The sequence below is a fragment of the Podarcis bocagei genome (assembly GCF_964188305.1).
Source record: "Podarcis bocagei genome assembly, chromosome: 8".
Taxonomy (NCBI): domain Eukaryota; kingdom Metazoa; phylum Chordata; class Lepidosauria; order Squamata; family Lacertidae; genus Podarcis; species Podarcis bocagei.
Genome location: NC_138133.1, coordinates 40,467,631 through 40,611,809, shown reverse-complemented (window position 1 = coordinate 40,611,809; position 144,179 = coordinate 40,467,631). Strand labels below are relative to the sequence as shown.

General features: G+C 40.6%; 1 protein-coding gene across 4 annotated transcripts; it reads left to right on the top strand.

Moving 5' to 3' along the window:
• Positions 1–26,441: 26,441 nt before the first annotated feature.
• Positions 26,442–140,199, top strand: CDH7 (cadherin 7). Of its 4 annotated transcripts, none has more exons than XM_081205587.1 (12): positions 26,442–26,620; positions 37,961–38,185; positions 75,369–75,663; positions 96,010–96,129; positions 102,896–103,063; positions 105,145–105,332; positions 111,050–111,303; positions 119,618–119,754; positions 121,618–121,739; positions 122,815–122,932; positions 125,979–126,230; positions 138,764–140,199. In XM_081205587.1, the coding sequence occupies exons 1-12, from the start codon at positions 26,495–26,497 to the stop codon at positions 139,255–139,257; spliced, it is 2,499 nt and encodes an 832-aa protein (XP_081061713.1). In that variant the 5' UTR covers positions 26,442–26,494; the 3' UTR covers positions 139,258–140,199. The 4 variants fall into 4 exon arrangements, with proteins under 4 accessions (XP_081061713.1, XP_081061714.1, XP_081061716.1 ...); XM_081205588.1 differs by having other exon boundaries at positions 26,488–26,620; positions 37,772–38,185; XM_081205590.1 differs by lacking the exon at positions 26,442–26,620 and adding an exon at positions 26,744–27,276 and having other exon boundaries at positions 37,772–38,185.
• The last annotated feature ends 3,980 nt before the right edge of the window (positions 140,200–144,179 follow it).

Sequence of the window (144,179 nt, the reverse complement as noted above, 5' to 3'; positions counted from 1 at the left end):
AATGTGTGTATAAGGGCATAGACCCTAAGTGCCCTGAAAATAAGAAGACCATCCCAAAATCTCTAGTCATTGCGTATTCTCAATACGTCACAGAGAGTCCCGAATTCCCAAGGGGCCTTCCCTTCAGTACAACATTTCAACATGTTACTGGAAGTTCAGGTCCCTGCGTCCCTCTAACCAGTGCTATTTTTCTAGAAAAAGAGGTGTCAACACTCACCATGAACTTCTCCCTTGTTCTCTGAGAATGGCAATGGCACCCACCTGAGAGGTGCGGGAGCTGTACTATGCCTTCCTCTCCCTTTCTCCCCTACTCAATAAGCATCAGTTCCTGTTAGGGGAGAGTGATGTGTAAACAGCCTATAACTGTTTTCATGTGTGTGTGTGAGAGAGAGTGTGCACATCAGTTTGCAAAAGCCTAAAGAGATGTGTTTTCAGCATCTTATGAAAAATGCATAATGAAGGTGCCAGATGAGCCTTTGTGGAGAGGGGATCCCACATATTACAGGCAACCACAGAAATTGCCCTCTCCTGGGCTGCTATTCCATCCCCCCCCCAAAAAAAAATAATAATTTGAGGGCAGTGAAACTGCTAATAGGGCCCCCTTTGTCAAACTCAACACCCAAGAGTATCTTTAGTGAAGGATGAGGTATTTTGATTATTTGTGATGTAAATTGTATTTAGGCAAAATCTAAATACAGTGGTATCTCGGGTTAAGAACTTAATTTGTTCTGGAGGTCCGTTCTTAACCTGAAACTGTTCTTAACCTTAGGTACCACTTTAGCTAATGCCTCCCCCCCCCCACTACTGCTGTGCCACCGGCGCCGGATTTCTGTTCTCATCCTGAAGCAAAGTTCTTAACCCGAGGTACTATTTCTGGGTTAGTGGAGTCTGTAACCTGAAGTGTCTGTAACCTGAAGCATCTGTAACCTGAGGTACCACTGTATCAGTCACAAGAAAATACTAAGTGCTCTTCAGTTATTGAGAATGTGGTCTATTCATAAATGACTCTTTAGTTAACACAATGAAAAAGAAAAGTCATACATTGTCCAATGTTTACCTTTGCATTTCCTTTCAAAGAAAGTAGTTTAATTATTTTTCAAATTAAACCTCTCTGAATTATGGTTTTGATGTACTTTTTTGTCAGTATAATGTAAATTATGAAACACCACTGGAATTAAGGACCTGGAATTTGGTCCTGAATTAAGAACCAAACCATTTTTGGAAATGGTTGTTGTGGCTGTATAGACACAATACATTTAAAAGCACACTTAAAGCACATGACTTTCTCCAAAGAATACTGCGTAGCTTACCCCTGAGAGAACAATTTCCACACCCTGGTAAATAATGTGCTTTAAATGGATGTTGTGCAGATAGCAAAAAAGGGAGAGGAAAAAGTAGCTTCTTTATGCATCAAAACAAATATTTACTTGTGCATATAGTGTTGGCAAATAAGGCATAAGACATTTGTTTCTAAGATACAAATCTGAAGGAAACAGCCAAGACTTACATTGTAAATCACTGAGATCACTGAACACAATCATTTCTGAAATGCATTATATATAGTGATGCTTTAGATCTCAATTATATTTAGTGATTCATTTTGGCTGTTCTGAGATGCTCCACTGATGCAAAGTAGCTGTAAACCAGGATTTACCAGCAACCTCCCTTCCCCTTCTCCATGCTTCATGAAATATACAGGGAAGATAGAAGCAGAGAAAGAAGGATGTGATAGTCTCCTTTCTCTCTCATGCTCCTTTCTCTTTCTCTTTTCACCTTGAGCTGTTTGAGGAACAGTTTATTGTTTCTGAATTATTAGGTTGAAAAGATAGGGAGGGGCAGCTGGTCCATATTCATCTCCTAATCCTCTTGAGCGATGAGGGAATGTTGAGTCTGAAGTGCAAGAAAGTGCCACACCTTGTCCTTGAAGGGTAAGGGACTGAGAAAAGTGGTCATATCCATAAGGAAATTTGGTTCATCCTTTGGGGAGCCCATCAATAAACAGGACTACAATCTGAAGAACATAGCAGTGGATAGCGATGATAATTTTATGACCCATCTTTGCCATATGTAAAGGACATTCCAGTTGTTGAAAGGGCAGCGTGAAGGGTATCAAGTAGAATTTCAGCCTGTGAGTTGCCACTGAGTTATACACAATGGATAGAACTGCACCAGCCATACCAGTGAGGAAGCCTCCTAATAGGTTGATGGAGGTCAAGTGGTACTTCCTGACCCTTACAAAGGCTCAGGGATCAGGCTTGCTAGCTGGCCTCCGCAACTAAGAGACCATACTCTTGATGTCTATTGAACACCTTTAGCCTATGTGCTGACTCTTTTTCTGCCTCCAATAATAGGACTTGGGTGTGAAAGACTAACAGTGTGTCAGGATAATGAAGACAATTGGCTTACCAAGAATCAATGTGAATATCATATTATCTCACTTCCGTGGTTTTCTGTATCCACTCTATGTCAACCAGTAGCAGTTGGATCCTATATAATCTCTTTGGTGTGCTATGCTTTCAACGAGTGAGTTATCTCTTTTAGTTTAGCATTCCTTTTTAGTCTACCATGATATATAACCTTGCACTGAAAATGTGGTATATTGCAGCAAAGGGAATATTATGACTCTAAAACAAAAGTAGGAAGCATCAAAAGTAGATAAAGAGAGATATAAAAGGGCATGGCATTTCACTCAGTTGTATTGTTTATAAAGCCAGATTTAATTTTCCGAAATTATCAGGAGATTTACAGCTTGGAAGTTCTGAAGGCTCAAAACACAATCTGCAAAATGAGAGTAAGGGAAGGAAAAGCAATTTTCTTTTGCAAGCATGTACTATCAAATTTACTAATTTGGACACTAACTCCATTCCGAAGCTTAGCCAGCCTTTAATAATTTAACAAGTAGCCCTGATAATCTGCTACATTGTGCACAGTCATTGTGCCATTTCTAATTAAAATTGACAAACCCCCTGAAACTTGCCCTGGACAAATGCGCTGGCTTTAAAGTAACTCAAATTAATTTAACTCTTTGGGAACATGTTTGTTTTATAATGTGTGGACACTTCTAAAAAGGGAGATGGAAGCTTCTATGATGGGTCTGAAATTCTTTTGAAATGTCACTGAAAATAAAAAGCGATAGTTCACATAATGTGTAAGTGATAGCACTGCTATGTCAGCTGCACGTCCAATATTCCATACCCAGGATTTTATTTTGTTTTATAGTTCTGGATAGGAAAAAAGGCAAAAATAATCTCCTGCTTTAAAGTACGCTATGATTTTTCATACAAACTCATGGGATAGAAAATGTAGCTTCTATTAGGTAATGTGGTATATATTAGCTAACTTCTTGCAGGGAAGTGGTACACATAGTCAATCTCTGCAGGAAGCAGAATAGAACTCCCACGCATCTGCTCAGTTTGGCTGTGGATTCTAATTGCCCACAGGGAACCGATAATGCGCAGTTGATCCCTGCAGATGGAAAGCAGGATTGTACCACCATCAACTTGGTCAATCCTCTTTGGTCACTTCGTTGTTGTTTAGTCGTTTAGCCGTGTCCGACTCTTCATGACCCCATGGACCAGAGCACACCAAGTACTCCTGTTTTCCACTATTTTCTCCCAAACCCTCTGGCCAAAGTTGAAACCTTTGGCATCAGATGATGGACAGGTAGATGACCCTATCCACCTGTCAAAGTTGGCCCAGGGAGGTAGGAAGAGGTAAAGATCTGGCCTGCTAGGCCAAAATTGTTCCCCAACCCTGAGCTCAAAAATGGCATATCTTATTACATGTTTGCAGCTCCATGCTGTGTATGGTTTCCAGACTTTACTAATGAACAATATTGATGCTCCGTCAAAGAAAGAATCAAACTGATAAGAGATACACTGCAGAGAACCCAGTGAGTGAGAATTGTAGCCATGAAACACCCATAACAAGGCACAGTTCACTTTACCAGAGTAGATGAATGTTGGAGAATACTTCCAAAAGAATCAGAAAAACACACTATTGGGATAAAGGAAGATTTTGAGGAGCTTGATCTTCTCAAAATGAAAGCATCTCATAATTAGATAGTATATGTGTGTGGGGTATTTTTTTAGGGTGGCCTTGAAAATGGAATGGGGGAAATAAGCAACACCAAGAAAAAAATTGAGGCTAGAAAGACAACTGAGAGGGGAAAAAAATAGTTGATTGTGCAACTTAATGATAAAGTACCCAATACTTAAACATCCAAGTATTGTAGACCACATTCCTCCCTCATCTTTTATAGCGACCATTCAAGTGTTTCCACAGCACTGTCACACACGGTTTAAGCTTGGCGTATGGGGAAATATGGCTTTGTGGTCTGTTTCTCCCATCTCCCCTTGAGAGTCTGGATCTATGTGCATTGTATATTATATATATCATAACCTCAGTATCATGGGCAGCAGGTGTGTGTTGGAAGGTCTGGATATTGATTTATGGGAGTGCAATGCACATCCCCATGTGCCACTTTTTATATGAGAGATCATTGCCTCTTCCCTTACAGCCACATGGGGGAAAGTAAAGCAGTGCATTAAGATGAAAGGTTATTAAACCTACTTTCTTCTACTATGGTGCATCTTTTGTTTTCATCCTGTGTTCACAGCTTTATCTCAAACTACAGATCCTTTACTTTGCTCCACAGAGCCACTGAGAACTGAGCCATTTCCCATCAGAATAGCCTGATTTCTTCATTTGTACAGTACAACACTTTGTTCTCTCTCTAGATCACACTAGTGGATTTCTTCAGTGAGATGGAATTCAAACAGTGGCTTTTATAAAGAGAACAATTATCACAGCCCTACTGGTGGTCCAGAGATGGTGACTTTGTCTGATTGTGCTCTCAAGTACAACAGCAGCACTGATGACAATGATGCTAGCAAGCTAAGCCTTCTTCTGCCATTGTTTAAATTTCAGTAGAGAGTACCTACAAATTTAGCTGGGGGGGAGGGGTGTTGCAATTTGTAAGATTAGCAAAGCTGATGATTTACAAGGTGGCCACTGGGTGGGGCAATAGTGCATGTTTATATAGAAAAGTGTGCTGTTGCACTCTACAGGAGAATTCAGGAGAATCTAACAGAGTAAATGATGTAATGATAATTAAGAAAAATATCATTGATTTATAGCATAGTGAGAAAAGCTTGTGTAACGCTAAATGTAAATTGGCTTTAAAATGTTCATGTGACACATTTTCTTCCCCTCTTACTTTTTTTAAAAACAAAGCCACATTTTATGAAAACTGCAATATAGCTTGCTTACAATAATTGATCTGCCTTGCTATATCTAAGTATTTCCCTTTTTAATCCATTTGTGCATTCGCCTTCCTATTCCTCACATTGTGTACATTCTGAAATCAATTCATGGTCAATTTTCTCTTAAGTTAAAACCAATATTGTCAAATACTTGTCAGAGTTGTTGCTGTGGCTCAATCTAGCATTAGATTAAATCATAGATACCTCTGGTTTCTGAAAACTATTGTTTGGGAGTTTAAAAAAGTTTTACCAAAAATATTTTTATACTAACGCATAGGCAGTTCAGCAGAAGAATCCCGAAATATGAGTCATCCTCTACTCCAGCCCACAAGGAATTAAAAAGCCAATGGGTGACCCTGACCTCCTGTGGGTTTATGGAATCTAATTTTAGTGAACAGCAAGGCATATAAGTCTGCCTGAGGGCAGCAAGCCACCCCTATTTTCTCAACAGCATAAAGGAAATTTTTTTGAATGGGAATCTTTGATGAATGCTACTGTCCTAAAATGTTCTGTGAAACTTCACAATTTCAACAGTAATATGAAAGACTACTAATCTTGGTTAGCACTACCGGAAATATATGTCCAAGCTTGTTTTTTTAAAAACAACAACAACAACAACAACAACACAGCAACAACAATAAAACAAGCAAAGTGGACTTTTTTGTTAGGGAAATATTTATTCCTTCCCCCCTTCAAAACTCGGCATTAATTGATGACTTTTGTACTGCCAATGGCCTGTTACTTTTATAAATTGTGACTATCATTTAGAATCAAGGTTAGCAGATACTTAAACAAAGGGTGCACAACTATGACTGCTTTATGCATTATGAATGCAAGAATACTACTGTCCCTACGCTGCCATCAGGTTTGCTCTAATACATGCAAATTACAGGCAGCTATAGCTCTTTCCATGCATTGTATGTATGAAGCGGCAAAGCATACAGAAGAGGGATATGAGGTTGCATCTTTCCTTCTTTTCCTGCTGGAGATGGGGCAGAGATATGATTCAATTTGCATTCAAAGGCAAACCTACCTAATTCTAAGTTTCTGAAACAATACATGAGTCTAAATACAGCCATGCTTCAAAAGTAGAAATTCTCCGAATTTTACAATGCAATTTTACAGCCAAGTAATGTCTGCAAGAATGCATATTCTGAAGTGTGCATTTTTAAAAAATAGTCATGAAAATAACACTAAAAATGTGTTACATTTGGGGAAATTGCTTTGCAAAATGTGTTTATTTTATTCAAAATTGCATACAAATATGTGTATCCTAGGAGAAATTCGCTGATGAATTTTCATGGCAACTTCAAAAACAACAACAACCTGATGAGGAAATGTGAAGAACTGAACCAGACATTGAAAACATGAGAAACCAAGGGAAACCAAAATAGACAGATTCACCTGCTGGCCCCATCTTCACATGTTAGCATGGACATCAAAGGCAATAAACCTTTATGTGTAGCTCTCGATATTGTGGAGGTTTCCCTGGGTCCCAGAAAGGTCTCCATTCAAAGTCTTCCCACCCTGGTAGACTTCCATGCCAATGTATGATTTATGGTGTGGGGTGCAGCTATATATCACTTGAGGCAGTTCCAGAGGTGTTGGCCCTGAAGCCCTTTTCCGTTTGCTCCTTTGCCATAACTAAATTCTTTATTACTCACATTGTTCTTACCCACATATGACTATCCTCATTTATGCTACCAGGAAATGCACCCACTGAAAGCCCTAAACGGCCTCGGCTCAGTATACCTGAAGGAACATATCCAGCCCCATCCTTCAGCCCAGACACTGAGGTCCAGCTCCAAGGACCTTATGGCGGTTCCCACACTGCGAGAAGTGAAGTTACCAGGAACCAGGCAGAGGGTCTTCTTTGTGGAACCTCCTCCCACCAGATGTCAAGGAAATAAACAACTATCTGACTTTTAGAAGACATCTAAAGGCAGCCTTATTTAGGGAAGTTTTTAATGTTTGTGGTTTTATTGTTTTTTTAATTATTATCATAATTAATTCTGTTGGGAGCTGCCCAGAGTGACTGAGGAAACCCAGCCAGAAGGGCGGGCTATAAATAATAAATTATTATTATTATTATTATTATTATTATTATTATTATTATTATTATTATTATTGAAAATGTTCCTGCTCTTTGATTCTGGTTTTAATATGTATTGTTAATTATGTGATAAGGATAGTTGTCAGGCCTAACTAGCTTTCCATAAGTCTCACTGGATTGTTTTTTCCAACAGCCTAGCCCTAGAACGTGTACAAAGTGCAATAAAATAAATAAAACAAAACAAAACTGGAGGGTAAAAGAAATGTGAAGAAATGGAGAAGTTAAGAGTTCTGATAGTTACATTTCCATGCGCAGGATAAAAGAAGGAGCTCAAAGTGAATAACTATAAATGGTAACATTAAACGGAAAGGAAGGGGATATTTTCCTTTTGGTTACCAAATCTGATTTCAAGTCAGCTGCTTGAGATCCAAGCAAGATAAAGGGCCAATAGTTGTTTGCTGCCTGTCATGGAAACTAAAGAGCTGGGTTTGCTCCACATCAGTCATGACAGAAAACTAAAAGGTATTTATCTCTCTCTGGTGGGGAAAGGAAGGGAAATAAACCCTCACATAAACACCAATAAAGGTTTTGCCTGACAGCAAGTGATCTATCTGTTCCCTAACAGTTCCAACATCCAATTTTCCTCATGCTGAGGCAATTCCTGTCTTTATCAACTTCCTTGGCCTCATGTGCCTCGAAACTACATACAAATCAACAGCACAAGAAGTAAAATGGAGGCCCTTTTTAAAAGGGGGACAGCAGTGTACAATAATGGGAGACAAATTGCTACTCTTGCTCCAATTCCTAGTGCCCAAGAAACCCCACAATCGGCAAAAATACCATTGCAAGATGGCTGGATGGGCAATCGCCCTTCTAACCCTTGGGCTTGTGGCATTGTGTAAGTACACTAAACCAGTAACTATATCTCTGGCAAGCTAACTTGCTCTGTACACTGAAATTATTCCTTAAAACAATTAATGGCTCTAAGAACTAGCTATGCATGGCAAATTGATGTGTTCCTGTGATCTTACTGCAAAACGTGCCTTTTTAAAAAATGCAGAAGGGATATTCCTGCAGCAGCAAATACGTTCATAGAAATCAAGTGAGAACTGTAGATACTCCGGTGCATCTCAGACATGGACAAATCTGTGATGGAGATACATTGCCGTGAACCACATAGCAATGGGTTTCATTTAAAGGATATAGCCACATAAGCCAGGCTCATTTCCCATGCATAGGATCAGAGTTGGTTCCAGAAGAAAAGCTAAATCAGCATTAGGGTGGGCATTTTGAGGTATTTGCTGATGATCCCATTCCAGCAAAGGGCCCAGTGAGAACTGTGGAAGCCCCACAAGGTAGCTACTCTCCTTTGTTGTTGCCACTGCCTTTTCACTACCCTCTAAGTGAGGTAGTAGTGACAGATGCAAGAAGGGAGAGCAACTCCCTTTCCCCAGTTCACCCCTTTGGAAGATGCTCAGATTGGGCGTAGAGGAATAAGGGGAAATGAATGTATAACGCTGGCACCAGTGAAAGAGCCAGCCTGCTGAATGTACCTAGACTGTCTGTATAATCTGGAAACTGAAACACACAGGGCTGGGTAAAATTAAGGCATGGGGATTCCCCCAAAGAATTCTGGGAAATGTAGTTTAAGAGTGCTGGAAATTGTAGCTCTGTGAGGGGTAAAGTACTGCTTCCTTTACAGCACCTTTACATCTCTGCATATATTACAAGTGGCCAATTTGAACCCAAAGTCTTCCAACATTGTCCTCTGCAATGCAGCTGTCTCTGTGCGTCTCCTTCAAAAGTTTGCTACTCCTTCCTCAAAACACCTCCATAGCTGATGTGACAGCCCCTGGAATTTGAGACCCATAAGCATCTTCCTAATGTACCTTTATAGCTGAGAACTGTCTGCCGACCTGAGACGATGTCTGAGGAGAACTCTATGCCACCAATGAAATTCTCTATCCCTGCTTTTCCAGAACGGCTATGAAAGAAATTATGCTCCAAGGAATGACAATGATAAGGTAGCTGAGAACCTCAGGCTGTGCCATCTTGTGAAATGCTGACCGCCGATGGAAATATTTACAGTTTTATAAGTCGGATCCCCTGCCCTCCCACCCTATTTTCATGCGTTCGCCATCTTGGCCTTGCAAGGGACTACTGTTGGTCACCTGTTGAGGGGGCCAGGTAGGAATTTTCCCACTTGGCAAACTGGCACCAGCCATGTGGTTTTTGCCTGCCTTGTAGCAATCGTCACATCTTTATAAGGTTTGGTGGTTAGGCATTGGTAAACCTGGTTTATGGGAGGGGAGGTTGTGGCCGCCACCTACCTCTCCTCTTTAAGGGTATTCCGTTAAAGGGGTCCAGGGGCGTGGATCCTGTCCAAAGCCCGGGTATGAGCTAGGGCCATGCCACAACCCCTTCGGTGACCCTGGGGGAGCTCGCAGTTGACGTACAATCAACAGGGCTCCCCCTACTGGTAGTTGACCCTTATGAGACTACCTGCAAAGTTTGGCAAGATTCCTCCCTTTAGGCTTTTCCTTGGCACCTATGGATGGGGGCAGCATGGGGTGCAGCAGAAGGGCTAGATAAGCATGCCCAGAAGAGCTGTTTCTCCCCATGTGATCTTAATTGTGTGCAATATCAACCTAGGAAGATGGTCTGATATTGCGCTAGTTACCAAGAGGTATGAAAAACAGGCAACAGTAATTTCTGAAGCTCTGCTGGTTTGTCATATTGCGAGAGAGGCGGCTTCTAAAAGGAAAGGGGGTAGAATCCCCGCTGTGCCCAAGAACCTCACGGCACAGCCTTTGGGATCCATGCCAGTAGCTTTCATTACAGCATTGCATCCGTGTTCAAATATTTAACAAGCTTGTTGTCAAAAGTAAACCAAGTATTAATTCAGGGCGTAAAGTAAGCATAATAAAATATTCATAAGTACTGGCATTAAAACAGCTGAAAGTAAAATGAGGGGGGGAATTAAAATGAAGTTCAAGATTTAGTAGGAAAAGAACTTACTCAATAACCTCGCTAGTCTTAAGCACAGTGACTGTCTACAACATAATATCGCAAATTACTTCAGCGATATGTAAATTTAACTCTCTGCATTCAGTAATTATGGGTGTGATGCACGAATCACTTACGTAAGAAAACTTGTGTGTGTGTTTTATATCAAAATACAGGTTATTTCTATTTAAATAAATGAAATGTAGTTTATGTGGAAGCACCTCTCTAGCTAAGCGGTTTGTAAATTGCATTCTCTTTCTCTCTCTCTCTCCTTACATTTGTGTGTATCTAGTCAAGTGTCTGTGATTTATATCACTTAGAAAAACATGCATATGCACTGCTTTTTTCTTAAAAAAATGTTTCGGGGTACTCTCATTTTGACTCAAGAAAATCTCCATTTTATAGTTCAAATCGGAAAAAATAGATACAGTAAATGGACAAAAGTAAAAAAGATTCACAAAATGTTTAGGGATATGCGTACTCCTGCGTACCCCCCCCCAAAAAAGACAACACTGTACATATGTATACAACCTGTAGTGGCAGTAACAAGCTAAAAAAAGAGTAGATAGGCAAGCAAAGCTGTAAGTAACAACTGATTCAAACTAGAGGAGTCCTGTTGAAAACAGTGGCCATGACTGTTTTGAATGTTGGGTTCAGACCTGGGAGACCAGGGTTCAAATCCCCATTTGGTCACAAATTTCATCTTGGGCCATTCACTGCCTTTCAGGCTAACCTATCTCACAGATTTGTTGTGGGGATTAAATAAGGAAGAAAGACTCATGCATGCCACCTTGAGCTCCTGGGAGGAAAAGGCTGAATATCAATGCAATAAAACAAACAAATGAATGAACAAATAAAAATAAGCTGCTTGATTTCAATGGGTCTGCTCTGAATTACAGCACAATCCCAAACAGGTCTACTCATAAGTAAATCCTATTGAATTCAAAGGGAGGTACTCCCAAATAAATGTGATTAGGATTGCAGTTTTAGCTGAACACAACGCATAGATGTAGATGTAGATATATACCAGTACATTATTATAAATCCTACACACATTGATAAAAAGAATGCAGTCGTTTTAGCATTTCTGATCATTCTATAAAGCAGACACAAAGCTACTTCATCCAAGTTGTTTCAGCCAACTATAACACTTAACACAAATGAAAATGTGGTACTCGTGTATTTCATCTGTTGAGTATGTTCATTTATCCATCTGTGAGACTGTACTAGCCATTGGCTGAACTACTGTGATGTCAATTGCCAGGGTTCTACTTTTAGGGTTCTCTTCACATCTATCTAAAATGATCTGTTCTGGAGTTAACTGTGATCACAAGGAACCTGTAAACTGAAGGCACTGTGTACTGTTGATGAAAAGAAGAGGGGTCAGATATTTAATGTCTGAATTTAGAATAAACCCATTATGTTTTATGTTTCACTTTACCGCTAGTACTAAACTAATACGAAAGCACCAGTGCAATGTGTTGTTGTTGCTGCTGCTGCTGCTGATTTTTTATTTCTCAATTGTATATTAAAATACAGGGGTCCTGATTAAAGCTTCAGGACTTCAAAAGTAAAGAGGCTAAAACTCTTGACAGTCATTAAACTAGCTTAACATTTTCACATTATTGTGTTAGGCATTGTTGTCTCATTATAGTCCTTCTGGTGAGCATTACAAGGCTGCCTGTCTCTTGCTCTTGAGAATCCCTCATTTTTCCTCATGTGTCAATAACTCTCAAAAGCCCACAGTGTGGTGAACCTTTATTCCCTTGTGACAGCTGTCAAAGCATTGCCGTGCCACACAATTCACGCTGTGTTCTGGTCCTACATATTAAGACTTATCCATTCCTTGCAGGGCAACAAAAAGGAGGTATGCATGAAAAAGCAAGTCCGGAAGAATCATGGGACACCCAAAAAGATACGGGGGGGGGGAGCTGAAAACATAAAGAAATTTAATTAAGAAAGCTGAAAAAATAAGACTTTCTTGCCTACAAAAGGCAGAAAGCATAAAAGTGACTGTCCGGGTTGCTTCATAATGCTATGAATACACTTGAGGGAGGCAATTCTATGGCAAGATCTGCCAGGATGGGCACCTTATGATGCAGTGGATCGCTGGTTCAGCTGGTGTTAAGTCTCAATCCTTAGCTCAGCCAAAGACATGGCAGCATAGCTTGCTCACCCCAGCACAGTTGGGGCTCAGCTGGCTGAGCTGAGGCCACTGTAAGTCCTCAGATAGGGGCGTTTTTGGGGTGGGCCAGTACCAGAGAGTGGGGATTCAGGCTGGATCCTAAGCCCATTCAGCTCTGTCACATGATCTGGCAAGCTGGCATACAACACTATTTTGAAGCCTTGTTTCCCCTCTGCCAGGCATAGACAGAGCAGCAGCAGCAGCCCCACCACTGAGCAGGTTTTAGATGTGGTGTAAATTTAAGCTGTTGTGTTCAGGTCCAGATAGCAGGCTTCCCACAGGCATCTGGTTGCTTACTTTGAGAACAGGTTGCTGGACTAGATGGGCCATTGGCCTGCTCCAGGAGACTCATCTTATCTTCTTATGATTCATACATAAGCACCAGAATGCACACAAAACTCTGTGTTGAGGGGCATACGGTTTGGAGAAACACAGGCTCACACCGGCCTGTTTCCCAGCAATTGTACTTAGCAACTTCTGGGAAATTTGTCCATCTTTAGAATAACTATTTATAAGCCAGGAATCGGACAGTGTAACACAGTTCTAAAAAAAGCAACATATCATTATTCAAATACAAGCCTTTGCCAGTTTTAAAATAATTGAGGTATTTATTTTAGAAAATAATTTCTAGCATATGCAATAGATACTCCTCTGTTACAATCGTTTTAGGCACTTTATATACTCTATGCAGGTTTTGTATTCGTTATCTGTGCTGTGTATTGTAGTTTTGACCTTCTAATTTGCTACTAAGTAGTGTAGTTGTATTGATTCAGTATCTATTGCACTGCAAAGTGGTGTGGCCTCATTGATTTAACTTGTAAAATGCTACTGGAATAAATCTGACAATTTCCCTCCCCCCCCAAAAAAAAAAATCATCTCTTGAATTCACTTACAAAATTCCTGATTCAATTTCAGAAGGATAGGTCAACTGCTGTTTACTCAAAGAACAGTCTTGAGTCATCAGTTTTCTAATATTCCCCCCCTCCACACCTGAAACATAAAAAATGCTAGGGATGAAGGTCAAATTTCCAACTGAATTCAGCCAAGGCGGAGTTTCACCATGTGGGTGAAATTAACTTATTTCAATATTATAATAAGGCAAACTCCTTTTAAATTCATCACAGAATTCTCAAGATTTTTGCCAAGCCCCATTTCATGGGGTAGTATGAAACTAACAACACAATCCTAAGCCTACATCCACTGGGATGAAGAAGTTAAGATGTGGCAGATCATAACCAGAGTTAAGATGTGGGGCCCCATCATCTGCTGCCCCGTGCATGGACTGTGGCCATAAATTCTAGCCCTGGCTGTACCGGTGGAATGATAGAAGATGTGTTTGAGTTTGTGTTAATGCTTATGACTCCAGCGGCTGCTTTCTGCTGTTGTGGAGTATATAGGAGCACACTTGCTTCAGTGCCAAAAATAGGGAGGAGAACAGTTCTTTTTGTTGTATATCTGTTCAGACTCCAGGGCCTCCTATACCCTGATGCCATTTTAGAGAGGAGCAGTGGCCCATTGATGTGTTAATTAATCTGTTATGTCTGGTCTCACTTCACAGATTTGCTGGGCTGATTTGTAGCAGGGACAGAAATGGCAGGATTTGAGGAATGCCGTCTGACTACAATCATCTGCGGAAGCTTTGCTACACACCAGTTCAATTGCAAGGGCTTACATTTCGGTCTCCTGAAGTGCACCATGCAATTTTAGCTCTGACTGAATGTTAAACTGTAAATAAAAAAAAGTTTGAAAAGGAAGTCAACACATCAAATTTCCAACCTTTGTCAAATGCTGCATCTCCTTTATATAACAATTTGGTGGTGTGTCTCTTCCAAGCACTAAGCAAGCTGATAAAACAATGTGAGCTGGTGCTTTGTCACTTTTTTGAAAAATAAAATTGGGAACCAGAAATGAGGAATCACAAAAGAGGAATCACAAACAAACAAGTATTCTAAAGATGCTGTAAAAGGAGAAAGCAGCAGCAGCAGCAGCAACAACCAGACAGACATTTAACGTGTGCCAACAAGAAATTCTGCAGTATCTTTTGCCATTTGCAGCTCGGCATATTCTCAAGTTCTCCCCTCCTTACCTCCTTTTAATTAAATATATTCACACATGAAATAATTTGGTGTAACTTAATAAATGTTTAAGCACCACTCCCTTCCATGTAACTGTCTTGTAGTTTAAGTCATTATGGCCTACTTTTCAACAGGAGAATGTCTTAATTTTGAGTGTATCAAATCTAATCCTACGGTTTATTGTGGGTAACCCCAGTTGGTCCTGTTCTAAGGCTTTCCCTTCCTTTTGGAGGAACAGAAGTTGCACGCCGGCACCGCTGGTGGCCTGAATCACCTCAATTTGTTCTAGCAATCAGAGGCAGCTGCTCCATGTGAAAGGAGCGTGGACCAGTGAGCAGAGCATTAAGACTGACCTCGGGCTGAATGTGAAAAGACTCAGCCTTTTCTACTAGGCCACTGGAGCATGTGCAAACAGATTTGCCGAGGTACAAAATGCTCCAGTGATTTAAAGCAAGGTTTTCGCCTCTCTTTCTCTCATTTTCTTTTTTTAGGAATGAAACAGGACAGAAGACCATCTTAGCAACATCTGTTGCCTTTCAGTTGTGCCTTGGCAGAGGACAATATCTTTTCAGAAAGCACTGACACGCATGAGAAAAGGGGGTGGGGGGAAATGCTTCAAGAGAGAAGTGTTAAGACATGTTTCCCAACACACACAGTTGGTTCTTTTTTATGGAGGGTCTATCAGAATTCTTTTGATGAGGAAAATAAGAGGGGGGGGAGTCCCCCTTCCTTTGCCATTTCCCTCCTGTTTGTGGCAAAATTGTCCAGAAAGAACTCTTTAGCCAATTACAAAGTCCAAGTGGCCTCTATAACACTGCAGAAACTGTTAAATCTGCCTCCTTTTGCTTTTATTCTCTCAGTGAAAGGATTCTTGACAGCCCTAATCTGAAACACACTTAATAATAAGTGTGAAGAAATTTATGCTTAACATGGGCTCACATCTGTTACTTTTTAATTTTCTCATTAATTTGACTTGGCTAATCATAGCTCAGGAGTGGCAGCACTGTTGTAACACTTGTACTGTGAGTTTTACGACTTATTGTTTTATTATTATTTGTGCTTGTTGTTTAGACAAGTTCCTTCTCCAATTCCTTGACGACTATCCCACTCCCCCCCGCTCCATTCCATCTCACACTTTCCAAAACAAGAAAATGAAATGAGCACTAATTTTATCTAACTCAGAGAGAGAAGGGGGTTAGCTGCTCCCTTCCCTGCATCACTTTTCACAGGCAATTTTGCTCAGTCCATCCATGACATGCCTTCATAAAAATGACAGATGAAGCAGCTGAGTAACTGGTGGGTATATTATCCTCCTGCAGGCATCTGCAGCTCAGAAAAGCACCTATTCTATTGTTGGCCTTAGGACTGAAAAGTAAATTCTATATTGTACACAAAACCATTCTTACATCCATCCCACCATTTTGTGACCACCCCTCTCAAAAAAGAGAGAAAAATAACAAGGAAATGTGCTGACACAGATTAGTGGCAAAGATGGGGTGGGGGCAAGGCAAGATGCAGTTTTAAATAAACAGGAGGATATTGTCATCCTATACAAGTATAAATGTGCAGATATTGAAGATTTTACACACATTATTTACCTCTTGTGCCATGGTCTTTAGAGTAATAGCATCATATAGGTCATGTGTATTTTTGTCTGCAAGTGCTGATGTTTATGTAGCCAAAACAGCACCATCCATGCACAAGAATAAAAGTATTATCAGGTTCAGGGAAACACCAAAGTCTGCAGAAGTACAAACAAATAAATAAAAACTAAGGGGAGAGAGAGGAGGACACCAGAAATAGATTACTGTGGATTGAACACGTTCAGTACTCATGGAACACTGACTGTTGGGAAGAAGAAAGGAAAGATGGGTGGAAGGGAGAATGGAATGGAGTAACCTGGAGATGGGCATGGCTGGCGGGCTGGAACACCAAGTAGAAGCTATCCACACGGCAACAGGAACAGCTTGTTCTCTACTAGTGGTGAATTCTACTTTTGTGGTAGGTATTAAGGGAGTGAAAAGCCACTGGAGGCATAAAGAACATTTGTTTTAACTATTTACAAAACAGTGTAGAGCTGGAAGGGCAGAATCTTGTTGGCCCATCATGAATAGCAGCCAATAACAAATGTATGCATGTGACAATGAGGTTCTGGTGGGGTGGGCCTAGAGAAGGGGTTCTAAGCCTGGTGGGATGGGCCTAGAGAGGGGGTTCTAAGCCTTTTGGGGTTGGACTAGAGAGGGGGTTCTAAGCCTGTTGGGTAGGATGAGAGAGGGGGTTCTAAGCCTGGATCCTAAACCTGTTGAGCATGGTCATGGGACCTGGCAACCTGGTGTAAATTAAGCCAGCAAAAGAAGCACTGCAACTTAAGCACTATTTTTAAGGCTTGTTTTCTGCTTTCCAGACTAAGGCTGGTTCAGCTAACAGTAGCCCTGCAGAACGGAGTTTGGCTCCAGTGTGATTTTACACTGGCTTAACATACACACTTGCTTTACAACAGCTACATACACACCTATACACATATACACACATATATAAGATTGCTTCCTAAAGGATGTGGGCAGGTGGTTTTTTATGAGATGGACAGAAGCAGTGGTGCCTGAACACAAAAAGAGCTGTAAATGAGATAGAAGGTACACAAGTAAATATTTCCTCTGAGGGAAAGTATATCAACATAATGAAAGCAGCTTGTTTATTTGGTGGGCACATTCCATGGATGTTTTATTTGCCAGCATTACCCCTCCACCAACCCCTGGAGTTCATCTGTGCTCCTCATTTCCTACCACAACTAGTAGGGAACTTTCATAAATGGCCACTGTCCTCATGACTGACAAGAAGCTTCTCTAGGCAGTGACCCAGTTATGCATTGCTACCCACATTTAGCCCTAAAGTACAAGAAGTAGTCTTTACTATTCCTTAGACAATGAATCAAAGTCAGTACTTTCTTAAAGGTTCTCCATACACAGGTGACCTTTAGCATTTTGTCTACAAGAGATCTGCTACCCCACAGTAAGATGGAATTGCCTCGTCTTGCTCCTACAGTGAGACTATGAGACTTATATATCACAGAACATATGCTAGTTTCTCCATACAGCATTTCAATGCCTCAGGCAAGGTCCAGTTAGCACTTTCTGTTCCTTTATTTGACCTTTGTTTTTCTTTACTCCTACAAATTTGAAAAAAAGGACAGTTGTGCATTTTCAGGTGAAATAGAATGATAACAGCATAACATATATAGGGATGGATTTGTTCTACAGACGTGTTGATGTTTGGAGACACACCCAGGCTACATTCCCAGAGTGGTTTAATAATCAATCTCGCTCAATGTGGAACTCTTGGAATTGCACCTCTGGGAGAGGTATAGGGGTCTCCTAACAACTCTCAGCATCCTTAACAAGCTACAGCTCCCATAATTCTCTGGAGGAAGTGGTATCCTGTATGATGTGAATGCGGCTCTAATCTGGAAACCAACAGGTAATATAAACAACAGATTGTAATATGTCAAATACCACAATGGCATATACGTATTCTGCCTGGAAAGGACAGTCAGAATAATCTAGCTTAGTCTACAACACAACTAACATGTATCTTCTGAATTTGCATATGCTTGCACTAACCATTTATACATGTGAAATTTGCACAACCCTGTCTTCTTCATGCTGAGCAGAGGGCGCTTCTTCATTCACTTCACTGGTCAGCTATGAATGCACAAAAGGCTGCACTTATAATATTGTGTTAGACTAAGGACAGCAAATGTGGTGCCTCGACATATTGTTGGACTACAACTTTTATCATCCCGGACCTTTGACCATGGGGCTGATAGTTGTAGTCCAACAACATCTATATGATTAAAGATTGCATGATATACAGCAAGAGAGAGAGAGAGGGCAAGTGTGAGAGACATTCATGGAGTCGTCTTCCTATTAATAAATCAATGATAAAACATTTTGTTGTAGCTGCAGCAGAATATCCAAGGTTTAATGAATTAATGGAGAAGTGGGACAAGGAAACAGTAAAGTGAATTCCACTATAGAACTATATAATAGACTGTGAATGGCAATCAAGTTGAGTTCTTTGTTGCTAGAAAGTTTTCCCTCTTTTCTTGACAGGTGTTTTCTGCTCTTTTGAGAAATGTGAATGAAAGAAATAAGCGTAGATTGAAGAGAGTCAGAGCATGTGGATCTGTGTTTGATTTATAGTTATATCAGGATGCTTATGGAAATAGAAAGCATTCTCCTTTCTCAGACGGAAGGTCATATATTCAAGTCGCACACTTAGAGTTGGGCTTCCACATAATGCCGTAGTAAGGGAGTGGGGTTTGTGTGTGTGCGCTTAGAGCTAGTTATATTTCTGTCATGCTTATGCAGAGCATGGAACACTATGCCTGCTATCCTTCTGATGGAGTATCTGGCAGATGGAAAGATAAACTTCCTGAGAATGTATCCTTCCTATTCCAGAAAAGCAATGTTATGGCTTAGATTGTAATAATATCCTATTCACGAGGGACTGGGGCTCTGTTGTTGGCATCCATCTCAGGAGACAATGGAGGAGTGTGCCTTTGGGGGCGAAGTCAAACTGCTGAAACTGTTGAAAGCTCCAGAGACCAATATGGGAGAGACATGTTTTGTTATAGCTGGGGCAGAGGAAGGTTGTGCTGATGCAGGCAGATGGACCCCACAGAGCGGGCTTGAAGTTGCCAGCCTTCCTGAGAACATATCCTTCCAGAAAGGTAATGTTGTGGCTTCGATTGTAATAATACCCCATTCACAAGGGACTGTGGCCCTCCATATGTTGTTGGATTCTAACTCCCCTCAGCCTCATTCAGCAAAGCCAATGGTCAGGGAAGATGAGAGTTGTTGTCCAAAATATCTAGAGCAGTAGTAGGGAGTTTCCTGCCCACTGAGACTCAGGTGTCCACCAGGCCATTTTAGGCAAACCTTGCCCATTCTCCCTGTGTGGGACAACATATGTCAAGTCAAGATTTATTACGGCCGAAGCCAGTGACACTAAACACCACAAGATCAAACAACATATGTCTGACAACATATGTAAAGAGTTGCTGGGAAGTTCAGAAAGTGCCAAATGTACATTTTTTACAAAGTACCCATTTTGTTATTTCTGAGCTTAGCATTATACTTCATAAGATAAACATTTACACTCTGGTTGACCATCTGAGGGCCTGTAGTCTTGATCTGGCACCAAGCAATTTTATCTGGCGCTAGTGACTATACCAAATATTTACCAAGACAATTTCCTGAGTAATTTTATTTGCAGGACACAAAAGAAGATTGCACTGTGAAATGCTTCTACTACTTACAATGTTGCCTTTCTCTTTTTGATACTGTATCTAATATGTAAATGCACAGATCAAATTGCAAAAGCTACTTCCCTAGGGTGTCCATCAAAATTATGACAGTTGCTACCTCCCAGGGAATGTTCACTCAATGCTTATTTTTAGGGGCTAGCCATGTCAGTTCAGAGCATTTGATCACCACAATCTATGTGTTAACAATCTTCGCCTTATGTTATTCCTCTGCCTAGTCACACAGGAAATGTGACAGATTGCATGAGCACAAACAGCTCAGTAGTATTGGCGTGAGGATGTCTGAGGGATGAAAAGCCTGCCCCCTGAATCCTACATGCTCCTTTGTGAGCTAAAGTGCCAGATATAGAGGCTGAGACTACGCCATTAGAGCAGGTGTATGGCAGTGGCTAAATGTGTGCAGAAAAGGTACTGATTAATATGAATGCTGTAAGGATTACTGCAAAACGTATCTGAAGAGCTTTGGACAATGGAAAGTACTCTTAATGTTATGTACCATTATCCAAATATGAGTAAGAGAAGATTCCTCAGCTGCATCTGTTCCATTCAGACTAGACTACTGCAATATGCTCTGCATCACACTGTTTGGGTTTGCCCACACCTCCATTGGCCTCACTACTAAATCGGACCAAATGGCAACCAGGTTTTCCATGGCTGTTTGTTCTGATTCAATGGTAGAGTGCATGTTTCCCAGGGGTAAGCTGTGGGACAAACACAAAACCACTCAGACCCGTGCTTTCCAGGCACAGGACAAGCGGAAGCGTGGATAAGCCCAGTGTAAAGATAGTTTGGAAACTTCCGCTGACACAGAATGCAGCCACAAATGCTCAAGGGGGCTAGATATTCAATGGAACCAATGCTGTCCTAATCACATGGTCTGCCTATTTGTTTTGGGGTTTCCTTTAAAGTGCTGAGGGTTGTTGTTGTTGTTGTTTTTTACCAGTAAACTCATAAATGGTTTGGGATCAGATGATCTGAAGGACCACCTGCACCCATATCAATCGATCTCTAAGACAGACAAGCCCTAGAGACCAGGTCATTTTGGTGGTGACCTCATATCACAGAGACTCTCTCCTGAACCTTCCATTGTTTCAGTCATGCTTGCAAGCTGCCCTAAAAGAGGGCACAGGAGGGGCCGCTAGGAGGCGCATCGGAAGATGGCCGACAATACCATCTCTCCGGCTCACACGAGGTAATTAGGCTGTTATGGAAGTATGCAGCCTCCCTCGTTACCCCAAAGGAATGGGGAACGCTGCCTTGCCTGCTGTGCCCATAATTCACCCCCAGATTCGAAAGGGGATGAGGGCACTAGGCACAAAAGCCCTCGTGAGGGTCGGCTCTCCTGGACGCTGTCTCTGATCTGCGCAGCTAGTTGCGGGAGCTCAAAATAAACAATCAGAACAGAAGCAAACACACATACTTCAAGCGATGATCGGGAGTAAGGACTGCTAACTAAAGGGATCTCTGGGAAGAGGACCGACGGGCTGGACTTAACAATAAATCAAGAAGAATAATAAATCAAGAAGAAGATTCATAAAGGATCGGTATGTCGGAGCAAGACTGAAAAGGAGGGGGGAGAAAAATTTTCTTTTTTTGAGTACCCAATAATCCCCCCCCCAAAAAAAAAAGAATCGTTGCAATTACTGATCACAAGCAGGAGGAATAAGAACTGTGTGGAAATTAATTACTATGCAAGGACGTGGCTTATGGGAGCATCGGGAAACGAAAGTAAGTCCTTTGTGACGCAGTCAGAAAAAGAGATTTATCATGGCAGGCCCGCCCGCAGGAATCCAGGGGGAGGAGGACTATGGCTGTTACTATGTTGGAGTGTGGGTTCAGCCTAGCAGGGCCCCCTGAGAAAATTTATGAGGGAGCGGCAGGCCTGGGGAGATCAGGACAGACTGTCGGAAAGTTTTGTACGGAGGTGTTGAAATGGTGTCTGTCTACTTTTATGGCTCTTGGATGAGTGTAAAATCCACACAGGAAACAACGACGTTTGTCTTCAACCCGCTTGTGGAGATTAGCAGAGATCACAAAGAAAAAAGATAACAACAAGAAGATGAGGAAAACAACAAAGAGAAGATTGAACAGAACTGTGAATATTATTTTGACAGAACTGTGTAATTAAAGCAGCAGCAAGAGATGTGATCGGATCCCTTTTGGAGCTCGAAGCATGGGTACCCCCAACAAAAAATTTAAAAATTTGGCTGTGTAATTTGGAATTATTGTGATTTGGAATTAATGTGATGTGATTGGCCTGTTAATAAAAATTATTTTAAAAAATAAAATAAAAGATGGCACAGGAATGCCTTTAGTTAATAAATAAAGCAAGTCTGAGGTCATCACAAACGATGTCCTTCCTTTGCTCAGAAAACGTCTTAGTCCTTCAGCCTTGCTCTTTAATGGCTAGTCTAAGATTCCACTTTTCTTAACACTCACACACAAACACATGAAGAACAGAATCAGCTCCTGTGGTTAATTACATAGGCACGCACAAGAATGTCACAGGCTTTTTGTGGTTGAATGCATTCTATTATATTGCATCCTTGGCCTTGGATGCACAGGTTTGAGATGGGAGATTTCTTCTACTTGCCTCTTCAAAAAACCCACAAAAAAACCTGTCCTTGAATTCATGGTGCTAGAATGTTGTGCTTTTGGTCTTTGCTCATAACCCCTAATCAAAGATGCAAAACTTCAAAAAAGGGTTAGGAGATATGGTAGAGATCGTGATAAAGCTGCTCTTTGATTTTTACCCTTACAGAAATACCAGTGTTTGTATTTCATGTTTCAAAAGCTACACAATTTGAGACTGACATGATATTTGATTTTCTGAGTGATTAGGAAGCACACACACACACACACACACACACACACACCGCCCTACCCTTTTTTCATTCTTAAAAGAAGGAAATTGCTTTATTCTTGAGATATTTTGTTATCACTGTTGCCACAGTTCACAATGTGCTTTGAATTAAAGAACTACATTTAATTAGAAATCTACATAACAGCTTTGCTCTTTGAAAGTATGCAAAAGCTTTGAAGAAAAGGCTAATGCGCCTAAAAGGCAAATCAAAAGGCAGTGCAGGCCCAAGTTTATTTCGATGAGATTTCTGTGGTTGTAATGCATGTTTCTTAAGGACAGGAGATATTAAGAATAAACAAATAATAGTAATCTTTGAGGAAAATTTAATCTTGGCACCTGCCATAGTAAAATCTAAGTTCACCGCTTTTTCTTCCTTTTCTTTTTTGCAGATTCAACATCCACGTAAAACAAAGGGTTCACAGAGTCTCATAGGCTGATGGCCCAAACCTGATGCCATCATCTCTGCTTTTTACTAGCTGCTAAACTGGGGTGGGGAACCATAATTCCAGCGTCCAAATGTAGCCCTCCAAGCCTCTACATCCAGCCCTGGCCACACTTCCTTCAAAGACCACACTGGTTCTCCCCAAGCTACGCTCCCCACCAGAATTGTTCTGCACCCTCCCTGAGCGCTTTTGCCTTGGCTGGGTTGTTTTCTCCAGCTGTGATAATGCCTCTTGCTTGCTTGGATGAAGGATGGAAAGATGCGTTTGCAAGACTTCTGACTTCCGAGTGGCTGAAATGTAGCCTACTGAATGAATTGTAAGAACCAGATCTACCACTCTACTCACTTTTGCTCCTGGGCTACCCACCACTACCCCCCCCCAGTTTGCCCACAGTAGAATGTGGTTCCCCTCCCAGGTGCCTATCCATTTGTCCTTCTTCTACCACCATAAAGAAGAATGTGGATGTCAAGAGTGGAATTGGGGGGTTGGGTGTTAATGTTAAGGGAAGGCACACAGACTCTTTGCAAAGGAAAATAGAAGCAGAGGCAGAAAGGATCAGCCTTAAATTCTGATTAGTTGCATGACTTTGCCATTCTGTGTCAGCTCAAAGGAGTGTTGCTTCTAATATAAATATTTATATATATATATATATATATCACAGAGATTTTCACCTTTTCTCACCCTCTGGTCTAAACACACTTTCAAGCCCCAGGAGGCAGATTAACTGCAGTCCCTTTCCCTCTCTGTCAGAGGAAACCCACTCTCTGCTATTGCTTTGGATCCATCTGGATTCACTCTTTTGAAGGGAGGACTAGATGACAGTGGTAGGTAAAGGAGAAAAAGGAAAGGGTGGTTGCTTTAAAAAATAAATTCTACATGAAAAAGAACCAGAAAACCTTTTGGCAATTCCATACTGTGGAGCAGCTGTTCCCACCCCAGCATCTCAGGAAAGCCCACTGGTGCTGACCAGCTCCTGCTGAGGCCCAAGAGCCTCCAGAAAGGTTAGGTTCCTCTGTGTGTTTGTTTGGAGGGCAGGTGGCATAAGGCAGCTTCTGCTCCCCTGCCCACAAAAGTGAGCAAGTGAGTGGTGGTTGCAGCTGCCTCCCATCACTTATCATGTCACACCTTACTTCTAGAGGTGCGATGGAAAGGACTGGGGCTGCCCTGCTATGCCCCGGGATTTCAGGTGAGAATGTAAGCTAGAGGAAGTAGCTGCTTCTGCCTCTGCCTTTTCCCTATAGGCAGTGCAGTTGGGCCATGTGTCAATTTATCCATCAACAGGGCACCTAAAGAGAGTGAAGGTGTGGAAGCGAGAAGCAAGCCCTCACCTATGCTTTCTGCCCTCAGTGCAGCTCTGAGGGCTGGGCTGGGCCTGACCCCTTTGCTGCACTGCCCACAGAGACAGTACAGGCAAGCAAGAGGTGGCTTGCAGGATTGGTGCCTATTCCTGGGCAATTGGTCCCACAAGAGTGCAGCTGGATCAGGCAATGGGTCCACTCCATCCATTCAAAGCATATCCAATGCACCTTCGAAGCACGTGGATTCTATCAAAGAATCCTGGGAACTGTAGGTTTCCCCCTTCACAGAGCTACAGTCTCACCATTCTTTGGAGGAAGTCATGTGCTGTTAATGTGCATGGAAAGTGAATGAAATATGTGATGCCAGACTGCCTCATTTATCTTTTTCTCCATATGGCACAGTAGGGAGGCACAGGTCCAATCCTGACTACTGCTACCCGCAAAACAAGCTCTCCTTCCTGGTAAATCTCCTCTTTCCCTTTGGGCACTGTGGGAGTGGATATGAGGCCTGTGTGGACACCCTAGAGAGAGAACAAGCAAATGGAACACGGCAGGAGCCCTGTATGGAGAGACTCAGGCCTTACGGCTGATGTACCTCCACAAGTGAAAACCCTACACACTCGCCTGGCTTCCTAGGCATGGGAACAGCAGCTGAGCCTGAACAGCAGGCCCTGTTGCCATTATTGTGCACATGGCTGGGTTGAGGGCACTTGCCCCACAACACCAAACTCTGCAATTAGCCCTAGCTTCCTTGCTCACCCTGTCTTTTGGTGAGGAGGATGGGTGTTCAAGGTCAGCTTGAAATGCTCTGCTGCCCAAGGCAGGGTAAGTGCCATGCGGCGGTTAGCGCAATGGGCCTCCCCATTTGGTTATGAAGCTCCCTGCTTGACCTGTGGCCAGTTACTTACCTCACAGGTTTGTTGTGAGGATACCATATGGCAAGGGAGAACCATGAGCTCCTTGGGAGGAATGGTGGGATATCGATATCATCATCATCATCATCACACACCTCTGTCCATGGATACAGCCAGGATTTATGTGTGAAGGGGCAGGGCAAGGACACTCACATGTCATCATCCTCTGTCTGGCTCTGTCTAGCAGATTTGGAATGAAATGTCTCCACAACAGTTGCTTTAAATTACTTTCTATTGACCCCAAGTGCTCAGAAAAATCTGCCAAAATCTTTCTGCAAGTTCTGCTTTTAGTTAAGTATTATTTATTGATTTATTTACTTGATTTTGAGGGTGGGGACAACTGCCCCTCGGGCCTTTGTCCCCTGAAAAAGTAAATGCATATAGTACCCCAGGCTAGCCAAATCATTTTCCCGTCCCTGAAAGTATTTTATTAATTAATTAAATTGATATACCACCTTTCATCCCAAGGAGCAGCAATACAAATGCAAGGATGCCATGATAATAAACTAAGGAAGGCGCACTTCCCTGCCTTCTTCCCGAGACCTCGAATGGGCCGCCTGAGGCCTCCCTCTGCCTAATGAAGAAGGCTGGTCCCGGGAGCTTGCTTCCCGGTCTAGAGCCGTCTCCTTGGATCTCTTTCCTTCCGAATGGGCTCCCTAAAACGGATCCCGGGGTCGACTTGCACTGCAGCCGCCCGCCCCTCGCATCCTGGGGACTCTCTCCTTGGATCTCTTTCCTCTCTCCATCGCCAGTCGAGGCGCAGGAAGCGCGGCCGCCCCTTCTCTCCAAGCGAGCGAGCGAGCGGGCGAAGGCAAGGCGCGCAGCGCTCGCGATCGGCCGGGGAAACGGGGCTCTCCTCGCTGCTGAACCGCCGCGCTCGGGCGGACGGCGCCGTTTGGGCAGGGCGGGGCGGGGCCCGGCGCCGCAGGAGCACCCCCCTCGCCGCTCATTGGCTCTCGCGGCCTCTCGGCAGGCTCCGATTGGCGGGGAGGGAACCCCCTGTGTCGGCGTCCGCCCGAAGCTAAGCCGCTCGCCTAGGCGAAGCAAGTTCTCGAGCGGAGCCCGGGCACATGGTCGAGAAGAGGCGGCCAGGACTTCGCCGCTCCAGCGCCGGCCCGCTTGGATTAAAGGCTTCTGGCTCGGCGGCTGCGAGGCGAGAGAGACGCGCGGGGAAGGAAGCAGCGCGGAATAAGCAGGTAAGGCTGCATCATCAGAGCAATTGCAGGGAAAGCGGCGGGTTAATTTCCCCCCACCTTCCCCTCCCTCTTCGCATTTTCCTCCTTCGCAAGCCTTTCTCCCGAGTCCCGGGGCAAAGTCAGCTGCCGCTCTGCGGCTAGACGGGCGGGCGAGGGGATCGTGTTCCGAAGTTTGCCTCGCCGATCGCGTCGCTCGCTGGCGGCAAAAACGCTGCCTGGGCAAAGAGGCTTCCCCGGGAGAAATGCTCGATTTCGCCGAGCTTGCAAAAGGCACCCGGAGCGGACTTCTGCTGTCTCTTCCCCTCGCCCTCCCACCAGTCGATGCCATAGATAGCAATATATGATCGCGGGGAACAAACTCTCCATAAGGACCCTTAGAAAGAAAGCGGCTCGAGAATGGCTCAGGAGGTAGATCACGTAGGCAGCTGGGACGAAGCCAGCTACTCTTGCAAAAGGAAGCAAGGGAGGGGGCAAAGCTTCCCATCCCCCCTCCCCGCCGCCCCATGCAATTTGCTGGAGAGCTAAACTGCTACCACCTTGCGCTTGTCCTACTGCCTGCTGCTGTGGACTGGAAGGCTAGTGATGCAGGCAGATCTCCGCGCGCCTCTGCCGTTTCCATCCTTTGGAAGCCGGGTTGTTTCGCAGTTTTTGCAAAGGTGGAAGTGAGAGCGTGTTTTTAATTAGCATGCACTTAGTGAGGTTCCCTCTGCGGTGTGTGACTGGCTCCTGCTGACCTCCATCGTGTGCATGTGCGTGCGTGTACCCCCGATTCTTTTTTTCCTTTTTTTGTAAATTAGATTTGGCTTTTTGCCCTGTTTGCCTAGCTGATCAAACGTCCTGCTGATCGATAAAGTAAAATGGACATTTTGTCTAATGCTCAGGTCTTCCTTTTGTGATGTCAGGTGAGTCCCTGTTGCCTTCAGGATGACTTTTGTTAGGGATGGGTTTAAGGAAAGGGGGGGGGAGAGACTGTGCTCGGTGAAGCTTTTTTTATTCCGCAAATGGAATCGTTGATACTTTAATCCTTTTCAGTTGTTGGGAAGAATAGCCCTGTTTGATAGAAAGTGCTTGGAGTCAAAGCAGACTTGAAATGACACTCTTGACTTCATTGTTTCATCTAACAGGACATATTGTCCTTTCTCCCCCTCCCTCCTTTCTTTTGGAAAATAAAAATATTAAGGCTTTGTTGGATATAATTATACCTTGCTAGGATGACACAAGCTGCCCACCACCACCAATTACAACCAAAACCCCTCTTGGTAATGATATATAGGCTACTGTAGGCACCCCTCTGACTATATTGTGCTAATTTTGATGGTAGATGAATTTAGGTGTCCTTTCCATTTATGCCTTTTAGTGAAAGTCAGATATGTTCATCTTTTGCAAAAGACAACAACCTAGCTTTTCTCTTGACATTTGGGTTCTGGGATTTTGTGTGAGTGCTAATATGTCAGGTAGCCAGATATCCTGACGGGTCAGTGGTAGGAAATGGTATTGAGGGGTCTGGTTGTTTTCTGGCAGTCAGAATATAAATTGTAAAGCTGCAGATACATAAATACCAGCAACGATTGATAATAACTGGCATGGCAGTACTCAGGGTGCTTAGCAAAAAAACCCTATGGGTTTCTTTAAAAGTATTTCCCTGCTGTGCTTTGAAATCTGTGACTGAAGATGAGCTTTGTCTTCAGTTCAAAACCTCCCAAGTCTAACTTTTAAAGCACCACAAGGTGTGAGTACCTGAGGGAGTACAATGTGTATGGCCTGTGCTGTTCATAAAGAGTAGCAACATTTCAAATAAGTAAATAAAATAAGCTGACAGAAATGGAGCTTAATTGATCAATGTTTTGTTTGGAATTAAAATAAGCTGATCAAGGTTTCCTATGAACAGAAAATACTTGAGATTAGACACGGAAGCAGGACTTAGAGATGGATGAATGATGATCTGAACCAGTAAGGATATTCCTATGCGAATACCAAAAGTTTTCAGGTTTTGCTAGAAGTACACATGGAAGGCTTAAGCTGGTTAAGATAAGGGGGCGAGGGACACAGCACCATCCAGTGTTTAATAGTGATCATCTTTCTGCAAAAAATTTTAAGGTCTTCAGGGTTAATTGGAGGACATTGTACCTTTAAAAAGTGAAAGATTATAACTAATTAAGTACCGCTTATAGGTCAGGGAGATGGTGTTAACAATGACACTCTTTAAGTCTCCCTGTGCTGATAGAACCACAGTGCTCTGCTTTCCTTGTGTGTAAGAGGGTAACTGCAGAGCATCTGTAGAACTGCAATACATCCTAGAGTATGGCCATTTTTGCCTAAGAAGTATGGTCCTCATTTTGACGTCTTGTTTTCAATGCCTTAAACCTGCACCCTAGGTCTTTGGTGCATGCATGTGTTTAACCTTTAGAAAAGTCAGCCGCTGGGCTGGGCATATTTGCTATTCCTATAGAAAACCATGTTTATTTCATCCTGAGTCAACATCCTTTGAGTGAAGAATATTTTTTTTTATCCCAAAGTATTCAAAAATGTAAGTAGTTAATGGAAGTTGCTTATTTTCAACTTTTGAGTGATTTGGAGTTGAGAAACTCTTAGCACAGTGTACGATGAAGTAAGAGTCCATTGTCTATCTCACAACCAGATATTGCAGTAACATTTTCTTCTCAACTGTCTTCTTTAGCTGATGAGGTACCATTTGTTCATGTGTGCTTTCTTGTCAGACTTATCTTCTGCTTTCTCCTGACAGTAAGGCATCAGATGAGCCTTGCTGAGAAGGGGTGCATAAAGATAGGTGGTGTGAATGTGGAGCTATAAGCAGCAATACAGGAGTGCCTCCTCTGGGAACATAGTGGCTTTGCAGGGAGGGAGCTGCTACAAAGTAATCCCTTCTGTATATGGAGATGTCTTAATCTTGACAAGGAAATGAAAACAAAGGCAGAGTTGAGTCCTGGATTTGATTCCTGAACCTCTGCTTTAGCTATAGAAATAGCATAGAAAAACAGTCTGTCCTCTCTTTCCCCAAATGGACATTTGGGGGAATTCTTGAAATTTTGTCCTCAATGGAAGACAAATGTAAGCATGATAGAAGAGCTCAAACTTCATGTGTGTGTGTGTGTGTGAGGCAGGCAGGGGAAGCAGCACTTTAGGAGGCTATCATTGGATAAAGTGCTCCAAATGATGGAATGGCTTTTTCTTTTTCACCCTTGAAATGATTTCCCTCTCCACTTATCTTAAGAAAGAAAGAGAATTAGGGGAATTTGACTGGAATAATGTGCTCATTTTAATATCATAGGCTCATTTGAGAAAACCTTAGGAAAATGGGTTGGGTTACTCAACTTCATGTTGTAAAATTCAAACACACATCTTAAAAAGTTGTAAAAACTTCATACACTTTAGTCCTGTTTCTTGAGCATTGTGTAAAGAATCATGATCACTTTTTGTTTGTTTGTATATAGTCCTTACAGAAAACCATGCCATACCCAGAAGTATGCCTTTTCTTTGTTTTGCAAACTTGTCAAGTCCTTTCTTGTGAGTTTGAAGAACTGGGACTTAGTTCAATGTAGCAGGACCGTATATTTGGACCGGTGCATGCTCCTTGGGTGTAGATACCAGGAAGCATGCCATATATGTTTTCACTCCTTTGTGACTATTTAGCCAAGTTTAATAGTTAATACAGGGAACTGAATGCATATAACCAAGCCACCTTTAGCTTCAGAGAACTATCTTCTTAAGGGAACCCTCCTATACTTCTCCCAATAAGACAGCTTCTGTCTTTGAGAACATCTGGGTCAGCAGTTGTAATATGGATCACAATCTAGTTATAATTGTGGTGTATGCTGTAACTACCTAGATTCCACTCCCTCCACACCTTCTTAGGGTCCATGAAGCAAAGGTGCATTGAACATGCCTGAAAAATTGAACATTTCTCTTTTAAGGTTGGAGAGGGGTGTGCAGTTATGCTTGAAAGCCCACAGGAGGTGGACTTAGATGTTGTACCAAAAGCAATTTGGTTTTCCCTGTGGGTTTGTGAAACAGAATGACAAATTGTAAATGCTGTAGCTATAGCAGATCAGCTATCATGGGGCAGACCTGCTGCTTCCACAAGTATTCAAGGGGTCGTAGTTCAGACTCTGGGGGTAGCAGTCAATGGTGGAATTATCACAACACACAGAGCGTTACTTGATTGAAAGACTGAGGAGTAGTGTGAAGATGAAGGGATAGATCTTGCACTGTTGACCTAGATGGGGTATAATTTTCCAGTTGCCATTGTCTGCGCTCCATATCAGGGTTGTTTCCAAGGAAAGTAAGAATCAGGGTTAACAACTGGGCGGTGCGATAATGCTGAGAAGCCAAAGCCATTAAGAAAATGGGAAATAGATGTGAAAGAAGCATTGAGGGCATTAAAAGGCTGCACATGACCTTGCAATGGAGAACTCTTGCCCTGTGGATGACATGGATAAGATATGGAAAGTTCTTAGAGCAAGCTGCCTTTCTATGGGTCCTTAAGTTATAACAGGAATACATTGGTGGTCGTGTCGCGTGGAGGTCAGGAATAGAGGAGAAAAATACTGATTGGGCAAAGCCTCGTGCAGAAGATCAGTCTTCCCCCAAAATGGCAGATCGAGAGCTGGGGTGAAGTGGGCTTTGGGATGTAAATGGAAAGGATGGATTTGTGCCTAAAGGTCAGGTAAGGGAAGGAAAAGAACATGCCACTTCCCAAAAGTTTAATTGCTATATAAATACTGCCCATGTTAATAAACACTGTTAAGCTCACTCATTCATGACATCTCAGCTAACTGGATTAGAATTGCAATTATTGCTATCATGGTGCTGATCATATTTGTAGTCAAATATAATAATTAGTATTTTTAGAGGTGAGGAAAATCTTATGCATCCTGTCTAAATCTGTGGCCGCATGCTATAGTTAACTGTTTATAATGACTGCTCATATATGCACACTGTGAAGCACAGCTCAGTGCTAAAGGCAGTTTATTGGAAGTAAGTCTTTGTAACTTTCATGTAACTGTGTTTGCAGTCACGGTATATGGGCATTGTGTTCCATATATTACGGTTGGAACCTTAAAAATCAGTTTACTTGGAAATAGGTTTCATAGAGTCAGTGAGGCTTATTTCCAAGCAAATGTACTTGAGATCAGGCGCCAAAAAAAATTAGTGAAACTTTATTTGCCACTATACTTTAGAATACAATATCTTTCCCAATGGGACACTTAAGGTTACATGCAGGTAGCAAGAACTGTTAATTAAAAAACAACCTCAACAGTTTTATAGGCTAGTGAACTAAATATGTGTGTTAAAACATATTGGAGTGGATTTTTAGTAGTCATTCATTACTAATATTTTTTTAAAAAACCCTTTCTGTAAAATATACATGATTACAGTATCCTATTCCAATATAAAACCAAGAACCAGAGAATATGCTTCTCTGTGTTTTTGTATAGAGATTATTGAATTAAAATGCTGAGTTCTTTCACAGTACATGGGCTGCAGTGATAAAAAATGAAAATATTTCAAATTAGAGTTAAAAATAGAGTTTTTAATAGAACTTGTGGGGTTTTTTTTAAAGAAAACCCTTCTGAACTGTTTGATCTTCAGTTATAATTAGATGTTTAACATATACGCTAATTGCAACTGCAAATAATTTTTCCTCCAGCTCTTTTTGCCCGTTCATCAATTGTGCATTCCGAAGACATTCAAGGTTGAGACAAGTGCATTTTAAAACAAAATCTTTGAGTCACTTTCTCCTTCACTTAGTACTTTACTCCTTGAAGCAGAGATGACACAAATGACACCTAAATCGTAGGAGGAAGGTGCAGTCTCTTTATTGGTTTCCGTGGTAGTAATATTAGTTGCTGAAGCTGACAAACACAAGCCTTGAATGTATGCCTTGGCAGTTAAAAGGCCTTTCAGTAATATGAAAGCTGTGATGATATTTAACGACTTTGTACAGTAAATGATCCTGAAACGATGCCTATTCCGACACATACATATAGCTCAGTAATGTGTATTTGTGTGTTTATAGCTTTAGTACATACTTCTATATGAAACAGGGGATAAAGTATATTTAATAAATAATTGACTGTTCTGCAAGAATGGAAGGATATTATAAACTCGATATTGCTTTCCCTTTTTTTTTTTTTTAGAAGTTTACTACACCGCAGTGTTAAACAGACTGGAAAGGCAAAGAAATAAAAGTAAAGAATTTGTGCAGATAAAATAACAGCCATTAAGACGAAAGCAAGTAAACTATCCAGTTGGAAAAATGTGTTGCCACTTAACTGAACAAAAATAATTAGAACAATGAAACATCCTGCTCAACCCACTTGAAAATGGGTAAATAATGAGGGCTTCCTGCAAACGATGCCAGTGTTTTGTAGGCCAGGGTTAGTCACTTGTTTATTTTCTTCAGGTATCCCCCCAAAAAGTCACTCCCTGTGGATCTGACACCAGAACTGCATAGATGCCCCCTTCCCAAGACTGTATCTGGCTCAAGGTTCTGGTGGTTTTGTATAACTCTTCTTTTAGATATTTAGCATTGTGCTAAGGGGAGTTATTGATGACCTCTGTTACCATGAAAAGGTCTGCAAGGTTTCTTACTATGCCACGGTGATAGTATATATGTAATGTGTACACATCATATATTTAAAGCACGTCTAAAACACATGACCCCCCATCCACCATCCCGGATCCTGGGAACCAGCACTCTTAAACTACAGTTAGTGCTCAAAATTAGCCAGTCACCAGATGCATTTTGCAAATGACACAGGTCCAATTGCAACCAGGTGGCGATCTCTAGATGCAAGGTTGACGACTGGGGAAAACAAAGTGTCACTTAGAGAAGGACCTGAAATATTTTCATTGAAACTTGAATTTGTTTTATTCCAGATTGTTTTATTTGATGTTTTCATGTGTTGTAAACTACTTTGAGATTCGTTCTTTGAAACATAAAGCACTGTAGAAATGAAAATAATAACAGCAGCAGCAACAACAACAATAAAGTCCACTGCAAAACAACAAACAAAAACAGCACTCAGACATTTCATGGTGGCGACCGTAACCCAAGTTTAAGGCGTCATTTAGTGATTAGATTGTATATGAGTTTCTAACACTGACTAGAGTTTCCAGGACTCTTTGGGGGTTTCAATATGTGGTTTAAATATATAGTGTTTATGCAGCCATGATAATAAACACAGGGCTGCCAGCCAAAACGTTGCAATATTTGTCCCCATGTCCTTTGCAATATATAGTTCAATTTACATCAGAGCCTGATTTCTTTACACTGCATGTTCCCTGCCAGCCGCCGCCAATAAAGTGAAGCGGTGCTAATGCTTAGCAAAATTATGTCAGATATGATGTAACTGGAAAACACATGCCATGGAGGGGAAGCAACGACACGAGACTGCCATTTCCTTCAGCAGCCCTTTGTTTCTGATAGCTCCACACTGGTGGCTGTGGGTAAGCTCTTGACTGTTTGCTGCTTATGGCTGTGCCTTTGGATTATAGTGGCTCTCCACATGGCAATTTTCACGCTCTTCTTCAGGTTTAGAGGAAAGGATAGCAGCTTTTTTTTTTTTGTCACAATAAAGGTTACGGCAATCCTCGAGTATAAATGTTTCCTGGGAGCAAGACATTTCAAAGTGCTTTGAAAAGAGGCCCTAACATATTGCAAATGTTTTACTGACATTTCTTATGAAAATTGAGCTGGTATTTTTATCCCTGTTAAATAACAATCTGTTGCCTTTCTGAAGGAAGCTGACAGTTTATCAATATCAGATGGCTACTACAACTAAGCTGGATCTGTGTGGTTAGAACGGTAATGGAAGGATGCAGAAACAGGCACTGTTCAGCCGTTAAACCATGTCAAGGTTAGGGAAACTGAATTTGGTAGGATGTCTGGACAAACCATGGCTTCTATCAGCCAGCAAACCAAACATGATTTGAAATAGATTTGCAAAAGCATCTTGAGACCCATCAGGAAATAAGTATAATAAAAACAACAACATGGTTTGTATATTGTGTTTACTATGGTTTGTTATTGTACCTGAATTGACAAACTATAATTGCAACTATAGTTGTGGCTGTTGGGCAAGGTACCTTATAGAAACAGAAGCACTGAGCAAATGGAAAACAAAAGGCGGAAGTCATAAAAGCAGAGAAGCAACTGTAAATCAAAAATCACAATTTTCCTGTATGCTTGGACGCTTAACCATAGCTTAATAACCTTTATTAATGCAGTCCATAGTTTGTTATGATATCTGAATTGAGCCACCCTCATTCTTGCACTTTTTAAAGACATCTCAGTGTTTACCCATGAATTTAGTTGGAAAGAAACAAAGTGACATCTCTTTTGTGTTGAATTGTGAAGTCTTATTTAAAGCTGTGGTTTAATTAGAAACTCCAGGTTGATTTCATCATTCTGTTTAAAAGATAGACACTGCAAGTGAAAGGCCAGACTATTGGCAATCCATGATAGGCTTAACAACTGCCAACTTGCCTCTCTGTTGCTGAATAATTGCCTGAGGTGTTTAGAAGTGGGGTGGCCGGGGCGGGGGGAGGGATCCAACATGACTCATCATTTGGTGATTGTGATGTTAGTTGTTTCTCAGCTTCAAGTCGCCAACAATTGCTGCAGTTATCATATCAGTAATATAACTTTTGATATCATTTTCATGTTGATCTCCATAACTGGTATATGTATATGTATAACCATTCACACATTTGTGCTGACTGATTGGCTGATGGCGGTTTAATATTTTGGTGATTCAGTAGAAGCAAAATCTTCCCCCAGCATTTCTTCCTGCCCAACCTGGTATTTTAAGGTTATTGGGATCATTAACCTAATATATTCTCTCTCTCTCTGCCTTACAGAATGAAGCACTGATGTTTTAAGTAGGAAGACTTATAAATTGCTACTGCTTAGTTAGCATATACAGTTGGGTTGTAGTTTATCACACCAGCCTCTTAAGCAGAGACCTTCTGCTACAAGGAAGTACTATAAAAAGGCATTAAATGGATTCTGTAATCAGAAATGCTTTTATTTGTGTTATGGTTCTTGTGTACCTTTTGAAGAGTATTGCAAAGGAGCATCACAGCTGAAAGAACTGAAAGATTGTGAATGTCACCCTGGGCAATTCCATTGTTGGGATGCAAATGCTTCACTTGTTGCTGGGGCCACTGGAGTATCAACAGCCACACCTGCTTCCTGTGTGACTTCCACAGCTAGAGGAGCAGAACTGGTCCCTGCCCCTAAGACATCCTAATGTGCTATAATTAAATCAACAGCACCTTGGTTAGGCTTTTGCTTTTTGATACTTTCTGGGCCTGGTCTGGCCTGCCAACTAGCACTTACTATTTAAAGCAGGGATAGACAACCTGTTGCCCTCTTAACATTGTTGGACTACAGTTATCATCATCCCTGACGGTTGCTTGATGGGACTGATGGGAATTGGAGTTAAACAGCATCTGGAGAGCATTACTTTGGCTACCTCACTTTGGCTGCCCCTGCCAAAAACAAACAAGCAAACAAACAAAGACCTACAATATAATCATTCCACTTGAGAGAAGTTCTAAACATTCAACTTGCCATATAGCATAACAATGCTATAAAAAGAAAAAGGAAAAAAGGAAAATAAAGAGATCATTGAAAGGGTGTAGTGGTTAAGAGCGGTAGTCTCGTAATCTGGGGAACCGGGTTCGCGTCTCCGCTCCTCCACATGCAGCTGCTGGGTGACCTTGGGCCAGTCACACTTCTTTGAAGTCTCTCAGCCCCACTCACCTCACAGAGTGTTTGTTGTGGGGGAGGAAGGGAAAGGAGAATGTTAGCCGCTTTGAGACTCCTTAAAGGGAGTGAAAGGCGGGATATCAAATCCAAACTCTTCTTCTTCTTCTTCCTGCTTTGAGTTAGGTTTGAGAAGCATATGCAGAGAGAGGGGGCACATTTTATAAGACAAATGGTTGCTTAGGTTACTATGTTCCATCCACCTGAAGCCACCATATTGCATTACAGACTATTTGCATATTACAGACACATCGCAAACATTGCACAAAGGAGGCATGTGTTGGTTGACTAATTGGTACTAAAGTTGATGGAGCTATTCCAAGAAAAAGCAAGTGCTTCATTTCTGTATTATATTTTCATGCCACCCTTTCGCTCAGTGGTTCACAGTGTTATATGTATCACCCCCAATCCACCTCCATTTTATTTTATCAACAGTCCAGGGTAGTAATATAGGCTGAGATATAATGACAGTCTCAAGGTTGCCCTGTGCTTTGTATGTTACTTCAACCAAGGTCCAACATTGTACTGTGTTCTTTAAGAATACAGCACAATGGCAACTAACCACATACTTTATTTTAAATCTTAAATATGTTTACTCAGGTGTCAGCTCCAGTCCGCTGAAATAGATTTCCTTGTGATAATGTTTAGGTTTACAGCTCTTGTTGTAAAACAATAGGATTAGCACTCTGATGCTAAATATTAGTGGCAGAGCATCTGCCTGTGACATTGGTATAACATTACTGTAACATTGCAGGAGCAGCATGTGCTTAGAAATAGTTGAGAGGGTGTCACTACCAATGTGTCCAGCCTAGAAAGCATATGTCTATGGGATGAAATACTCTTTCCTGATGGCAGAGGATTGCAGGCCAAGGAGTCAACTACCCACCCAAAATTACCTTCTTCCAAGTCTCATACTGCAGGTGCTGGTTTTGACCATTAAAGCCCTAAATGGCTTTGGACCAGGATATCTTAGAAACTGTAGATATCCTGCCATATGAACCTACCTATCATGTTCATGCCTCTTCAGAGGCCCTTCTTCACTGCACCTGCAAAGTGTTCGCTAGAACTGCCAAGGGGCAGTAGAGGCCATTCCTAAATTCAGGACATAATCCTGACAGGCTCTCTGCTAGTAAAAAGAAATACTCTCAGTCTTTCTCTTTCTCAAACATAGATACACTTAGCCATTGCTCAATAACAGTAATCAAAGGAAAAAGCACCCAGAATGCCAAAATATTGCATCTCACTTCCTTTTGGTGGGCGAAATGTAAAGTACAAGTTGTAGCAAATGAAAGCTGAAAGAAATGTAATTTACCAAGAAATAATTCTGACAACAGTTCTTTTCTGTTTTTCCTTTATAGGTGCCTCTTACACCATTTCTCTTGTGAAGGCTATTCAGTAGTGGAGACCTTTTTTAATCGAACACTCCACAAATTATTATCTCTGGACTCCCAGCTGACATCCTGCTGGAGGCTACAGCTACTAAGCCAACTGGAACTGTGCCCACTCTCTCTTGTCAAGGTTTTTTATTTTTTATTTTCCTCACACAGGGAGAAGAAGAAAAAATGAAGTTTGGCAAGGTGGAGTTCTGCCATTTTTTGCAGATAATAGCTCTTTTCCTCTGTCTTTCTGGGATGAGTCAAACAGAACTCCCTAGATCCAGGTCAAAGCCCTATTTCCAATCTGGGAGATCACGAACCAAACGCAGCTGGGTGTGGAATCAGTTCTTCGTGCTGGAGGAATACATGGGAAATGATCCCCTCTATGTAGGAAAGGTAGGAGATCTGATCAAATGTCCTACGGCAGAGATACTTGTCTGTCAGAAGCCACTAAAATTGTGATCATGAATTATTGTAGAATAAGTTGTGGTAAAGAGACATCTACTTGGAAGTAAGATTCATTTATTTCAGAAGACTTGGGCCTTATGCTACAAATCCCTCAAGTGTGATTCTTGTTTGTTGCTACCTTTCCATTTTCACTCACACTGGTAGACCTGTGTAAAATCTTCAGCCCCATTGGTACCTCTGGCACTACTGTTAGTATCCATGACAGTGACACTGAACCTTTTGTGAAATATGCTCGGCCCCTTGGCCAGTGGGATCAGGAAAGCAATTGCAAGGGTTTGTGGGCCTTAATGGAAAATAAATGTGTTTGGCTTGAGCAGAAACTGTCTCAAAAGGTCTTATGTTTCCCAAAGTGCCACTTTCAAAGCCTGACTTGGAAGATAAAATTTACCTCTGGGGTTCTATACTAATCTGCCTCTAAGCTTTCTGAAGCCTCCCCTTGGGAGGAATTGAACCACAGTTAAACTGTGGAATTCACTTCCAGATGATGTGGTGATGACCACCAATTTAGATGACTTTAAAGGGGGATGTACAGTGCAATCATATACAGAGGTGTCACTGAATTAATGTTGAATTAAGGATCCCAGTCTTAAACAATGTAATATGAAAGAATCAGAGAAGAAAAACATCAGAAGTTAGATTTCTTAGTACATAATATATAGATTCAGTTTTGTAATAAGATTTCTTTATTTCCAGAAATGAGGCTGTTTAGATAATTAAGATTCCCTAAAGCAGGAGGTTACTTATATTAATGGAGGATAGAGTTACTAGACACAATGGCTGTATGATTCCTCCAGGATAAGAAGCAGTACTAGTGGTTAGGGAAGAACAATGAGGCAGACCCTTCTTATGGGCTTCCCGGATGCATCTAGTTAGCTCTTGAGGGAGCCAGGATACTGGACTAAATAGGCAGGCTTCTTCTTATGTTCTTATATTTAGGGAATAACAGATTGTTTAAATGGCTGTTTTACAGCTATTAGATTTTCAAGCATTTGCCTTTTCTTATGGAATTGACCTTTTTGGATAGCACTTTAAGGAACATCACTGGATAAAGTAATAGATGCAAAGACCAGAGTTGCATCCTCATGTCTTTCCCCCATGCTGTGCAATTGAATAACATCATTTAATTTGTTTGCTTTGAACTGAATATTGGTAAGAATTCTTCTGAGGAAATGAGCTTGGTATTTCAGTAGCTTCCAATTAATTGCTTCACATCACATTTGCTCAGCACCACTTTCTCCCCGCCCCCATGGATTTGTGATGTTGTCCACAAACCTCTTGCTATTTCTGGGATACTTGTTCCATTTCCACAGTTCACACATTACCTGAGGATCCATTTAGTTCTCCCATACCAAACCATAACATAAGAAAGCTTTCTCCAATGTTCAGCCCTCCAGATGTTGAACCCATCATCCTTGACCATTGGCCATGTTGGCTAGTGCAGGTGGGGGTTGAAGTCCATCAGCATTTGAGGGAGCACCATGTTGGGGAAGGCAAACATAATGCATGAGCTGAGCTCTCCATGAATGCACACACACAACTTCTTGGCAGCCTTAGTTGTTCCTGCAATCACAGTAGCTAAAAAAAAAGGTGGAACTGTGGCAGGTATACTGCATTATGAACCAGCTTTTAGCTTGAGTAGGGAATGAAGCATTTAATTGCTGAGCTCATTTGGCTGATTGCACATACATTGGCAATATTTAGGAAGGGGTAGGTGACTTGGAAGCAGACGAGCTGCAAATGTTTGTTGTTATTGTAGAGCATGCTGGGTGAAAATGGATTACTTTGTGCTTTTTTGTTTTTCAGTGGGGATTGTTTGGCATACAAATAATAGCGAATGGCACTCTCGGATTCTGTGCATGTGTGTCTGAAGCTGAAGGAGAAGGAGAAATATCACACACTGTTATATTATTTGAGAAATACTGTAATTAAAGTCTGTATGGAAATCCATGTACACAGGCAGGCAGAGCTAAAGATGTGCATGCAACCATATTATGGGAATTTCCATATTTTGTTTGACTGCTTAACCATGCAACCCTAATGTTCTTTAATTTATTTGCTTTGGACAGAATACTGATAAGAATTCTCCTGAAGCAATGAGCTCGGCATTTCAATAGCTCCCAGTTTCCACCAGAATTTCTAAAGTAAAACTTGGAACCTAAAATGGACAGATTACCTTCTTACCTGCCTCCCTTTGAATCCAAAGTTCCCATATTCAGATCAGTGGCAGGGTAATAAGTCAGTTCACAATGGTGTGATGTGCCCAAGCTGCAAATATCAGATTCACTTCCAGATCTGGATTATATAGCTATCATATGCTTGGGTAGCTCTGTCGTTCATGGGTTTGAGCCCCATGTTGGGCAAAATATTCTGGCATCACAGGAGGTTGGGCTAGAGGAGCCTTGTGGTCCCTTTCAACCCTACAATTCTATTATATAATCTGTCAGTAAATATAAGTCCAGAATGCTGGGCTTGGTCCAAATAGAAAGGCCATTCTTATGTTCAGCACCTTGCTTAGCAAAGTTTTAATAGTGGTGAAGGACGTAGAATAATCTCTGCACATTGATTATGCTTGTGCTAACTTCAGCTGCCCAAACTGGTTTTTGGAGTCCAGCAACTGTGAAATCCTATCTTTGCACATAGGGTAGTTCCAGATACCTAGGATTTTGTTAGTTCTCCCTCCTGATCAAAATGTAGTGTTCCATCCAAAGCATTATCATAATGAAACACATGTGGCAAGCACTGTTTCTCTTTACTTTGGTTTTAAGCATCTTTTCTTCCCAAGGTAATCAGCGCCAGGCAGAGTTCTCATCAAGACAGCAGTTCAGATACTTATTCCCCCCGCTGCCCCTGCCACACCTTTCACAGCTCTAAAGTGCTTCCAGGCCTCTGACAATACACTGTGCTCTAGGCCATCACTTTCTCTGTAAGGCTTATGGTGTGCCTTTTCCAAAGACTTTGATTGTGATTGAATATACTATCCCTGATTTGCTGTCATATCTCTGTTCTGTAGTCCTTTAGTGACAGACTGACAAAAGACAGTGGGGAAGAAATAGGAGAGATATGGAGATGAAGTTTGGATAGCATGTGTGTGCATGTGTATAGACTCCCCCTTCCCCCAAAAAACTGCAAGTCTCTATTTATTTGATCAAGGGAAACTGATAAAAATAGCATTTCAAATGACTGATCATTATTAAGTGCAACTGATTGTTAAGTGCAAGTGATTAAAATTGCCTATAATGAGATGATTATAGATGAAAACAAACAGCTATTCCCTGGTCTTCTTATTACGAATCTATCTCTCTAACTAGAAGAAAGGATTCATCTTTAAAAAAGAAACCCTTTTCCCCATCCCCAGATACACAGAGTCTCTATTACTGGTTTGCAGATCACTGACAGGTGCATCCTAACAAGATGTTTCTGATGAGATCGTACAAGGAGCCCAGGAAGGAGTTGTGTTGTACAAGATCCCATTGTGGTTATTGTTAGAACACCGCTGACTCCACCACGTTTTGAAGAAATGCCTCTTTAAAAGAATACCATTTATGTAGCCAGATTGAGATATACTTTACGAAGAAGGACTTCAGCTGTCAGTAGTGAATGAAAGTCAGAACTAAAAAAATCACTGGGTGAAATCAGAATTAAAGCACCAGGCCTATTATAATTATTATTATTAGTTACTGGCCCATCACCCTAAGGTCCCAGGGCAGCTTACAGCATTGACACATGATAGTAAAAACAGTTTTAAACAACTTACAATCACCAAAATTAAAGTGGGTCCCTAATACATCCTCAGGTGTCAAAAGCCAGGGTAAAGAGGCGCGTCTTCAGCTTTTGCTGGAAGCTGTATAATGAAGATGCAAGACACATCTCTGTGGGGTGGGAGTCTCACAACTTACAGGCTGCCACAGAAAATGCCCTCTCTTGGGCTGCCACCCCCTAAACCTCAGGGCAGAGGAACTACCAAAGGGCCGTGCTGTCAATCTCAGCACCCATGAGGATCAATACAGGAGGTTCTGGTTGTTCAGATATTTGGGGCCTGTATTGCATAGGATCTTAAATACTATTGTGAGCACTAATGTGACATGAACTGGCAACCAGTTGCAGCTGTTTTAAACCAGGTGTTATGTCCAGGGGACATGGGGGGGGGGGAATCTGGCTGCTGCATTTTGGAACAGTTGACATTTTTGAGTTGTCTTCAAAGGCAACCTCATGTAGAGTACATTGCATTATTCTAAACTGCAAGTTACCATAGCATGGAGTACAGTGGCCATGTCATCTCTGTCTAAAAGAACTGTCGCTGGTGAACCAACCAGAGCTGAAAAAGGCACTGCTAGCCACTGAGGTCACCTGGGCCTCTAGCAACAAAGATGGATGCTGAAGCACCCCCAGATTATGAACCTGCTCTTTCAGCGGGCATACAACCCCATACAAAACCAATATCCAGTGGACCAATATCCAGGATTCAGGAACTATTCACCCATAGTTTCTTGCTATTGCCAGGAATGAAAATCAGTTTATGGGTCATCATCCAGCTCACCACTGAGTCTAGGCATTGGTGCAATGTTTGCATGGTCTCAACTGAATCATATCAGTTGCAGAAAAGTAGAGGAGATTATTGACAACACAAATCTCCTAATAACTGATCTCAATGGCTTCATGTGGGTGTTAAACAGCACTGGGAAGAAGATGGTACTCTGTAGCATCCCTCAGCTAGGGAGCCAAAAGATAATCATCCAATGTTATATTCTGAAACCAACCCCATAGGTAGGATTGGAGCCACTGTAAAACAGAGCTTCCAATACTCACCCTTCTAAGCCTGCTCAGAAGGATACCTTGATGAAGCCACTGAGAGATCAAGTAAAAATAACTGGGTCATACTCCCCCTATTCTTCTTCTGATAAAGAGTCCACAATCATTTTAAAAGTAATGTGGTTATATGATATGGGTTTTGTTTTTTTCCCCGTTTTTCAAAATTGAGGATATGCACTTCTGCCCTGGGATCACTTGGTGGTGAAGATGGGAATTCTAAATCTCACTTATCAATAAGGAATACATCCTAGTCGGAAGTGGTGGTGGAGGTATCTAAGTACAGTGGTACCTCGGTTTAAGAACAGCCCTGTTTACGAACTCTTCAGTTTACGAACTCTGCAAAACTGGAAGTAGTGTCCCGGCTTGTGAACATCAGTCTAAGAACGGAATCAAAACAGTGGAAGGGCACCAGTGGTGGGAGGCCTCATTAGGGAAAGCACACCTCAGTTTAATAATGGTTTTTGGTTTAAGAACGGACTTCCGGAACAGATTAAGTTTGTAGACCGAGGTACCACTGTATGTAGGAGAGAACAGGAGTGGGCATCTCTACTGTTTGCAGAAAATAAGTGGATATGCAAAGGAGTGTTGAAGGGGAGCACACAGTGTGCCAAAAGTCTAAAGGATAGTTTTGAACCAGAAGTTCAAAGGTTTTGTGAGGTGTTGTATAGAGATGGGGAAGAAATTCAATTTTGTTTGCATTTTAATGGGAAGCTATCTAATTTGCGCTTCTCAAAACTAGCAAGCTATCTTTCTATATTTGTGCTTTTATGAATTTTGTGATGCAGTTCTCAAGCTGAAACAGTGTGTACAAAAATGCATGCATTAGTGAAAGCAATGTACAAAATTTTTCACGAGTTTTTCAACAAAATTTGCAAGTTGCTGCAGGAATATAGAGAACAGAATTTAAGATAGGAAAAGTTAGAAACAGAGAGAACGAAAATGGACAGATTGGTGCATACCGAGCTGTGCATGTGAATTTTACATAATCTTTTAAACTAACAAGCTGGTACCTTTAGTTGTATTATATTTATTTTAAAGAATGATTTACCTTAAGCAGAACAGCAATAACCTGCTTCATCATTCTGTTTTGCTAGAAAAAGATGTATTAATTAATAAATCAACAACATATTTAGATGAAAAATTACAAAGCTTAGTTGACTTTCACCATTTTTTATACTCGTGTATCAAGCAGTAATGTACTAATGTGTCTCTAATGATATTGATTTGATTGGCCTTCATATCAGTTGTGTGTTGGAGGACTTTCATTTTTCCATTTTTCATACATGGGGTTGAAGATGAGAGGTAAAGCCCTAAAGCAACTTTGCTTTTGCTGCAGTGAGATATAACATTCTCTGATAGGAAATCCAGTATACTTTCTGCTGATTCATAGGAGATTTTAGCTGAGGGTTTTATTCCACTGAGCAAGAAAAAAGTATGACAGAGCTCCAATTGCTAGTTTGCTTCTCTCTCCCTCTTTTTTTTCATTTTTAAAAAATATTTATTAATTTTAAAAAATACAACTGCAAAATATCAAGATGAACAAATCAATAAAAGAAAGCAAAATCATAACTGTGGCTGAGTAAGGAATAGAAGTGGTTTACATCATCGTCCATCTCCGATATTAAGAAATAAATGTCTTCTTACTGGGTGATTGTTAGCATTCACTTCAATAAACTCATATCATTTTATATATAATCAGTTTGGTGTCTGCATCCCTCTCCCCACAAACCCCTGTTTTTCCACGAACTTTTCCATTGTGGGTGAAACCTCTTTCTGTTAAGATTCTTTATCATTAATATTTAGTTTGCTCTGATAAAAGGATGGATAAATGAAAGCACTAAGACTCTGACCCCAATTATTTATGGGTTTTCTTGTATTGGAGTTGTTTTTTTAAATAAAAAAATGCAAACCAGTACAAATAACCCACCTGTCTTGCATTCTAATTATAATATTAAAGACCCAGGGTGCGCTTTTACATAGAATCAGATGCTATTGCTATAAACATTCAGTTAAATGTATTCATAATTTTTGCTCACATAGAAAACATCTGTTTTGCCTAGAAAGCTTAACTTTTTTTCCAGGTGGGAAAAAGCAGCAGACACTACTACTTGCTTAATGTAACAGTTGTTTAATCTTTATTTTGTACTATCTTTAGGGTTTGGGACTACTCAGTGTACCCATGGAAAAGACATTTGATTTACTTCTGAGAACAATACTGGTGGAATTTGTTGCACGCCAAGGCCCTGGCACACCCCTAACGATAATAAAAACACATTGACACAGAATTTCAGTTTAACCATTAATGGGCAAAATTTAGGCCAAAACTTTATTGATTACAGAAATGTGAGTGGTATTGGCTTAAAAAGGTAAAGGTACCCCTGACCATTAGGTCCAGTCGTGGATGACTCTGAGGTTGCGGTGCTCATCTCGCTTTACTGGCCGAGGGAGCCAGCGTACAGCTTCCGGGTCATGTGGCCAGCAAGACAAAGCCACTTCTGGCGAACCAGAGCAGCGCACGGAAACACCGTTTACCTTCTCGCTGGAGTGGTACCTGTTTATTTACTTGCTCTTTGACATGCTTTAAAACTGCTAGGTTGGCAGGAGCAGGGACCGAGCAATGGGAGCTCACCCCGTCGTGGGGATTCGAACCGCTGACCTTCTGATCGGCAAGCCCTAGGCTCTGTGGTTTAAACCACAATGCCACACGCATCCCTCTGGGATTGGCTTCAGCATTGGCAATAACTATATCTGACTCCTGCCCACCTTGCAGGAAGTCTAGAAGGGTAAACCACCAAAAGAGGGAGCTGCATCGATAGCCATCAACTGGCGCTCACCCTGGGGTTCCCGCTGGGTCCTGGCATGGCCCAGGCCCCCAAGTGGACTTTGGACGAAATCCAGACCTGTGCATTCCTTTACCGGAATACTCTTGTACCTGGAGGGGCAGGTGATGGTTGCACCTCCCCTCCCCCACAACTCACTAAGCCAATGCCTAACTGCCCAAGCTTACAAAGTTGTGACGATTGCTAAGAGGTAGGTGAAAACCAAATGGCCAGTGCCACTCTCTGAATGGCCAGCAGGCCGTTGTGTGATCATGGGACCACTGTGTGCTCGGGCTCATCCCCCACCCCCTCCATGGATGGGGGGATGGAGTGCCTTGGGCCTACACGCAACGTGGACCCTCAATTAGGAGGATCTGATTTCTAAAAAGTCCATGGCCGATTCAGTAGAAGGTATTCTGAGCAGCCACTCAGTGTCGCTTTAATAAAGCTGCAGTTCTGTCGATCTGCTGTTTAGCTGGGAGTGGGAAGCTGCCAAGACAAAATCCTATTGCAACCTCATCATGGCCACTTCACGCAAGATGCTTCCTTCTGCAACTGAATTGGTTGTGACTATCTTTAGCTGTCCATGTATGAAGACAAGGTGGTACATGATTCATGTGATTGTTAGTACTATCAGCACCACAGCCTTAAAAACAAAACAAAACAAAAACACGTTCCTAGGAAACACCACAGATTGTTGGTATGGAGTCAACTTGAGCTCATTTTGAGATTGGTTGATGTGTCAGTTTTCCCGGTGAGGAAAGAAGGATGAATTTGGGATCCTTTGAATCTGTAGAGGACTTGCACCCACTTTTTGTGTTCCAGCATTGGTGTGCTGTACACTAAAGTGTGTGTTTGTGTGTGTGTTTGTGTGTATGAGCATGCTTGCCTCTCCTTTTCCCCATTGCCCTCCAATAAGTGACAGCAACAGTCTGAAGCTGGGAGTTTGCTTCTGTTCATTTTGCAGGGGTCTGCGCCATGACTTCACACAGCTGCCCTCCAACTTTCGGAGTATGAAAGTGGTGCTAGCATGCTGATTCCTTCACATGCCGCTGTCGTGTTAGTGTACACAGATGCCGGAAAGCCTGAAGAGGGTTATTGTCATGCTTGGGGATTTCATTACATGTTTGCGAGAACAAATAAAACCTATGACAAAATGGTTCAGTTCATCCTCACCTCCTTAGAGAAGTGCTTTTGCTCTGAGCTTCATCCAGCTTGGGACAGGAACCAGTTCAGGCTTCAGATGAAGAGGGGAATTTCAGGAGTGGGGAAACAATCCTTTTCTCTCTTCTCTCCCACATTCCCCTGCTGAGATACATAGTGCTAGATGGCTCAAGTTTGGTTCTAGCTGACAGTTATAATACTTGTGTGTTTCATAGCTATATAGTGCGGCTGGGAGGGGCTGATTCTGGAAATTCAGGATGGAAAATGTTTACCTTTTCCTTGCCTTCCTTCATCTCTGTATAGTTAAGGAAGACTTTTTTTGACTGCATGATATGCACCCCCAAACCTAGTCCTTTCTCCTCATGAATACTTTAGCATAAGTTCTTAGGAGCTTGAGTAGTCTAGTTTCCTCTAAGCACCCCTGCTAAACGCTCACCTTCTTCCTCCCCTCTTACTGACACCTCGGTTTTTCAGGCATATCCAAGTAGCTGACCAGTCTTTACTACACAGGGTTTGGGGGGTTTTTAATAATTTTTCTTCTAAAAACACATATATACCTAGGGAGTCCCATAACTATGCAAGAACTATGCATTATTTTTGGATCGCTCCATTTTGCTTCCAAACTGATTGGCACTCAACCACCCAAGTCTGTTATTAGAGGGAATGATAGAAATTAATATGCTTTTTGTTGTAGTATCAGTCTAAGGATGTTTCAAGTGAGTTCACACATCTGGAACTTGTAATTAAAGTGCAATTATAAAAATGTATGTCATGTGAGGAGAAAGACTGATACACCCCCCCGAGAGGTAATTGTATTGATAGTCTATAGCATATGATGTATGAGGATATCTTCAGTGTTATTATATTACATGAAGCATTTTCATATATATCTGGTATGTCTGGTAGTTTTACAAATGTATACCATACTTTAATGGAATGACATTCTCTCTGATTCCATACCATGTTTTATATATTATTTTTTTCCTTTGAATGAATTGGTGCACCTTTTTCGATAGACATTGTGATGAAGCCTTTGCAATATAGACAGAAAGTTGAATCCACCTAAGTCATGTTTAGAGTAAACCACGTGAAATCAATGGACATCATGAACTTAGGTCCATTGATTTTAGTGGGCCTACTGTGATATGATTTTGTTGGACCCATAATGTGTTACTTGAGTTGAGGGTTTAGTTGGCTTTGTACAAGTGACATTTTCACAGCCACAGGGCTTGGTTTGTAATCCAAAAACTGGTATGCTGACATTGGAGAAAGCTTTCGTGCACAATAAGTGCTTTGTTTCTTGTTTTCCCACTGCCAAAGATCCAAGCTGTTCTTCGGTTTTAAAAGAAGTATCATTTGGCAGTGAAAAATGCTACACTGTTATTTAAAAAAACAAATTGATTTGTCTGTACACATGATTGTTTTCTGAATACACAGATCACTTTTTAGATGGCTTCTGTAGCATGGCAATCTGAATTAATGTCATTGCAGTACTGACCTTACTGAACTGTAAGGAAATGAGTGCTAATGGCTATAAGCATTTTGTGCATTTAAAATGAGTTATGTATGCTTAAATGTAGGGATGCTTAGGATACACTTAATAGTAATTAGACATTAATGAAATACAATGTGGAGTGAGTAGGTTATTATTCTATTCTCATCCTATACAAAGTCTCACTGACTTCAGTAGGTCTTACCGTAGTTTATGTATTTTGGATAAGAGTGTAAGATTAGTACGTTTACTGCTTCTGTGTATTACCAGTATAGGTCTCTGGTGAATGGGCTCAGTACTAAAATAGTTATTTACATAAATACACGGAGATAGAGTGTGTGTATGTGTGTGTGTACACACATACATCAAGTTTACCAACAGAACTGCTGAAAATTTCACTAGGAAACACCACCATCTTCTAATACACATATCTTAACCAGATAATATTGTGGGCTCCTTTCTGAATTCCAGGAACAGGTCCGCACTTTAAAGCGCTGTGTCTAAGCACTTTTTCCCACTGGCACTTTCCCAGTGATAATCTACACTTTACTGCTGCAAACTGGAGCAAATGTCAATCCACAGAAAACCCAGTTTGCCATCTTTTCCAATTTACAGTAATGTTAAAGAAGGGATTTCATAGAGAAAGTGCTGGGGCCAAAAAGAGCCCTTGGAACACGATGCTTTAAACCATGGATCTGTGCCTAGAAAGTGTGGGATGAAAGTTAATTGTGATTGACTCCTTTATCACAATTGTGCCTGACTAGTGAGAAAACAGTAGAAAAAGTGGAAAGTGATCTTAACTAAATAGCATGCTGCTGTCCTTCATTAACTATTAATGCTTCCAATTCAGAGGATTTCAATAGGATGCAGTACAACTTAACTAGTTGGATTGGCCTCTGACCGTAGCTTTTATGTGCATTTTCCTAAATCTTTTTTTTTTTAACCAAATGGGATATCAAAATAGAGCCATATGTCATGGCAAGAAGCGCTAATGGGCTTCAGAATGCGATTCATGTCTCTGGAAAATTATACAATGATTAACAGAAGGAGGTTGGGGTAAGTATCACAGCTGGATCATTAAGATGAGAAGTATAAAGTTTGTAATTAAAAAAAAAAGGATGAAGAGCAGCATTAAAAAATATTGTGTTCTGTCACCTGCGAGGTGTTCTTCAGTATGACAGAATATATTTGCAGTGAATTTATTGAGAGCCATCAAGCAGAAGAACAAGTTAAAAAAATATTGTGGTTTCTCATTGCATAGTCACTTGAAAACCTTGGAACACCAGTCTCTTTGGAGAATTTTGAACACAATTCTTTTCCTTTTGAGATCTATGGGATAGATCTGTCTAAATTGACTGCAGCATGGCTCACAGATCATAAGGACGAAATCTAGCCCTCGTTATAATATGAGTCCTTGTATACACTATTTTAGCTGACTTATTGGGAAAAATAAAGAGATTTACATAGGGCCAACATTGTGATGAGGACGAAACCCGCCTGTTATGCATGACACTAAGTGACATTGCTTCCACTCACAGGGAGTAACCTGAGAATCGTTTAAAATGTTCATAATCTATAGTGGAATTTATATTAGCTTCAACTTCTCTGGAAAACAAAAAGTACAAATAGGATAATTCAGATATTTGCATTTTTTTTTTTTTGAGATTACCAGAATTTTTATGCCACTTTTCAAAGTGGTATACATACGCTTCAGGTTACATACGCTTCAGGCTACAGACTCTGCTAACCCAGAAATATTGCCTCGGGTTAAGAACTTTGCTTCAGGATAAGAGCAGAAATTGGGCTCCTGCGGCGCGGCTGCAGCGGGAGGCCCCATTAGCTAAAGTGGTGCTTCAGGTTAAGAACAGTTTCAGGTTAAGAACGGACCTCCAGAATGAATTAAGTACTTAACCCGAGGTACCACTGTAGTTCACGGTTCATGTTGCATTTTATCCCCACAACAGCAATGAAAGGTGTCATAAACTAAACTTAATCTTCAGCGCCCTTTGCATTTAGGATAATAATAATAATAATAATAATAATAATAATAATAATAATAATAATAATAATTTATTTATATCCCGCCCTCCCCAGCCGAAGCCGGGCTCAGGGCGGCTAACAACAATAAAATAATGCAACATTATCAGAAGTTGTTTCAGAGGTGAGGATAAAATGTGTCCAGTGAGCTTTGTTAGCCTTTTATGAACTTTTAAAATGACACATTAATGCCACTACTGTATACACTAATTATGACTTATACAGCTTATTTATTTTGTGTGACAGTCAAGTTAAATCACTTGTGTTTAACGATAGAATTTGCTTATGTTAGCCATCTTGGGTCAGTAGCTGTTAAGGCCTATCTTCCTTTTTCTCTTGTGCCACACCCTCCTGTGGCCCACTGATTGCAGCGGGTATTGCAGTGGGACTCTGTGCTCAGCTACAGTTGCGACCCACGGAATTAAAAGGCACTGAGATTGCAATACTACAACCTGAGAACAAATTGATAAAGAATGAATTCGATTTTGTTCCAAGCCTTGAGAAGGTTCTGGGAGCCCAGTTTTTGGTTACTGGCAGCAGCTTTCTAGGGTCTCATAATATTTTCCATCACTTGAAATCTGATATTTTTAATTGAATATGACAGATAATGAGCCTGAATCTTTTGTATGTAAGGCTATACTCCATTGCTATGCTTTCACCCCTCCCCTTACAACCAACTTGGGTTCTTGCAAGTTGGACCTTGAATGGTCCTCACTATTCCTTTTTCTCCAAGGGTGATAAAAGGAAAGGTTTAAGAAACTATATCCTTGCACTGCCACCCTTTTTTCTCTTTCCTCGTAACTCAGAGCAGTAGGTGTAATAATTCCGTTTACTGAATTTTTGTTGCTGGTTATGATACATGATGATTGAAAACAAATAACTTTTTTACAAGACTGGCTGGAATTGGGGAGACTGTCACAAAGAGCTGTGTCATAAAATCTGTACTTATAAGCTGCATGCCTTTGGTGTGAATACAAATTAATAGAAGCGGAGATAATTTATTTTACTAGATCAACTAAGTGGAAATGCCAATCCCCACAAAAAGTAAACTTGAAGTTTCACACACTTTTTAGTTTAAAATGGAGGCTATGCTTATGTTTCCAGTTTGTGCAGAGCAAAAGTTTATGGATACAAGACCTCTTGCACCTAGACAACATTCAAGTCAGGCTATTATACATGGAAAATGCTGTACCAGTGCATTGCTTTAGGCTGTGCAAAGCATTATCCAGGAGTTGTGTTGACATGGTGGAACGGGATGTGTAAATGAATTGCAGTAATAAACATAACCATATCTGTGTCGTCAGAAACGTGTACAAGTGCAAGATACTGCAATCAATTTAATGCAGAGCACCTGATCTATACATAACCCCCCCCCCCATAAGATGCTGTGGTAATCTGTTGGGGTTCAGTAATGGACTGGATGAGGGCTAAAGAAGCTCACCCACATCAAGATGGAGATGCTGTTGGTGGTGCTTCATATAAGAACAGATATTGAATTCAACCTGCTCTGAATGGGGCAATTCTCTTCATGCACAACACAGCTTGGGATACTAGTAGAGTCAGTATTATCAGTTGAAGGCGAACTGGCTTCCATTGTGCAAAGCTATTTTCACCAGTAAGGCTGGTGTGCCAAATGTGAACTATTGTTGGTAGAGAAAGGCTGACTGTGGCTATTCATACTTGGTTAACTACAGTAGAGTGGAGAAACTTTACTTCAGAATACTCATTTATGCCCAAGTGCTTTTATTTAGGGCATTTAGCTCTCTTAACACCAGCAAGACTAATTAGGATGAAATCCTCTGCATATTGACCTGAAAGTAAGCTCTGTTTATCTTGGCGGAACTTACTTCCAAGTAACTGTGGCTAGGATTGGACTGCATGCTGACTTAAATTCAAGTGCTTAAGCAGAAGATTGGGGATGGGGCTAATGGGGCAATAGTCGTCCTGGCAAAGCCCATTGATCGTCCACCCCCCACTGGACCAAAATGCAGCAATAGACAGCGCACTGCCCTTTAGAGATAAATTGGATGAGCAGGTTGCAAAATTAAAGCAGCTGTTCTAAAGAAAGTGAAATACCAAAGTTAGGAAGCTTTCTGCATAAAAATGATGCACATTTAAAGTGAGCTACAATTAGTAACAGAAGGCCAATCAGTGAGATGGTGGTGCTTTAGAAATGGAGAGAGATGAGATGTCATGAGATAGAAAGCTTTAACATGGGTCCATGAAAGGGGGTGACGGAAGACCTGCAAACCTACCATATGCTTTGTGCTTATAATGATTACATTACGATCACATTGCCCACATGGGTAGAAGCGATAGATAGTTCTGCCAGGATGAGACATGCAAATTGGATCAATTAGGATTGGAGAGTGCTTAGACAATCTAGGGGAAATGTTTACATGCTGTGTCAAGTGAAACTTCAGAATGATCAGTCATCAGCATTGGGTGTAAGTGATGCTAGCTTTGGCTCTAATCTATACAAATAGCAGAAGCTTTGAGGGAAATTCAGGTTGAAGAAAGATTGTGGTGTTTTTTTAATTTTAAAAATTGCTTTAGAAGCTATAATGACAGCTCCCTTTAGGAGATGGCTGATGATGTACACTGTCCAAAAGTATGGCAGGTACATTAGCAGGAGTCATTTTAACGAAGACAGATTTGGTATAGGTAGGAGAGAAAGGGAAGAGTCTGATTCAGTTTGCAGTTAATGGAATAACTAATGTAAATAGCTGGTTCGCTTACTGTCATCATGATCACAATCCTTCAATTAGATGAGAAAGTCGGCCTCTGGGTGTAGGTGGAGCTCACTGTGCTTAACCAGAGTTCATTTCATTTGGAGGGGAAGACAGGGGGGGTGGAGGGAATAGAGAGCAGAGCTCTAATTTTAATCAATGGTTGGAAGCCTTTGTGTGTGAAAATGATGTATCTTCCATCAAATAAGTTGAGCTTGTGTTATAGTGGCTAATCAAGGAAGACTGTGTGCAAATCTTCTTGGTGGCGCATAGACTATATAATGCTACAAATGTTCCGGCAGACACTGAGCTGTTTCAGGATTTGCTCAGACTGCACAATTTGAATCTTAATGAAGATTCAGCAAACCCACAGGACCAAAATATAACAGCACAAGTCATTTCTGTAATTTCTCACCATTGGGTCGTTAATGGAACATAAATCCACTTTAACACTAGCAATTAACAGTCATGGCTAACTTACAAGAAACGCCAAGAGTAGGGCATAGCAAGATTCAAATTCATGCCATTTTTACTGATCTAGGAGAGAAGAGCTAATGCACCGCTGTCTCGATTCTAATCCATTAATGTCTTCATTTGCAGTTTAAACGCCACAAGGTGCTTTGTTAAGCGAATAAATTTCACTTATGTGTGTGGGAGTGTGAGGAGATTATGTTTATTTAGTGCTATGCATATTCAGCGGAATAATAGGATTTTTAAAATGCAGTAGAGAAATGTTTCAAAATGTGTATCGGTGTGTGGTTTACACTGAAGTCAAGGCATTTGCTGATTCTTATTTTCCCGGGTTCTCCACTTAAAATTCTACAGTGTTTCTCCCCCCACCCACCCACCCAACCCATAATTTCATGTGGAAGGTCAGGGGCTTAGCCACAACCTCCCCACCTTCCTCTTCAAGAGTTGAACATTTAGTCTTGCTCATGCTCACGGTACCTGGAAAGGCCTAGTAACAAAGTAATAAAATAGCTAAGAAAATTATTAAATATTGTACAAATTATACAAAACATTTTTACTTGGAAGGACTTAATTTTAAATGAACTAAACCAGGTAAGAGTTACAGCACACATTGGAATGAAAGTAAACTGTGGGTTGGGATCCAGAAGAGGCATATAGAGTGCTACACCAGCAGGCATTGGCATATTGTTACAGTTGGCATCTAGTATGCAGGCACCATGTGTTATATATAGTTCCACTAACTTAATCCAGGCAAAACAGAACTCCTTTTGGCAGGTTGGCAATATGACTCGGGACTGGATTTACAGCCAGTTCTGGGAAGGTTTGCAGTCTCACTGAAAGAGCAGGAGTTTAGTTTGGGGGTATTCAACTGGTCCTCCTGTTTGTTGTGCAGGTGCCAATGCGGCAGCTAGACTGGTGACTGGAAGTGGCCACTGAGACCATATAACACTGGTCCTGAAAAACTTACATTGGTTCCCAGTATATTTCCAGGCACAATTCAAAGTGTTGGTGCTGACCTTTAAAGCCCTAAATGTCCTCGGCCCAGTATACCTAAAGGAGCATCTCCACCCCCATTGCTCAGCCTGGACACCGAGGGCCTTCTGGCACCGAGGGCCTTCTGGCGGTTTCCTCATTGCGAGAAGTGAAACTACAGGGAACCAGGCAGAGGGTCTTCTCAGTAGTGGCGCCCACCCTGTGAAATGCCGTCCCATCAGATGTCAAAGGAATAAACAACTATCTGATTTTTAGAAGACATCTGAAGGCAGCCCTGTTTAGGGAAGTTTTTAATGTTTGATGTTTTATTGTGTTTTTAATATTCTGTTGGGAGCTGCCCAGAGTGGCTGGGGAAATCCAGCCAGTTGGGCAGGGTATAAATAATACCTTTTATTTTATTTTATTTTGGTAGCTAAGGGTGCACGTTTTGACCCTTCCTGACAAAGCCAGACCTTCCAATGGCCATTACTGCTTGAGTGACCTCCCAAATTAGACTACTGTAACAAGCTCTATATGGAACTGCCCTTGAAAAGTGCTTGGGGACTTTAATTATGCTGCACACTGATTCTGATAGGAGCTAGGTAATCAGATTTTATCATGTTGATTCTACATAATTTGCACTGGCTGAAAATTACTATCAGGGATAAATTTAAACTGTGGGTGTTAACCTGGGTACCTTTGGAACCGCATATCATTTGTACTCCACTCATCATCTGCCGCCCTCAAACTTGGTACATGAGACTGATGTCTACTGGGGTTAGGACCTTTTCAGTTGTGGCACCTACTTTTTGGAATGCCTTGCTGAGCAAGTTCTGTTAAGCCCCATTGCTGTATTGCCTCAGGAAATTGGTGAATATCTGGCTTAAAAAAAGTTACAGAAATTGTGTAATCTTTGCTGGCTCAGTTCAATTATTTTTGTGCTTCTGTGATTTGTTAAACATGTTGGACAAGGATAATGTATTAATTTAAATGCGTATTGGGGTTTTAAAGGATTATGTCTTTTATTCTGTTTTTATTACTTTTTGTTATCTCCTGTTGGGGAAATAGTTGGCATAGAAAATTTAAAAATAATATAAAGAATCCTAATGAAGGGCAAGGGCTTAGAAACTGATCTGAAGACATACTCGACTTCTACTTTGTTGTAGTTAAGCAAGGTTTGCCCTGACTTCAATAATGGAAGAAAAGTGGTAAATTAATATGAGAAAATTAGTAAATAAGTCTAATGTACAGGGAAAATTCAAGAAAGATGGTTGAATAAGGCTTCTCTGTTGCCTGATTATAGCAGTCAGCTGTTGCCACACACTGAACTGATAAAAGGTTTGTCAGATGTTTTATGGTGGCTGCTTTTTTACAGTGGTTTTGTGTAATGGGACTCCCATCCCATTCAATACGCAGGGGCTGGCCGAAATCAAAACAAAAGAGGAGATGCACACAGAGCCAGGACGGTGTGCATACTATAAGCTTGTCATGAAACTGTTGCAGAACCTGGTATTACTGGATTCAGCATCATGCACCCCCCAAAAAAGGAAAGGTCCCAACAAGTCTTAGAGGTGGAGGAAAAGGTCTTCTGGGTGGTGAAGTGGAAGAACATGAATGAGTGACATGTACAGCTCCATGTCATTCATTGTGGCTAACAAATGACAAATTAATTTTGCAAAATAAGTAGAGGTATGCAAATGTGCCTGGTTTCTGAGTTCTTTTGTGTGCAGTATTTTGATTTTATTATTTAGCCAGTACATACAAAAATTTGCATCTGCACCACAAAAACTTTGCAAAGGCTTTCCATCCCACAAATATGTAGACCTGGGAGTTTTAAGCTACATGATTTTTCTCACATCCAACCCGCCCATGGTAAGTGCTTAAGTATCCACAAAAGTACCAGTGCCACAGGTTGGGAACGAGAGCTGTAATAGAATAGTTGTTGTTGTTATTATTATTAATTAGCAATTAACCTGCACATTCCTCCTCCACTTTTCTCCACACTCTTGCTCATTACAACACTCAGAGCCTTGCATGCACTCTCACCCTCCCATCCATTTGAGCATCTTCTTAAGGACCCATTCACCACACTGAATTGTGAGTGAAGTGTGTGTTTAAGGATCATTTCTGAGAAGAGATGCTTTTATTAAATGTGTGTCTTGTATGGCATAGATGTGAACAACCTCACTCCCAGTATAGCAAGCAATGAATTTGCTGCTAAGGAAAAGGGGGTTAGGAGGGGAGAAGGCTATAGTCTATTAATTTAAAAAGGGTCTATGGAGTACTTAAAACACTCCTGCACACACACACACACACACACACACACACACACACACAAATGCAAAAGTATGACCCAATCATGGAAGTAGAAAGGAGCTGGAATGGAAGAAGGTAAAGCTCTGAATTGTTCTTTGACAGCCTTCAAACATTCACCAAGCCTGAACTTTTGTCTATTATGTATGTGAGGTCGCTGATTGCAAGGGAACAGGCAAATAAATCTGGCATATAAAAAGTCCATCTAACTAGTCCATCTAACACTCATCATTGTGTACACTGAATGATAGCAGCTCTGCACAGTTTTGTGGGGTGGTCTTTGCCAACCCCATCTGGCGATGCCAGGGATTGAATGAACCTGGGACCTGTATGAATAACACCTGATCCATCACTGAGCTATATAGTCTTTCCTAAGTCCCACTGGTCTGTGACACAAAGCCGAGAAAGACACAAGTCAACCCTATCCTCTGCAGATTTATTTAGATGTAAGTCCCATAAATCATAGTGGTGGAGCCATGGAGCATCCCAGCACTAGCATCACTGCAGCTTGCCTGGCTGGGGCAGGGCAGTGGCAAGTTCAGGAGTAACAGCGGCAGCAGCAGAGGCAAGCTGATACTTCTGCCAGTAGGTAGGCTGTGGCGATGCAAGGTTGGCCCCATGGCTCTGTCCCATGACATTGGCCTCTACTGATGCTCCTAGTGGCCATAAATTCAGTGGAGCTTACTTTCATGCACATTGTAGATATGATTGCAGCCTTAAGTGTTTAGTTAAGGGCTGTTCTTTACACACACATACTTAGGAGTAAGTTGATTGAACTTTGTGGGATTTACTTCTGAGTAAGCATGTATTAAACTGAATTACAAGCAAGTCTCAGTGATATGAATTTGACTGAGGTAGCAATCCTAAACTCACTTACCTTGGTATAAGCCTCATTGAATTCAATGGAAATTACTTTTGAGTAAGTATAACACACATAAGAGTGTGTTATAAAGATGCAATCCCAAACCACTGAATTTAATGGCAGAACTCTCCTAGATTTTAATAAAACCTACAGCTTGTTGCTAAGCATGTTTATTCAGTAGTGACATTCATTGAGTTTAGTGAGACTTTCCTGTTCAAATTTAGGCAGCCATCACATTCTCTGCATTATACCCAATGCATTTTGATCAATATATTGTCCCCCGTAGTAATTATGTTTACCTGTCATTTTATGTCCAGATTTTTCTTTTCTACTAATCAGAACAAAATGGTTTGGTATAAAATAAATAAAACAAATATGCAAGTGCTGGAAGCAAAATAATTCATGGAAGTTAATTTTTGGAACTATATTAATAATTTCCCTAATTCACAGAATTCATTAGCATTATATAATTAGAGAAGTTAATTTCAGAGTCTGGTCATATTTAAGGAAGAATTTGAGAACCATCCCCTCTTCTAAAAAAAGAACAATGAGATTTTGGGGGGGAATTTGTTTCTTGACAGTAACTATAAGACTTAAAATAGATGATGTGATGAGTTCTGCCACAGTAGAATTATGCATCTTTATTACACATAATGGAAAGGTAGTTAATTATCAGCTATATTCAGAGAAAAATAATTTATTAATGATTTCCTTCTTATTAATAAGTTATCTTGCTCAACTGCATAGTTGATAAAATTCATGAAGTTGGACAGACTCTAATAAGTCGTTTTGGGTGGAAGTCCAAGGTCCCATTGAAGATGTCCCAGGGCCAAAGGACAGATTGGATCACCCAATGATGTCAAGAGACATAGGTCTGACATTAAGTTGGGCCTACCTCTCTGATGTCACTGGCTCTTTGAAAGTCCTGGCCCAACTGATATTGGAGCTCCAATGCCAGAAGTGGTGGGAAGTGGCTGGTTTCCTGTCACCCCAATGTTTATGTGGTTGTTGTCACCTTAGTCCAACTTTTGCAGAGCAACTGAAGCAGTTAAGACTGCAATCCTAAACATGCTTATATGAGAGTTAGCCTTCCTGAACACATTGTAGGTGGGGCTTACATCCAAGAGAAAAAGTATAGGATAGCGCTGTAAGACTCAGCATCCTAGACTGTAGTCTGTCCAGCCTTTTGTTTTAGCTCCCTAGGAATGAAGACATCCTGGTCATCAACTTGTTTTATTTAAGGCTACTTTAGGAAATACAGAAAAAGGACAGGGCAGGGCTGCCATGACTTGTGTCCTTCCATCAGGCTCAAACCCTGGATTGCAGACTCTGGATTCCTCCAGAGGATGGCTAGGGTTGGGAAAGGAAGGCTTGAACAGAGGGAAGCCCTTCCTTCATCTCATCTGGCCTCTAGTGTGGAGAGAGGACTTCCAGCTCCCTTTCCTCCTGGGGTGGGGGAGAGGGAGGGAGGGTGTAGAACAGGGTTTCCCAAACCTGAGTCTCCAGCTGTTTTTGGACTACAATTCCCATCATCCCTGACCATTGGTCCTGCTAGCTAGGGATGATGGGAGCTGTATTCCAAAAACAGCAAGTTTGGGAAACACTGGTGTAGAACCTCAGATTGGGTTGGCAGAATATGATTCAGGAGTGGCTGGGGGCAGTGGGCCTGGTGTTCTCTCCCAGGCACTCCCTCAGGAGAAGGGAACAGAAGCAGGCACCTAGACACAGCTTGCACCCTAGCTGCTTATTTCAGAAATCAAGACTCTCATGGGTACGTGCAGCACCTAGATGGGTAGGTATGGAATACTTGCTGCAACAACTTCTCCTGTGCTGTCCTGAACTTCTTGTAACTGACTCCAAACCCATGTACCTTGGACATGCTTCCTAGATTAGACCCATCCCAGCCAACTTTGTACTTTGTAAGAGCTTTGGGACTTGAAGCGCTGTTTTCCTGCTGCTGAGTCTTTACACTTAGTAAGGATCCTTTGCTTACTTACAAGTAAGAGCATCTGTTGCTGGCAAATCCTACCACCAGTGCTTTCCTCACACACTGTACTTGCAGGAGTGGTAGGGGGTTGCAGGAGCAGATACTGAAGAGGAAAGGGTTCCTGCAGTCTTGTACAGAAGGGAAAACTTTGCCTAACACATACTACACTTACTGAAATTCCCACTTCTACACAGCTATTAAAGGTACAGGAGGACTGTCTTCTTTTGAATCTCGCCACCCTATTACGAGGTGTGAAGTTAGTATCATCAGGTGTCTAGAATTTGCTCTGAGGGTGCCAGTTGCTGAACTTTAACAAGCTAAGCTCCTTATGCTGCCTATATGGTTTGAATGTTTTTCTCCCACTGACATTTTTTCTAAATCTGCCTATTATCCAGTAGTTTTCCTCTCTCTCATTCATCCCAGCATCTTTTCAAATCACCAATTCTTGTCTTCTGATTCACAAGTTGTTCCTGGCCAACCCTCCTCTGTTGAAGGTGGCACAGTTAGACATATTATCTCAGGGATGGGAGTCCTGCAGCTATGCAGATGTTACTGGACTTCAAATCAGCTAGGGCTGATGGGAGTTGGAGGTCCATAGCATTTGGATGGTCATAGCTTCTGCATCTCTGCTGCCTCTTTGGATCTCCTTTTGGGAGTAACTAGTTTGTTTCAACATTTATTTTTGGTTTATATTGAGTAGTTTAAAAGTAGCAAAGGGGTAACAGCTAGAGGACATGGAGTAATGAGTGGCCTTAATCATGTTTTGATTCAGCAGCTTTGCACATTTTATTTAAATATGGTTTGACTGTTTTTATAGAATTAAAGGTTAGAATGTGATTCTAATTTATTGCAGCTTTACTGTATCGTAAATCATTCATCATTAAAATGTGCCGATTATGCATGGCGTTGTAGTCCAGTGCTTTATGGGCTTCCTCAGAGTCAATTAGTCACAGTAATTACTTCAGATGCTTCACATTCACAGACTTTACCATTTTCACCCGTCCTATAAAGTTGATAGGTTTCTAGCAAATGTGCAACATTACATTACTAAAAGGTCATATGTGGTTTGTTTGTTTGTTTGTTTGTTTGTTTGTTTGTTTGCTTGCTTGCTTGCTTGCTTGCTTGACCACTGAGCAATTTTCAGTAAATGGATCTGTTTCCCCCTCATTCTCTTTTAAAAAATAGCCCCTGGAAACCTATTTCTCTGTATTAATGCATTTTGGAAACAGGTTCCTGTAAGAAAATCATTATGAACCAAATAGTGCTGCAAGCTATTTTGGATGGCTTTATGTTGCAATGGAATTATCCTACTAAACTATACACCAGTAATTTGAGAAAAGAAATTCATAGGCTATGTAATGCTAATAGTTCAATACCTACAGATGTTGGCATGCAGTATATATTAGTTACTTTGAAACAGTTTGAGGAACAAAGAATCTCATGCTGAAATTGGGGGAAATTGGGTAACATTATGCAGAGTATTCTATGACAAGCTGTAACATAATGCCACACTAATGGTTGCTAAGGTCAATAGAGATGTTTCTGTGCCTTATATTGCTGCCCCTATAGAGTCTCTTTATGATTTGTTTGCTCATTTAAATCCTAGCTTTATTATGGGCTACTTCACCAACAAAGAACAGTCAGTGCACCCTGTCAGCACCTCTGCAGGTGGTCTGAAGTATATGGGGAGTTCTTCAGCTCCTTATGCTTCCTCATTAATTTTGATGGAGATAGCATCTCTGCAAGTTCAAAAGTTCTACATGCAAAAGCTACACTTTCCACTGAAGTGAATGGAAAAGAATTGAGAAGGGATTCCAGATCACAACAAAGAAGAACTATAAGATTCATGGTTCCACCACCATGTCATAATTTTTAAACATTGCACCAATATCATTTATCCAGTGAGTAACACTGATAGTCCTGAATTTATATTCCAGCATTGCTATGGACCTGCTAAAGGACAGTGCATATGTTGTAACTACCACATGAAAGTTGCTATAAAAGTTCATGTGCAAGTGCAGATCAGGGGTATTGGAAACAGTTCCCACATAAGTTAGGAAAGAGATTGGTATTGGTGAATATAATTTCCGTAAGAGGAAAAGAGCAGTTGTGGGGTAGCCAAGAATAGTGAAGAAGAAAAGAAGATCACATTGTTGTCAGTAATCAGACATGATCCAGGAACAGTTCTGTAGAATTCCCAACCAATCAGCATCACATGCTAAAAAACTATCAGTGTCTTTGAGACACCTTGAATAAAAGAGAAAGGTGAAAACATCATTTGGTTAGCTGAGTAACTGAATGCCGTTTCCTGCATCTAAAAGATCTGAATTTTCAGTGTTGACAATTTGAAGAATCATCAGACTTAATATGGTTGAGCTCGCAGTTCATCTGGATCCTCATGGTCTGAGCTCCTTGCTGTTATTCATTTGGCCTGCATCTCTCTGTGAACATGATGGTGGTATCAACAATGGCATTTAAATCTACTATATAACCTGTTATAACTCTTGAGTGAACTCATCAGGATAAGTACGCCCCTCCCCTTGTGTGTTCGGTTAACACTGAATACCTGGAAAAACAGTCCGTAAGCTGGATCTCCCACAAAACAACTTTATTGTTGTGTAGAAAAAGCATTAATGGCAATATACACATGGCAGTCTCAAACTATTCTGCATTAATTGTTTTGTGTTATCATGTGTGTTCTTATTAAAACTTATTTCAGTACTGAAATGGTGAGTAATATTTGCAGTAGCTACTTGGATGGAATTGAACTTTGCAGAGCAATTTTAATGTTCAAATGAATTGAGAAATAAATGCAAGAGTTCATAGGTCAATTTGAACAAAAGGGATAAAGCAGCTAGTTCATTATTATTTGAAAATAATTTGCTTAGTTCAACTTGGAGCAGTGTGTGTGTGTGTGACTGTTGGGGGGGGGACTTGTAGCTGAAGAATTGCATATAGTTTTATGACAAAAATTGAAGGTTTGTTCTGTTTAAATCAACATAAATTGACCCCACAATTGCCTCTCAGAATGTATCATTTCATTTCCTATTGCAGCCCAGTTCCAATAACATCTATGCAGGTTTTGCCATTTATTTCACCCCTTTTTGACGGTGCTGAAATGTGAAATTGTTTCTTCCCCAAATTAAATCTTAGATTGAATATTTAAGATAATGACATCACTGATTAGTTACCTCTTAATGCCTTTTTAATCCTCCTGATGTATTCCTTGCTAGGGTGCTAAAAGAATAGATTGCTTCGTTTAGTCAGTGCAGGCTTAAAAGTGTCATGGGGATACTCATCTACATTAATGAGCGTGGGAATGTGAGCATTTAAATGTGAGCAACAAAGACTGCAACTTTATCTATAGAATATCAGATGATGAACAAATGATGTACATCACCCTGTTGATTTTTACCACCCAGACTTGCTGAGCGGCATTTTAAATTTGATATTGACAAATGGCCATTTTGTTGAGAGGCGTGCAGTGATTATAGCCTGCAAACTTCTCGCACCTCCATGGCACACTAGCTTTCCTCTGATTCTGCTCCACCTGTAACAGCTGCTGCCCTGTTCTTTTTCTGTGGCTGAACTCCTCTTAATGGACTGGCTTCATATTTCTGCATTGCCAGAGGGCTTTCAGTGCTGCTATTAAAATTGAGAAGGAGGAATAGAGTGGTTTACTGCAGTAGCTACACAGATGGAAAACTGAGAAGGCCTAGCAAAGAAATACATGTTTATGTATATGTGTGACAGTGACAGTACTTGAGATTGAATTTATATGACCCAGCTGGTGCTCCCTCTCCCCCTCTCTCACACACCTCAGTATCTTTCCATCAGATAGTCAACCCAATAGCCACTTCATTACATGATTTTATGTTCCCAAGGAAAGCTACCATCTGCATTTGATCCTTCATGTTGAAGCCTTGAAAGTGTCCATGACATGCAAATTGTAACAGGGGTGTATTTTAGATTTTTTATCTCACCCTGTAGACTGGCTAGGATTTAATAAGGACTGTGCCTGTGATTGTTTCACAACATAGTTTTGCATATTGTCTTACAAGTGTTCAAAGACATTTAGAAATACGACATATCTAGCAGCACAGACACAGCCGTTAGATATGAGCTGTGAGACATTTTTTCCCTAAGATGTCTAATGCTTGATACTATAGACATATGATTATAATTTGAGGAATAGAGAGCAGACTTCAGGTGTGTGGGAGCTATATTATTATTATTATTATTATTATTATTATTATTATTATTATTATTATTATTATTATTATTAAACTAGGAGGTCCACCAAAATAAAGAGTTCAGGGAGGACATGCGTTAACATTAAGGAACAAGACGCTTCTGAAGACCTGCTCAACCCAGGAATATGTTTATTTTCTGTAATCGAATGGAAAGTCCTTTGATTCTTAGTTTCAGCATCCTAATTTAGAGGACAAGAAACTTCTGTTGTATTTTAAAAGTGTTGAAAACAGTTGCTGAATAATGACAGTTCACCCAGTGATCTCTAGCCCAACTAATCTTCTGCCTGTTCCTGGTGTACTTTTCTATTCCAGGAGACATTTTAGTGAAGTTCTCTGTTTTTGTAATTGATTTTAATAAATATTAGCCTTTGTAGGGTTTGAGAATTAATTTTAATTAATTTTATCCATTGCATGCTTTTTGAAATTTGTATGTACGCTTCTTAGACATTCCAGTGATTAAGCAGTCTATAAATAGCTCAGATAAATAAATAATGCATATTTACAGCAATGATGAGAGCACTTAAAGTATCTCTATGTGGTTGTCATTGCCATGTCATTTTATTCTATTTGTTTTATTCATAGTGTTTTTCTGTCATCCAATAACAAAGCAGAAATTAAAGCTGTAAGATATAAAATAAACCATAAGCATGGCAATAGAATAAGACCAGCAACAAAGAAAGTCAATATAAAGGCTGTAAGTGGCACTAAAAGAATTACAGGTAAAAAAGCCAGGGAAAATAAAAACAGCTCTCACCTAGTGCTGAAAAATAATCACTAGGTGGACCACAGCAAACAGCAAGCCAAATAAAGTTTTTACAGAACCTGAGCTGCAGTGAAATGGAAATGGTGCTGCATATGGGGTAGAGTATAAAACAATGTCATTTTATATTCCTCATCTCCAGTAACAAAGATGTGTATCAATGAACATCCACAGACTGTGAATTTGTTCCTTTGGGGAGGACTGTAACCTTGCCCAGCAAACACCGGTAAACTGGACAGATGAGCCAACCAAAATAAGGACCACTGTCTTATCTGGATAGAGGTTCAGTTTATTGATCTACATCCAGTACAGTACTGCATCCGGGCACTATTCTAGCACCATCACCACCTCACATGAGAAAAAGAGTCAGGTGTAATATGCATATTGATGACACTTCAGCCCAAACCAGTAAGTGAGCCCACTCAGTGGTTTAATGAAGGTGTTTAAAAACCGGGGGGAACAAACATCCTTCAGGACAGTGGCATAGATGCAAGGGAGTGAAGCAGCAGTTATGCAGAACCACCTGATGAAATTGCCTGTAGTGCAGAAGTTTCTGATGTCACTCCCCTCCTTTTCACTGAGAAGGAATTGTCCCACAAATGTAGGGGGACATTCAGTCCAAAATTAGTTAAAACAATCTGAAACTGCACAGAAGTTAAAATTTCAGAAAGCTGCATCATAGAGTGGAATGCGTACTTAACAGAGTTTAACCTTGGGCTTGGAATCCATACCTTTAATATGATATGATTTGAGAACTTCTACTGCCTCTGCTTCCTCAATAATAGAGGCCCTACACAAATTATAAAGTTGTTGGGAGTGTCTTCTTTAAAAGAAATAGAAAGAGCCTATTAACTGTGTTTCAAACTGAAATCCTTTTCATCTACCCTTTCCAACATAGCATAGTTATGCTTCACCAAGCTCTTCCACCAAAACTATCGCACAGTCTTGAGAAATGGAATGAAGTGAAGTGAGTGGTCTTCATGTCCATCCTAAATTTTGCCTCAAGGGACAACGGCTTTATTTCCAGTGAAACATTTTAGCAATTACAGCCACTCTTTTCTGTTTTCATCTCTGTGAACCAGACCCTAAGGGATGCAGAACATACCAGCTCAATGTAGAACAGTCCCTAGGCTGCTTCAAATTACTCAGGAGGCTACGGGGAAACTATAAGTAATTGGGGAAAAAATACAAAGGCTGTTAAAAGCCATATTTCCTTTCAGTCTACTAAGCTCTGAGAGCTGAGAGGCTGGGCTTCAGCTTCCAGAAAGACACATTTGTTTGTCTGTTTTGTAAACATATGGCCACTTGATAGAAAATCCCATTTTTAATTATCCTCCTTCTAGACAACATTTTTGATGTAAATTTTATCATGCAATTTTAGCTGAGAATATCCTGAAGCTCAAGCCAGTGTTTAGAAGCAATTATGCATGGAATACACTCCCTTTATAATATGGGTGAATGGTTGGATACTGTCACACAAATGGTAAACACTTTCCATTGATGACAATGCGTGCGATTACCACTAATACTACCCCCACCTTACACTGTAATATAATGTGTCTGGGATGCATTCCTGTGCTAATATAGGATGGGTTTTGCTCAACAACAGCATTCTTTGGGAACATCTGCATGCTATTTATACCCAATCCAAAAATCAAGAGTCTACCGCAAACCCATTTTCCTTTTCATGTTTATCTTTCATTTTTTACAAAATATTTTCTGTCATTATTAAATGATTCACATTCCTCCCTCTCCAGCCTCTAACAGAGTTGCCATCTTCTTATTCCTTTTAGCATCTATAGTAATGGTGAAATCATTATCCAAGGATGGATCCTTATGCAGCCAGAATGACTGCATCTTCATACAAGAGGCAGGAAGCAACAGGCTTGGGGAAAGAACTGAACTAGTTCAGTGACCTTGGGATGCTGAATGGCTGTATATTTGCAGGGGGGGGGGCAGAGTCAGATAATCAGGGATGGAAGGAGGGAAAGGAATAGAATATCCTGGAAAATGATGTGGTTAATGGGTGAAGCATTTTTCAGGGATTAAGGCAGGAGTGGCTAAACCAGCCCTTCTCAACCTTGGGCCCCCAGATGTTTTTGGCCTACAACTCCCATCATCCCTGACCACTGGTCCTGTGAGCTAGGGATCATGGGAGTTGTAGGCCAAAAAACATCTGGGGACCCAAGGTTGAGAACCACTGGACCATATGGTTTTTGTGGTTTCTTGAGATCTCCCTCCCTAAATTTTTGTGGCTTGTTTAGAAATACAATTTTTAGTTTTAGTTAACAACAACTGGCTGCTAATACGGATTTTTGTGGCCCTCTAAAGAACATTCAAAATGCTTCTGTTTTAAACTTTTTGAAACAGTAGTGGAGAGTGCCTAGCACTTCACGGGAGTTTTTACAAACCAAAAAAATACTCTGATCTTTAAAAGACTTTTTTTTCTCTTTGCCAAATCATGGTATGAATCAAAATATATTTTAGCACACAAAGAAGGGAAAGAGGTTGCGTCCCGAGGCCCCCCCCCCCCAAGTCCTTTCCCAGTAAATAACTTCAAATGGACACATAATTTTAGTTTATGTTTTTTGGGAAATTTTAGGCCACAACTTTATTGATTGCAAAAACAAATTGAGCAGTATTGGCCTAGGCACTGGTCAGAGACTATAACTGACTCCTGCCTCTCTGGCTGGCAGTCTGAAAGGGTAAAACACCAAACAAGGGAGCAACATCGGTAAAGATCGATTGAAGCTCACCCCGGGGTTCCTGTGGTCCTGGCATGGCCCTAGTCCCTCAAGCGGACTTCAGGTGAGATCCAGGATCCCCAGATTCCTTTACCGGAATACCCTATTTCTGGAGAGGCAGGTGATGGCCACACTTCCCCTCCCCTCCCCCGCATTTCTATAAACCAATGCCTAACCGCCAAACCTTACAAAGTTGTGACGATTGCTAAGGGGGTGGGCAAAAACCACGTGCCTAAAACCAATCTGCCAAATGGAAAAGTTCTTACCCAGCCCCTGCTCTAAAGCAGGCAACCCAATCCAAAGCAAGGCCAAAGCAGCAACACCAAATTAGGGGGGAAGGGCAGGTGTTCGGCAGCGTGAAGCAAGTGCCCCACCTTCGTCGCGCTGCCACATTTATAGGTCCCTGGGATCACGCCACTCTCCCCAATTGGCCCAAACAAGCCAAGCGCGATCCCGGGGCCCAACAGACAAGGCTTGGGCCACCCCTAGCAACAACACACCCCTTGGGGGTGGCTTAAGGGTCCCAAGTGCAACCAGAACCCTCGATTTAGGAGGATCCCATCTGCTAAAGTCAAAACATAGAGTCCTAGCACATTTTCCTAGGCGCAAACCCCATTGAGCACAGTGACTTATGTACCTGTTAAGTAAATGCGCATAGAATTGCTTTGTGATGGTAAAATATTGGCAGGAATATTAGATGATTGACTGAATCCAGTATTTCACAGTTATATCCATATAGATCCAGGCTCTTAGAATGCCCTGGAACCTTGGAATTCCATTGCCAATGCTGACCTAGATGGATCTGTGCTCTTACTCAGTATAAGGAAGCTCTCAGTATACAGTATAAGACAGTATAGTGTCCTGTCCCAATGAACTGTCTTCCTATGTCCTTAGCAACATTCTCATATCACTGTATAAAGCAATTTAACACAGAGATGCAATAACATATATTATTCAAATGTTTTCTAATTTTTGGAATAGTTTGCAACAAAAGCGAACAAAATAGCAATAGCAGCTGTCCAAAAGTTGTTTTTTTTAAAAAAAACAGGTTTTCTGGAGAAACAGTTTGCTTCCCAAGAATTCACATTGCTGCTCCCTGGCAAGACAAAGCCCTTAGTTACCCTGACAGTTTGCAACATATTGGTGCCAACATGAGGGACCAGTAACACAGATCTGACATGCGCTGCCTACACTGAAAACCTCTGGGAACTGATGCAGAATCAGTGTATGGGCTTGTTTGCCCCATCAAGCATTCTGAGGATGTTATCTCAGAGAGTCTTTGCCTGAGATTTTAATTCCTGTCTAAATAGAAAAGAAATTCCAGGGTATTTCCACCAAACAACCTTGCTGACTAACTTGGGTCATACAGAGGTCACTGTTAACATCTCTTGGGATAAGGTTCTCTGGATAGTGAATATCACAAATGATCATGCGAAAGGCAAGTTAACCAAAAGCCTTTGAAAGTGAATTAAAGCCTCTTGATTTACCCCATGAACACAGAAACAGGCCAGATGGTTTGGTACATTATGTATTACATTATCTGCATGGGACATCTGGAACATGGAGACTACTTTAAGTGTTTTGGCCATGGTGTTTGTAGTGTAGCATTCAGTGGCTTGAAGCCAAGGATAACTGGAGATCTTTAAGTGTCTACTAGGTACCATTTTGTTCAAAGGGTTTTATTTTGTAAATATTAGAATTGTATTATTGGCCACAACAAGTCAACAGCACAGGACAGGGTAGCAATGTTAATGTTGCTAAAAAAACATTCAGGGCAGGAGAAAAGTAAAAATTGGGAATCCTCCTCCTAAAGAGCAGTAGTTCCATACTTTGAATTTTGGGGTTAGTTGAGCAGGATCTGCTCATCTAGCCCCAAATCTGTGTAGTAGAATGGAAAAGGGGATGTAATAGTTCTCACTGTTCTTCACAATGTATGGGATAGGGTCTGAAGAATCACACCTTTTGTGGAATGCCCTCACCCTGGAAGCATGCCTGGGATCAATGCATGTAGCATTTGGGTGCTAAGTGATGGCATTTTTGCTTGCCCAGACCTTTGGGTTTGATAGAGGGATGTGTGGCCTGCCCTGCAGTTTTAAATAGTTTGCCTGGGAATTATTCTGTTGTTGTTTTTTAGTTGTTCTTATTGCTTATTTTTCATGTTGTTTGAGGATTTGGATTGTTTCAACTTATCTCAAAGCTTTTGGTGTTTATAATCACTCTCGGGGCCATTTTTGTGTTTTCCATTCTTTTTCTTTTAATTCTTTTAATTTCTGCACACTTGTAGATCACTCTTGATTATTTAGAAACCAATCAGAGTAGACTCATCAAAAACCATTGATTTAAGTACCATGCATTTTATGATTATGAGGTTGGGAGTGAGTACATGGAAGCACTGAGCGCCTACCCTGAGATAGATCTGGGCCCCTCTCAGGTGAGAAATGGGAGAGGAGCATTACACAGTTCGGGGGTGGAGGGTGCATTAGTGCTTCAGAGATTTGGAGAATATGTTGCAGTGTCCCTTTGTATGTGGGTTGTAATATTGTTGAATGCGAGTGGTTTATATATGAGAGGTTGATAGAGGCAGTATTTGACATAATGAATGGTTCCCATGGTTGCATGAAATGGATGGTGAATGAGATTGGCTGACTGATTGATTGATTGTATGTTGTATTCTGTTATACACTCAGGTCTCACTTGCATTCTCTGGAAATTGTTCGTTAGGTGAGCATTTGCAAAACAAGTCCACAAATTCCATTATTTCCTATGGAAGTAATTCTAAAGTGGAATTTGTCCACTGTCTTCCCCCACTCTCTTCATGGTTTCTTCCTGAAATGACTGCAGCCAATAGGCAAAGGAGAGACAAAGGAAAAATGGATTTGTCTGATCTTTTCTGCTCCTTGATTTGTCTGATCTCACTCTCCCCCCCCCCATTTTCTCTGTGGTTTCTGCCCAAAAATGGCTGCCACCAACCAGCAAAGCATAAAGAAACAAGGAAGTAAGAAAGTTGGCTGTTCAGATGAGTGAATCTGTGGAGCATATAGCAAGGTCTGTGGGTATCAGGACCTGCATGTGTTATACTGCCTTATGGTGCTCTCCGATTTTATCTATTTTTATATTGTGCTTATGTATATGGTTATTGTTTACTTATTTTATTATGGAAGTCATTGACATGGCTTTATTGTCCTTTTTGTGTATATATGTGTGTGTGCTTACGTGTTTATCTATTGTAAACCACTTCAATATCCTTCAGATAGTAAGAGGTCTATAAATGGAGGAAAGAATAAGAAGTAAGAATAAACCAAAATAAAAGAATTCCTTCCAGTAGCACCTTAGAGACCAACTAAGTTTGTCATTGGTAGGAGCTTTCGTGTGCATGCACACTTCTTCAGATACCTAGAATAAACCATCTGTCAATTTTATTTGGATTCAAACCAAAATGTTGCAGTGTACTTGCACCTCTCTCCAGAGTGCTCTTTTTCAGTGCTCAAAGCAGCCAGGAAGAGAAGTCTTGTAGTGGTTCTTGGGCTTTGAAAGGAATGAGAACCTCTTCCCCTACTTCCCATTGCACTAGATACTGTGAAAAGGTTCAGAATTTGGGATGTCTGCCAGCTCTGAATCTCAATGTTTTGTTGCTATGGGCAAGAATGAAAAATGATATGGGGGACTTTATTATTATTATTATTATTATTTTAAAAAAACCCATATCATGCTCATTCCTCATTCCTCATTCCTCATACTATGGATTCTATGGGTTCATAGCATATCATGAATCCAGAATACTGTGGGTTTGATCCAGACTTGGCTTCCACGGGCAGAGTGGGGAAGGCTCCTCTTTCTGATTCCTCCTTCCTGCAACACCCAGCAATACCTCTCACATTCTTCTAGAGGGTTGGGAGGGTCCTCTAGAAAAGTGTGGGGTTACAGGAGGAGAGGGGAAATCCATTAACTGGATGAAAGGTCATCTGTGCATGAAATGAACCTCTCTGTGGAAGGAGAAGCCTGGATCCAGTCCTAAGTGCTCTTAGTTGCTCAAGCAGCTCAACTCCTTCTCTCTTTTCCATTGTCCATTTTTTATACTGACAACTTCTAATATTCCATGGTTTGACTTTCTTCTGCCATAGACTTTCTGTCCGGAGCTGGCAGCATCTCTGTGGTAGAAATTTGTGCTTCATTTTCTTCTTCTAACAGTCCATTTATACCATTCTACCAAGAGCTAAATTGTGACTAAGGAAATTGCTGAGGAAATGTATTTCTGACTCTTTTCAAAATATTTCGGTTATGCATTGTTCCCTTGCTGTGTTCTTTCATTTCCCTCATGTTGGCACTAAAATACTCATAACAATGTTCACAAAAACTCTTCAGAGTGTTCTTTGCAGCACTGGGAACATCACAAATGTAACAAGCCAACCTATGGTAATTAAAGCTTCCCCTCACCCTGCCGTGGGCTCAAGGTTTTCTGTGCATAGAATCTGGTTCTTTTTAAAAAAGCAACCTTTATTGAAGAGGTGGGGGAGAGACCAAGAAAGTTCAGTAGTAAAATATGAGATGTGATAGCCCTTAGTGCATCAAAGCAAACTGTTATAATATTTTTAGCGCTCAGGGTAGCAGTTATTCAATAATAATAATAATAATAATAATAATAATAATAATAATAATAATAATAATAATAATTAATAAATTAATTAATTAATTAATTTGTGGCCTGCCCATCTGGCTAGGTTTCCCCAGCCACTCTGGGCAGCTTCCAACAAAGATTAAAAATACATTAAAATGTCGCTATTGTAAGTGCATGGATAGCAAATGCAGTAATTTAAATTATATGGTGGCTATATATCAGCTAACACATCTGTAAACAGGAATCTCCTTAGTTAGCATGGACCTTTTAAAATCCAGTGTCTAGCCCCCCCAATCTTCAGTTAACACCAGCCCTGTTACGTTGTTAGACAGTAGTTTTATGTGTGAGTGATTGTAACACTTGTGATATTTCTAACTGGAAAGAGAGAAAGCAATAGACTTGATGGGAGCAATGATAGTATAGTGCAAGGAAAGGAGTGTGCCGTGAATCTACTGGGGTTGAGAATATTCAGTGGGACGCATGGAGAAACCCCCTTCAGAGCTTCTTCCTTAACATACAGGGTCTGAAACAAGTCAGTGGGCTGATGTACATGGCTTGCTTGTGAGCACTAATCAGAGCATAAACAGAGAGGGTAGCACTGTTTCCAGAGATCTTGGATATGCTGAAAGGGATATGCTGAAACAGCACATTTGCTTTCCTATGAATGTCCTTGAATTTGCCCTGTCCTGACCACAGTTGGGCACCCTGTGAGGTATGCCTGAGTGTTTCAGGTTGATATTTGAGAAGGGGTCAGGCTGGAATTGCAGGACCTTGGACAGCTCCAAGCATAGAACTTGATGGAGAATCTCAAAAGGGTAGTCCTTTGACCTAGAGCCTTGTCTTCTGTTATCTCTTAGTCTGTATTCATGAGTGTGGAGGCCATAGTGTAAAGGAGTCTCATTCCTCAGAGTAATCTGGCTCAGAGGGTATTATATCTGAGTGTCCGACTTGTGGGATTTGGTTCAAAGGGACTGCTGGTCTTTCTGATCCAACTGGTGGCAGTGCCTTGCTATGACTTATCTGCAAAACATTTTGAGGACAAAATTGCTATCATCCACCAGAACTTCAACTCCATTAGTACAGCAGATGAATTTCAAAAGGCACCCACAGCACTGTCTATGTCTGCGGTGTTGGATGAGTTTCAGTTAGTAAGGCTTTAGGACATGGACAAGGACATTGGTTCTGTTCGGTTGCACTCTTTACTCTCATGGATGATAAAAACTATCAAGGAAGGGACAGCTCTCTGGGCTAGAAGGTGATTAATGCTTCCTGTCTAGAAACTCCTTAAGATCTGGATCTGGAACATCTAAATACTTATTAACCAGTTGCTAAAGTTGCTAAAGTTTCCTTCTTGGGCAAGGTTCTTGAAGATAGAGTTGTGGGCTAGTTCCAGGCTCTCTTGGATGAAAACTGATTTTCTAGATCCACTTCATTCAGGGATTACAACTGGTTTTGCCACAGGAACTGGCTTGGTCCCCCTGTATGATGACCTTTGTCTCGAGAAAGGAACAGGGGCGTGTGTGACTGGCTTTCAATACTATGGTATTATTCTGGAGTGGCTTCCCATATTGGGAGTGAGAAAGCAGTGGCTCCTTTCCTTCTTAGTTGACCATCTTCAGTGGGTGGTGCTTGAGGAATGTTACCCGGCTTCATGGATCCTTCAATGTGGGGTGCCGTAGAGTTCAAGTTTATCTTGTATGGTGTTTAACATGTATTTGAGGCCTTCTCTGTGGTAGCTCCTCATCTATCGAAGACTTTTTCCAAGGAGGCATGCCTGGCACCATCACTATCTGCTTTTAGGTGCCAAGCAAAAACATTCATGTTCTCCAAGGCTTTGGGATCTTAATAGCCTACTTATATTTTAGAATGTAATCTGCTTTTTTATTTTAGGATGTTTTAGGCTTGTTATTAGACTTGTTTTCAAATACTTTTTGTAAGTTGCTTTGAGTTCTTTTCTCTGAAAAAACAAAAACAAAATAGAAATATGTATAATACAATACAGTATAACATACGACTGTACGCTATAGTAACCATCCTGTTTATGTGAATGTAGATAATAGATTAACAAGCACACGGGCTATAGCCATAAAGAATGCAGGAGTGCAGTTTATTTCATGTTTGTACCAATCTAGAATTATCGAATTGTGGGAGAAAGCTTCCTAGTTGAACATGATCTCTATTATGTTTATGTTTCACCAAATTTGATTTGTTTTGATTGTGTTAAAACTGAAACAAGCAAAAGAGCTTCTTTAAGACCAGACAGATCAGTTAGGACTCAATCCTATATACACATGCTTTGGAGAAAGTCCTGTCAAGTTCAGTGAGGTTGGCTTACTAGGCATGCAGGTAGTATGTGAGAACGTACTATTTATGATTATTATTATTCTATTATTTTAGTAGGCAATGAACAAAATACAGCACATTTGCTATCAACAAGTATATTGAAAAGTGTTTCTATTCATACAAATCCATGGTATTACTTTTCTTTATGATTATTTGGATCCAGATATTCAAAAATCTTAAGGTGCAAGCCATGTAAGTCAATATCACAAAGATAAACCTACTAGATCAGTTGGTAGATAAAGAGGTACTTATTCTCAGGGTTGTGGGTTCATGTCCCACATTGGACAAAAAAATTCCTGCATTGCAGGGGGCTGGACTAGATGACCCTTGGGTCCCCCCAACTCTACAATTCTATGATTCCATGAACTTCTAAGTAGTTCTACTGACCCCAACAGGATTACTCTGGGGTAAATCTACAAGACTGTCAACCTCCTAAGTTCAACAGCTGTATTCAGAGAAAGCTACAGGAATGAGGTGTTCTTGCTTTGAGCTGCCATGAAATGCATTTGAAAATAAGATTGTTTATGGAATGAGATGGGACTGTCTGGCTCACAGGAGCCAGCTGACAGCTTCCCATCATTTGCTACATGCTGTGCATAATCAACATTTGGCTTAACTTTCCAAGAATGATAAAATTTCATATACTGCTGCATGACATGTGAATTATTATTATTTTTTACATATATTCATACCACCAACTTTCCTGTAAGTTAATCTCATCTCTCATCAATTTTTCACCAGCTTCACTCTGATGTTGATAAAGGAGATGGCTCCATCAAATACATCTTGTCAGGAGAAGGGGCAAGTTCCATTTTCATTATTGATGAGAACACGGGGGATATTCATGCTACAAAGAGGCTTGATCGGGAGGAACAAGCCTACTACACCCTCCGAGCACAAGCACTAGATAGACTGACAAGTAAACCCGTGGAACCAGAGTCAGAATTCGTCATTAAGATTCAGGACATCAATGACAATGAACCTAAATTTCTGGATGGCCCTTACACTGCTGGCGTGCCTGAAATGTCTCCTGTGGGTAAGTACTTACAGTTGAAAATCAATTCTTGTTTTTCTTCCCTTTTCATTATTTGCTTTTTCAATATTTTCTTTCTTCCTATTGTTTATTGCTTTATCACACTACTGTGTTGTCTGTGACATACTTTTCTTGAGTAAAAGCCAAGTTTGAATCCATCCCTGAAATCTGCTAATTCATGACATGCAACACTTAAAGTTTCTAGATGAATATTTCAAGAATAAGGGAGGGAGCGTATCTGTGAAACTATTTTCTGAAACAGATAAAAGGTATCATGCATTCATTTGGCAACCGAAATAATCAGGTGACTGAAGAAACTGAAATATGGTTTTGTAGAACTGGAACAGGTTTCAGTGATTGGGGCTATTTAGTTTAGAAACAATAAACTATGTGAGGGATGGGACAGGATAGACGTGTATGAAATCAAGCATGTTGTGTAGAAAATGCACATTTAAATGTTTTTCTTCCATTTATAACGCTAGAATGAGGAGTCATCCAATCACTGAATGTTGAACTATTAAGAATAGACAAAAGAAAGTGCTGCACGACACAGTGCCTTTTAAACTGTGGAATTCTTTCTGTGGAAAACAACAACAGAAGGAGGCTGTTGCCTTTATGTCTGGGCTACTCACAGGCAACTGGTTGGCCTTCGTGAGAAACTGGATACTGAGCAAGGGAGATATTAGTTCTGAACCATATGTACCATATGTTCTTAAGGGACTTCTTTGAAGATTAATTTGAAGTGCTTAAAAAACGTTAATTTGATGTTGCACCCTAAGTGGTCCTTCAATGTCCTCAGCAGGAGAAGTCCCTAGGTACCAATCCATGATTGTCCACACCTCTCTCCTTCCCTTTAAAGAAGAAAATAAAACAGCCCTGTTGAAGTGTAGTAATTCGGTATTGTCACTGATTGCTAAATATTGAAAGAGTTAGTCATGATTAATAACATTGTTGTCAGTCAAGATGAGCTTGGGTTTTTAGGTACTACTTGTGTATTTGGCTATTGTTCCTTCTCAGGAATAGGAAGAAGATATCATCAGTTTCTGATAAGTATTCCATGTTCAGTCTCAACAAACTATTATATGGGTGTTTCATTTTTTCCCTTGTACAGTAACTGGAGTCTATCTTGTCTTTTCTCCAATGAGTTTGATATACACTCTCTCTCACACAGTTCTAAATGTGTTAGTTCTCTCACTGAATTGTGCTGGTTATAGAAACATAATTTCTTTTACCTTAATAACCTTAAGATACCATTTCCCCCCCAGATCAGGTCACTTTAGAAAGGCATTTATCTCTAGAGTTTGGGCAGGTATTCTACCTGCTACTAATTAAGCTAGTCTCTACACCAGAGGCAGTCAACCTTTTTATACCTACCACCCACTAATGCATTTTTCTTGATGGTAAAATTTCCTTCCCACCCACCAGTGCTGCAGTAACATGTAGTGTAGAACCCCTACTGCCCACCTGGAATCCTGAAATGCCCACTAGTGGGCAGTAGGGACCAGGGTGACCACCCCTGCTCTATATAGTAGCTATCAGTGTGTTCAACTGTAGCTTGAAATAACAATATGTGGGCTGTTCTGTGTCAATATTTTCTTTGCAGTCTATACTGCTCTAACTGCCTCCCTTTTTGCTTCAAGATAGTGGTGGCTTTTGGTAATATGGTTAAAAATGTCTGGAATGATGGGAATTCTTCTACTGTAAATTGAGTTGCATTGTCAGTCATGAGTTCATGTGGCAGGCCCAAGTCAACAAAGGTATTGCTCAGCTGTGCAACAGGCCTATAGCATGCAATAGTAGGCAAATGAGTATATTGATACCCCTAGAATAGTAGCCCACAATAACCAGATAATATCACCTTCCCAGTGCACACAGGTCAGTTGTGAGCACCAAATGCATAAAAGTCCATTGCTTTGTGTTGATCAAGTCCTTTAGCAGTCACAGGGTAGAGTTTTGTTATTTATGTCATATCAAATTCCAGTCTACCATACTGTATTCTTGGCCCCTTTACAAGATTTGGTTAGACCCTGATATCCTTGTTGGATAAGGTCTAGGAACTTCTTCTTGTATATCATGGTGCAACAATATAGGGTTTTTTTGTTTTTGCTTACTTGTTTGTTTGTTTTGCTCTTAGGCCTTTCAATTCACTCAGTTGCATACAGACAGAAGAGTACTTCCTAGCATACTCTTCAGATCATTTCTCTTCAGATTGTATAAATCTTTCCCCTTTTTGAAGAGTACTTCCTAGTAATCTCTGAGGTATTGCTAAGGTATTCAGGTCCTCCTGATCTAATATAGTGTAGGATTTATCCATGAGTAGATGTCTACATCTGACAAGCCTGTTTTAGAATGCTGATAGAGAAGTACACATAGCATGTGCCTTGTCTACTCTCTTTCACTTGCAAGTCCCCGTTTGCACTGTGGGCTTCATAATAATGCATCTGCTATAGATGCCTGTTTTTGTCTTCTAACGTACTTGTCTACTGAATTGAATCTCATCATTGTTGAATCTCATCATAGAAGATGCTGGCCTAGTAATGTACTTGAACCAAACATTTTTCTTAAATCAAGGTCACCAAGGGTTTATAGTCTGTGAAGAGTCTGAAAGAAAGTAGATCACATAGGCATCTATAAAAGCTTTACAGTGCCCAAACACTAGCGAAACATTCTCTCTTTTCACCCTTTCAAATTTGTGCATAGCATTTTTCTGCTTCAGTAAGAGGTTAGGTAAGCAGTCTGGAACAGAGTGCAGTGAGCTTGCATTCTGAACTAGGCAGATGCGGTGGCATCACACCTTATTCAAAACTTCTTGCAATAACAACAACAACAACAACATGAACTTGTTGGCATCACAAAAAGTATAAGATTGGCTATCAGAAGTTGTGTGCCCTTTATATTTGTAAAGGTAGCCTCCTGAACTATCTCCCAAGCCTGGTCATTGTGGATTTCAGTAACAGGTTTAGTGGCTGTGCCTCTTTGAAGACATCTTTCGAATATTTATTGATTTTAGTTAGAAGAATCTGTAAAGCACTCAGTCGAAGAGTCCCTATGTGGTGAACCTAAAGCAACTGCAAATAAAACCAGTAATGTTTAGAAACAGCTATATGTAACATGTTAACATGTCCAGGTAACCTTGATGAATTTTTATTTTTATTTTTAAGCCGTTGCCTTAAGCAGGACAATGAAGATGTTCAACAGTGTCAGAAAGCATCTTGGTTCTGTAATGTTAGTCAGTGCTTACAACTCTCTGGACAAAGTCCTTCTCTAGGCCTGTCCTTGTCCCATATTTTGTGATTACTTGACCCAAGAACTGCATTTCAACTTTGCATCAATTAGTTTGGTCCAGATTCAAGGAGATTGTTCCATAAGATGACCAGAATTTTGTCATAGTCTTCCATTGATGTATTAGGATGTGTATTAGGATCTTGTCCACTAATACCACAGCTCCTTTTGTGTTTCTAAGGAGCCTTGTCATCTTTGAAAAATCCTGGGAGCACTTGTGATTCCAAATGGCAGACATTGAAAACAATATCCCAAAGGACGTGATAAATTTAGTCAGTTCACTACTCAGTTTTGTCAAAGGTGTTTGCCAGAAACTGCTTGAGGCATCCAATTTGGAAACTACTTTTGCTCCTGTCACTTTGGGGAAAAGGTCATCTAGCATTGGGAGTACATATTTTTCTCTGACTATAGCTTCATTAAGTTTTTAAAGATCTAGACAGGTGTGCTTTTTCCCATTTTTCTTGATGACAGGGACCATTGGTTCATATCATGAGGTGAGCTCAGTCATTTGCTTAAGTGTGCTCCTTTCTTTTATCCTTCCTAGCTCCATTTCTACATTGTGATATAGGTGGCTGTTTGTACGTAGTATTGTTTGGCCACAGATCTTAAAGCAGTGTCCACAATGTCTCATTTTCTTAGGCAGTTTCTGTCAAACAGTCCTATTTCTTCCACAACTTTTAGTAGCCCCATTCAGGCAGCTATTTCATGACAGAGGATTGTATGGCAGACAGAAACGACTCATCCGTGTAGCTTGTTAGTGTAGCAGAGCATCCAAAAGCATGTAGAATATTCCTTGGGCTGTATAAAACAATTGCTGCCTTTTGCACATCTGTGAGTGCTCTGGAATTTTGCATAGGCCTTCTCTGAAATAAGTATAAGATAAGCTCCTAGATGTATTTTGAAATTAAGAGCATTTTGACTGGTAGTTAATTTTATTTTCCAAGGAGGGTCAGTGTCCTTACACAACATAAACTTTAAGAAAAAATACCTGTATACCACTGTGGTGAGTTGTTGCACCACCTGAATACAATAGGTCTCTGGATTATGTCCTTCTCTAGGCCTATAACAATAGTAAAATGTCCTGTCTTCAAACACTTTCCGCACTATGCTCCTGTAGCTTGACTTTTGTAATTGGTTTTTGTGAATTGCATAGAGAATTTTGATCAATGGGTTGTCTAGAAATGACATTAAATCAATAAATATGGCTTTGTAAAGTGTTACATCCTCTTACAGTTGCATACTTTGAGAAAGCACTTGGTCTATCATTCCAAGCACCAATTTGTCTTTAGAATCTTCAAGCTCACTGTGTTCATCATGTTAATTCATGATATTTATGGCCCTCCTCAGCAAAGGTAAAGGATTTAAAAATATTGTTAGCTCCCCACACCTGTACCATAAAGGAATGAGCACAATTCTTTTCTCTCTGGAGCTTTTTTGGTCAGGCAAAGGTAAACAAATTTGACTCTTTTCTTCAGGATTCTTTAAACTGGAACCTTCTGGTCCGGGGAAGTGTGCCTAGAGTTGGGTGACTCTCTCATCTTTTCAGTCCTAAGTTCAGTTCTCCACATTTTTATATGAAAATCAACATTTTAGTGTGAATTTATTCTAATGCACACATTTTTGTTCATTATTCATGTTTGCAAAGCAATTTTCCCTAATATGCCTTTCTGTATCTCTTGTTCACTAATATATGCAGTTTTGTACACATTGCTTGTCTGGAGGATATCACTAAAAATACAGAGAAGTGTAAATTTGGGAAGGTGGCTGTTTTTGTGTTGTTTCAAAATGTACAAATTATGTAAGTTTGCCTTTCAGTGTGGACTAAATAATAATAATAATAATCCCCTCCATAACGGTGACACTGTTTGTTATATTTGGAATTTGTGAGATCTGACACCAAGTCATGGAAGAATCAGGACACCAGTCAGTCTCCACGAAGAACAGAACAGTAGCAGGAATCTCATGGCTGCACATAGATACAACTATGTCTGGTCCTATCAAATGATTAATGCAATCTAAAGCCCCCACTCTACCCATGTGGCTTTGCCGAGTGTTGGGGCCACTGCCACATCTGCAATCTTGCAGCACATTGTGGCCATGGTGGAATATGGGGAGGCAGTAAGGCTGCTGTACTAGCCTGGAGCTGGCTTCACAACCAGGCTCTGATCAGGCCCAATGCCATCATGTGGCAACAGTGAGACTGGCTCAAGATCCAACAAGCCCCAGATTAGCTCAGCCCTTTGCACTTCCTATATCAGGGCCTTCTGCTGACTGCCCATGGCTGGCGTCCCACTACTGTCACTCTCACTCACAGGTTTGGCAGGCAGAGTGACATTTGCATTACACTCTTTGCAGTGGGAGGTCATCTTGGCTAGGAGAGATGGGTAGAGGGACACCTCATCTTGATCCAAATCCCACCCAACTCAGCTCAAGTGTGGTTTGGATTGCTCTGCTAACTATATAAGGACACCTTCCACACAGAGAAAGACTAGTTTATTGTGACATGAGCTTTCATAGCTAAGGTTCAACTTCATTTGATGCAGTTTTAGACCTAGGTAAAGGTAAACGGATGCCTGACTGTTAGGTCCAGTCGCGAATGACTCTGGGGTTGTGGCGCTCATCTCGCTTTACTGGCCTAGGGAGCCAGTGTACAGCTTCCAGGTCATGTGGCCAGCATGACTAAGCTGCTTCTGGTGAACCAGAGCAGCGCACGGAAACGCCTTCCCACCAGAGCGGTACCTATTTATCTACTTAAACTTGTTCACAGATGCCATTTGTGCTCAAGTCGACAGTCTCTTGGTGTTTTTCATAATTCAAGAGAATCCAGATTGTATCCAGATGTATTTCCCCTGGAAATGGCCATACATAAATAGTTTGGCTATATCTTTGGGTAAATTTATTCCCTTCATTGTTGTCCATCATTAGTTGTACACAGAGTAGAACCATTGAAATGAATGGACATAACTTACTCATGTCTATTAAATTTAATGAGTCTACTCTGAATGACCAACACTGGGTGCAATCTCTTGTGTTCATGTAACTGTGTTAGCAAGTAAGTCTTCCAGATTGCAGACTGAGAACATAAAAATACCACATCAGAACAAACAAACAGTCTCCAGTTGCTGTGCACTGCTCTTGAAATCATTTGTCCCTGTAGCGACGTAAAGGAGAGTGGTTTGAAACATGAGTCAGGGGCAGAGGGGAGACAAGTAAATCACTTTTACTGCAATATGATTTTACTAAAATGTAAGCATAAATATTATTGCTGAGTTGATAGCTGGCTGTTTTCCACAGTCCTTTAACACAATGTCAGTGAAGGAAAAAAGGAGAGTAACCTCTGAAGGAAAGATGGAGATCAGTGTTTCTAGAGGGGGGGAAATCATGAGGGCAAGAAACAGAATTCTTAAAGCTGTTTCCAGCTGTACTCCATTAGAAGGCAAAAACTTGGATAATCCATTACTTTTAAGACCAAATGATTCCCCAACTTTACGAAGGCTATATATATGAACAAAGAAAACCCCAATGCTGAGATCTCTCTCTCTCTGTGTGTGTGTCTCCAGTGGCCTCTCCTAGGGTTAGGAAAATTTGATAGAAGCACCACACTTTAGGTTGCCTTTGTATTAAATATATATTGTTCTTAAATCTCTGAGATTTTTGTGTGGATTTGTATTCCCCGAGTTCAGCAGGGGGCAGCATAGGAAAGTATCTTGCTCCTTCATCTTGCCCCCTGAAGAGGACTGCTCTCCAGCTTTCAAACCTTTGTTATTTTTCTTCCCTTTTCCTATGCTGATCTTTTTCAACTCAGTACTTTAATCCCCAAGCCACATTCTCAACAGCAGTGTTTTTGTCGAAACCCAGAAACGTCTCTGAAATAAATATCATGAGGCCTCGAAGGTTTCATTGGGTTCCAAAAACCCCTTTTTTTTGCAAAATAAAAAATGAGGTTAATGACTCCATGACCCTCCATACTGTCTGTCTGTTGCCAACATGATTGGAAGCACCACCATACCTTCTAAGATTCTCTACTTTTCCAACCATGATCATTTTAGGTTTCCTGTGCTGTAGGAGGGCAACTAGCTACAATTCCCAAAGTTCCCTGGGAAGGATTGTTAAAGCACTCTGGGAATTGTAGTTCTGTGAGGAGAATAGTGCTTTCCTAACAACTCTTAGCACATTTAAGAAACTGCACAACCATGGGTTCTTAGAATATTTTTTTATAGCTTATGAAGCAGCATCCTGCAATCAGATAGGTGTTTGATGGTCTTCCATTGCCATAAGCAAAACTGTGAATAGTTTTGTAAGTACTATATATATTTCAACAAATTTCACGTTGTTAGAGGTGTGAGGTAAATTTTTGCTTTGAAGGCTCAAGTAGGGTTTATGAAATAGGAAAAACTTCCATTAAAATGCAGGAAACAAATGGCTGCCAAAGTCCTAAGACACAAAATTAATGTGACAAGAAATCTATGGATCACCTTACCAAGTAAATTTGGACTTCTTGGTTGCCATACCAAAACATTGGGAACCACTGGCCTATGCTGGCTGGCAAGGCATCTGTAGGGTTCCAACAGGAGTCTCCCATTCCTACCTGGAGATGCTAGAGATTAAACCAGTAGTACAAGGCAGATGTTCTACGACCCTTCCATTGATCCGGCTGCCTTGAACCAAAGTGGTATTGTCCAAATGTCCAAGGAAAGCAGGGATATTTTGCTCTGGTTTCAGATGGATTTTGTGCCCACACTCAAGTCATGCTTGTTAGCTCATTGTAGCTCATGTATCTAAACACAAGTGGAGAAAGTATTTGAATAAATGCAACCAAACAGAGATTGTCCGGGTTGTACAGGGCCATTTACAGACTGGCCCAAAGGGGGTGATAGAACCAATGGTAGCTCGCTGTGACTTGTTTGCCAAGCATGTTGCGGATAAAATCGCTTGCATCCACCAAGATCATGACTCTGCTGTTATAGCAGATGAATCTCATGGGGTGTCCAGAGCACAGTCTAGTCTTGTTGTGTTGGGTGAGTTTCAGTTGGTAAGGCTCAAGGATGTAGACAAGATGCTTGGATCAGTCAGGGTGACCACCTGCACTCTGGACTCTTACCCCTCTTGGTTGATAAAAACAAGCAGGGAGGTGATCACTCCTTAAGAAACCTTCCCTGGATTTGGAAAACCTAGCTAACTACTGGCCAGTTGCTAATCTCCCTTTCCTAAGCAAGGTTGTGGAGCGAGTGGTTGCAGACCAGATCCAGGTGCTTTTGGAAGAAACTGATTTTCTGGATCCATTTCAATTGAGGTTTTGCCCTGGTTTTGGCACAGAAACTGCTTTGGTCACCCTGTATGATTATCTCTGTCGAGAAAGAGACAAGGAAAACATATTCCTGTTAATTCTTCTCGACCTTTTACGGCTTTCCGTACCATCGACCATGGTATCCTTTTGAAGCGACTGCTCAAGCTAGGGCTTGGTGGCAGCATTTTGCGGTGGTTCCAGTCCTACTTGGATGGTCATTCCCAGAGGGTGTTGCTTGGGGAATGCTTTTCAGCTCCATGAAACCTTCGATGTGGGGTTCCACAGGGCTCAATCCTATCCCCTCTGTTGTTTAACATCTACATGAAACCGCCAGGTGGAGTTATCCGGAGGTTTGGAATACGTTGTCAGCAGTATGCTGATGACACTCAGCTCTATTTCTCCTTTATATCTGCAGGTGAGGCAATGGAAGTGCTGGACCAGTGTCTTGCCTTGGTAATGGACTGGATGAGAGCCAACAAACTGAAGCTCAATCTAGATAACACTGAGGCACTGTTAGTGGGTGGTTCCCTAGACCAGGTGGGTGGGAGATCGCCTGCTCTTGATGGGGTTACACTTCCTCTGAAGGAGCAGATTTGTAGCTTGGAGGTACTCCAGGTTGCTCACTGGAGCAAGGCAGTTTGAGCATATTACACGGATCCTGGTCCAACTGCACTGGCTACCAATTAGATTCTGGGTCCAATTTTGACCTGTAAAACCTTAAATGGCTCAGGACCACAGTACCTTAAGGACCACCTCTTTCCATATGAACCTACCTGGACCCTGAGATCATCTGGTGAGGCCCTTCTTCGTGAGCCTCTTCCTCAAGAAGTCCGGAGGGTGGCAACACGAGAATGGGCCTTCTCTGTAACGGCTCCCCATCTGTGGAATGCTCTCCCCAGGGAAGTTCGCCTGGCATCTTCATTATACACCTGTAGGCACCAGGCAAAAATGTTCCTTTCTAACCAGGCATTTGATTGATTTGATTGACATCCTATGCCCTTTTAAAATGTGTTTCTTTTGGGGGGGGTTATTGACTTGTTGTTTTTTATTATGTATTTTATAGTTATATATTTTGATTTTATTCTGTGATCCGCCCTGAGACCTCTGGGTATAGGGCAGTATATTAATAATATTAATAATGTATTTAATAAATGTGGCCCTTTTTGCCCAACAGAGCCAGTGTGGTATAGTGGTTAAGAGTGGTAGAGTCGTAATCTGGTGAACCGGGTTCACATCTCCTCTCCTCCACATGCAGCTGCTGGGTGACCTTGGGCTAGTCACACTTCCCTGAAGTCTCTCAGCCCCACTCACCTCACAGAGTGTTTGTTGTGGGGAAGGAAGGGAAAGGAGAATGTTATCCGCTTTGAGACTCCTTAGGGTAGTGATAAAGTGGGATATCAAATCCAAACTCCTCCTCCTCTTCTCCTCCTCTTATTTTCATTGAGGGGAGGGATGAAAGTGCAGTGAGATATGATCTTCTCCTCTTTCTGGGAGTTGTTGACACTCTCTCAAATCAATGAAGGAAGAGGCAGGCCTCAAGCTAGTGCAGTAAAGGTCATGTCTCTTCTTCTAGTGCAGCACAGATATTTCACTCAGGAATATCCTAAGCATATCTGCTTGAGGCTCAGCTCTTCTTCATTTGTGTTTGTGTGTGTTTGGCTCACTTCCTTGCATTTTCTCCTGCTCTTTGAAATAAATCAATATCTGAGACTGCCTTGTATGTCTGATCCTGTGCCAGTGAGTGCTTAAGGCCTTGTGCCCTGTGGCTAACAACCGCACAGGCAATGTACTCTCCCAGCACCCAGGTAATCCTTGCATGACGCTAGCCATGGTGTTAAAGGCAGTCGTGCAGACTGAAGATTTTGCACATGCAGGAACTGGGCTGGGAAGTCCTGTGGAGACAACCAACCATGCCACATTCAAAGTAAGTGTAAAGTGAAAGAAGCTTGACTCCTTCATAAACAATGTTTGAAAGTAGGTGGTAATTAAGCCATTTGGACAAAAACCCCTATGTAGCTTCTTGTATAATCCTAGCAGATGTCTTTGTTTTGGAGAATGATTAGAACTTGAAATCAGTGGGCTTTTCAGGGAAGATTCATTTAAGCTCTGTGGTGCAGCTAGATGGAAGTTACTTTTATAGATAATTGGAGACACATCCTTTCCCTGATTTATGATGCTAACAGTTTACTATGGTTATATATGGCAGACTACTTTATTAGTTCTGTCGCACATACAAGTTATTCCTTCACAGTGTATATTCTTGTTCAGATGGTAAAACAGAGGGAAATTAATTCCTGTACAAAGGAGCAGCAAAAGGTGTATAAATCACCAGAAAATAAGGTTTAAGTGGGATTATATGTGGTGCATGGGCCTTGTATACTACGGCAAATTAAATCTACTTCAAGCTTCTTGGAATGGTATATTTAAATGCCTTTGGGGTTACCAGTGGAGTAATATTTAATACTGCATTAATATTGGATTAAGGATTTAGTACCATGAACTGCTTGTGTGGCATTTATCTTACATAGTCACATTGATTCATAGTTTATTTATAAGACACGGTTTCTAATTAAACATCTACAGCATTTATGAAATATTAAGGGGAAACAAAGTATCTACCTCCTATTTTGTTTAAAATTATATCCATGGCAAGGATTTTATTAATTAGCCATTGAGCACAGCAAAAATAATTTTCAGCCAAAATAAATAATGAAAGCATGAAAACTACCAATCTTATAGAGATGATTACTAAATTCTCTCCAGTTTTTTTGGTCCAGATTATCTGATCTTGTTTGCAGCATGGCAGCAGTGCATTAGCAATCCACTATTCTTCCATTTAAAAATAAACAATTCTGATCTGTAAAGACTGCTGTGCATGCACAGTTTGCCTGATATTCTTTTTCATCATGTCTCTCTCTTTCCCCCTCTCCCCTTCCACATTCCAAGTTCTCAATATGCCTAAATATCTTTGCAAATTAATTAAATACTAGACAAAGCTTTCTGGGTTATCTTGGATTGATCACATTTTCTCAACCTAACCTCTACCTCACAGGGTTGATGTGAGAATAAAAGTGGGGGACACTATGCATGCCCTGAACTCTTTGTAGGAAGGTTGCAGTGATATATTAGAATATAATAATGTATTTTAAAGAAATGTTGATGGAATGTTATGTATGATTGCATCACTATATATGTGCACTGTGATGCATTAATCCAAACAGATGCTGGTGTAACCCTGACACCAAAAAAGACAGAAATGAACAGATGGAACTGAAAGCTGTGACAAAATGCATGTATGTTAGTTCTGGAATTAATTTTTGATTTTATCCCATGTAAAATAAGCAACAAGATAGATTGGAATGGGTAGAATGGTGACTAAATGAGTCTTGACCTTGCCTGAATCAGGGTGACCTTTATCAGAAGAAAGAAGTATGGGTATATGTGCCAACCTATCATTCTTGATCTTTCAGCAGCTTTTGATACCATTGACTATAGCATCCTCCTGAACTGACTCAGTGAAAGAGATAATGGGCATTGTTTTACAGTGGTTCAAGTCCTATCTCTGGGGTTGGTTTCAGGTAAGATCATCATTTGGTTCCGTAGCTCTTGTGGCTATTTAACATCTAGTTGCAGCCTTCATGAACAGTTATTATGAGATTTGGGGTGAGCTGTCATCAGTATACTGTAACATCTGCACATCTCTTTAACATCTAAATCAGGAGAGGCCTTGGAAGCCTTGAGCCACTGCCTGGACTTGGTGGTAGGCTGGATGAGGGTCAAGTCTGAATCTAGGCAAGATGAAGGTTCTGTGGGTGAGAGAGTCAGTTGTCTTCTTTGGATGGTGATGTATTTCCCATGTACTCCCATGAAGCAGCTGGTTTGTATGTTGGGGTGCTCCTGGATCCATCCCTGTCACTAGAACTCCAGGTGACCTTAGTGGCTAGGAGTGCCTGTTGACCAGCTTCAAATGATAAACAGCTATGGTTGTTTCTGGACTGGGATAGACTGACTACTGTCATCCATGCAATTGTAATATCAATATTGGATTACTGCCATTCACATTATATGGGACAGGCCCTAAGGTTGGTCCAAAAGCTGCAGCTACTGCAAAACGCAGAGTCTTGACAACTCACTGGGACAGCAAATTGCTACCATGTTACACCACTGCTGAAAGCATTTCACTGGCTGCCAATTAGCTTCCAGGCTAAATCCAAGGCACCGGGTTAGCTAAAGGATTACCTAAAAGATTGTCTCACCCCTTATATACCCACCTGATTACTGTGTTCTGCAGGACAGGACCTCCCACAGTCATTATCTCACCAGGATGTCCATTCCATAGATTGTCAGAATTTGGCCTTTAGTGTGGCACTAGCTACCCTTTGGAACTCCTTCCCATGACATATCAGACAAGCGCCAATTCTATTGTCTTTTCGGGGGGGGGGTCGTCTATTGAATGCTTTCTTTTCTTTTTAGCAAGCCTTTGAAGTGGAGATTCTTATCCCAGTCTGCATTGGATTTGAAATCATTTTAATAGATGTTTAAAATTGTTAAATCGCCTTGGGATGTTTCACAGAAAGCCACTCATAAAGGAGATAAATAAAATATTCATTATCTACGATCACAAATATACATTTTGTGTAAGCATGGTGATTGGCTATGGCATTACTTTTCCATGATGAAGAGTCAGCACTTGGCTACAACTAAGAGAAACTTAAGTATGCTTAAGTACCGCTTCACTCAATATGCCAGCAAGTTTGGAAAACTCAGCAGTGGCCAGAGGATTGGAGAAGATCAGTCTACATCCCAATCCCAAAGAAGGGCAGTGCCAAAGAATGCTCCAACTACCGCACAATTGCACTCATTTCACATGCTAGCAAGGTTATGCTTAAAATTCTACAAGACAGGCTTAAGCAGTATGGCCACCTCATGAGAAGAGAAGACTCCCTGGAAAATACCCTGATGTTGGGAAAGATTGAGGGCACAAGGAGAAGGGGACAACAGAGAACGAGATGGTTGGACAGTGTTCTCGAAGCTACAAACATGAGTTTGACCAACTGCGGGAGGCAGTGGAAGACAGGAGTGCCTGGCATGCTCTGGTCCATGGGGTCACGAAGAGTCAGACACAACTAAACGACTAAACAGCAACAAGTACCGCTTCAGTTATTAAAATGACAAAGAGCCATGACTAACTGTGGCTTCCCAAACTTAACTTTACGTAACTTGGAGGCTGGCCCATTAGAGCAAAGAAGACACTTTCCCACCAACCTAAGTCTGCTCTTAGCCATCCCCCAGCTGTCTGCCTTCTTAGCCATCCCCCAGCTGTCAGCCAGTTTAGCAGGGTGGAAGTGTCTGTCAGCTTCCAGTTCCTTTGTCTTGGTGTTACCCATTTGCAATTCAGCATGGAGGAAAATAGGGATAAAAGTAGAATTAGTTGGCTCTGCCTCTCATTGGCTCTTAGCCAATGTTGTTAGCCGCCCTGAGCCCGGCTTGGGCTGGGGAGGGCAGGATATAAATAAAAATTATTATTATTATTATTATTATTATTATTATTATTATTATTATTATTATTATTATTCCTGTCACTAGCTCTGGCTCCACCTACTGCTGGCTTCCTTGCCTTTGACCCTACCACTCCCAATGTGCAACTGTCATATGTGACAGTTTATCCCTGTGTATAAGTGATTTCTGTACAAAAAAAATGTTTGATCACTGCCTCATCTTCAGTAAATATGTACCGTATGTTGGTTTCTGTATGTGTGGATAACATGCTGAAGATCACGTCTTATTCAGTGCTCCACTGAAGTGGTATGTCAACTACAAGTTTTTAAATAGAACCAAACCACTTCATGCATGTGATAAGTTCATGCTTCTGAACCATGTAAAAATACTGAGGGCTGGGGAGTAAAAATATAAGATTCTACCTTCTTCTTTTCTACAATGCCAAAAAAGGATGGTTTTTTAAATAATAATAATAATAATAATAATAATAATAATAATAATAATGCAGAATAGGTTGTTGACAGCACAATCATATGCATATTGACACAGAAATAAGCCTCATTGAGTTCAGTGGCATTCAGTGGTAAGTGTTTATTGGATTGCAGCCTTAGCCCTTTACGTGATAAGCTCACATGACCTGCTCAGTTAAAGACATAGAAAGGGTGCATATTTTGTGCCAATTCTCACATTATGCAAATTGTGACTTTGCAACACATTTAGAAAAAATAAATCAGTGGAACTTTTCCAGGAAAAGTTATGCGTCAGTGATGGTGCTTCTCTGAAGGAGAGGGAGGGATGTATCTGGCCCACAACTGTGCAGAATCACATCGAAGAGAAGGATGTGCAGAGAGTTATGTTGTGGAGCTGGTTCAGCTTTCCCCTAACTTTGCTGTTGTAATGACACAAGGGGAGTGTGTGTGTGTGTGTGTGTGTGTGTGTTTTCCAGTGAATGGCAGAACGACCCACCAATTAGTATCATGCTTATTGCAAATGTGGGCATTGCTTTGTGATTGACACAAGGGCCAGCCAATTAACACTGTGCAAAACTCGCTTCTCACAGTGGAAAATAATCTGTCACAGCCCAGGGAAAAGGATATTGATATGTGCAGGGATTTCCGCAGTAGGCTTATTGTCGAATGTATGTATATATCCTTTGCTATATGGTTTGTTTAGAGTTGTCTATATTGGGTATATTAACAGTTGTTTGTGCTGCTTATTTTGTGTTGTGTGTGTGTGCATGTGATGAACTTTGCAACAGTTGCTTGGCATGCTGGGAGCAATGGTGCACAAGCATATTTCTATTCCTCCGAGACAGAGTGGAAAAGCAAAGTAATATAATAAACACATAATAATATGTGTTTTGACTTCCTAACAAGTGTGCAGACCTACACATTTCATCGTGGAGGGTGATCCATAAGTATCACCTTTCTAAAACAGCTTCTCTTCCTGCACACACTTCCATGTTATAGTCTTCTCTCATACTTGTTCCACCTCAGAATGCATTTGGGAAGATTGCTGATCAAAAGCATTTCCCCTCCATGTGATATGCAGACACATACAAATCAGTATGGAGTGGTCTGCTCATGTGACCTTGGCATAATATCACTGCAACTGGATTATTGTGAGAAGGTAAAATGAAGGTTGAAAGGTTGCCTGTTGAAAGTATAGCAAAAATGATAGTGGAAAATAGCACTGGTGAGAGACAAATGAGCTGTTTAGGCATTGAAACTCTTCATTTCCTAACCACTTATCAACTCAGAAGTAAGTTCCATTGAATTCCTATACTTATGTATCTGAGACTTGCAGCCTGAATCTCTGACTCTGTTTTTACTTGTTATGACTTATTTTTTGTCTGTGTTATGTTAATGCTTATTGTAGTCTTTGTAGTCTTTGATCTGATAATCTCTGATGTGGTAAACCCCTGGTAGGAAGGTGCTATAGGAATGCAGGATGGGGCTTCTTCCTACAGCAAGAATGGAGAACTGGGGGCCCTACGGATTTGTTAGTGATGGAAGTTGGCATCAAACAGTTTCCACAAGGCCACAGGTTCCCCACCCCTTGCCTTTAGCAATGTCTGTGGCTCATTTTCAAATTCTGCATGCTGTGAAATACAGGTCACCACTCATGCCAAGAATCGGAAGCTGATGAGAAATAATAGCTTGATGATCCTTCAAGAAGAGCATCAGAGAAGGGAGTAGGCTGGGCTAGTTTACTCCTTTCCCCTGCCTTCTTCCTTGCTGCCCATCCTACAGCATTTGATCATTCTTCTGGTGCCATTTTGTGTTCCAGTTGCCCTTGTATATGTGGGAGCAACTTTTCTATGAACAACTCCTACATAGCTGGGGGGAAACCCCCAATGTTTAAATGAGCCAGTCATTGGGAAGGGCCTGATTGTGAATATTTCCCACAGATCAGCACCTTCCTCTGGCTTACTGCTGAATCTGTTGGACAGCGCCATACAATTTTCCTTTTCCCTCTTGCTGTTGTGCTCTAATCCTGCTTGCTTGTTTCCTACAGGCATCTGATTGGCCACTATGAGAACAGGATGCTGGACTTAGATGGGCCATTGGCCTGATCCAGTAGGCTCTTCTTTTGTTCCCTTGTGTCTAGAAGAGGTTCACTCAAGACCTCCCCAAGCACTGCACTTGTTTTAGATTTACATTTAATACACCACCTTCCACATTTTCTGTGTATTTCCCACACGTATCATGCAAAGAGGTTTGGGCAATCAAGAGATATTTTAGTAACTCCATTTTTTTATTTGACCCCTGGAGTTTAGCAACTGTACTGGCTTCATCCATAATATTGTCTGCAAGAGAAACACCTGGCATTAGCAAGCCAGCAGGATTTACAAGCCACCTCTAGTGGGCTTACAGAAACTGTCACTGCAGTTATGTATGATTCTGTGGTTCCCTTAAGAATGATCAGCAGTAAACATAGAGCTTACTACGGGAGGAATTTGTAAGGATTGTTGTCAGTAACTGCTGGTCTTGAGAGTTCAGTTAGCACTTCCTGGAGAGATTGTACATTTCAAAATGACAACACAGGTATTCAAAAGAATGAATTGAATGAGCTTTAGTAGCTTCACAGTATAGAGCCCCTTACCATGATCACTATAGAGAATATAGCAAATAAATAGATCCAGTTTAAAAAGTCACAATTTTGCTGGCTTAGATAGATTTGCATTTTCTTGTCCAGTTCCCAGAATGGGAGAGTGCCAAGCCAAAATAATAATAATAATAAAGTGTTACATGCTATCACTGCTTTTTAGAATAAATAAATTGGGGACACTCTGGATATGCTCAGATGTACCCGCTCTTAGACCTTTTAAAGAGGTGTTTTCTATCAGAGGGGAGAAACATTCTGCATATACTAAAAAAAAGACCTTATATCCTTAACACACACCACTTTAAAGAAGCTAGATCATCATGTAAAGTAACAAACATTTTGTACATGTTTAAAGGCTACGGTCTTTGCGAAGGGACACTCTGGACATGCTCAGAAGAAATCAAACTTAAGTACTCAGAGATACTTAAACTGCCAGAATAACATAAGAGTGTATTTGATATTACTAAGTTTGGGACTCGTTACATATTATGCACACTCTGGAGAAAAGCATGTTTGCCAGTGCTCATTGGGAGAGGTTTTGTCACATTGTCATAAATCTTTGCACTTATTTCAAAAGAATCTTTGCACAAGTTTTGAACGCAGGTCATACAAGGGAATTACTGCTGCAGCACATATTGTTTGGAACTTCAGTAGTGCTTCCCTCTGATGTGCTCTGAATTCCTCAAGTGTCCTGTATAATCTTAGGACCACAATGACGTGGGATCTGTGCACCTCAATGACCACCTCTTTCTGTAGATTCCTCTCCACACACTACAGTCAATGTCTGAAACCCTGCTCCAGATCCCTTGATGGCAGGAGCTTGACTGGCAACAATCAGGCCCAGATCTTTTCTCTTGTGGCATGCCTTACCAATTGAGGAATGTTACCAGATTGCTTTATTTTTGCTGGTGCATGTCACCGTTTCAATGGTTCTTTGGGGTCTTGTTATAGGGGCTTCACTTTGATGTCCGTATTTGTGACGTGCAGGGGGAAGTGCTTTGGACTGCAAAACACCTTGAGTGTCTTTGAAAATTAGGCAGGGTGAACATTTTAACAACAACAACAACACAGCAGTAGCAGATGTCAATAAATAAGGCGTCACCCTCTCCTTGAGAAACACATATTCCTCAGATCAAGGTCATTCAGCAAGTTCTTCCCTTCAGAGCTGAGCTTTCCTCATTCCCATTCCCCATTTTCTTTGAAAGAGGAAAAAGCATCATGCACTTCCTGTGCTGCCGGCAGTGATAAGAGCCTTGCTAGTGAAGTTAATACAATTAGACACATTTGCACAATAAAGCATAAACAGTCCTGGCTATTTACTAAATTATATTGTGAGCAGTTCATTAATTAGAGAATCAGACCAGGACATGACTTCCATAAACTTGTTAAATTGGCTTAGAACTACACCCATTATGAAGTTTTAATATCCTATTTAGTATCCTATTTAAATAGGTGTACAATTCTTTGGATTTCAGAATCTTTAAGGGATTTAGAATGAAGGTAAGGGCTTCAGAATGAAGCCTGTGCTAATTTGTGTTGAGATGGGGAACCATGGTTTCTGTGGATTAGCAGTTCTTTCATTGTAGACTGATTTGGGATATTTGACCCATCCAGTACTTGGCCTTAAAGGAGGCAATGGTTACTTTATTTTCCTGAGGCTTATCTTTAAAAACAAACAAACAATTTTTATTGCTTTTTAAACAAATACAATAAGCATTAAATATTAATCCAGTAGTACAGCTAAATGGTGTTTGTTTTATCCACTGTCTCTAGACTTCCATTTAAACATTCAGCATTGAAACATATTACTTTAATGTAACCTTGCCACCTAGAATATTGAGCAGACCCCCTTCTTTAACTATGTTAATGACCAAAATCAGAGGAATGCTTTATTGGTCACTGAGACCATTTTTACCCATCCCCACCCCCCCAAACCTGGAAACACTACTGCATTACATGACCAAAAACCATGGAAAATTCTTACCGAAAAGTCTGCATGCATAAGTTAATGTGATTTGTCGAAATCTACACACATATGGGAATACTTTTATTGAACATTGTACATGTGCTGGCATATGCAATTACGTTTATAGTGTAATATATGAGGAAGCCCTTATTAAGCAAAAAAACCTAGATACAACAATTTTCAAATGTAAGAGCTTTTTTATGTTTTCCAATTTCATTATTCACCAAAGGGCAGTGAAAGTATATTTTTATTATAAACTTAACATTTTTTATTATTATTAATGATTTACTGCTTCAAATTAGGCATATGGGTTTTCAGAGAGAATAAAACCTCCTTTTTCTGCACGGTGTGAAAGGTCAATATTGTGTTTAGAATGACAACTCTCTGGTTCCCTTCTAGAAAAATTCACAGCCGTACCTTTATAATGAAGCTGGTAGCACAAGTCAATTTCTGAGTGAATAAATGTTTACATAGTGAATTACCTCTAGTCAAGGATTGCCTTGTTTGTAATCTCATCAGAGAGGCCAAAGGTTAAGTGTTCACAGCAAATTAACAACCACCTCACTCCAGTCATGGTCTGGGGCAAGTCACCTTGACACACAGGTGACTTGAGGGAAGCTTTTTCATGCCATTCTGTTCCCATCTCCCTGTGGAGTCATGGAGCACTGAGATCATTAAAAGTCGATCAAATCAGCACTTTTAGCAGAGGATGGAAAAAATTTAACGGCAAGAAAATAGGTTTAAAGGCTTATTAAAAGCTCAGTGCCTCTCTATTTTTAGAGGATCAACTGTTTCTGGGGGGTGGCAGAAGTCATTTAAATTGCAGCTACCATTTTACATCAGAAGCCCCTTTACTTTTAATGATCCTCATGCAAGTCCTGCCAGTGATGACTGAATTCACTGGGTTGCCTTGGCAGGCGGCTGAGGCACATTTTCTATAGCAGCAAATGGAAGAAATAATCTAATCCCATCACTACCATTTCTTACAGAGATGGGGAACTTATGGCCCTTGAGTTGTTGCTGAACTAAAACTGTCAACATCCCTGAATCTTAGCCATACTGGGAATTGAAGTCTGTTACCAAGGCTCCCCCCCCCCCCAGCCAGAATGCCATTCTAAGAGAATGAGGGAGATATTCATGGTGAGTTCCAGCACCTCTTTTTCTTTAAAAATAGCACTAATTATTACTCCTCTGAACATTTTCACAGGAACCTCTGTGGTACAAGTAACAGCTACTGATGCCGATGACCCTACATATGGAAACAGTGCCAGAGTGGTCTACAGCATTCTTCAAGGACAGCCTTATTTTTCTGTGGAACCAAAGACAGGTAAATGCTCTTACACTTCCCATATCTACAGCTTTTACCAGGGAAAACTAAAAAGAACCTCCAGAGTTCTCTGACAGAGGTGCACTCTATTTGACTATCGCTATAATCCCATGATGCAGGCAAGTAGGGCTGCCCATGTTCACCTTGTGAATGAATGAATGAAACTTTATTTGCATCAGCCGTCGGCCATAGCAACAAAAAACATTGCGATATTCACAGAACAAAATAAAAAGTCAATTATATAAAACACAGTTTAGGGTCCTGAATTAGCAGTCAAATAGTGGACCTTATTCTGATTGCCCCAGCTAGAAACCTTGCAACTTTTGCAGTCATCTGCTCCTCTGGCTCCACGAGAGCCAACGTGGTGTAGTGGTTAAGAGCGGTGGACTCGTAATCTGGTGAACCGGGTTCACTTCCCCGCTCCTCCACATGCAGCTGCTGGGTGACCTTGGGCCAGTCACACTTCTCTGAAGTCTCTCAGCCCCACTCACCTCACAGCATGTTTGTTGTGGGGGAGGAAGGGAAAGGAGATTGTTAGCCGCTTTGAGACTCCTTAGGGTAGTGGGATATCAAAATCCAAACTTTTCTTGATCTGCCAGGAGAAACGACACTGTGGCAGTGGCTGGGCGACCCAGAATGGTCAATAAAAGAGGCATGATAATCTCATTCCTCAGGTCCTTGTAAAGAGTGCACGTGAGGACGGCATTCGCCACTGATTCAGTGCTGCCATCTCCGCAGGGACATATGTGTTTTTCGCGTGGAATCTGTTGGAATCGTCCCTCAAGTACAGTCCCTCTGCCCCACATTGTCCCCTCCGCAATCCTATTCATGGTCATGGTTGCAGTTCTTGGGGAGAGTTTGCATGGGTTTGGCAGACTGCCTTGCTGCAGATGTGTCCCCAGCCCCATGGGAAAGGGCTGTCATAGGGGCAAACAGGGCAAGCAGGCAGGGCCTTGCTGTCCAGCATCATGCAGTTCAAGTCATCTGAGCATGGACATCCGAATAAAGCTTAACTGAACTCTAGATTGCAGGCAGGCAAAGGCTGTCATCTAGTAAAGCTGTTTGTGGATAAGTAGACCGATAAATGGCTGTGAAGGCTAAATGGGACCGAAATGGAAGAGTATTTATTATTATTTGTTGATTATGGCTATTTGGAAAATACATATCACCCAATTAAACATGGTCTCTGGGTGGTTCACAATTATTATTACTTAAAAAAAAAACACACCGGTCAGATACAATCAAAACTAAAAAAAAAAAAATCAATGGGAAGGAACTATATCAGCTAAGGATCAGTGTAAAATCAGCATGAAGCCATCATGAGGCAACATAAAATCAATAAGAAGGGGGGGGGGACCCAGCATCTTTGAATATCAGATGCAGGAGTCAAACAGCAGGGAATTATCATCATGTCCTTACTTCCAAAGTTATCTTCTTGGCCATTGTTGGAAATGGAGTGCTAAACTCAATAGACATTAGGCTGATTTGGTAAAACAATTCTTATCCTCTAATGCAGGCTTTGCCTGTGGATACATTTGGAAACCTGAGAAACTGTGGCAAGCAACCTTGCAGCTACACACACCACATATTCACTCTCTCTCCACACACACACACACACACACACACACACACGCCAGTCCCCAGCTGTGACCTTCCCCATACTCAGTCAAAACAACTGTGCCACAGTTAAGTTTGAAAAAGATTTGTCTACAACTGGAGGCTTCTTTTAAGCCTGATTGCAGCAGCGGAGCTGGGAGGGACACGGTGCTGTAGCCATTGGGGTGGGTAAGTCCAGTTGAGGTCAATGGGATTTACTCCCAGGTAAGTATGTATAGGATTTCAGCCTTATAATGCAGTCTACTTTTCTTCTGAAAAGTAAGTCTCCTTGGGTCTACTGTGACTCACTGCCTGGTATGTGTAAGATTGTAGCCTTTATCTTGAGACCACTGGTCATTTTAAAACTACCTTGTCTCCTTTGGCATGAGAGCCGTTGCAGAGTGGGAGAGAATCAAAGTTCTCGTTGTGATTGTGGCTCTCTTTCCCAATTGACATGCATGGACCGTATATTTGGATATGTGGAATTTATAGTCTAGATTTTATTAGATGTGTGTTACTGCAAAACAGTTTGGGGTTTTTAATGTTTTTACTTATGTTCTTATTTCCACATCCCTGAAATGTGTTTGGTTTTTGTAATAACAAGTATATATTTGAAACATGTAAATACTTGAAATTATTTGTATTCATCTCTACCTTTCCCCCCCATTGTGATCTCATCCATTTCCCCAGCTTTATTTATCTGCACTCCAGCAGGTTTCCTGAGACTTTTTTTTTTAATCTTCCAAATATTCTAAGAGGATGGGTTTGGGTTTTTTAGAACTTCAGAGTTAGAGCCTGAGTTCTACAGTTTGCATGGTACAGTTTTCAGAGGAAATTTCCTACATTCAGAATACTGTCCAGTATTAGTAGTAGTAGTAGTAGTAGTAGTAGTAGTAGTAGTAGTAGTAATAATAATAATAATAATAATAATAATAATAATAATAATAATAATAATACCTTTATTGTCAATGTACAACCTGTGTGCAATGAAATGAACAATGAAATTAAAATGTGGCAATGTTTATGATTATCTCTTAAGTAAAGTATCTCCCTTAGTCATTGTGCCAATTTTGAGCACTTTGGAATCTCTTCCTTACAAATACTCACCTGTGCAAAATGAGTAAGTGTAGGGTTCTCTGATCATACAGACAATCAATCATGTGGAAATAGCCCTCTGTGCATACTGCTATATGTACAGGGGCTTGCTGCAAAGATAATAGATGTGTACCAATCAGTGGTGAAACCTGTCACTTCCATGTTGTTCCCTTCTGCTGACCCACATTGATTTTGCACAATGAATGTATGCAAGAGGCTCGCAAACAATTGATGTGTGTCGATGCTAAAAGGGTTATGGGCCACATTGCCATACTGGGTCATTGGTCGTATCAAAGAGCAGACAGTATCATAGGCAGGAGCAAGTGGGAATCATGAAATAGAGCATGCCAGAACATTCTAAGGTCAAGACAAAAGATCAGAAGCCAGGGCTGCCGAGCAGAAGCATAAATCATTTGGTTGAAGGGTCAAGTTTCTGGTGCTTTAAGACTCACTTTCTGCCCCAGAACAGCTTTTCTCCCTTCTCGCCTTACTTTCTACTCAAAGTTTGTTTGCTTATATTAAATAGATAAATATTTTTATTTAACAAAATTTATATACTGCTTGATTGTAACAAAACCTCTAAAATCTTCTATTGTTCTTGTTAAGTTTCAGCCATCTCTCTTTCTTTTTCTACTTTCCTTCAACATCTCCTCTGGCTACTTTTCCTTTGCATGCAAGGTGTTGCTGGTGCATGCATTGGTCAAACCACAAGGCTGTGGGATGGCTGGGGGTGAGTGAGGAGACACAGGGCAGGCTATGACTCTTGGGCCTACCTGACCCAAGGCCCACTGGTGACTCCCAGACCACTGTTTGAGAAACACACACAAATGTGTGGAGTGTGTGTGTGTGGTATTATTATCTTCCCCAAAGTAAGAGGTTATTCTGAACATGACATTGCACTTGTCATTCATAGAACAACATAAACCCGTTTCCACACACCAGATGGGCAGGCTGCAAGCAAGCAAGCATAATTAAGTCCTCATACATACAGGTGCTTTTGCCACTTTCATTTTGCTTAGAGCAAAGAGTTTCAGGGATTTTATCTGATAAAGTATGGGCAATGTGACAGGAGAGGGGCCTTGGGCCTACTCAGCCAAGCCTTGAAATTGCCTTTATTTCTGTAATTTTCAGCCTATTGTTTCTTGCCCTTCCTTCAGCAGTTAATGAGTCTGACTGTTCGCACTCCTTCAGATCTGTTTTGTCAACTTTGCCGTAGCCTGTCATACAATTAATTACATTCTTCATCCCACAGGCTTGTGGGGTCAGCATATGATTTAAAGAAGGACAGATTGACAAAAATAACACAAGGGAACCATTTGTGAAGTTGTCTTTTAGCCTTCCCAGCCTGTTTAGTATGGATGGAATAAAGCTATTATTATTTTATTTTATTTTAAAAAATTGTCCTTTCAGCACAGGGAAGATTAATGGGCTGCTCTAAATTCAAAAGAAGAGGAAATAAATAAAACTGGAACTAAAGAGCTTGCAAACATTACAAGGAGATATAGAAGCCCCAATGCACCTCTCAGTTATCCATGTATTTTATGTTTCCCTTCTGCTGACATGTAGCAGTGGTAGAGTAAAAGCCCATCTCTCTGGAAATCAGAGACACCAGCTGGACCGTGTAACAAGCATGAAATAGTCATAAAGCCTTCCTGGTTTGAGGAGGAATATTTATTTATCTGATACTTAACTGCACAGCAGAATGATGACAAGCTAGCTTTTCTCTCTCCTCCCTTTACATTTCAAGCCATAATTACACATGGCACAGAGATGACCAAATGGATAAAACTAAAACTAGTTCAGATAATACAGTGTTTCAATTACTATATCAAAGCTTCCTAATTATAGTGAGTGCTTTAGAAGTGGTTATTGTTTTTTTAAGTTTGCTTTAAAGATATTAGCTAATTCAAGATAGCTTCATTGAAATGCATAGTGTGATACAAGATTATTCATAGCATCAAGGATCTGTGAGGCCATTTACCATTTCGAGCCATTAGGAAACTCATTGTGGCAGCCTGGAAGTTTAGAAACTGCTCTGTTTAGACTGATGGGCCTCAGCGGCACTGGGGCTTGGGATAGCTCTGCTCAGGCTCAGGATTCCTAAGAGAAAAGTTCAAATGCTGTTTCACTGGCAAGTCTTTCTCAGACTGAGCCTTAAATGGGAGCTGTGGTCCTATCTCAGTAGCTAGGCCTCCCTCCCTTCTTTTAGAAGTCCTTGACTACAGTGGATCAGAGGAGGCTGTTGTTCCACTAGGGCTTCTGAGCTGGAGCCCGTGTAGGCAGACAAGAGCAGCAGAGAGGTACTGACACAATGGGCTGACTCTGAGGTCGTTTTGTCTCCAAATTCTTACCCTTATCCCCTGAAAAGGGGGAATGCAACTCAAGGGTCATGACATCCACCAAGTGTTGAATGGCATATCTTTTCTTGTTCTCCTCTTTGTGGTAGAGAATATATAGAATGACAGGGCGGATGTCCACAGTAAGCCTTTTCCTGGATCTTGAGTGCTCTCATTTTGCAAATGAATCTCCATAACCCTCGAGACATCTATGCACAGACCATATCAATCCTTCATCTGTCTAGATGACATATATGGAAGATGACAGGTCATTACAAGGCAAAGTATGAGAACCCAGTGACCACCTTGAAAAAGATGGAATTGCTTCTGCATGGCATCTATATCTTTCCATAAGCAAGTTGTGTGTATTAACATTATATGGTCTGTCTCTGGATGCCCTCCAGATAGTTTGGGCTTTAATTCCCATCATCCCTGATCATTGACCATGCAGCCTGGGACAGATGGGAGTTGCAATGCAAAACCTCTGGAGGAGTTGGGTTTGAAAATGCTGCTCTAGGTGCTTGCCCAAGATTCCTGCCAGAGGCTTCCAGCAGCATAGAGACAAAACAGTCTTTTGAAGCTTAGAACTAATGGCAAGTGGGTGGAAAGTAGCCTACCCCCCAAAATTTAAAAAAATAAAGTCCTTGCTAAATGCTCATAAGCAAGAGAGGTGCAGCAGACATTTTAACATGAACTATGGATCATGTTTGTCTTAGAAATGAACCAGCGTGTTTAAACTTTATAGCACTTATAGATTTTCCCCCTTATTATTGTTAGCTTGTAATATATTGGGAACATGTCTCTTGATTGCATATGCTTTGAAGTATTGTACTTTTCCATTTCAGTGTTCGGGTTATGAATGTATACAGCCATTCTTTATACAGTACATTGACTATATGTATGGCTGTAAGCTAAATTCATTAAAACAGGAGTGATGGGGTATATAAGGTAGTTCTGACTTGCACAACATGCAGCTCTATAGTAAATGCTGAAGCACAGGAGTTCCATGTTTTTTAAGGGTGCTCTATTTCAGCTACATGAGTCTAACCACAATGTATATTTTCACATTCTGTGTAGCACAGGTCTGGACTGAAAATTGGGTTGTGGACCAAGCTACAGTGGGTGTCTTCAGGGGCACAACTACTATATTCTTTTTTCCTTGTTATTATTGTTTAAAGAAAAAGGGAAAGAAAGATGGCTAAGCATGGAGAAAGAGACAAAGGGAAGAAAGGGAGAGACAACCAGGGGCAAAAATATACACACACTTCTATATCTAGAGCATGCCATGCAGCAGGTTGAAGTTAAAGGTGAGTCCTAGGTCTGGAAACATTGAAAACTGCATTATTAACATGCAGGGCACAGTTAGAGAAGGCTAAGATCACATTATATCCCACTAGTGAATGTTCAAAGCTAGTCAACATTCCTAGTAATAAGGCCTGTCTTTTGGGATTGTTCCTGTTGACATGTTGGATCAGTTCAAATCCCTTACATTACTGCAAGGGTGACTAATCTGTGACCCTCCAAATGTTGCTGGACTTCAGCTCGCACCATCATTGACCATGCTAGCTTGGGCTGATAGGAGTTGTTTTTTATCAACATCTAGAGAGCCACAGGCTAGCCACCCTGCTTCAGTGTACTCTGTCTATCTTTTGATTGGTGTATATTTTCCCCGCTATGCTTCTGAGTTGGAAATGTAGCTCTGCCACTGTTTCATTTATATGCATTTTGCCATATTCCAGGTATTATCAAAACCGCACTTCCCAATATGGACAGAGAAGCAAAAGACCAGTATCTACTTGTCATTCAAGCGAAAGATATGGTTGGTCAAAATGGAGGACTCTCTGGGACCACCTCTGTCACCGTCACCCTTACAGATGTCAACGATAACCCTCCCCGCTTTCCTCGCAGTAAGTTTCTGTGGATGATAAATGAGGAAGACTATATTTCTTACAAAACTAAATCTACATTAGTTTCAAGTCCAGTAGTGAGCCTTTCAGGTTCCCAGCTGTTCAAGTGTGTTGGCTGCACTACATAGTATGCCTGACCATTGCACCCTACACATATTCTGAGGGGTTATGCAAATGTCCATTCTCCATCTTTTGGATCCCTTTGGGTTTTTTTCGTGCATCGACGTGTGTTGCCAGTACTTGAGGATGCTTGATTTCTTTCTGACTTTATGATTACAGTATTTCTGTGATTAATTATAAGGTGCATCAAAATACCTTGTGTAGGTGGATGCATAGTTGTTCTTGTGTGCATCTCGCATTGCCTGACTATCTCTGTCAATTCCCCCCCCCCCCAAGACACTGAGAGTTTCATAGAAAAATCAATCTGGGAAGAACTAGAAAACAATCTGCCCTCAATTTACTTGCTTTGACCAAGGTGGCTCATGACTGAACTAAGCAAGGAAAAGAAACGAGCTTATTTCCAGACTTGAGCTAGCCTGTTTATACACAGTCTGCTGCTCTTCTCCACCTTTCTTGTAAAGTCATTGCAGGAGTGAATTAGACTAATGTGAGGAACATATGCATGCCCAATCTGGTCAGTTTTCAAGTGGGTATGAAAAGAAACAAGCCAATCAAAGCAAGACTGGGAATTAGATTCTTTTCCCCCTTGAATTGTTTGGGTAATAATAAAACACCAGAGATTCAGCTTCTCGAAGTGAGAATGTTAGTGGCTTCAGCCTGCATTTTGTTAAGCTGCAATCTGTATCAATTTCAGCTTGAGCCGCAGGTTTAGAGTTTTCACAGGAGAAGAAGGATGCCTTTGCGAGAATAGCATTTATCTCAATTACATGGCATGAAGAGCCAGGAAACTGTCTCCTTAAGACACAATTAAGACTTATCTCTTATTTTACAAATGGATTTATTCTTTTCTTTGGTGACATGAGATATACTCAAGAGAAAATGTCATTGGCTGTAGTCTGCCTTGGTACGAAAGTTAGGTTAAGTGTTATTTTTCCTTCTTAGATGTTATTTTCATCAGTTTACTTATGCATCACTTGCTTATGTGGATTTATAGTTGTGAGAGCGGAATAATGTTGGAGGAATGGACTCAAATAGCAAAGCTTAAAGAATTTGTTCCTTGCAAACTCCAATAAAAACAGATATTATCTGCACATCCTGAACTAATGTGTAGACCAGAACATAGTTATCCTTTGGATTTCACACTTCTCTGCATTTTTACAATGCAATTTTTGACTCAAAATGCATTTGCAAATTGATACTTCAGGAGAAAACACATTTAGAAATGAGCATTTTGAGAGAAAATACCTTTAAAAATGTATATTTTGCAAGGAAATATGTTACAATATATATAAATTTCCATGCAGGTGTTGTTGTTGTTTTTAAAAAAACATAGGTTAAAGAGGAACAGGCATATGAATGCATGCATTTGAAAGAGACATGGACTGGAAATAGACAAATCCACCCCTAGATTCAAATAATACTGTGAGCAAAATTTAACTATTTTGGATTGGATGTAACAAAGCCTGACCTATGAATATTTCCCTCCTCCAACATGACATTAAATACTACAAGCAAGGAAGGTGGCAAAAATAATTTTTAGAATGGATTGTGGATGGAAGGAAGGGTAGCAGCAGTCTACTTGTACAATGTGGCAGGTCCTTTTTGGACACCAGAAAGATGAACACCGTCCTATAGAGGGCACAGAGGAGAGAATGCTGGTGTTGTGATATTAAATCACCCAGTCTTCAACAACATGGAGCACTTTAGATGAATATGCTGGCTGGGACTGATGGAAGCTGCATTTCAGTCATCTGCACAATCAGCAGCAGCATCTTGAGGGCACCAGATTGGGCAAGGCTGAAAGAACATTTTCCCTCATGGCATTTTAAAGAAATACCAAATGTATTATGTTTAGAACCCTTCCGCTATAAACTATGTGAGGTCATTGATTGATTGATTGATTGATTGATTGATTGATTGATGAACAGATGAAAATCCAGGGACTGTTCTGAACTTTACAGGATCATATCAATATAATGTCCCTGAATCGCTACCCGTGGCTTCGGTGGTCGCCAGATTAAAGGCTGCAGATGCTGATGTGGGACCGAATGCTGAAATGGAATATAAAATAGTGGATGGTGATGGCTTGGCCGTTTTCAAAATCTTAGTGGACAAAGAGACACAAGAAGGAATCATTACAATACAGAAGGTAACCTCACTTCATTATTTCTGTCACGGTACACAAGTAACATCATCTCACTTTCAGTTTATGCAAAAAAGAGGCTTCAGCCATAAGACAGATAAATAAATACCAGTGAGACCTGCAACCAAAGGTTGTATTATAGAGCACTGCTGCTTGGGATACCAGCCATTTCATTCCCCTTCACCCCATTTTCTGTACCTCACCTCCTCTAACCATCAGCTAGCAGACCATGGCCACTCAGACATAGTCTCTATTGGGCTCTTTTTGGGGTTCCCACCTGGGGGGGGGGCTCTAAATATTTTTGTTCTTCTGAAAACCTTGGGGTTCTCCCAATCTTGCTGACATCTCACATGTGGGGTGATGCCATTTTGGTTACATAACCAACAACTCACAGTCTGAACATTGGGAAATCAAGAGAAGGATGCCTTGATCATAAAACACACATTAAGAATTCTCAGCTATGTAGAACTCCCCCCCCCCCGCGCCGCCTTAGTCAGCTAAAAGGTAAATATCAGAAGTGATTTCATCGAATGTCAACATACATACATTAATTGAAAATGGATAGAGTAACCTTCAGTAGTTATGTCAGGGTTAACAAGAAATGTATCAACAGTGCCAAGAAAGAAATGTTGTAGTTCTGTGGTTGAATGGACAGAATGAAGGACGAATTCTGAAAGTTCAATCATCCTGTGGTTTTGTTCTATACATAGGGAATCCTTGCAGTAGACAAATTGTCATTGATGTTACTTTTTCCATGAACAATGAATGATTCTGTAAATGAGGGAGTTACTTTCCCCTTCCTTCTCAGTCTGTTCAATGGGGAAGATAGGAATAGATGGTCCCTTTAGGGAAATCTAGTTGATTCTTAATCTGAGTATGTGCCACAGAAAACAGTTTTGTTTTCATAACTTTTGTTATTTGAAGACAGTATTGCAGTCTTCTTCCTTCCTTCCTTCCTTTCTTTCTCTCTCTGTGTGTATATGCATGTGCACATGCGTAAGTGCATTTCAATATTGTTGTAATTTTCTGATTTTAGTCTCTTTGTTCTTATTGCATTGTTTGTTTTATAATCCCCAGTGAAATTGCCTGATGGAACAAGGTTCCTGGGACTCTTGTTCATTTGACAGATGCACAAACCTGATTAGTGTTAAGATTAACCAAAAGGGGGAAAATGATTCTCCAGCAACAGGTCTTTTAATGATAGATTACCGTGAATTATATCATTTGATAGTTGTCATATAGTTTTGTTTAAAAGGAGAGTCTCAGACAGCTTCCTTTGAAGAATAACTGTGTATCGAGTCCTTCCTTCCTTCCTTCCTTCCTTCCTTCCTTCCTTCCTTCCTTCTCTTGTTCTTCTTCAACAGAGAGGGCTTGCCTTGTAATTTCCTTCAGACAAGACAAAATGCTCACTTTTTTTCAAAAAAGTTGAATGGATGAGGCATAGAATCTAATCAGATACCACTAATGCACAGATATTAATGAAGCTGTCAAGCTCCATTCACTGTGCTGAAGGAAGAACCAAAGTATGCTTTGTCTTTTTAACCTTCAGCACTGTTCTAGTGATTTGTGAGTTGTTTGCTTGCTATTCTAACAATCCCCATATTCCAGTTATGGTCAGGAAGGGGTAAAGTGAATGCCAGCTAAATGATGGTTGTTATAAAATAAACATTAGCGTCAAAGTGAAGCAAAACAAACAAAAAACAAAAACAACCCTTTTGATGGAGCATCTTTAGAAATTAAAGCCTCTCTAAAACTTTCTGCATTGTAAGAGCTACTTTGCTTTCCACTATGTCACTGCAAAATTTCATCGTTTCATTCATGAGAAAATCAATAAAACGACTATCCCCCCCCATCTGATCCAGTATTTGAGAGCAAGAGTCCTGTCAGACAGATGGAGCCATTTAATTATTGCTACATGAAATCACAGAGTTTGAAGGGACCCTGAGGATCATCTAGTCCAACCTCCTGCAATGCAGGAATATGTCGTTGTCCCTTACAGGGATCGTACCTGCAACCATGGTATTATCAGCACGATGCTCTAGCCAACTATGATGTCTGTTAGTTCAGGGTGAGCAGGATCTAATTCTGTGGGATGGGCTGAATGTTGTATATGGCAGCCATTACTGATTAACAACTGTGGGAGAGAGGTCCCTAGGCACTTACCAGCAAGCATTCGCTTGACGGCAGTAGAGAGACTGGGCGGCTGGCACATGGCTCTTGAACAGTCAGAAACACCCAGTGTAGGCCTATAGCATGATCAATCCATGCTCACATGTGACACTGCCTGACCATGCTCTTAAACAATATATAATTTATTTTTCCTCCCCTGCCCCCATAGAAATTTTTCTATTATTACCTGTTACAACAATAAACTATTGCAATTTATAAAACACTAGAGTACTGGTGTTCTTGTCACATTATCCACTTTCCTCTATGAGTTCACACTTCCGATGCAAGACATTAAAACATTAACAAATCCACGGAACACATTTCTCCATTCTGACATTTTCTGGCATTATCCTATGGACACTCCACACTTGAAGCTCTCATTCTCATGCTAAATGATGGTGCCACATGCTGTCTGAACATAGTAAGAGTACCTCTTAACCCAGTAAAAACAATTAGGCATGTCTATTTCTGATTCAGGAAAGAACAGAGTTAGTTAGCAATTGTTGTATGTCTTTATGTCAAGTGAGCATTATGCTATAGTCATCAAACTCTTTCTGTCTGCTGTATTTTTATTAGGAAACTTACAAGAGGGCTGCTTTAAATAGATTTCTTTTGTTTTTTCACATCAAGTACTTAATGTCTTGAAAAACTGGCAATAGTTCATACTCCATTCACTTTTTCCAACTGGCTGCTTTTGTTGTAATAATTTTCCATGAAGCAGTTTTACGAGACTGTATGCATGATGTATCTATACATTTCAGCAATTCTCACTCTTGTTTTTGCAGTTGGTACAATCTTGCAAAAACAGCAGTGATTGAGACTTGTTGAAATGTAATTATTTACTTCTTTATTATATTCTTAACCCAAACATTCATCATATGATCCCAGGTTGGTTTACAGTTCTGTTACTTAGCAATTCCAATGGGAAAATTCATAATGCACCATATTCACAGAATTGCTAAATAAAATAGCAAATGTGATAATAATATGTTAGTTGAAGTATGTGTGTATATCTGCAACTTCCTAGGCAGTGCAGTTGGTATGAATTCTAAACCCCGAACCAAAGCACTTTGGAAAGACCCAGGACTTGTCCTCCATAGCTCCACACACTGAATCAGACCCCTTCCAAAACTTGGGGTCTTAGTCAAAGAGACACAAAGACACAGACAGTTTGTGAAAACCTCCAACACCCAATATAACTTTGGTGGTTTGTTTATTTTTTAAATTCAATTTATATCTTGCCCTTGCTCTGAAAAGAGCCCAGGGCATCACATAACGATAACGTTATGTATGATTGTTGGGAGACGGGAGAAGTGCCGTTGTGAGTGATAACTCTGGTTTCGAGCCACAGAATGACCTCAACGGGAGTTTCATTTTATTTTCATTCATGGTGCTTTTGGGAGAGATGTGGAAGGCTCTGATCAGCTGCTTTCATTTATCATAACTCTCTAATCTCTGGACCTATCCTTATGAAGTTTTGCAGGTTTTTCTGATAGGGTTCCCCTCACTGTTTATGCTGTTTTCATACATACTAAGGCACCAAAAGTGGCTTCCCAAGTCCTGCTGCCGCTTACCAAACAGTTTGAATCCATTTTTTGTCCTTACCTGACCTCTTGTGTAATTTGTAGGCACTTATTTGATCTGCTACCTCCTACGTTGTGAAGTGTTGTGATAGCAACATTAACTGCAATTTGTTCTACCATTCTTCTTAATCAATCTAATTTACATGTTTGATTGTGACATTAGCAGCAGTTCAACTGCTTACCATTTGGCTGATTTATATGATTTGAAAACAGCTTCACACACTCAAAAATATTATTATGATTTATTATTGTTAGCTTGAGTTCCATTATTTACTCTCATTAAATAATTATCTTGTTTTCTAATTACCCACATTTTGAAAGTTAATGTGTAAAAATATCAAATAAACCAATCAATTACTAAGCAAATTCTGGTTTCTTTTCTTCATTTCTTCTCCTGAACATATGCTGTTACCTTATAATAATAATAAATAATATTTTTATGTACATTAAATTTAAAAATTAGCAATACAAAGAGACAGTTTACTTACCAATGCAAACAACATTATGCAGTGTTCTTGCATTATGCAACCATGTCCTGGTAGAAGCTCCGTGGAACTGCATTCTATTCATTTAGTTAACAAAATGTATACACTGCTTACTAGAACAAAGGTCCTCTAATGCTTTACAATGGACAGTTCAAAGTATTCATTAAAAACACAAATAAAAATAAACATTAAAAACAAGTTACACAAACATATTAAAATGGAAAAGGCAGTAATTTCAAAACACTGCTACTTACTAAAATCACATACTAAAATTATGTGCCTAGGTAGGATCGCAGTAAGAAAAAAAAAGTCTGCAGCAGTCACCAAAAACAATAACCTGCCATTTATCAATAGACAAGGAGATCTAAAGTGTAAGTGCTGCCACACTTAAGGTTCAGTTTCTTGCGTGTGTGAAATCAACAAATTTTGGCACTTCTAAGTGGTTGAACTGGCATGTATGGGGTGAGGCAGTCCTTCACAATCTGATCCCCAGCTACTGAGTGCTTTACTTGCTAATAATAACGTCTTGAATTAGGCCCAGTAACAAATTGGCAGGCAGTTTAGATTTCTAAGCAAGGCTGCTGTATGCTGAAAGGGTCTTGTTCCTGTCAACAATCATGCTGCCACATTCTGGGACGTGGGTGGCGCTGTGGTCTAAACCACTGACCCTGTTGGGCTTGCCGATCAGAAGGTCAGCGGTTTGAATCCCCGCAACAGGGTGAGCTCCCATTGCTCTGTCCCAGCTCCTGCCAACCTAGCAGTTCTAAAGCATGCCAATGCAAGTAGATAATTAGGTACCGCTGTGGCAGGAAGGTAAACGGCGTTTCCGTGCGCTCTGGTTTCCATCACGGTGTCCCGTTGCACCAGAAGCAGTTTAGTCATGCTGGCCACATGACCTGGAAAGCTGTCTATGGACAAATGCCGGCTCCCTCGACCTGAAAGCCAGATGAACACTGCAACCCCATAGTCGTCTTTGACTGGACTTAACTGTCCAGGGGTCCTTTACCTTTACTTTTTTTTTTTTACCTAACTGTAGCTTTTGGACCAAACACAAGGGGAGCCCTACTTAAGAGTTCTTTGATGTAATCCTCTCTTGAAGTCACCATATTCTGTCTAAACTTTGGTAGACTAGGTATTCCTGCTTGGCTCTCCATTTAGCTAGACTACATTTAGCTCCCCAATTAGCTGGATTATTTAGTGTTCTTACTGGTGTGGCAGATGCTCTTTCACAGAACCTTATTCCATTTGGACCTCAGTGTGGGTTGACTTTTAAAATCTCTGTTGCTGAGTGGGGGGGGGGGGAATCTCTTATGTGAATTAGCTCAGACTGTGAGAAATATTGGCATTGTGGCACAAGTAACATTTTGTACTTAGGAATGGTAAGCCTACATATTATTCACTCATATTTGCATGTCAAAGAGCTGGCTGATTATAATTTAGAAGTTGACTCTGCTGCTTAAACTTCTAAATCACTTTTTCTCTGTAGGAGCTGGATTACGAAGCCAAGGCCAGCTACACCTTGAGAATAGAAGCAGCAAATAAGCAAGTTGATCCTCGTTTTTTAAGCCTTGGGCCCTTCAGTGATATGACAACAGTGAAGATCATTGTGGAGGATGTAGATGAACCACCTATATTTACCTCACGTTTGTACACTATGGTAGTGTCTGAAGCAGCTAAAGTAGGCACCATCATTGGAACTGTTGCAGCTCATGACCCAGATGCATCTAACAGTCCTGTGAGGTAATTTTGCATTTCATTTCCTACTTTTGCTGCTGCTTATATCTATATCAAAAAAAATAATTACTGTCTTCCCAGATAGAAAAAACACCTTGGGTTGTATCAAACTAAGTTCTTCTCAGAGTTGTTGTTGGCTTCCATCGTTCTTAAGAGACAATGAAGTATGCCTCCTGGGGTGGAGCCAAACCACTGGAGAATCACAGTGCCTGCTGGGGCTGCAGAGACCAGTAACTCACACTGTTTTTGCTTCATTAACAGCACTGAAATGACCTCTTCAGGGGGCAAGTCTTGGGCTCCCCAGATGACAATATTTTCCCCCTCTTGGTCTCACTGATGTGGTCCAAAGGAAAGCAGAGCAATACATTTTGCACCAGCTTGGTTGCAGTAGTTGCCAGAAGGAGGCGTACAAGATGCCATTCAACTGCCTTAGGGACTCTACTCTGGATTTGCGCAGGGTTTACTCTTTAGCACCTCTTCTCTTAAAGACGTCATGCAATGCAGTGGGTATGGAGTTTCTCTTGGGATTTACTCCTGAATGCTTTCTCATGAATGAATATAGTGGAAGTTTAGGATAAGAGTTTTCCTTCTCCTAGATGGGCCACCTTCTCAGGTTGATGAGTCGCATCTGCCCCTCACTTCCCTCTACAGCACATGCAGTAACCGCCATCTTGAACATTGGGCCCAGTATTGGTCTCGTCTTCTCGACCCAAGCCTGTCTTTGCATGTAGGCGAAGTCTCTAACTCACTGAAGGTTTAAGACCCATAAGCTACCCTGTTCTGGTGTAGCTGCTGTCACATATTGACCCCTTCCCTGAGCCACAGGTGAGAGCTGAGTGGAACTCTCCAAAAGTGGACAGACTACTCTAGAAGGAGCATGTCATGTCCCCAGCAGAAGTACTACCCCTTTCCTCCCCAGAGTAAACCCACTGGAACTAGTAGACCTAAGTTAGACATGCCCATTAATTTCAATGAGTATATTTTTAAGTACAGCTTAGTTAGATACTGCTGAGCATATTTTGTTGTCATTTGGATTGACTTGTCTTGGTATTTTCTGGGTTCAAGACAAAGCTTGGGAAAGGAACTTTTAAGTTCACTTTGATGTGGAATGGTCTGTGCACTCCCATTATGTATGCATAGGCCATGCATTGCTTGTGAAAGTCTTTACTCATGTGGAGTTTCACTTTGCTAAGGACCCTTGAGCAGCCAAATCAACATATCACCAATTTGTTACTACGTTGTAGCTGTAAACAGATTTAAATCCTTTGGGGCACAGCATAATACAAATATTTTAAAACATAAATATTCTTTCTACCCTGCAGTATGCGCCCATATAATTACATTTCAGTGATTTTGTTGTATCCCTGTGTTTAAATCGCCTTAAAATATACTCCCCACTCCCAGCACTACACATGAAATCATAACTGGATTATGTAAGGAAAATATTTTGTAGAAGACAAGAAGCCATTATTATCCACAATCCATAGCTTATGTTCCAATTAAATTAATTACGCCAAACGCTTTGCAGAACAAGTTATTTACAGAAAGGAAGCAATGTGTATGCTGGATGCATATTGGATGTGGATTTTGCAGAAATCTGTTCCCAAGCCTCTCTTTACTGGAGGTGCATTCATTTATAAAATTGTATCTTTGTAGCTATTTCCTTGCAATGTAAGTGCTGAAAATGTATTTCAGCGTACAAATATTTCTCTCTCTTTCTCTCTCACACACATATTCACACACACACACACACACACACACACACACACACACTGCTGTTTTTCATATATATGTATATCTCACTCTAGGTTGGTCAAAAAAGGAGCTCTTTAAAATAACTTAATGTGATTCAAAAGTACTGTGAATCTTCATAGAATGTTTATCAAATACTTGTGTAAAAGAGCAAATACAATTGATAGGCCTGAGCTCTGTCTGTTTATAGGGCAGCAGTGCTAACCATGCAGTGTGTTATTGGAGCTAGACTGAAATCATGTTTAGGTGCCGGGGCTCCCCTCGAAAAATATATGATGAAATAAGAAGAGATCACCTTTCAATACATGAAGTGTGTCCCTTTGACATCTGGGACTGGGGGAAAGGATGAAAGTTCCAGAGGATTCACAGCTACCAAACTCAAAATGATATGAAGTGCAAGGCCTTTTTATAGCCTTTTTATATGCCTGCCTGCCTTTGTTTAGTCCTGATTAGAATTTCTCCCAAGCTTGGCAGCTTGAAAGAGAGAGAAAATGGGGCAGTACATCTGATAAAACATATTGTTGTCACTATTTGTTTTAGACATCTTACACTTATTCATTGTTTTAGTATATAAGGCTGTACTTCTATACAGGTTCCCTAAATTACTCTGCCATAAAGGTTTTTATTGCAATCCTCCTCATTTTGTTGTCTGCTTGAGAAAATTGAACTACAGCTTTTAAAGTGACTGGCTCCATCACTTAAAAAGCAGATTGAGCCTGTCTAGGAAAAGTGATTTCAAACACCTGTATAGTCAAAGACTCATTGAACAGCCTTGGGAACATTACTATCTCTCTCTCAGCCTTAGCACAGGAATTATAGTAGTCTACTTCAGTTTAATGGGACGCGGGTGGCACTGTGGGTTAAACCACAGAGCCTAGGACTTGAAGATCAGAAGGTCGGCGGTTCGAATCCCTGCAACGGAGTGAGCTCCCGTTGCTCGGTCCCTGCTCTTGCCAACCTAGCAGTTCAAAAGCACGTCAAAGTGCAAGTAGATAAATAGGTATCGCTCCAGCGGGAAGGTAAATGGTGTTTCCGTGCGCTGCTCTGGTTCGCCAGAAGCGGCTTAGTCATGCTGGCCACATGACCCGGAAGCTGTACGCCGGCTCCCTTGGCCAATAAAGTGAGATGAGCGCCGCAACCCCAGATTCGGCCACGACTGGACCTAATGGTCAGGGGTCCCTTTACCTTTACCTTTACTTCAGTTTAAGGAAACACCCAGGGTTGTATCCAGTGCTCCATGTGCATTTTTTCACTGGTGCAACTAGACTTCCTTGTCCCTCAACCTCCAGAGCTGTTTTGATGCTGTTCAGGGGGCTAGAGGAGAAAATGGGAGGAACAGGAAACTCTTCTGCTAGTGGTAGCATCTAGTGAACAGAACCACTCAAAAGTGTGACCCAAAAAGCAAAATTCAGCTTGGATACAGTTTGTTTTATAGGTCTCCCCAAATCATTGGAGCAGGGGTTGAGGGATGAGGGTACAGGGGGCTGCAGTGGGAAATGAAGGGAAGAGAGAAAAATGTTGTGCAAGCTGCCTACACTTATGCTGCTTGAATACAACCCAATGCTATTAGAAGGCTTTAATCAGCTGAATTTTTCTCAAGGAAATATGTCATGCAAACTAATGTTCTCGGAACCGGCTTTTGACTAGCTATGCTGAACAGTGTCAGGGTTAATAGCTAGGAAGCTTGAGAGCTGTCCAGAGATTAAATTCCATCTGCCCAGGCCTGCCAAGAGTGGCTACATTGCAAAGGTGACAGGCGATGTCTCTGGGGGAAGGATGCCAACCATGAAGCTGTTCAAGAGCTGTGCATTGCTGACCAAATACAGCAGTTCAAGCATGAGGAGAAAACAAAAGCAGGGAGTTACTAAAATGAAAGCCAAATGAGCATGTCATCAGTGCAGAAACATTCCTAAAGGGTAGGCAATAAAAATAATTGATGCTCTTTGGGTTCATTAAACTGGACCAATTTAGTTAGAGTCACACAAGGGGTCAGATTTTCAAATTTCATCTGCAAGGGTCCTCCAAACCCCCCAATTTTTTTTCCAGGGTTGCAGAGAGAAGGGGTGGGACAAAACTCCATTCTGTGATTGTGAATTCTGTTCCATTCATGGAAGATACATTAAGATCCAGGCCACTGCCTTCAGTAACTAAAATGCAATGATACTGATATTTTTGTAATATGCAGATATAGTTTAAAATGTAATTGCTCACTCAGTGAAAACAACAAAAATATTTTGATTGGTTAACAGCCCTGCAAATAATTAGCGACTGGCACTCATGTCAGTTTCACAAAATTCTAAATGTTCCCACTGGCCCAAAATGGTGGGTGACCCCACTTCCGGGTTAGCGCCTCCGGCAATGGCGGATTTCCTCTGATCGGGTGGAATGCGCTCCGTGGAAATTAGGGTCTGGCCGCCACGGCGAAGGCGGAGTCCCACTAAAAACCACAGGCAGGAGAAGCCTGTGGACATGGGATTCGGCTGGCACCTTTTGCGCCTCCCCTACTCGCGGGGAAACCCGGTTTTGGGGATCCGGAGCGACGTGGGGTGAGCGGCGCGGTGCTTCGAATCGACTGCTTCTTTCACGGAGTGAAGCCACATTGCTGTTACCGGAGAGCGCTGACTTTTTCCTGTGGACAATTGGACTTTAGACAACTACCCGTAAGTAAAACGGAAAATTGGATCTTTAAACATCTTAATTTGGCACCGAAACGGGAAGGTTTCAAACAGGAAGTCCGCCTTCCTCTTTTGTAAATAGATTGAAGCAAAGACGTTGCAAGCTAAAGTCTGGAAAGCCTTTTGTAAAGGATTAAATCTACATCAGTTAAAATTACTAAACCCCCCTTGGAAGCAGGAGAAGAGGGGAAAAATTTTAGATCGCCTAAGCCTGCAGAGGAGAGAGTGAAGAAAGATAAATTACCACCGTTTTGAACCTGGGAACGGGCTGCCAGTAAGATCGACGTTTTGGGAAAGTTCATTGACTGTGAATAAAACGTATGTTGACAGATAGTTAAATAAGAGAAATGTATTGTTTCCATTGTTTTCTTTTGCACTTAAAAAGGAGCAAAAGTAACTGAAAATCGAAACTAACTTTGTTGCTGGATCTGCGTTTAAAAGGACGGATACAAATAGAAATTGTTTCCCCTAGAGGGAGCTTTTGAAACTGTTGCAGGAGTGGAGCTGGGGAATTTTCCAGCTGCAGAGATTAAAGACCGTGAGAATCAGAGATTGACCTTGGACAAGAATGTTGACAGAAGAAGCCTTAGTGATTGCATTTTGCAAGACAAGTGCTTTATTGGAACAGCTTCATGAGAAGACGGATGTGATGATTATTAAAATTGACAATTTGGGACAAAAAATGACTGATTTGGGACAAAAAGTGAATACCTATACAGAAACTACTCAGGAATCGATTCAGGAATCTGTTTTGACATGGCAAGCTGTGGAGAAGACGAAGGAGAAAGCTGTTGTTGAACCTCAAGTAATACAAGTGGAGAGAGCCCCAGCCTTACAGAGGCAATTTGATGAACATAAGCTGTTGCCTTTTACGATTGAATCTAGAGAAAGCCAGATTTGGAGGGATGGAGTCCCGCTTGGATTGGAGTAGGAAAGTTGGATGGATCCCCTTATGCAGGGATGTTCTGGCTTTTGGGATCTGGATTTGGGTCAGGGGGAGATTGGAGTTGTTGGGGCCTTTAGCTTTGGAGGGATTTTGAAACACGCTCTGAAATATCTTTTGGACTTTAGTAGTTCTGACTATGGAGAATGGGCTGACCTGTCGTGAAGGAATAAAGACATTGTTAGGTTGGAGTTTCCCCGAGATCTACTCCTCAGTGCCAAAGGAAGGAAATTAAGAACAAGATCAGCAGAAGATAAAGTAAAGTGCATGTATAAATATGAAGAAGATCTGCAGAAGGGACATGGAAAAGAGTTAAGAGCCTCGGACAGAAGATCACCAGGTTGATGGACCATATGGAATTGATAGAAAGGACTGACAGAATCCGAGACCAGGGAGAAGAGATGGTGGAAGAAGATTGGAAAAAAGTTTAAAAATTTATTTAGAGAAATATTGTAAAATTAATGAGTGTTAGAAAAATGTTGGAATGAAATTATACGGCTTTAGTAGAAATGTTATAAGAAGTTAAGTATAAATAAGTTTTAGGGTTTTAATGGTAAGATAAGGTTAAAATAAATTAAGAGAATTAAATGACAGAAAACAGTGAAAGATGGAAAGGATTTGCTGAAATAATTAATAACTAGAACACAAAAAAGGGAGGTGTGAGGAGGTCGATGAAACAAGTTAATGAAAGATAAAGATATGGAAATATGGATGTGTTTTTAATTGTTTTTGCTTTTGTTTTTGTTTTGATGTATTGTGTCTTTTGTTTTTTTTATATGTACTGTAATGTATTGATTTGTATTGTTTACTTTTTCTCTTTCTTTTTTACTTCTTTCTGTAACTCTTAAACTTTTAATAAATATTTTTTTAAAAAAAACAACACAAAATGGTGGGTGACCCCTGTTTGCAGAGCCTTTTTGAGCAATGTGATAGAAAATCCCGCCTTTTCTGTTCTATGAAAGCACTGTTGATTCAGGAAACCATTGTAGCGGATTACTGCACTAAAAAACAGAATGAAGGCTTGCCATCTGGGAATAATACTGTGAAGTACAAATGTGCAAACTGTCTCATCTTTACAATCAAAATCATCACTGTTTGAGCTATCCATCCTTTTGGTTAAAAGTGAACGAAGACACACACACACAAAGAGAGGGTTTTTTATTGTTGTCACTTCTGAGGAAAGTGGAAGCATTTCATGTGAAGAGAACATAATTTGCAACAGCTTGTCCTTGCCTTTTTTCAAGCAGTGGTATTTGCATCCTTAAGCATGTTCCCACAGCATTGTGAACCTAGTTCTCTCAGTAGTTGCTATGGAAGATCTGAACTTTTGCTTTACCTTGATTGGCCAAAGAGGTAAAAATCCTGACCTGCTTATTTCTTTCCAATCAAGCTGTGGAATGCTGTGTGGCCTTTCCATCTCCCTTCTTCTCCACTGTACATTAATTGACTAAAGTGCTTGTGTGTGTGTTTTTCAGAGTCTTTTTGCTGGGAACCCTTCTGCAGGTATCTTAAAGTAAAATGTGGATGCTACTCTATTTTGATTTGCTTATGTAGAATCCTAGTTAAATAGTTTCCAGTGCTATTTACACCAGGGCAGGAAAACCTGCCACATGCCAGATATTATTGGACTTCAGTTTTGGTCAGCCTCAATTAGCATGATCAATGAATGGTCATGGATTAGTAGTACAATAAATGTGGAGGGCCACAGGTTCCCTAACCCTGATTTACATCCACATCACAACTACACTTTCCTTTATGTGTGTTAATTTGCTTCTCTTCGCCTCCTGCATCATGTAGAGAGATTAATGTGATTGAGAACTCCCTTTCAATGGAAGGTGATCTTTTTGGATGGATGAGTCACTGCCCCACCAACCTCAATCTACCCTCAGCCAACCCTCACCTGCCTACCTTCTGACTTAAAACTGCCTGTTAGCTTTCTCCTCTTAATGTCTCAGTGTTGTCCCTTTTAGAATTCAGCCGGGAGGACGATAGGGGGCAAAACAAGAATCACTTGCTCCAGCTCTGGCTCTCACTGTCTCTGGCTCCTCCTAATGTTCAGTTCTCTGACTTCTACCCTACCAGTCCCAATGGGCATCATCAGCAAGGTTAGGAAAAGAAACTTTATTTCATGGCAAGCAGGTGAATTCAGGCTGGCATATATTCACTGTCAATCAGCATTCCAGTTAAACACAATCTGGCCTTCTGGTATATTGTGTTATATCAAAGGTGTGTTTCTAATGGATCTAAAAGTACATAGCCAATTTCCAAGATGGTAATTAAGCAGTCAACAATGGGCATTTTCTCCCTTTCTCATGGCTTATTTTCCGTCTGAGCTTTTCTCCTCCTTGAAAACAGCTTGGGGGATCAGGCAAGGCGAGCTTAAGCCAAGGTTGCTCAGTGACAGGAGTCTGCGTTTGTATGATGACAATAAGGCCCCAGGAGCAAATGTAGTAATATGTAATCCCTGACCTACTCTACAGTTTTCTTATTCACCCCATGGACTTTTCTGCCTGTGACAAAAAAGTTCAATGTCTCGCAGTGGAAGCTCTGCTGGGAACCACAGGGGATTGATACAGCCAGGTGGCACAGTTCCAAAGCTATTCCACATTAGGTTGGGTTCAGAAGTAGAGTCTTCCAAAAATAAATGAGTGGTCGACCTAAGAGTAAAAGAGCAGAAATGGAAAGGAAATACCTGTGACCTCAGTTAGGAAGGTATCATGAAATGCAGGAACTGAGCCATCTTTCCTCGACACAGTGAATTTTGCAGAATCAGATGGCTCTGTGTAACAAACTCTCTGTGTGCTGTAAGGGCTGTAAGACAGCTGACAACAAAGGAGAAAAGAATCTGGATGAAAAGCTCTTTGAGCTTAATGTGAAATAAATGAAACTTAACACGCACACACATTGCAATTATGCATACATCAAAAGTTTTCTTTCATCTTTCATCCAGGTACTCAATAGATCGAAACACAGACCTGGAGAGATATTTTAATATTGATGCCAACAGTGGGGTGATTACCACTGCGAAGCCGTTGGATAGAGAAACAAACGCTATTCATAACATCACTGTCTTGGCTATGGAGAGTCGTAAGTTCCCACTGCGAAGCCATTTTTTAAGCTTTTAAAAGTGTTGGTGAAATGAATCAGGTTGTTCACAAAGAAGCTTAAGTGTTCGAAAAGATGCTTTAAGCCATAAACAGTTAACTGTAATGAGTTAAAAGTTAATACTATTTCATGCTAATTCTCTAAGGTTTTTAGGCAGTATCATGTATCATAGAATCCTGATCTTAGAACTATAGTGTCTCAAAGAGAGCAGAAACAGTCTTTATGTATTTATATTTTATTGTTTAATCTTCCATGGGCATCTCCTTGGATTAAAAGAGGGAGGATAGAAATCAAAGAGTTAAATAAATATATGGGGCAGGGTTCACCTAGGATTCATCCAGCAGCAGAAGCCCTGTTCAAGGATTTATGCATGAAAAATGGGGTTTTGCCCTATCTCTTTCCACTGCCCCCCTCCAAATTGTCCTGAGGGGCCTGATGAACCCCCAAAACAGTGGGGGGGGGAGAAGAGAGGGATTGTTCCCTCTGGCAACCTGAAGTGTACATGCAAATAGAATGAATGGAAGAATGTGGCTTTGAATTTTACCCATGGTGCCCACCAGAACAAGGTGCCCACCAGAAGCTTGGAATGCAACTCCCATCAACATGGACCAGGGGTGGGAAATATTTAACATATGGCCTAAACCCAGGGACAAATTTGGCCCATGAGGTTACTTCTCAAAAACCACTTCCACCTTATAATCTGCTGATGTCACTCTGATGGGGGATGGGTGGGCCAGGGTTCAATCTTGCATTGGCTGCTTACACCTGTTTCTAGCAGGGGACTTGGGGCACACACAGCAGAATGTAACCCCTGCTCATCAGTTCATGAGTGATGGTTAATTCCTGCTGAGTTTAGCTGTAAGTGTCTATTCACCTTCTAGGAACAGGTGCATGGAGCCAAAGCACAGCATAAGTCTGTTTGAAAACCCTTTTTGCAAACAGTTCCACAATGCCTTTTTAAGCTCCACTTTTCATGGGTTTGATGAAGAGGCTGCTTGCAAAAGGGCTTTCAAACAGCCTACAGCACCCTCTGAAGTCCTGACAACCAGGGCTTCAAAGCATACTATCACCTGGCATCATAGTTATGCCATGTGATTTACAAATGGGCTGGCTTGCATGTCTGTCAGATTTGGCTAACAGGATTGGAGAAAATAAAAAAAATTCCTTCCAGTAGCACCTTAAAGACCAACTAAGTTAGTTCTTGGTATGAGCTTTCGTGTGCATGCACACTTCTTCAGATACAGGATTGGAGAGATAACCATCCAGCCCTTTCGTGTGCATGCACACTTCTTCAGATACAGGATTGGAGAGATAACCATCCAGCCCTTTGGCCAATAAAGTTTTCCCCAGCTGTAATCCAACAACATCTGAATGGCACCATGTTGTATACCAATTATACAATATAACAACTTGTGACTGTAGAATTATAGTTTACTTTCATTTGTATAACAAGGGTTCATTGATACTGCTAGATTAAGACCCATCATTTGTCATAGATGCATCCATGGTTATACAGGGAAAATAATTACAATTCTCTAACTGCTGGCAAAAGAAAGGAAATGGAAGGAGCTGGAGAAATTATCCTTCTTTATTCCCTTCCCTGTACCTTTTTCTCATACATTCAGTGTGGGCCATTAGGAGAAATAGGACAATGTACTTGAAGAACCATCGGCCTGATCAAGCATGGCAGCCCTTTTCTTCTTTTCAGTTTTGGTTCACTCTTAGTGACAAAAATCCCACTGACAACTTAATTTTGTGGTTCCAGAAATATGGAACATATTTCATAGTTTCAGAATTGGTTCATTATGAATAATAATAACAACTGGTTCTTGTCCTTTGCAACAGAAAACCCTTCGCAAATTGGGAGGGGATATGTGGCCATCACTATTCTTGACATCAACGACAATGCTCCTGAGTTTGCAATGGATTATGAAACTACTGTCTGTGAAAATGCAGAACCTGGCCAGGTGTGGATTTATATTCCTAACAGCTTGATGATATTTGCTGCACAGCAGTAATTTGATTTGCATTGATGCCTCTTTTAAGATAAAATATAATCAGTTTATTGCAGTAAAAGTGACATGTTGATTTGAAGCTAAAACAAACATTAACGAGATATGAAACCATCATCCATGAGCCTGTGAGAAAACTGCACAGGTAAATCTACACTGCATATGATTTTGATCATCCTCTACACTTCCTAATCCATGAAAATAGCAAATTTCCATTCTTCCAGTTAATTTCACTAAAATAGATCTTTTTTAGGGTAAAACTACACTGAGTACCAGCTAGATGCTTTTATGCTCGGATTCCAAAAATGGCCTTATTTCTCATGTGTCCTCAACTGTTGAATAATGAATCTCTCATAATTCCTTGAATTCCTGGAACATATTAATTCTTTAAGAATTGCTACTGTCACATCCTACCAACGTTCTCAATTCAGCTTGAATTTTTTAAAAAATATTATTAGCAGAGGCGTTACCCAATTAAACTGTTCCACCAACACAAGGTTTTTTAGATAAGCAATGAACTTCCCTGCCCTTTCCTTATTCAACTCCTAAATATGTTCTGGCAGTTCTCACAACCTTCTGGATTCAGATTTACATGGCATTCAGGAAGCGTTTAGGGAGGATGGGGAGGTTTTATTGTGCAACTAAAACTCCTTGTGCTAGCAGATCTGTTTAGTTGGATATTTCCCCAGGTTTTTATCTGCACGGACACTATTTAAATGACAATGGCTGCCTGTGCCCCCATGCAACATTTTCCCCAATTTAACTCTTTCAGCATCCCTTGTAATCACACACACAAAATTAACAGGGGTGCTATCAAAACAGAAACTTAAACCAAATTCTGATGAGTGCCTGAATTTTGATGAGTACCTGAATGTAACAAAAACAGACTGTGGGTCACACCACTATATAAAATTTCTTCTCCCTCTTAGAGCTCTGAGAAGTTGCCTTTTATTGAATGCAGACTAAAATATTGCCTTGTATTTAATGCAAACTAAAATCTAACCTGAAGGCAAATCACTTTTCTCTCTAGGCAATTCAAAGAATCAGTGCCATTGACAAAGATGATCCACCTAGTGGTCATCAATTTTCCTTCAGTTTGGCAGGGGAGGCTGCAAATAACCACAACTTTACATTACAAGATAATAAAGGTAAGGTACTGGCTTGATTGTCAATGTCATCCCAAGGGCATTGTGAGCGTTGACACACCAACACTCTTATTTCTTCAGACAGGCAATACCGACTGTCATCTGGAGTAACTTCACTGTCAGGAAGAACATTAATTAAGAGCAATCAGACCCCAAAGTAATTTTTATCCATAGATTATCTGTCAGGAGAAAGAAGCTGCTGCTTAAATCATTTTAAGCCATGAGCCAAACAGATGGTCTTCAGATCCATTCTTAAACAGACTCTTTTTCACTTTTTGTTTTTATAGGTCTTTATCTAAATTAGATTATACCTCAGGGCAGCAGCTGAAAAATTTCCTGGGTCTCATGTTTGATTAATGTAACTCAGGAAATATAGAAATGAGCCCTTAAACACATGGCAAATTGGCCACCTCTTTGAGAAAACAACTTTTTCATCCATATCTTCTGCTGCTAAAAATACTTTTTGGAAACACAAGCTAAAGGTTCCATGTTTCTAGGCTGTTAGTATGATTTCGCTTTCCTACGTGGAACAACATTTTGCTAAAGGGTAGAGATCCTTGCAAAGTTGGAAAGAGCTATTCTTGCTTTATTTATTTATTGTATATTTCATTTGCCCTTAAAGGTGGATGTTGGAAAGAATTCTAGATGAAGTCCTTCAGCTCCCCATCTCAAACATGAAAAATAAATGCAGCAGATCCTCCAAAACAGAAAGCCATTACCCTTTTCTGAAGGGTAACCTTAACTGGTGTGAGGACTGGTACCGGACATTTCAAAGGAGGAAATCTGTGTCACGTATAATGGTTCAATCAATGCCACTGCAATTTACAAGTTCCCATTTACAAGTTCTTGAATCTTCTGCATTCCAAAATAAGCATGTAGAAGTTAGGAGGCTTTTCATTGTTTCGTTTCTGTTTGTTGATGACTAGTTTTATTTTTTGAAAATGCTCCCCTCTGTTTCAAGTTTTACAGTTTGTATTAAAAAATACAAATATGCCAATTATGATTTCTCACCGTATTCACAAGTGATGTTTAAGCTTGCACCTCCTCCAGAGAGAAAAGCATATATTGGTTCTGAAATATTAGAACTGGCAGGAGATTTTTAAAGTCAGTTGTCACCTTTTTGTATATTTTTAGTATATACACTGAAATCTTTGTTATTCATTTATTCAAAGATCTTAGGTGTGATCCATTAGCAAAAAGTAAATTATTTGTTGTATCTGTTCATCCGTGAACATCTGAAAAACAATTGGAAATCAGTTGTGACAGCAATTTGTGTTGATTCACATGGTACCTGTGAGAGGAATTTCAAGAGCTGCTAATTTTATTAGGTCTCAAATGCACATCCTTTTAATATACATAGCAAGAGGCAAATATACATGAATTATCTTCAGAATGTGTCATTTATAATGCATTTTTGCTCACTTTACTCCTTGAAAGATGTTAACAGAGATACATTCATTGAGGATGTTCTCTTGACTACATAGATTTGCCCCCTAAGTTTCAGTCTGGACTTCCTTAGTTCCAAGGTTATGTTTTTTTAACAAAGCCATCTGAATTATTATAATAAACAGTCCCATTTTAAGAAACAATCCAATGTTTTAAACCATGAGCCACCAAAGAAAAATACTGTTCTCATCTTCTCCAGCTGATGTGTTGTACACTCAGCTATGTTAGTGTCCTCATGTATGACGCTGATGATATAATTATGGATAATAGCAAGAAGCCTACAGAAAGGGCTATAACTCAGTATTAGAGCACATGCTTCACATCAATCAATTTGGCCTTTCCAGGTCAGTGTAGACAAGATTGAGGTAGACCATCTTATAGACCATTCTGTTTTCTTAAGAGCCTTATCTTTCCCTAATTGGTTAGAGCAAATAGAAAAGACCTGCTTCACAAAGTTGTGCGTTAAAGGGGGGGGTGTTTTTCTTTAAGTGCCAACAGATAAGAAACTCAGGACTTAGCCATTACTTGCAAGCACAAGTGAGCTGTCATTTGCACACACACTTAAGTGCCAGTGCAGATCATCTCTCTCTCTCTCTCTCTCTCTCTCTCTCTCTCTCTCTCTCTCTCTCTCTGTGTGTGTGTGTGTGTTTGTATACAATATTTATTTTGTGCTCATGGGTACACAGTTGTATACATATTCTTCCTTGTGTAATTTACTTTGTGCCATTCATACGCATTAGATTTCCATCCAATTTAAACCATGAAGTGCTGTACTTTTTAGAGAAACAATTAATTTAAAGCACCTTTAAGAGCCCTTTACACTCCTTGACATTGGAATCCTGATATCGTTTTCTGAGAATTTGCACATTTTTGTTTAGATTAGCAGTGGCATTATTCAAATTCTTAACTGAACGACAAATCCTTTTCTCAGGGTTTGATGAACACATCCCTTCCTACACACACACACACACACACACACACACACACACACCCCAAAACACTCTACAAAGATAGAGTGGCTAGAGATACTCATGGAAGGCCAAGTCATGTAGTCATCTTTTTCCAAAAAAAATAAATGAAAAAAGTGAGTGAAATTTAACATATGAAATGAAGCATTCATGATAAATTTTCCTTTATGGGCCTAGTGGATCAGAACATGTCTCCCTGCTGTTCTCCACATGCACATGGATCCTAGACCAGGATAAGCCAATGATGGTAGACATGAGAACATGAATTTTTACCCTTTCTGTTGTCTTTTCTTGAACCCCTCTATTAAGATTGCACCTTGCATTTACAAGGCCTGTCATCAGGCAATGTGGAAGACTTGCCGCAGCTTGACTAGGGAATTAGGCAAGGAGACATGGAGCGGCATTAAACAAGGGATACCTATGAAGGGATACATATGAAGGACCCAAGGTGGGCTAAACTTCAGCCCTTCCCAGGGCTTGTTCTTTGCAGTCTCAGGTTGTAAAGACTGCAAGCTTGTTGCTATTGGTAAGGGTAAAACAAAGGGCATAATAAATTGATATATATTTTCAAAAGGCACAGAATATTTCTTGAAGAAATCCTGTCAGTTTCACTCTTTGTCTTTGCCTTGGTCCAGATAACACGGCATCTATTCTAACCAGAAGAAATGGATTTCGGAGGCAGGAGCAGTCAGTTTACTATTTGCCAGTATTTATTGTGGACAGTGGCTCTCCTTCACTGAGCAGCACCAATACACTCACTATCCGGGTGTGCGACTGTGACGCAGATGGCATTGCCCAAACATGCAACGCGGAGGCCTACATCTTGCCAGCAGGACTTAGCACCGGGGCACTCATAGCGATACTGGCTTGTGTTCTGACATTGCTAGGTATGTCTTTGGAGTTTGTTCCTTGGAGAGGGACAGTTTTCCTTCAGAACAAATGCAGTTCCCTTTACTTATATGTGTTTGCAATTGCTTGGGTGGGGATCAAATAAAATGTGTTTATTTATTATGATATTTGTGTACTGCCTGTAATGTGGCCATCTCGAGGTTGTGTACAATAGATCATGAAATATAATACAAAAAACAAAATGTAAATAAACTCACTAAATACAAGAAGTAACAATCAAGAGTTAGAAAGGGAAAAGGAAATCTTAAAGGTTCTACAGTGGGAGGCAGCGGATCAGGCCGATTCCCATCTAGTCCAGCATCCTGTTCTCACTGTTCAACCAGATACAGTCGTACCTTGGTTGTCGAACTTAATCCATTCCAGGAGTCTGTTCAACAACCAAGGTGTGGCTTCTGATTGGCTGCAGGAGCTTCCTGCACTCAACTGAAAGATGTGGAAGCCGCATCGTACATTTGGCTTCTGAAAAACATTCACAAACCGGAACACTCACTTCTGGGTTTGCAGCATTTGGGAGTCAAAACATCTGAGTACCAAGGCGTTCAACAACCAAGGTATGACTGTCCCTTTGGGAAACTTGCAGGCAGGACCTGAGTGCAAGAGGACTTTCCCCTCCTGCAGTTTCCAGCAAGTGATATTCAGATACATAGCCATCATGACATCAGTAGCTAGCATGAAGAGAAATATTTTCAGAATGTGTTTAAATTTCGCTAATATTGACATGTGACTTATTTCTGGGGGGAAACCTAGAGAGTGAGTGACACCACAGATAAGGCCTTTGGGCTTCTCATATCTAGGTACTGACTAACCAAGACTTTCTTAATTTCAGTAGGTGATACTGCATCACACATCTTAAATTCTCTAAAATAATTAGTTTCTGTCATGTCAGCCACACTTAAGACACATTTGTTTAGTCCAGCACAAGATGTAAAGCATAAGAACTGCAGCCTTAGAGCCTAACCCTCAACCTTAGGCTTATATATACCAAACCTTATACAGTGGTACCTCTAGTTATGAACTTAATTCATTCCGGAAGTCCGTTCTTAACCTGAAACTGTTCTTAACTAGAGGCGTGCTTTTGCTGATGGGGCCTCTTGCTGCTGCTGCACTGCCAGCACACAATTTCTGTTCTCATCCTGGGGCAAAGTTCTCAACTTGAGGTAACTCTTCCAGGTTAGCAGAGTTTTTTAACCTGAGGCATTTGTAACTCAAGGTACCACTGTATATAGATTTGGTAACACTGAAAGTAACGTTACTTCTACCTTTCCAGAAGGTGTTCAGGCTCTTGATTATGCATTTGCAGCCTGGAATCTGTGATGGTTACAGACTCACACCTGGTTATCCGGAATAAGCTCAGAGGCACAGATACATTTATACAATCTGTGTTCCATTCTCAAAATCACCTCAGATTATAAGCACCAATTCACAAATAAAAAATGGGACTGGAGACTGGGGGAGAAAGCACCTTTTCTAAAGTCTAAATCTATAAAAAGCTCTGAACTGTGATAGCATTTTTTAAATCATTGCTTGGCACCTTTACTTGAGTGCAGTTAGGACTTGGCACAGTCCTGGCACCTTCTAGGCAAATAATGATCATGCAAGAATTGCCAGAACTTCACATTTCTCTGAAGCAGATTTTTCATCATTATTACCATGTGTATAGATCATTGTCTGTAGTAGACACATACTGGTTCACACTTCACATTAATGCACACTAAAAAAAATGCCTATGCTTTCATGTGAATGAGCAATGTATGGTTGCCTGCTGCTGAAATCACAGGTACTTCACTTTTTCCTGACTACTTTGTCTGGCTTGTACAAACTGGGCTCATGGTTTGTTTTGGGAAAACAAGCCACAAACATTAAGCAGTTTTTGGCTTCTCGTGGTTTGTGTGGAGAGAACCCCTGGTTTTGGACAACTCAACATGGCAGAACATGGCTTGTTTCCTAGTAGCAGTGGAAGAGCAAACCACCAACAATTACCAGCATGCTTTTCATTCATATTAAACCATAGTTTAAGTATGGTTCAATGGGATGTGCAAACCATGCCCCTTTATAAGTGGGCTACATTTGCCAGCAACCTTTTTAAAAGGCTAGAATTGTTCCTGTTTTTGCAAATGAGATGATTTATATTCTCTGTCAAGTAGGTGCATTTATTTTAACTTTTAAAGTTCAGATATACATAGCCCAAGTCAAGTTATGATAAGGAGTGTAACAAACAGTGCTGGGAGCAGTGAGGTCTCTTTATTCAGGCACAACTTACACATGGGAAATGCAGGCAGAAAACTGGATTAGTGAACAATAATGGACATAGTCTAGTAGTCATAGGCTTATAATGCCCAAGCCTTGACATGTCTGCCCAAAAGTAAGATTTATTGAGTTAAATGTAGCTTACCCCAGGTAAGTGAGTACAGTGGACGCTCGGGTTGCGAACGTGATCCATGCGGGAAGCACGTTTGCAACCTACAGCACTGCATCTGCGCACGCACGGGTCGCAATTCGGCGCTTCTGTGCATGCACAAGCCCCAAAACCCGGAAGTAACCCGTTCCGGTACTTCCAGGTTCGGCGTGATGCGCAACCCGAAATCGCGCAACCAGAAGCATCCATAACCCGAGATATGACTGTATAGGAATACAGCTGAACATAAACTTATTACCGCTTGTGTATGTGTCCAAAACTCCTTAATAAATATAGCTGGCAAATGTTAGATTATTGAGTATATAACTGAAGCATCAAAATGTATTTCCATTTGCCCAAAAATATTAATGAATATGAAAATACCATAGAGCATATGATACAATATAATTCCATTAGTAAGAATTTAGACATACACGTGTTTCTTTCATGTAACATTGTTTTTTCAAACAGCATAATATTTCAGGTGAGTAGGTAAAACTGAAAATGAATTCAGTAGCGAACATTGTAATTTTGACATGTCTTGATATTTAATTGGATTTCTGTTCATTTATGTTTCTTAAAACTTGACCATCTATTGAGAAATGTCTATGTGACAGAATTTGAACCTAGTAGGGAACCAAGTGCAGTAACTGCTAGTGCAAAATACCGATCCATCCATCACTTTGCATTTGGCTGGGCTTGTCAGAATTGACACATTCTTCATCTATGGATTCTGGATTCCAACCTAGGCCTCCAACCTAGGTGTCTTAGGAACAGACAGGTAGAGTTTTCCAGCAAAAGTATGAGATTCAAAGACGACAGTGTTTTATTCAGGAAGTGACATTGCCCATGACAAGAAATGACATATGTGAAGACTAAGCTCTCCAGACAACCTTTCAGACTGTTAAAACTGCAAAAACAGTTTCCATAGTTTACATGCAATGCTCTCCATATTCCAAGTGTCACAGAAAAGAGCATTTCAAGCCAAATTGAACTTTGCTCAAAATTACTGGGAGTTTTAAATCAACTCAGCAGGAATACAAATTGTTAGATGAAGAACAAACTTTATGCCACAAATATTTCTGAATTATTCTCTCTTTTTTTCTTTTTTATAATGATATTTATTGAGAAAAGAATTTTTAAAATTACAAAGAAAAAAAGACAAAATTACAGAGAAAAAAGACAAAAACAGAAAAAATAAAAAATAAAACCATCATTTTCAAATTCTCCACTTTCATTGCCTTCTTTCCATGACCTCCTCCTCCTCCCATCTCTTGTATCTTGATTAATAATTGTCACAGCAAATCCTTTCCATAATTCATAATATTCTGTCATTACATTACCTTGCTCTATTTTTATCTTATCTTAAAAAAAACCTTAAAACTTAAATCTTATTTTTACCAGCTTCTCATAACCATTACCTTTTTACCTAATTCTTTAAACATTTTTACAAGAGCCAAGTAATTTAATTTCAACAGTTTTCCAACGTTCATCAATTTTATAAAACATTCCTAATGATAGAAAAAAGAAATAAAAACAATCCAATCTTCTTCCAGCGTCCCCTCCCCCCGGTCCCGGGATTGTCAGTCCTTTTTATCCCATTAGTCTAGCACATTAACCTGGTGTTCTTATATCCGAGGCCTTCAAATCTCTTCCATGTCCCTTCCACGGCTCTTCATATTTTCCTTTCACTCGTGGGAACTCCAGCTTGGTAGTGTTTTTGACCCTTTTCAACAAATCAGCCCCTTTCTCATAGTCCAGACTAGACTCCATGTGGTATTTTAAAACATGTTTCAAATTCCCTCCAAAATTGGAAGTCCCAACAGCGCCAAACCTCTGACGGCCCATTGCCAGATTCAGAAAGTCCAAACATCCCTGCATAGGGGGGGTCAATCCAACCCCCCATTTCCAGCCAAACTTTGTCTTTCCAAATCTGTTTTTTTCCAAGTTCATTTGTCAAATCCAAAGGCTCATTTTCCTGCTGGGCCAAAAGTCCCTCCATCCCTGGCGCCCAAGATTCAGCAAGGTCCTCTTCTTTCAGTTGTTCTGTCATGGCACGCTCCTGTTTTGGTTCCTGGGTGGGCTCCATATAGTTTCCCACTACCTGTTCAAAGGTTCTGGCCGCATCAGTCATAAAATCTGTCTTCTGACTTAACTGATCCAATAGGGCATTTATTTTACAGAAAGCACCCAACAGTGCTTCTGAAGGCATTGTCCTACAAGGTCACAAATCCTTTCCCACAGTTGTAATCAGTAACATCTGCAAGTTCCCAGGATTTAGTTACAATTTCACAGTTCCCCTCTAGGGGGAAAAACCTCTGGTTGTTCTTTTCCTTGAAAACAATAGCAACAAAGTTTCTTTTTTAAGATATTTTGTCCATATTTATTCTTTTAAAAGACGAAAGGAAACAATGGAGTCACAATGTTTCTCTTCTTTTAACTATCTGTCAAAACATTTATTTCTGGTCAATGAGCTTCAAACGTCAATCCTGGGTCAGCTCCAGGGTCAGGACGGTGGAAAATTACTTTGCTTTAGCTTCACTTCTGCAGGTTTACACGGGTCAGGAAAAAAGTCCCCCTTCTTCTCCTGCTACCGAAGGGGGGTTCAGTGATTTTAAATGATGAAAGTCGATCCTTTAAAAGTGATTTTTAAGGCTCTAGTTTGCGTTGTCTTTGCTTTGTTCTGACTACAAGGAAACGAAAGGGTGACTTCCTGTTTAGACCTTCCCGTTTCAGTACCAAATTAGGGTTAATTTTAAAGTCCAAATTCCTTTTTATTTCGCCAGTTCTTATTTGAAGTCCAAATATTTAATGTTCCAGTACTCACGGTTGGTTATTTTAGATGCCAAATTGTCCCAGGAAAAAGGCAGCGCTCTCCAGCAACGACTATGCGGCTTCGCTCCACAGAAAAAGCAATTAACTCACAGCACCGCACCACTTCCCCCTCTTCACTTCGGAGCCCGTTTATGGGTTCCTTTGTGGGTTGGGGGGGCGCTAAGGGTGCCCGCTGAGTCCCACAGTCACAGGCTTCATCCGCCTGTGATTTCCAGAAGGGTCCCCGCTTCACCGCAGCGGAAAAGACCCGTTTCATGTGGAGCTAGTCCCTCCAGTTCAGAGGGAGTCTGCCATTGCCGGTGGCGTCACCCCCGAAAGAATAATTTCTGAATTATTCTCGACCTAGCTGTTGCCTGATTTAGAGCGGTGTTCAAAAAGACATCTTGGAGTCCAATCCCATTCATGTTTACTTGGAAGTATGAGTTGAACTTAATTTAACAATCACAGAAGTATCAATTGCAGTATCTGTTTAAGTAAATTATAGCTGTGGGTTGCCTAATTTGACCAGACTGGCTGGAGGTTCTTAACCCTTTCCCCCCTGTACTGATACACCATGGGGTTTCTTCTCTCTGCGCTCCTCCCAGCAGTCATTCCTCCTATGGTCACTGCTATGGATACATGACCTTAATATTTTATAAAATGTTAAGGAACTTAATATTTTAAACAATCATCCTAATCCCAGAAATTTACTAAGGATAATATCCAACTAAGTCTAACTTAGCTCTGACATACTGAAATAATGGGCTTTATTGATTTAAATGGATCTGTTCTGAGTATGATTTATCTACTTGTTTCATCTCCCCCCCCCCCCATTTTTGGTAAAAAGAGGAAAGCTAATAGAAAAGAAAGGAAAAGAAAGAGGAAAGATAAAAATATGTCACAGGCCAAAATTGCCTGATTCTTCCCTTTCAACAGAGAGGAAGTATTTCACAATGCACCTCTCCATTACTCTTTTAAAAATCTAGATGTATACCCCATAACTCATAATGGGCAACCTTTGCTTGTTAAATACTGTTCAACCTCTACTCCTTATTTGTAAAACAATAAATAAAAGGGAGCTGCTGTCCACATTACGCAGTATGAGGTGAGAGACTGAAGTGGTAAAATTCCAGCTTGCACCTTTACAGGCTAAGGATAGAGTGTCACACTTTGAATTTTTCCCCATGTTAAAAAAATATCCCTGCAAGTAGCAAACATGCACAGGAGTGCTTTAGTGTATTCTTGTCCCTAATGGGACCACACTACTACATTTGGGGAGATTTTTATATGGGAAAATGATTTTTTTTAATTAAAAAAAATACACAGACTGAATTGATACTGTCCATATTTCTCCTTCCTAAGTCTCTTACTTCATTTTTTTTTCATTTAGACAGGCATCACCTCTCAGATCCAAATAGCCCTGTTGTTATTGGAAGCCTTTAAGGCAATCTGTACATATGAAGCATATTGTATTCTAACTCTTGTCAGCTGTGATGTTTTTTTTTTTAAAATGGGGGGGAGTAAAGATCGAAAAAATACATGATTGTAGCTTATAAAAAGCACAAGAAAATTATCTTGCTGGGTGTCATTATTTTTATACTGTACATAATTCCTTAAAGAAATATGTGAGGAAAATCTTCAATGCCTCTGAGAATTATATGGCAATTGCGGTGTAATTCCCCCCCAGTTAACATCACAGACACACAATAGTAATTGCTTTTATAATAACTGTTTAACATAATCGTAACGATCATTTTGTGCCCCCTCAGACACGTACAACTGTTTCTCAAAATCAAAAGGTTTTTCCTGTGCTTCAGTTAGGCACGGGAATGTTATTGATAAGCCAAAACCTTTTTCCTCATCCAATGTATCAGTGGCACATAGGAGCACTGGTGTGCACAGGGGAAGTCCCCTTTATGGCCCACAAGAAAGTGTCCTAATACCCATTTTCATTTCCCCGTAACATTTCCCCCCACATAAAATCGTTTATATACTACCTTTCAGCCTCCAAAAGGCCCCAAGACAATTGGCAATGTTAAAATGGCATTTAGGCGGGGAAGCCAAGAATGCATTAAAAAAATCCATAGACAAATGATAATTCAAACCATTCAAAGCTGTGCAGAATGAAGAGGCTTAACTACCTAGACGTGGTCAGTCAAGAGGCCTCCCAAGTTGCATGCAAATAATGAGCATGTTTGTGTGGAAAAAGGTGGTCCTTCAAAGCTGGCATTGCCCCTAATATAAATAAAGAAACAAAAATAAACATGAATCCACTACTTTTTGGTGGAAACAGCACAGTCATCTGGAATGTGTTGGAGGATCACACAGAGAGTGCAGCATTTCTGGTAATTGCACTTTAAGAGTCTTAATTTCCTTCCTCTTGAACCTTGCCAAACTCAAACATGAACTTTAGAAACCGTGTATGTTCAGCCTGGCTTTTGCTGCCAGGGGTGGGTGCACTAGCCTCCCTACTGGCATCATTTCAACCAAACTCATAACATTCATTTTGGCTGGAGTGTGCTCTTACTTTGTACCCATTCCATAGATTGTATGGGTTGTTCCAGGGCAGAGATGGCAGCCACGTTCTTTCTAGCCAAGCTAATAAGATTGCTATGCTCAGTCTCAAGGGAGATGCAAGCTCTACTGGCTCCATAATTATCCCCAGTCTGGATTGAAACAAGCTGGAGAATAATAGTCAACTTCACCTATGCAAACTTTCCTGGGAGTAGGGATGGGGAAGAAATTTGATTCAGTTAGTGTTTAAAGGCAAACTATCTAATTTGCACCTTCCAGGGGTCAGCAAACTTTTTCAGCAGGTCCACTGTCCCTCAGACCTTGTGGGGGGCCGGACTATATTTTTTTTTTGGGGGGGGGAAATGAACGAATTCCTGTGCCCCACAAATAACCCAGAGATGTATTTTAAATAAAAGCGCACGCTGATTCCCGGACCGTCCATGGCTGGATTTAGAAGGCAATTGGGCCGGATCTGGCCCCTGGGCCTTAGTTTGCCTACCCATGCACTATGTGTACAAAATGCTTATGCTAAATGTGCACAAAATTCATCTATTGGGGGAAATTGCATACAAAAATGTGTATGTTAGGAGACACTAAAATGCTGATGAATTTTCATAAGGACTTTCTTTTTTAAAAAATGTTAACTGTTGTGGAAATATGGATAATTGAACTTAAGAGTGAATAAATGGGGAACTGAAATTGATTGAAATGTGGAGAACTGTACTTAAGAGTGGGAAAACAACAAACTTAGAGCAACTGAAATTATCAGATTCACCCATTCCTACCTGAGAAGAAGCCCTATATGATGCAATGGGACTTCTGATTAAACACAAAATCATAGAATGGTAGAGTACAATGCAGGAATATTTGCCCAATGTGGGGCTCAAACCCCATGACCCTGAGATTGAGAGTCTCATGTTCCATCAACTGAGCTACTCTAAACATGCATAGGAATTCTCTCTCAGTTCCAGAGAGGAAAAGTAAATGACTTAAGGACCCAATCTGGGGAATGAAGAGGGAGTTTATTTTCTGCTGAGGATAATTTGGGGAATAATCTCACCATTGTTGGGACCCAATACATGGTGAGGGGACAACACTCAATGCTGATCCATAGCATAGGGCCCAATCCAAGAGTGGGGGGGCATAACCCCTGCCAAAGGTAAGTAGACAATAAACATCTCTACCCTTTGATTGGAAGGGACGCGGATGGCACTGTGGGAAAACCTCAGCGCCTAGGGCTTGCCGATCGCATGGTCGGCAGTTCGAATCCCCGCGGCAGGGTGAGCTCCCGTCTTTCAGTCCCAGCTCCTGCCCACCTAGCAGTTTGAAAGCACCCCTAAGTGCAAGTAGATAAATAGGTACCGCTTTATAGCGGGAAGGTAAACAGCGTTTCCGTGTGCTGCGCTGGTGCCGGCTTGCCAGAGCAGCTTCGTCACGCTGGCCACATGACCCAGAAGTGTCTCCAGATAGCGCTGGCCCCCAGCCTCTTAAGTGAGATGGGCGCACAACCCTAGAGTCGTACACGACTGGCCCGTACGGGCAGGGGTACCTTTACCTTTACCTTTACCCTTTGATTGGGCTCCTGCAGTGCTCCCCCATGCAAACCAATGGAGTGTCTTCTGATTTATTCACTTGCTATAGAGAAGGAAACCTTGCAAGAATATAGGGTTTTTTTTATTATTTCCTCTGTGGTTGGTTCAGAAAAATTAACTTAGGTCTTCTGTTTTTCTGATTTGCAGGGGGGGGGGTGTCATAAAATTTTGGGGTTAATCCAAGGCAGGTTTAGGAGTGCTCAGTCATCTATTTTAAAATATGTGGCTTAGTGGGGATGTGCTGTATGCTTGTAGCAATGGTAGATTTTCAGTTTTGAAGCCTGGAGGTTGTGGTTATAAGTAAGACTAAGGAAAAATCCTGAAAATTAGCCTTTCTGGCCATTCAACTAGACACTGATTATTGCCATGTTGGGATTCCCCTCCCTTTCTCCTTCAATATCTCTTCTAAAGCAGTTCCCATTGAAATCCAACTGTTCTTGCACTGGAATTCAGCACTAACTGGTTTTGCAGGCAGCGAGTGCCATGACTCTTGCAGAGTCGCTAAAGTGGGATTTATTCATGCAGAGGTTAAAAATTATTGTTCAGGAGCAGTTGGAGTGATTAGAAATTAATATTCTCTTAAAGCCATTTAAATGCTAAAATGTTTAACCTTTCAAAGGACTTCATATTTTTCTTGGCTTCAAGCAATCGTGGGCTGTGTGAGGCATAACCACATAAAACATTCATTTTATCGTGATTTTTATTGTACCTCTAGGCTGGCAGATCTACTAAGTTTCATATATTTTGCACTTATTAGCAGGTATTTAACTCCCCAGATGAAGTCTGCTGAACATGTCATAGTGTGAAAACACATTTTCACTGGAGCAAAGAAAAGATTAACTGCTCAATACATGGCTGTAGTACCATCCTAGTGTGGTCAAAAGTAATTCTTTTAAAAGAAAAAAGAGACGAGCTTCATCAGTGGGCTCTTCATTTGAATCTTATTACTATCCTCAATATTTTATTTCATAAAATTGTAGGGCTAAGTCCTGAAATCTTTCCAGTTTAATGACTTTATAGTTCTTACCTTGCGTTTGTGCTCATTATCAGCCTATGAAATTGGCCACAATAAGATTGCCACTTGCCCAAGGCGACTGATTTTCACAGCTTTGAAAACCAGCCTTCTAGATTCACAGTGTGTTCTGCTACAGACTTTTCTACACCACAGAACAAGTCTTCCAAAACCCACTTTCAATATTATCCCCACATCTTATTTCTTCAGCTCATTTATATGCAACCTTTAATTACAAACAGTATCATGACAATTAGCCATGCAATAAAAGAATAAAATAAAATGTACAGTGGTGGCATCCAAGAAATGTTTAAAAACTCATTGCCTGGGAACACCTGAGCAAATAGGTAGGTTTTCAGCAGTAGACAAAATAATTGGTGCCTGATGCTGGTTAGCTAGTCGCAGTCTTAAAGAGGAGGACTGCAGCATGTTAGTTGCAGGTCCCACTTGTTAATGTGCCTACATAGTACATTTGCCTATACTCAGAGCAGAGATTTAGCCATCTAAGAAGAGAAACATGGAAGAGGCACCCTACTCAACCTCATTGTATACCACTATTAAAGGTAGTATACATTTGAAAATTAGAGTACGTCAAAATGTTTTCATTTATGTGGTATTGTGCTAATATAGCCACTGAGTTAAATTGCATACTTAAAACATCATTTTAGGGGAGAGGTATTTTCTGCAAGTTGTAGTTCTGCAGCTATTGTTGTTGCAAACACCAAATAAGCCATCACAATTTATGAGAAAACAGTTAATCTATCTCTACTGTGATGCACATTGGACCCTCCAGCTCTGTTTAAGGACTTACGGAACTTGGACTGTAGGTTCCTTCCAGTAGGTTATATTGCTTACTGAAGGCATATAAAACAATTTATATCCTTTGTTTTTAAAATAAAACAACAAATAGATGAGCTACCCTTAAAACAATGTGCATGTGTGATCTGGAACTGAAATGATGTCTTTGCTTGATTTATGAACAACATTGGTTGCAAATGATGATAAATGTATGGTACAGCTTAGTATGATTATCTATCTATCATCTATCTATCTATCTATCTATCTATCTATCTAATCTATCTGGATTGTTATGTGTTATACAAGTCATGCTAAGTGCAGGCCTATGAACTTCCATGAACTTCCATTGGTTTAAATGGGCCTACTCTGCATGTAGCTGACTCTGGAGATCACCCATCATCATTAGAGTATGGTCACATCTTACGTGTATTTAACTTACACAATTTCAACCATACGTAGTTGCAGGCTGCGGGTTGAAATGCTACAAGTTAAATGCAAGCAAGGATGAAAGCTTAAAAAGTGTTTTTTCCCCTGCCAGATTTTCCTGGCACAAAAAGAACTTTTAAGCTCTCTCCTTTGCTTGGGAAGCAATGCCCGCTCCACACTCTGACTCTCAAGACTTAAATGTTGAATAGTCTTTGACTGTTTCCACAAATGTTCATCTTGGCACTAAAGCCAACAAGAAATCCTCTTAAGCATCAGAAATAGCAAAATTATTACATCTTCATATCATAGGCCTGATCTAATAAATGCCAGCAGCCTTTGCAGTTCTCATCAGAAATAATTCACAGGTACATGGTGCAGTACTCTGCATTAAAGGAAAGTGTTATCTATTAGAGAGATGCTTTTAATGCACAAACGGAGACTTATGTTAGACATTATTTAACAACCCTGAATTTCCCAATCAAGGATCGAATACATCAGGCAGCCTGTCGTCATATACTTCAATAATGGAGTCACTTCCCAAAGTCTGACAGTTAAATTACACATGGTATGTTTATGAATGTGCTTTTATCACCTGAGCAATTAAGAGTTCAGAAGAAGGTCTCTTTTTATTGCATGGCTGTGAGGTTGTAATATTCAGCCCGAGCTGGCTCTGGAAATTTATGTTTTGGCAGCCAGTGTAGTATGCAGAATTACATATGAAGATGTTAAATCAGGATGAGGGTGGCAATAAATTGTTTAATGTCTGAAAGCCCTTGGTCTAAAAGCAATTTTAGAACTTGTTAGCAAATTTAAAAACTGACTGCATGGTATGACCACCATAGTGTGTGAGCGGTACTCTTACGCATAATTTAGAAATAGCTCTGTTGGTAAGTAAAACCTTAATGAATGGATAAAGTTCAGTATATGCCTTCGCTAAATGTATCACCTCTTGCATTGCAGTGCTTGTCCTACTCATTGTTACAATGAGACGACGGAAAAAGGAGCCCCTTGTTTTCGATGAAGAGAGAGATATCAGGGAAAACATAGTCAGATATGATGATGAGGGCGGCGGAGAGGAAGACACCGAGGCCTTTGATATGGCAGCCTTGAGGAACCTCAACATCATCCGAGACACCAAAACGAGGAGGGATGTAACGCCAGAGATCCAGTTCTTGAGTAGACCATCCTTTAAAAGCATCCCGGATAACGTCATTTTTCGGGAATTTATTTGGGAAAGACTAAAAGAGGCTGATGTGGATCCTTGTGCTCCACCGTATGATTCCCTGCAGACATACGCATTTGAGGGAAATGGTTCGGTGGCTGAGTCACTCAGCTCTTTAGATTCTATCAGTTCAAACTCAGATCAGAATTACGATTACCTCAGTGACTGGGGGCCTCGTTTTAAACGGCTTGCAGACATGTATGGAACTGGACCAGAAAATTTGTATTCATAGCCTTTGAACCTTTCTATGACGATGCACTAAAGAAAAAGAAAATAAAAACTCAATATCTGGGACTAACGGAAATCTGTAAATATTTCTCCATTTTTAACCTTTTGGGTTTCTTTTTGCCTTGGTGAAGCATATCTTCATTAGAACTTTGTCCTAGGGACTGCACTGAACACACACAGATTCTGAGCATCCAATGGCATTTTTTTTAATAACATTAAGATGCTCGGGCATGTGCAAATAGATAGCAACCCTCGTATACCTGCAGAGGCAACCAACCTCTAAGAGTAAGTAACGCACTGTGACCTCAATGAGCCAATGATATCCTGTAGATGCCTTCGCAGTACTGCTGGGTCTAGACTGCAGAGTCTTTGCTTAGTGGAGAGAAGGGGGAAATCATTTACTACGTACAATGTTAATACAATATATTGTCTACTACTGATGCAAAGTTCTTTTATTTACAGTGTTGCATGCAGTTTGCTGGCTCAGAAACAAATCCAACACGATGACTTTTTAAAATGTTGGTCTTAAAAGCTATTTAGTCCAAAAGCCTCTGTAAATATCTGGGTGACTCTAAAAATAGATTGCAATTCCTGTTATGAAAATCTGCAACATGTGCCATTGCCTTATCAAAATTGTTTCCAGGATATGTCAAATCAGAGATCCGGAAAGTGGTTATCACAGTTTTGTGATGCCTATGTAGGTATGGGGGGGAATTGCTGTCTATTTACAGGTTTTTTTTAATTATCCTTACCTCTTCTGATTAGTACAGGAGAACTTATCCTTTCTTCATTTTTTATTTGTTTTTAAATAAAACATTGATGTGTAAAGTTATGTTTATTTTGGAGCTCCAGTCTCCGTCACATTCAGGTTTATTATACTGCATCATGGTATTAGGTGCTTGAGAACATGCTGTTTTTTCCTCCAGTCTCAGCTACATGAAGGAAATGAAGCATGGAAATAGAGAAATTACAGTGAAGCAATTGAGTCCCTCGTTCATCTCTCTGAGAGGAACACTGCTACAAGGACACACCACTGTCATTGTTCTTCTGAGCCATTACAATGTCTAAGATATTTGAATAAAATGTTTGTACTTTGCATTTTCAAAAGGAGACTACAGAGGCAGTCGGGAGCGTCTCTAATGCAAGTTGTAGCTTTCAAGGTCATCCATTCTATGAGCTCCAGCGATTTAAACAAACCTGCACCTTCCATCAAGTTTGCTACCTCTTTTGCTGCTGCGGAATCACAGCAAAAGACTCGGCAGCAAAAGACTCTTTTACATTTCTTTCATATGTTAAGCAGTGTGATACGATTAGCACCAGAATCCATCTTCAGATCCTGACGCACATAAGTATTTCCCCCCCAGGGAGTTAACTTCATAACACATCATCTCTATGCTGGTTCAGGTGTGCCAAACTCGAAGGATGATTGCAGTCGGTTAAAATAATGTTGGATTTTTTGAACTAGAATTTATTAGAATATGACAAGTTTTTATGATTCAGGCAATATTTATATTTTAGCTGTCCTGATTTATTACTAGCAAATAGGACATGGATTCAAGTAGAATAGTGCTTTATTTTAATAGTCTTTTCCTATTTTCGTCTTTCTCACACGTACCCCATTGTTTTTCTGAAGATTGCTTTTGAGTTCCTGAATAAGGCTCAATCCTGAAAACATTAACCCCTCCATTCTTGGTTTTCAAGACTTGGTCCAAAACTGAATAGTGCTGGAACTTTAGGGTTTGCAGGACTAGGACTAGCCATGTGCTGAAACCTGTCCTCCATTGCTCAAGTGATTTAGTTCTCTGTGAGAAAGGTTCTGTTTTTTTCTGCCTCTTTCTCATTGTGCTTGCAAATTGCTTCAGAATTTTTTTCAGAATTTTGGTGGTTGTGAGACAGAGCTTACTTTATTGTGAGGTGGCCAGGTGGTGTGTGTGTGTGTGTGTTTTCTTCTTTTAATTTCCAGTAAACATTTCTCCTCAGTACTCTGCCGCCTCCCTGGCTACCTCCACTTCCTGACTTGAAAAAGTCCTGTGGAAGAAGTTTGTGTCGCAATGTCTTCCCTTTCGCCCTTAGAGCCAGGGAAGCTAGCTACAAAATGGCTAATTTTGTTTCTAAGGGTATCTTTCCTTTTACCAAACACATCACAGCAAAACCACTGTCAGGTGGGCTCCACCATCCTGTGCTTACAGGAAAGCCAAGCTGAGGGGTTTTCAGGGAAGGCTGCAGAATGCACACCATTGAAGAGGTGATTTATAGAATGAATGAAAGAACACACAAATACCTCTTGGTCACTTTGAAAATAAGGTAAGCACACCGCCCACATGAATTTCACATATTTTTCTCTCTTCTTTGATAAATTTTGATTCCAATGTCTTTTTGCATTAATTGATGGAGTTGGGGGAGGGGGACAGAAGAAATTATTGGTGGTACTCACTAAGCCTGATTTGGGGGGAAATAGGGGCAGGGTTCTCAGAATCTGTTACCGTGAGCCTCCCTGAGTCAGGATGCGAATGGTTTTTGATCATTCCCAAACTTTGCAACTTACACAAAACAAATTCTCTGCATGAGCTGCCTCTTGTCCTAGGCAGAAAAAGATCTGTAAAAAGCTACACCAGGAAAAGGGTCATAGCTCCTCCTAATGTGCTTTGAAGCATTACAGATAAATGGATGTCCTTTAAAATGTAAGCAGATTCTCACATCTGAAAGCCATCGGCCCCCAACACAGTCTTCTAGTTACTTAGCTGGAGTGCTTTACAAGTTCACACTCTGCCAACTGAATACATACATAGCTGTTGGGGTGAAGTTTGTGCCTTCCCTAGCAACTACTAGCACCACCATAGGGAGGCCAACCTGACATTCTGAGAACCTATCCTATAGAAGGTAGTGCTCAATCTGAATTTGTTCCTTTTGAAAAAGAACTCTTGTAGGAAGGGAAAACTAACAAAATGGATGGAGGAATTTCCTTAAGGCTCTGTAATTCTTGCAGCTCAGCATTGTCAATGAACTACATGAAAGTGGCCTTCAGCTTCATCAAAAGAATAAAATTTGTTCATGCACAACACAATTCTTTACCTTGGGTAACTTTTTTGTAGACAATCATTGTTTCATGATTCAGTAGACTTTGCTTCTAATTATATATATATATATATATATATATATATATATATATATATATGTACTGATTTTGTAATGGAACTCAAAAATATTGTCCTTGACTTTTAGTCACATATGTAAGATTTCCAATAAAAAAGTTTTAAACAATGTCAAGCGTATGAACCTCAATTAGAAGTTGGGATGCAGGAGTTTTGTAGTTGTTGCACAATAAGGTTTCATAGAAAATTCTTGAAGAAGATTCTCCTTGCAGCTTGAAAATACTGTAGTTCAAGGCCAGGATCCAAAGACTTGCGCATTTAGCTCTGAAAGCCGATGGTAGCTTTTGGTTTCCATTTCTCAAACCTCATGTCACCTGCCAAATTACTTTTTAAACTAAAGAATTTGTGATAGGATATTCATAGAATAAAGTAAATAAATGCTACGGAGCCCTTTGAGAGACATGGGCCACTTTGGCTTCTAAATAGGACTTCTAAGTAGACATGCATTTGATTGCACTGCTAAAGTGTCTCTGCAGATCCTGGCCCCTATATTTGCATTTAAATAATGAAGTGTTGATGTCATAAATCACTCTAAACAACTGTAGTCCACATACATGTTTCTCTCTATATATGTATATATCTGTATAATATCCTTTTTTCAAAGATATAAAGTGCATTGTTACCTAATCCATGCCATGAACACGATTCCATTCATCTATTGTTCTTCACAATGAGTCTCATCACTTGCAAATGTTAAGGTCAAACAATATTATTCCATCCTTTAAGTCCAGTACAGAGACCCAACTGTGTTCAGATCTTGCACATATAGTTCCTCCACTCATTTCAATTGGGGCACTCTGCCCGAGTATTCCTTTGCATTTCTACTGAAACAAATGGACAATCCTTCGCAACTGAGGAACCTCAATGTGGACACGAGAGTTCAGGAACACATAAGTCATTACTTGACCAGTGTGCTTGACTGCAATATCTCTCTATATAATGTTCCATAAATAATAATAATAATAATAATAATAATAATAATAATAATAATAATAATAATAATAATAATAATATACCCCGCCCATCTGGCTGAGTTTCCCCAGCCACTCTGAGCAGCTAATCTGGTGGCAAATGTTCCTATGATTTAAATTGGTCAGGAGAGTTGTGAATGATCTTTGTTTCAAGATTTTTTTTATTGTTAGATATTTCTGTTGATTCCACAAAATGAGAGACACAGATTAAGTCAGCAGAGACATTAATATTGGAACAGAATATTTTGATGTGAGCATGAGTAAATCCAAGAATGTGGACATGTTTAGCTAATAATTATTGATTCACATTTGATGCCACATTTCCTAGTTTGCTGTATATTTTAATGTACATAATCCAATTTCTTGCCGAATCCTAAAAACCTGGCCTATTGGCATATAAATAAGCGGTGTACTAGCAGGTGCTCTACCGTTGCAATCCAAGTGGAAGTATCTTATATTGCTAATATATTGTTTGGTTCTTAAGACCTGTTTGCTGAGAGGATTTTGATTCCTCATGCTTCCTTCCATAAAAAGGTATTGTGTGGGCAATGACAGGCAGAGCTGAACTTCCACATATATAATAATCAGTAGTAACCTACTTGTTATTGGTACAAACCACTATTCTTATCATGTTCCAAGCCTAATCAAAGACTTCAGCTGTCAACCATGTGTTCTGCCCCAATTTATAGATGCTCAGCAAAGCCAAACCTAGAAACCTTTTGAGGTTCATTACTTGTAACATGGTGTCTTCATTATCTTTTATAATGTCTGTTTTATCTGGGTACATAACAAGGGGAGAAAGA

Bases quoted from the DNA above. Each gene is read 5' to 3' on its own strand.
- CDH7 (XM_081205587.1), top strand. From the start codon at position 26,495: ATGGTCGAGAAGAGGCGGCCAGGACTTCGCCGCTCCAGCGCCGGCCCG. The intron at 103,064-105,144 runs GTAAGTTTCTGT...TGAACTTTACAG, and splicing joins CCCTCCCCGCTTTCCTCGCA to GATCATATCAATATAATGTC. The intron at 105,333-111,049 runs GTAACCTCACTT...TTTTCTCTGTAG, and splicing joins GAATCATTACAATACAGAAG to GAGCTGGATTACGAAGCCAA.